This window comes from Symphodus melops, assembly GCF_947650265.1.
Source record: "Symphodus melops genome assembly, chromosome: 9".
Classification (NCBI taxonomy): domain Eukaryota; kingdom Metazoa; phylum Chordata; class Actinopteri; order Labriformes; family Labridae; genus Symphodus; species Symphodus melops.
Genome location: NC_136699.1, coordinates 17,346,977 through 17,488,617, shown reverse-complemented (window position 1 = coordinate 17,488,617; position 141,641 = coordinate 17,346,977). Strand labels below are relative to the sequence as shown.

General features: G+C 41.0%; 10 protein-coding genes across 21 annotated transcripts in view; 5 read left to right on the top strand and 5 right to left on the bottom strand.

The window, feature by feature from the left end:
• The window catches only part of synpo (synaptopodin), a 38,706-nt gene extending 13,789 nt beyond the window's left edge, over positions 1-24,917 (bottom strand). The window contains exon 1 of one of the 4 annotated variants that reach the window (XM_079351538.1): positions 24,867-24,917. The gene's annotated coding sequence lies outside the window, so the exon portion shown is untranslated. Of the gene's footprint in view, positions 1-2,285; positions 2,411-2,637; positions 2,751-2,771; positions 2,866-24,866 lie in introns of those variants that run through there. The other 3 variants (XM_079351537.1, XM_079351539.1, XM_079351540.1) reach the window with 3 other exon arrangements.
• A 3,706-nt stretch (positions 24,918-28,623) lies between these two features.
• Positions 28,624-37,795, bottom strand: dctn4 (dynactin 4). 2 transcript variants are annotated; one of them, XM_079351640.1, is made up of 14 exons: positions 37,598-37,795; positions 36,861-36,931; positions 36,583-36,761; positions 36,349-36,392; positions 35,737-35,844; positions 34,938-34,958; positions 34,361-34,434; positions 33,759-33,871; positions 33,549-33,658; positions 33,374-33,447; positions 32,892-32,946; positions 32,646-32,753; positions 30,152-30,249; positions 28,624-29,980 (listed from the first exon to the last, which is right to left on the bottom strand). In XM_079351640.1, the coding sequence occupies exons 1-14, from the start codon at positions 37,730-37,732 to the stop codon at positions 29,761-29,763; spliced, it is 1,410 nt and encodes a 469-aa protein (XP_079207766.1). In that variant the 5' UTR covers positions 37,733-37,795; the 3' UTR covers positions 28,624-29,760. The 2 variants fall into 2 exon arrangements, with proteins under 2 accessions (XP_079207766.1, XP_079207767.1); XM_079351641.1 differs by lacking the exon at positions 34,938-34,958 and having other exon boundaries at positions 37,598-37,793.
• Positions 37,796-39,704: 1,909 nt separating this feature from the next.
• Positions 39,705-43,022, top strand: gpx3 (glutathione peroxidase 3). Its single transcript, XM_079351639.1, has 5 exons — positions 39,705-39,879; positions 41,245-41,395; positions 41,494-41,611; positions 42,100-42,199; positions 42,475-43,022. Exons 1-5 carry the CDS (start codon positions 39,802-39,804, stop codon positions 42,712-42,714), a joined length of 687 nt encoding a protein of 228 aa, XP_079207765.1. The 5' UTR covers positions 39,705-39,801; the 3' UTR covers positions 42,715-43,022.
• A 165-nt stretch (positions 43,023-43,187) lies between these two features.
• tnip1 (TNFAIP3 interacting protein 1) lies at positions 43,188-54,429 on the bottom strand. Of its 3 annotated transcripts, none has more exons than XM_079351636.1 (18): positions 54,320-54,429; positions 53,172-53,357; positions 52,545-52,688; positions 52,347-52,432; positions 52,051-52,110; positions 51,329-51,538; positions 50,290-50,384; positions 49,722-49,884; positions 49,406-49,498; positions 49,213-49,278; positions 47,726-47,857; positions 47,467-47,595; positions 47,245-47,379; positions 47,023-47,148; positions 46,809-46,892; positions 46,098-46,313; positions 45,425-45,509; positions 43,188-44,879 (listed from the first exon to the last, which is right to left on the bottom strand). In XM_079351636.1, the coding sequence occupies exons 2-18, from the start codon at positions 53,320-53,322 to the stop codon at positions 44,785-44,787; spliced, it is 2,070 nt and encodes a 689-aa protein (XP_079207762.1). In that variant the 5' UTR covers positions 53,323-53,357; positions 54,320-54,429; the 3' UTR covers positions 43,188-44,784. The 3 variants fall into 3 exon arrangements, with proteins under 3 accessions (XP_079207762.1, XP_079207763.1, XP_079207764.1); XM_079351637.1 differs by having other exon boundaries at positions 46,098-46,223; XM_079351638.1 differs by lacking the exon at positions 46,098-46,313.
• Positions 54,430-58,462: 4,033 nt separating this feature from the next.
• On the bottom strand, positions 58,463-71,159 carry anxa6 (annexin A6). Of its 2 annotated transcripts, none has more exons than XM_079351697.1 (25): positions 70,847-71,159; positions 69,901-69,957; positions 67,786-67,870; positions 67,548-67,642; positions 67,346-67,459; positions 67,174-67,264; positions 67,010-67,089; positions 66,868-66,924; positions 66,532-66,625; positions 65,752-65,847; positions 65,568-65,626; positions 65,311-65,433; positions 65,151-65,209; positions 64,799-64,877; positions 64,097-64,178; positions 63,904-63,998; positions 63,660-63,773; positions 61,430-61,520; positions 61,254-61,333; positions 61,029-61,082; positions 60,835-60,928; positions 60,639-60,734; positions 60,491-60,549; positions 60,168-60,305; positions 58,463-58,905 (listed from the first exon to the last, which is right to left on the bottom strand). In XM_079351697.1, exons 2-25 carry the CDS (start codon positions 69,901-69,903, stop codon positions 58,846-58,848), a joined length of 1,998 nt encoding a protein of 665 aa, XP_079207823.1. In that variant the 5' UTR covers positions 69,904-69,957; positions 70,847-71,159; the 3' UTR covers positions 58,463-58,845. The 2 variants fall into 2 exon arrangements, with proteins under 2 accessions (XP_079207823.1, XP_079207824.1); XM_079351698.1 differs by having other exon boundaries at positions 60,183-60,305.
• A 1,523-nt stretch (positions 71,160-72,682) lies between these two features.
• LOC306828826 (cationic amino acid transporter 2) lies at positions 72,683-79,203 on the top strand. 3 transcript variants are annotated; one of them, XM_079351518.1, is made up of 13 exons: positions 72,683-72,746; positions 73,941-73,973; positions 74,224-74,639; positions 75,570-75,725; positions 75,808-75,973; positions 76,079-76,215; positions 76,817-77,039; positions 77,789-77,925; positions 78,018-78,120; positions 78,209-78,342; positions 78,444-78,610; positions 78,700-78,808; positions 78,901-79,203. In XM_079351518.1, the coding sequence occupies exons 1-13, from the start codon at positions 72,694-72,696 to the stop codon at positions 79,029-79,031; spliced, it is 1,965 nt and encodes a 654-aa protein (XP_079207644.1). In that variant the 5' UTR covers positions 72,683-72,693; the 3' UTR covers positions 79,032-79,203. The 3 variants fall into 3 exon arrangements, with proteins under 3 accessions (XP_079207644.1, XP_079207646.1, XP_079207645.1); XM_079351520.1 differs by having other exon boundaries at positions 72,684-73,689; XM_079351519.1 differs by lacking the exon at positions 73,941-73,973 and having other exon boundaries at positions 72,684-72,746; positions 74,266-74,639.
• A 1,199-nt stretch (positions 79,204-80,402) lies between these two features.
• On the top strand, positions 80,403-86,164 carry LOC306828827 (platelet-derived growth factor receptor-like protein). Its single transcript, XM_079351521.1, has 7 exons — positions 80,403-80,545; positions 80,793-80,929; positions 83,783-83,925; positions 84,042-84,193; positions 84,351-84,644; positions 85,264-85,403; positions 85,664-86,164. The coding sequence occupies exons 1-7, from the start codon at positions 80,479-80,481 to the stop codon at positions 85,886-85,888; spliced, it is 1,158 nt and encodes a 385-aa protein (XP_079207647.1). The 5' UTR covers positions 80,403-80,478; the 3' UTR covers positions 85,889-86,164.
• A 1,024-nt stretch (positions 86,165-87,188) lies between these two features.
• On the top strand, positions 87,189-110,173 carry n4bp3 (NEDD4 binding protein 3). Of its 2 annotated transcripts, none has more exons than XM_079352829.1 (10): positions 87,189-87,446; positions 104,738-105,018; positions 105,103-105,274; positions 105,696-105,908; positions 106,159-106,280; positions 106,409-106,604; positions 106,754-106,846; positions 106,947-107,198; positions 107,403-107,661; positions 108,393-110,173. In XM_079352829.1, the coding sequence occupies exons 2-10, from the start codon at positions 104,771-104,773 to the stop codon at positions 108,788-108,790; spliced, it is 1,953 nt and encodes a 650-aa protein (XP_079208955.1). In that variant the 5' UTR covers positions 87,189-87,446; positions 104,738-104,770; the 3' UTR covers positions 108,791-110,173. The 2 variants fall into 2 exon arrangements, with proteins under 2 accessions (XP_079208955.1, XP_079208956.1); XM_079352830.1 differs by lacking the exon at positions 87,189-87,446 and adding an exon at positions 94,789-95,113.
• A 1,032-nt stretch (positions 110,174-111,205) lies between these two features.
• On the bottom strand, positions 111,206-118,764 carry rmnd5b (required for meiotic nuclear division 5 homolog B). Of its 2 annotated transcripts, none has more exons than XM_079352832.1 (10): positions 118,635-118,764; positions 117,199-117,378; positions 116,922-117,064; positions 116,710-116,847; positions 116,452-116,552; positions 115,959-116,125; positions 115,524-115,689; positions 115,256-115,358; positions 115,015-115,169; positions 111,206-113,196 (listed from the first exon to the last, which is right to left on the bottom strand). In XM_079352832.1, exons 2-10 carry the CDS (start codon positions 117,335-117,337, stop codon positions 113,133-113,135), a joined length of 1,176 nt encoding a protein of 391 aa, XP_079208958.1. In that variant the 5' UTR covers positions 117,338-117,378; positions 118,635-118,764; the 3' UTR covers positions 111,206-113,132. The 2 variants fall into 2 exon arrangements, with proteins under 2 accessions (XP_079208958.1, XP_079208957.1); XM_079352831.1 differs by having other exon boundaries at positions 118,639-118,763.
• A 2,553-nt stretch (positions 118,765-121,317) lies between these two features.
• On the top strand, positions 121,318-130,874 carry LOC306829877 (uncharacterized protein). The gene is made up of 2 exons (XM_079353079.1): positions 121,318-121,675; positions 122,160-130,874. The coding sequence occupies exon 2, from the start codon at positions 122,239-122,241 to the stop codon at positions 130,354-130,356; it is 8,118 nt and encodes a 2,705-aa protein (XP_079209205.1). The 5' UTR covers positions 121,318-121,675; positions 122,160-122,238; the 3' UTR covers positions 130,357-130,874.
• Positions 130,875-141,641: the final 10,767 nt, after the last annotated feature.

Sequence of the window (141,641 nt, the reverse complement as noted above, 5' to 3'; positions counted from 1 at the left end):
GATTGTACTTATCTCTCCTTGAAGCTGAACTGAGATTGAATTTGTTTTTTGTTTTTTTTCGCATGGAGTCACCGCTCAGGAGTGGGACACACATAATGATTATTTTCGAAATGCATCTTTCAGGCACTGCAACCATGCTTACGTTCATCTCCCCCCCTGGGAGAATGTGTTTTGTGCAGACGCTCTCAGACATGACAGCTGAGTCATGACAATCTGAGGGTGGGTTCGCTCGTTCGTCGGCCCCTGAGCACAATCATCCCAAACAAAACACGGCCCCACCTCCCTGCAGAAAAGCAACAAAAATCCTCCACTATTTTAGCTTACAGGGGCAATTGTGTCAAGCGAGGGTGGCGATGAAGGCTCTTATTGTTTAGACTGACTGACAACAGCGCTTTGATTCCCCCAGATGCGTTCGGATAAATCTGGAGGCTGACATTGTCTTTTTAGATTAGCGCCTCATTGCTGCATTTTAATTCTGCGCTGTTGTTGTTCCAAGATCATGTTGACTTTAATCAGTGAGAACAGAACATATGCTGAGTCCTTACACTGACTGATTAAAATATGTTTTTATTACTTTCTTTGATTCAATCTGCTAATATTTATTAACTTCTAGGCAAAGAACAGATGTAAAATGTTTAAAAGTGACCCAAGAAGGGATGCAAACTGAACTCTAGCTCCAAAAACTTCCACATATGGACTCTTGAAATCCTCATCTGCCACAATCTGTTTCATTTTCATTCCATTGGTCTCAGCTTGTTAAAATCCAGCTTGGGTGTTGTATTTCTTCCAGACTCGCTTGTGATATCTCCCCCGCTCTAGCGTGTCCTCTCTATTTTTCCATTCCTAAGATCTGATGTCATCCTTCCTCCTACCTCTACCCTCCAATTACCTTGAAGTTCAAACGGTATTTTATGGTGCCCACCTGTCCTGCTTCGCCCCCCACCCCTGCGCAGTTCCCTGTGCCACCCATTGACCTCCATGATTACAGCCAAGGATATCATTTACAGTCTGGCTCGTAGGCCACTTTACTGTGTAATCACAGCGTTCCTGTACATCGTCAACGTATGATGGATTCAGACGCAGACAGCAAATCTATCCCACTGCTCTCTCTCTCTCTCTCTGCAGCAAAGTGATGATGCAGAAAAAAAAAACACGGTTCTGGCAGCCATGCAAACTGTAATCCTTCACTTGTTCCTCATGGCCATTTTCTTGTACATTTGTTAGACATCTGCATCAATAGGTGACTTGTAGAAAGCTTGTCAGCCACCTAATAACTCAAGCTCTGCATGCATTTTCACCTCAGGTATGTCATCTGTACATCGTCAGCAGCTCTGGACTTACATGTGTTGAGGTATGTGAGACGTTAATGTCAGGTGAGCTTGCATTCCATCTACTGTAAGACTTAAAAGTGTATCAGTTACCGCGGTTATAATAAAGCATGTGGTCTGACATTGAATTGATGGCCTTTATCGCTGAATACCTTCAGGGCCGAGCTGAAATGTGTCTGATGTCTCCTGCCTTTTGCCCAGATCTTTTACAGTGTCCCAGGCAAAAGTCATTCATCTGTAAATGCTAAAGGATTTAGCAGGGCTTTTTGCTCTCTCTCTCTCTCTTTGCTAAGACAAAGAGCCATTCAAGGGCCCTCGCAGCACTATGAAAAAATTGGGGTCGTGCTCAAAAATTGGCATTCTTGCTTCATAATTCCTCTGGAGGCTGTGATAGTCAACATGCCTCAGCTTGTGCCGGCCGATGAGTGACATCTAAAATGTTGCAAGGCACAGAGTCCAATGAAAGTCGCAGATGTCTTCATGCATCTCTTTTTCTTCCTCTTTTCACTTTCAACGATCGTGCATGTGCACTCATAAATCATGCAGAGGAAGAGGAGAAGCTTGTAATGAAGTGTCTGCTTCGTGTGCGCCTCATCCTACTCTCACAGGTGGAGAACATCAAGAGGCAAAGATAAGCACTTGAAGTAGATGTGTATGATCTGTTGCCAAGCGGGAGGAGCCTTCTAAAACAATCAGAGTCATAATCTGAACACTGTTAGAAGTCAAACGAAGAAAGAACAAGCACCTTTAAAATGATTTTTTTTTTGTGCAAAATTCTATCAATACTGCAAGAAATATTTCTAACAATGGTATCTTTCAAAGTTATTATCCATACAAACTAAGACATTTGACAAAACAATGCAAGGAGGTATGGTAAGTTAGTATTCCAGATGTATGGAACCATATGGCAGAACAAAACCTGCGATTGCCCCCCATAAAGCAGTTAATGTGCCTCACCTGTTGTGTTAACAGGAAGCAATTACTTAAACGTAAGTCAATACAGATCCAGCCAGGTCGTTTAATTGGATACACCCGCTTGTGTTTCACAGTGCAGTTCAAGTGTATAAGCTGGCTCCACAGCAGGCTCCACACAGTCAGGACAATAGGCTCAGATATCAGTGAGCACAAAGCTAATATAGCCAGCCAAGCCTCATCTACACCCTGCGAGCCTGCACCGAGGGAAAAACCAGCGGCCACAGATGTTTGTCATCTACTCAAACAAAGACCCTCAAAGTTTCCCTCCTCTTCTCTCACCCCGCATCCCCCTTGCTTTCGCTCTCTTTCTCTCCAAACAAAGATAGAGTCTTACCCTGTAGAGATAAATGTAATGGGTTGCAGATGACAAAGTCTGCAAAGCTCCCCGTTGCACAGTGAGTGTGAAAACTTTCGCATTCAGTGTGTCATTCCCCTTTGGTGTGTGTGTGTGTGTGTCATGCTGCTCACCTGTGCTCCGGTGGGTCTGCCTGTGTGAGACGGTGAGTGTGCTCTGCCCCTTTTCAGTTTTACTCACCTCCCCCTTTTACCTCTCCCCTTTCTCTCTCTGACTCTCTCTCTCTCTCTCCAAATTGAAGCAGACGAAAGGATCGGGGGGGGGGGGGGGGGGGGGGGGGGGTCAGCTGGAACACAGTGGGCTCTTTGTCTGGGATCTTTTCATATGGTTTCCTTCAAGCTTGCATACTGAACACATTATGCTATAATATATTTTTATATTCAACACGGTGATGTGGAGGGACCAGTGGGCCCCTCTATTTTTTCTCCCCCTGTCTCTTTTCCTTTTTTGACCCATTTTCCTGCCATGCACACCGGACAGAGAAGTCCAAATAAAGAAGTGAAAGTATGCAGAAAATATGTGGACCAAGGTCCGGCTAGATCCACAGAATTTGTTGATGCAGACTCTTGCCGTTTTGAATAATAAAACCTAAACTCAATATATTATACCCTCTCGAGACATAAGACAAGAAACCTCCAATAGAAAGAAAAAGTATTCTTAACATATGGATGGATTTAAAGTGAATATTTGTCGTACATTATACCGTTTTCTGGCTTCTCCTGAGGCACCAGAATATATGATAATCACCAATAACCCTTTGTATCTTTAAGCATAGATTTACTAAAAGGACCATGAAATGCCATAGAACATAAGTAGTATCGGGCTCACGTTACTGTTCTGATATGTAGCTCTGCAGAGAAACATTGGAATATTGATTGGTTCCTGCAGGTCCTCAGTGTGCTGAGGCCATGGTTAGGGAACTGGGTTTCATTGGATTTGCAGAGGAGACAGCATGGCTGAGTTATAGGGTTGAAAAAATGTATCTTGAAGTGCTGCCAAGCTTTAGGAGTAACATCTTAATCTCCCTTCAGCCATAGGATAAGCTAACTTTACTTAATGGTGCAGTTATTATGCTTGTGGTTCACCACTCTATCAACTTGCAGGTCACACAAAGTTTACCAAAAGGCAAGCCTTACGTTTTCAAATCAGTCGGGACCATGAGAAGCATCTTCTTGTCGTCTGGAGGTGATTTTTTTTGGTGATTTTGGTGAACTTATCTTTTCACCAGCTCTCCTCGCCTGATGGATGGTCGTGCAAAACTTCTCAGACAATCCATCACCTCGAGGCCACGCCAAGTAACATCTCAGCACTACCTCCTCTCCTCCTTCAACACCTCCCACTCCTACTCTCTCTGTTGTACTCTTTTGTCTCATATCACTCTGTGCAGATTGATTCCCCTTCTTCTTATCTATTTTCTTTCTTTACGCCCCCACTTCAGGCTGCTTATTCCTAAATTCCTTTTGAATCTCACTCTCTTCATGACCACTCCTCTGTTCTTTCTCCTTCGACCCAGCCTATCCCGGCATCTTTATATGTGTAAAGGACCCAGTGCAGCTGTGAGAGCAGCCATTAACTGCCATGTCTGTCTTTCTTTCTGCGACTCCAGCGGCCGGCCTGACTGCGCTCCTCTGGCATGACTGTCTGAAGGGCAGCTGTGTGTGTGGGAGCTGAGGGGGAAATGTTAGCGCACATTCCTTCAGAAGAGGGGCTTTCTGCTGAAAACAGAGCATGGTGGAATTTCCAAAGCGATCTGGTTTGGTTCCCTCTCAAATCGGATCTATCTACAGAGGTTATTAAAGAGCATCGGCTGAAGCTTGAATTGATTAGAATCATACACAGGCCGTCTCTGCTTTCTCGCTCACCATACCGACTGTCAGCTCATCTCTCTAAATGTAATAGGATACAGGCGGCTGTGGGGCTGTTCAAAGGCACAGCTTTAGTGTAAACACAGAGAAGCAAAGGGGGAATATCCACGACGCTCATGGATGTTTTGATGGGTAGATGTTTCTCAATGATTATGAGGTATGTGAGCTCACATCCCATAGTTTGCATGGGAGTCCTCCTTCATACTGACTGTGCGCATTGCCAGTCTTCAACGGTATGTATGTGGGACTAATTCAGTTAAAGCACACTTCAGTTTCAGCGCAGCCTCTGTTTATTTTCACTCACTAGACATCTGTATTTCTCATAAACTACCTCAGAGGGTGTTGTGGTTTGAAGCAGGGATGAATCAAGCCTACTAGAATCAGGGTGTGTCCACTTGTGGTTGGATGATGTATACTAAGGCCACATTTAAAAAGAAACAGCCGTAATCTTAAATTCTTTTACAGAATCAGTCCTTAGAGGGTTTTCATAAAAAGCACTGATTCCACATTTTTAATTCAAGCAGGCTTACATGCCAGTTTGGTGCCTGTTAATATGTGAGAACAGAAAGTTCCTTAATCCAACATACTGTATATACTAAATATACTCTTTGGCACGACTATTTCTGTATTCAAAATTATTTACAAGGAGTGGGTGAGACGTGAGCATCACAGGGCACTTTCTGTTGTTTTTTTTTGTGTGCTTTCATATGTTTGTTTGTGTTTATTTAGTGATTGTCTTCATATGGTGAGAACCCTGGTGAATTATTAAACAGCATAAGACTGAGCCTAAACCACAATCAGCTGGCCCATGCTTTTTCTCTGTCAGTCTGGGTGATGTTAAAACACTAAGAGCCAGCCGTATTATTTACACCCAGCATGAAAAAACACATATCAACATCGGCTCCCTCCTAATGTGTTCTTGGCAACAATGCTGCTTAGACATGGGGGAATTAGGAATAATTGTAAATGAATCTCAGGGGTTTGCCCTGCACACACTCTGTTTCCTTGACTGCCAGCTTGTCTGGTTTTCATTTGCGATGTTTTAATGTAATACATTTCTGGATTTATTAAGTCTAAAATCACACTGAGCAGTGTTCACATTGCTCTGGCAGCCAAAACAAACAAACAAACAAATGCAGGATGTTTATAAAAAAACTCTTGATCGGGGAGATTTAGTCTCAGTCCATGAGTGTAAAAAACAAACGTGCTTAATGAGTTCATGTTTTTATGTTTGGAAAATGTACAAAATAGGCCATTTATGTACTGCTTTATTTAGTCAACAAGCGTCTTCTCAGTAAAACAAAACCATATCCACAAGTCTGCATGACACATATTCAATTTGCGTGTGAGAAGCTCTGAACAATAACAACTTCAAGGTCGCTCACATGAGTCCAGTTTAATCTGAACAGGACATTACTTTATTCAATGGAATGCCATAAAACACCTTTACTTCTTATTATTCGCACTATCGCTGTGTTAAGTGTTAAAGAATAACTGGAAGTGGGTGGTAGTTAAAGTCATTTAAGAAAGCCTCCGTCTACACACATGCACTGCAGTTAAACTTTATCATCTCTATGTTGTTTCCTTCCAGCAGAGAAACGTAAGCAACAAAATTAATAAAACTAATTCTTCTATCCATCAAATCCATATCCTGTACACACAAACATGTGTATCGATTAAGATAACATTCCTGTCTGATTCTCTTCAACACATGTGCTCTAAATGCCTTTCTGCTTAGTAGGCAGGCCTCGCCACGGATGGGAAAGGAACAAGGAAGGAAATATGTTTCCAACAAGAAGCTTGCTCTTTGTTTGGATCAATACTCTGATGAATGTGATCAAAATATACCAGGAGACAAAAACAAAAAGTCAAACACTGATCTGGTCCGCTGCCACGCAAACTTCTGAGGACTTCATCTGTGTTACACTATACAAGGACCTGGCAAAATATTGATACGCTATCTTTCCCTGCAAATGACATTAGTGAGCGAGCCCAAAATATCTGCAGCAGTCATTGTGAATGTGTAATGAAGTGAGATGCCAGGAAATCAGAGGCCTAAGTGTGTATGAGAAAGTAAAGAAAGCAGTCGAAGAAAAAAGAAAGAAAAGGAAAAAAAAAAGATTGTGAAAATAGTTCATACATTCATAATAATCCACTCTCCAGCTGTTTGAATATCAACATTTCGCCAAGTGAGAAAGGTGCTTTTTTTTTGTTTTTGTGTTTACCTTATCTATAATGAAATGTAATTGAGGTACAGCATTATATAACTAAAAAAGAAAATGAAACTTTTTTATAACTGTATGCCAATATGAAATATGATATATTAATGTACCGGTATTTATTTATAATATATTATAATATAATAATAAAAACTTAACTGAAACCTTTCTCAAATTTTAACAGCAACTTAGTGTTGTGATTCATCATGTTTTGACCTGTAAGTAGTCACTAAGAACATGAGGGGGACTTTTATACATAAAATTAAAAATAGATTTATGGATAGTGAGTGAAACTCAACGCTGTCATTTATGGTGACATGTTGGATAGCTGTCATCATAGGCAGGAAACATGTTTCTGTTGTTTCAAACAAAAGACATTCCTAAAGGAACATCAATTTGCCGTCTTGATCTGACCTTTTTTTTACGTTTAAGATTTTAGCTGAGATTTCAGATCAGTGCTGAGTGAGTTGGCGTTCGTCATACCAATGCCACAATTAATTCTAGTCATTCCCGACATTGTGACTTGTAATAATATTCATCCCCATCAGAATTCTCTCAGGATGTACTTATGTAGTTACTGTACCTTGTACCTCCCTCTGCTTGCATGCTGTCTGGAAGCAATTAAATCCATTCCTTCATACCTCCTCCCTTTTTGGCCCTGTCTGGACTTTTTGCTCTTTTACTCCTAAATAAAGAGACTAGAGTGAATCACTTTTCCATACTGTGGGCTCATATTTATACTTAAGACAGCAGAGGCTTTATGTGTTACATTTTTTCTTTGTCTCCTTCTACATTTCTCAGAGAATATAAGCCACTGTTGAAGTTTTCAATATCTCACCTGGGAATGACTCACTGTAACAAGATTTGCTGAGTAAATGTACAAATAACGCAGCTGCAGAAACATTCATTGTTAAATTATGTTGTCAGATGGTTTAAAATGAGCTATAGTCTGTTGAATGATTTCCTTCATAATGCAAAATCCGTTCACAGGGCTGATTCTGAGGCAAATCGGATCAAAGAGCAAAAAAAGAAGCTCAGTGTAATTTCATTTGCCAAATATACTTTGTTTTGCCAAACCAGTGAGTCAGACAGGCAGACGTGTTTCTGCTGCTCACATTGAAGCAGAGTCTCCTTGGTATGCTCCGCTCATCACTGTCACTCCACTGGTTTAACTGTCTTTCATTGGCCTGCAATGGATCCCATTACTCTGAGCTCAGTGAAGATACTGGCCATGACGTGACTTTTCCGTTAAAAGAAGGTGCTAAAAGAGTCTGTGGAGTCTGACGGAGGGGTCCTGGTAAAGATACTTCACCAGAGGATGGAGTTGGTTATTTATCCTCTTTGGCCAGGCTGGAAAGACCCCAGGAGAGATGTAGCTTGCACCCTCTGAGCTGTCCACCAGTCACCTAACAGATTAGACTAACAGAGACGGAGGAAACCGCTCCTGCTTCCTGGACAAATCAAGATTTGAAAACACTTCAATCTCACTGTCATCAGTATCACTTCCTTTATGAACAATTATGAGTTTTTCACTATGACTAACAGAACAAGTGCGAGTTGAACCAGCCATGAGTGACACATATTTAATCTTCTTATGTGCAAAGCCCAAGATTTTCCATGATACCTCATCAGACAAGAAAATGCATCTCGTCATGTATGGTAAAGCTCTATCTTGGAGGCATCACTGAACTTCACCACAAGCAGCAAGAGCTTAGTAAACTTATGTTTCTTAGTGATTCTTAGTTCTGTCTCACCACAGTGACTTATTCAGTGATGTTTTGTGCCAGTAAAAAAAGATCTGAAAATCCTCAAATCAAACCCCAAAAAGTCATTGGAAAATATTTTTCTCAGTAAAAGTCAAAGGCAACTTGATCACAGTTTGATGTAAGGGAAAGTTTTGACACATTCATGGAAGTTCCCATACAGAATAAATCTCTAGGGACACCAACTTCCAGGGTTTAACAGGACTTCTACAAAATAAAGGTAAGCTGGAGATCATTGTAGAGTTAGGCAACCACACTGTCAAAATTATGACCACCACTTTGGGCTTTCAATTTAATTATATTTAAAACAAAATAAAAGTTTAGCCAAGTTGAGGTACAGGATGTGGATAGATATTGCACAGTTTAACTTCACAGGAAAAGTTCTATTTTTATGTGTTATATGTTTATTCAATATATGTTGATGCATCATGGGCATTGTTGGTAGGGTGGATGATCTAATCAAAATGTTTGTTCCCAGCACTAGGAGTGGTTTAAATTATGTAACAGTTTTTACCAGCACTGTGTGATTGTTGGGCTTGATGAAGTTCCTGAGAGAATTTGACAATTTGATGATCCAAGTTGTAAAATAATAAAAAATATATCTCCTTATTTCCTCTAAAGTTTTAGATCTATAAGTTTAAGAATCAGAAATACTCTATTAATTCCCACGCAGAGTTCTAAAGATGTCATGCTAATTTAAGTTACTTTAAAGAATGCAAAGGCATCATGATCATATCCTTATAATGATACAGAAGTTCTGTCAACTTGTTAAGTCTGTCCTCCTGGAACAACGTTTAAACATGTAAATATGTCATTGTGCAACTGATTTGTTTTTTGTTTTTGCCACCTCTGATTATTTGAAACTCATTGCCAATTTGTTTTACACTGTTCTAATTTCATTTTAAAAAATGTGGATTTCAAATAAAGTTGGAACATAAAGAGTAAATAAAAATGCATCATCATAAGCAAATTTCAATTTTATTTATCAAAACATACAAACCGAACACTATCCAATTTTAGTTATGAATGAAGAGACGTGTGTGTGTGTGTGTGTGTGTGTGTGTGTGTGTGATGGACTGGATTGGACTGGTTCCACTGGGCTTGACTTCCTTCCTTTAAAGCTGGACAGTCTTTTACATCCTTAGAGGGGAGATAAATTAAAATGATGGAGATTTTCCATGTTTGTATTTATTGGCTCTTGTTCTATGGTTTCATCCCTGAATCTGTACTGGGTTAATCTGATTTATTAGCTCACTAATCAGCTTTGTATTCCTGTGTTTTAAGAGGTGTTATTACACCGGGCTCCTGCTGAGAGGACTGAGCTTCTAGTGTGGTCAGTGTCCTCTCTGAACTGTCAGTACCAGTCACAGCTCGATGGCAGACTGATTGTTTCTTAAAGATACCATTTTCCATTAATCTCACTCTGTAAAATATTATTCCAGATGGGGTTTATCTAATTAAATCTTTACAGAAAACTTCTCTTGGTCATAAGTCAGATTCAGTGTTGTTGTTGTCTTCATAGTACATTTTAGATAGTGTGTTGTTCATCTCTGCAATACTACAACGCCAGAGCTAACCAAAGCAGGTAATCCTTAATGTGCAAGAATAGTACAACAGTATGCTCTGTATTGCAGCACTAAAAGTCAGACTCAAAGCATTGAGAATCTGCCATGGCAACCTTTAAGATTGAATCCTGCTCTTCGTACCGTTAAGACTTTTTTATATATGACAAAAATAAAAGTAAAAATCTGTGATAAATAACACAACTTTGGAGCTGAAGGAAAACAACACTGATCTGGATCTTCATTGGCCATTTGGTGTCTAAACCTAAAACAAGTGGTTACAATCTCAAAACAAAATAATTGTTGGTAGCACGTAGTGGTCTTTCAAAAAGCAGTAAACAGGATCTGAAAAGTGGGTAAAAGTCCAGTGTTTTACTCATCAGTATAACACAACCTGTGACAATAAGGACTATAGTAGCTCTTTGTAACACGTCAACTTACTTCAACCAGTTGGTTCCTCTGTCCAGAAAGGCCTTTGCCAGAAAGGATTTCCTTGCCAATCCCAGAACAGTAGGGCGGGACTTGGCAAATTCTTCGTGGGATAAAAATTTAACACTGCACCCTGACCTGTTAGTGCAGTGTGAACATGTCAGTCCACTCTGCATAAGACTCATAGCTGTTTCCCTAATGGCAGACTTTAGTTTTGGGCTTTGCTTGGATAAGTTGGTGACTAATCAAACAGACTGACATACAGTATATAATAGGGACGCTAAAGCAGAAAGCTGAGCCTAGACACAGCAGTGGCCTACATAAAATGCAGCTGTTTCTGAAGTTAAGCCATTTCAAACTTTGTAGAGATAAACCAGACAAGCATGAAAATGACAACTAAATGTACTAAAAGTGCAACAGTGTACAAAATAATCCCTGTGCAAACACTTCAGGCTAATTATTTGTTCTTCTAAAGACTTTTTTATGTCATCATAAACAACCACAATAACCACTGAGCTCACACTATAACAACGTTTCTAAGAAAAAACAACAAAACACAAGCCGTCAGACATTCAGAGGTAGAAAAGCAACTGTGTTTAAATCATGCAGAAATCAAAGTAATGGCACCTCTATAAAATGCTAAAAAAAAACCCTAATATGACTCAAACTTTGAATGTCTAGACGGTCAAAGATTTTCATAAGAACTCTGTTTCTAGTGTTGTTAACTGTGCTCAGTTAAACGTTTGGGTAAATGGGAAATGGACTTAAGTGTGTACTACTCAAAGCACATGTCACATCTACCCATTCACACATAATGGCCATGGTTGCTATGTAAAGTGTCTATCAGAAATTAACTAATACACAAAGGACACATCGAACACGTGGCTGCAGGAGCTGGGGATCAAATCCGACCTCACTGATTTCTCTGTCATAGCAAGTTTGACAAACTTGAGTTTGTTTAAAGACTTTACTTGCTCATGCCTGTTGCCCTGTTGGATCTATTTTAGTCTCTAGATCTCAGCAACTACCATTAATGACACATTGTTATCCTAGTTTGATGGGGACATATGGCAGCAGCTATGAAAGGAAAACAAAAGCTCTTATTAACATATTTTCTTTCAATTTCGGAAAGACACAGACCTTTTACCTTAAAAAAAAAAACATAACGTGGAAAAGTTTAAGGAGCACATATTCAGTGCATTTCGCCCTCACGACTTTTCCTTTTTTGAACTATTAATGAGACATACAGACAGCCACATAGATTTTAAGTCTCGTTTTTTTCTTCAAGGGATACATAAAGCTGAAGCTGCTTCTTGGTTCATCTCCATCAACTGAGACATGACACATAACTTATCAAACTGCTCACTGGGGAACTCAATACCAGACAGGATGAAAAACATTGTTTAATCCCCACAGTGGACTGATTCTGTCTATGAAAGCACATTGTGGAGGACTCAACTTTTTTTTTTTTTTTTTTAACTCAGTTCACCACCTTGTGAGACTCCTGCCAGGTGATCCAGATGACTGCAGCTTCACTGCTGCTCACTCTTTGTGTGGGTGTGTGAATACATGTACACACACCTCCACCAGAGCGGTTAAATCAGCCTCAGGTGTATTCAGTCTGCTGCGTTTACTGACAGCAGACGTGGCCTCAGCTGGATGTCTGGAGATTCTGACATCATCGCCTCATCCCATAAATACCACATCGTCCATCACGTCCGCACCTGACCTCTGACAGACACTTAACAAGGCAGGCCAATAGGGAATCAATACCCAAATTATTCACCCAGCATGCAGAGGAAGTATCCCTTTCAAATTAAAGTGAACTCGTTTGTTATTGTAAAGAGGAGGATACACCTTAGGCCATCCGAGTTGTTTATGTATAACTGCCTGTGACTGCTGCTTGGGTTTAATCCCATCTGCTTGGCGTATGTGTTTTGTGAGAAAAAAAGTCTTCCCTCCTCACAAAGACCAATTAAGAAAACATGTTTTTTCACCTGATACAATTTGTAATGGAAAACCTATTTACGCCTGGAGAAAACCTCTCATCCACTACTGTTACCACCAACCACCAGCCTTGATGATAACTTTGTAGCCCTGTCGTGCTTGGAAATGCAGCACGCTAAATGAAAACAGACTTCACAGGCTCTGTTTTGAGAATCCCACACAAGTCTGAATTTAAGCTTTTGCACAGCGACTGAGGGAGAAATAAAGTTCTTGCAAACTGCGGTATAACATTACCTCTCCTGTGTGGATGCAATAGCCTGCAGCTCTCTTGATTATTGCTTTTCAAGTCAGATGCAGGCATTCCAGACAGCAGCAATGACTGTGTTGTAAATAGACAAAACATGCTTCGACAGGCTTCCACTGGCTTCCTACAATACATGGTCAACTATTTTTGTGTCAGTTTCTCTCTTTTACTCGTCTTGCTAGTTTGACTTCTTTCTTGGTTTTGTAAACTCCACCCGCTCTATTAGTTCTCTTTGACCACAGATATTCTCCGTGGACCGAGCCATTATGGTTCAGACATGAAATGCGATGAAATGTCCTTTTATAATCAAATCCAGGCCTGAGCTGTTAGAAAGAGCTAAGGACTCAGAGCTTCTTTCCCATGAGCTCCTCGTGCATGAGCTAGGGTTATTTAGTGAAGTTAAAGTCACAGCCGTCACAGCTCTATGTTTTTTTCTTTCTGCGTGCCTCAAATTGATGCAAACATCGCTTTATGAACTGTAAAAGTCACCACAGAAGGGAGGGACCCCAAAGACTGGCAGATGTGTGACAAATTAGGTCTAGAGTACTTTCAAGTGGATGTTTGGCATATTGCAGACCTTGCACACGATTGCTGTTCTCTTTGCAATGTGTTTGTCTGCACATATGGTGGCATTTGATTGTGTGCACTCACTAGCATGCATGCAAACAATGTGTGCCTGTCTGTGTGCGAGTGTTTAGTCTACCAGCAGAGGAAAGGAGCTTGTGGTTTGACAAAGACAAATAGTCCAGTTTGTTCTCTGCTGTGAATGCGTATCAGGACATGACATCATCACTTTTATATTTTTATACTGTTGGCTAGCTTGTGGTTAAAGTCTTCTGGGCATGCACATATACAATCATATATAATTAGTAGCAAGTATGATTTGAAAACAGAGAGAGGGAGAAAAAGACAGAGCAAGGTCGGGTGCAGTGGGTGATTAGATAGGCGGTATGCCATTGTTACAGGATAGAGAGTGCTTCTCTGGTATTAACAGAGTCTAAACTACATGTGCATCATCAGCAGAAAAAAAAGGCCGGAGTAAAAATAAAAAATGGCAACTGTGGTGGAAAAGTATGATATTGAAAACTTAACTCACAGGAAGATGGCAAAAAACCTGCAAGAGTAGTAGTAAATACATGTGCAACTTTATATGGAGTCAAAAGTCAAGTCAAAATTATTTACATCTGTATAGTTTTATTTTAGGAATAACTTCTCTAAAATAATTCAGCACAGACTGAATTTATCCATGAAGTTAGTTAGATTTGTGCGAGTGTGAATGTGTTGAGTCACTTCAAGCTAAAATGTGCATTTTTGGCTAGCTGGAGGCAGGAGAAACGAAACGTAATAACAATAATACCATATGATAATCTTTAAAATCTATTTTGCAAAGTTTTCAACAAGTAGAGGAACATTTTTACATATATAACAGAAATGTTGGAACATACATTCATGTAGCGTCATTATTTTTTCACATTTAACTCTGTTTTTGGTCCCTCCTGAAATCTGCTTCTTATGTTATAAATGCTTCCCTCAGTCCTGCAGCTATCCGCAAAACAGTTGAAACTGAAAGATGTCAATTCAAAAATTTGGTTGAATCTTTGCACTATATTTCCTTTTTTTTTTCCTTTTTTTGTTGTAAAAAAATATTGACCATAGCTGCTTTTCTAAAACGTAATTGTTTTACATGGATACCATTACATTGTAATTACAATAAAGATCTGCAGCTTGTTTATAGCTTTACAAGCTATTTGGTCTTTACTCCTATAATGTACAGCACCTCATAAATAGCATTCAACACCATCTTATGACCGCATTTACAGCAGAGGCAAATCAACTCTTGGCCTACATTCAGTTTACTATTTGGCTCTGAAGTTGAGAGGAGTAATTTGTTTCTGTCGTTTGAGTCTTATCACTTTTCCTGTTGTCCCATTTCTCCTTTTTAAGGCTCACTAACATTTCCCGCCATACTCCTTTGATTAGAGGCACATCTGGCTCTCATTAAATCTTCCACATGCAGATCCAGCGGCTGCTCTGTAGCTGGATGGAAAATGTATTTTTTTTCCTCACTGACTTTTTTCTTTCTTGTTTTCAACCAACCAGAGGCTAAGCCAATAGAGGAAAGAGAGCAGTATGTACGATTTTAGCAACTGTTTTCTCATTAAAGCTGCAGTTTTAGAGACTCTCCAAAGGTTTTTATCACTCAAAGTTGAACTTAGTCAAATGAGTAACTAAACGTTTCTTTATGATTTAACTAACAACATATTCAGGTTTGGTTTTGTTATTTTTTGAATATATGCCATCTGCCTCTGGCCATAAAATAAAGTCTGACGCCAAATGTCATTCAAAGCCTGGGAAACATGTTGACATGGCTGACAGTTCCATTCGACTCAGATTTCACATTTTAATTTTCCAACAGTTTAAATGCAAAGGGAAAAGCAAAGAAATAATGTTTTTGACATTATGTTGGACATGCTTACTGTGGCACAACCATAAAGCAGCAATGGACAAAAGAAGAGCCGCAGCCAAGTAGACTGTTGCCTGGCGAGGACAATAGGAAGTGATATGACTAATCCACGGATTTGACAGAGGATATGACACAGTGTGGAACGCCTCAGAGGACTTGAATCTAACAACATCAGGCAATGCCGATCCACCCCAGAAGAAGAGGAAGTTATTTCACAAACTGGGCACAAATTCTGATTCATGTCAAACTGTCCCTCATACAGTCTGTAAAACAAGAGATGAGTTCTGATGGACTGGAAGAAGTGAAAATGACACATCATGTCATCTCAGCTAAGAGCGCTCTGCACCTCTCAGCTCTGTTTACAGAAACTGTTTGAGTGTCTCCTGGACGCTGTGTTAATGTCAAGTTGCCTCTATTTCTGTCTGTTCAGGGATTTGTGATCATTTAAAATTCCATGATGTTTCTTCTGGCGCCAATATTTAGTTTACAATTGTCCAGTCGGATATTTACACAGCTAATGGAAGGATCGTACTTAGTATTTGAATAGTTATTAATTTAAAGGGCAAAACTTGAAAATTGGTCTATTTGGAAACTATATACCGTAAATTCCGGACTATTGAGCGCACCTGGATATAAGCCGCACCGGCTAAAAATAAGTAAATAAATGTATTTGTACATATATAAGCCGCACTTGATTATAAGCCGCAGGTGTCCACGTTGTAACAGAGCTATTTACACAGAAAGATGTGACACAAAAACATTGTTTTAACATTTAATTAACTACGTAGGCTACCGGTAACATCCGCAAATACGAAGCCTACTAACTGGAAATCCTTTATCGAACAGTGTCAGTAACACGGCTGATGAAAAAGATTACCGTAATACAGTAATACATTTCACAAGAAAAAGTCCGTCCATTCACTGCCTCAGAATGACTTCATTTCCTCACTTCCTCAGTCTCTTTTTCGTTGTCGCTGTCAGTGTCAACATTACGTGCAGCAGCTCTATTTCCTTCTTTGACAGCCGGGTCGATCGTCGTTAACTTGAAAGCTGCATCATATGTATTTCTCCGTGTGTTTTCCATGATGAGGGTGCGTGCATGAAGCGCAAAATGACTGATATTAAGATCCGACGTGACGAGGTCAAATGTTTTTGCGGCAGAAGCTCATTGTCCCCCGACAAAGATCCATAAATAAGCCGCATCCTTGTAAAAGCCGCAGTGTTGAAAACATGACAAAAAAGTAGCGGCTTATAGTCCGGAATTTACGGTATGTTAAGTACTCAACATCGTCATGCCATATGCAATTTTTAACGCCTCAGCAGCATGCAGACATTTACATGGAAAAATAAAGCAAACAGCTTCACATAGGTGCAATGCACGAAGCATATAGCAAGCTGGGAATAGGTGACAACTTTTTTAAATCCAAAAGTAGATGTAACCACTGAGACGGCAACATTAATTTGAGAGCTGTTGTTGTAAAGTCAGAAGTAACCATACTTTAGAGGTTGGATATGCATTGCTTTCTCTCTTTTCTGGTGGAAAGGTTGTCTTGATTTTGAATTGTCAATAATAGGCCATGCCTCAGAGGATAATCTTTCCCTGTCATTTTTTTTTTACATTGTGGGACCATCATTTATGAAATGAACATAATGCTGTAGAAGAAGCTTGAAACTATTGAGATGGAGACTATAAAGTCAGCAGGACATTTTGTATCCATGTAGGAAACCCCCTCATAAGCTGACTCATTGCTCATGTAGTTATTTGGACTGTTTTTTGTTTTTTTGTTTGCAACCAGTGGAGTCGCCTCCTGCTGGCCAATTGATAGAATGAAGATTTTTGCATTCTCTCCACAACCATGAAACCAGTGTATAAGATACATTTATATTGTCTTTGTTTAACGTTTGTAGTTGTTTATAGTTACAAATGCAAAATGCGTTGAAACACTTTGTTTCAATATCTCATTTGTCGGATTGGAACATAATAGCGAAAAAAATCTGGTAAATGGATTTGAGCTTGTATGGCACTTTTCTAACATAACTTCATATTCAAACACTGATGTCAGAGGCTGCTATGTAAAATTTCCATCAATATTAAGAAATCCATTCATACACATTGACATAATAATAATGTAATGGAGAAGCAGTGTCTTGCCCAAAGACACATTGATATGTGACCGCAGAAACTGGGAATCAAACCCTCGGCCCTCCAGCTGAGAAAACAGACTCACCGAGAACAGCTGCAAAGATATAAGGGAAGATTTTCATCACCAACTGTTGAATTAATAATCCAAAATGAAATGATTGGTTATGGCTGTTAAAGGGGAATTGAACTTACAAATTTAGTTTATTCTATATGTGAACATTTACAACAGAAATGGTGCGATGTATAGTATAAATCAGACAAGTCTGTCTGTTTATCTTTGTGCAAACATTTTATTTAATGCAAAGATGGATTTTTGAAACATTGCAGTTTCTCTCTGAATTGATCAAAGCATTCAGCACCATATGGGATATATCACCATCCATGCCCTGATTCATATTGACCAGCCTTCTATATCACAGCAGATTCTTGGCACTGACAAACCAGTTATTTCAGGGTCATGCACCCTTGCCACAACAACCCGAGCATGTTGTAAGTTGAGCCCGTTGCCAGGCATTAATTGTCTGCTTTATTGCCAGAAAACATAAATCATTCGTCTGCATACTCTGTGTGTCAGTCCACTTCTACACAGTGAGAGGCAGCCATGCAGGCTTGTGCTCTCCTGACAATTATAATGCTGGGTTGGACAACAACTAACCATGAAATCAGCCATTCAAGATACTCAGACAACATATACCAGCAAGCAGAAGGTAAGGTGGAAAACTCAAATCAAGTAAAAAAAACTACAAAAAAAACAACAAAAATCATTTCATCCAGCATTCTCAAAATAAAAACCGCCTGTGTGATAGCATCTGGACACCTAATCAATAGATACATATTTCTAATGAACGACCTGGACATAATAATAATGCCAGACTGGTTGTTTGTTTTTATAAATCCCAGTTTCCTGCATGTCTGGCTGTTTTCTAGGATTAGCTAAATGTTCACGGCGTCCAACTCAAACAAAGATGACGTTGGTAGCTTGAGTTCTGTCCTGAACCACCACCCAATCTATCTGCTGATCTCAGCCTAGATCCTGTTCAGACAATACTTGACTTCCCCAAGCTGCACCAATGAAAACACATGCCATTAAACTGCAGCAGGGTGAAGGGCCTAGATGAGCAAGGAGAAAGAGAGGAGTACCAGGGCAAGCTGCTGAAAAGTCATCAAAATTAGAGAGGCATTTGTGTAGCCTGTTTTCTACCACCCTCAACAACCTTTGTTGTGCCTTTTGTAATGTTCTCATGCCCATGATTCTGCTGGCTACATTGCCTCTCCTCTCCAGTGCTCTCAAAGAAATCCCTTCAGAAAGAAGTCCCTGGTCAGACCAGCACTCTGACGAGCTGAAGGGACTGTGGCTGCTGGTCGGGGGCAGTGAACTCAGTCCTGGCAGAGAATCCTTGGCCTGACAAAGCCCAGCTCTGTCTCTGTGATCCAGCCCAGTGCGTTTTAAGCTTTTACAGATGTTTGGAGAAAGTGGGCATGGAGCAGACCCAGGCTGGATTGTCTGACTAACTGGGAGCACAGTGCTAAATCTTCCTTTCAACAGTAGCCTGATGAATCCTTCATGTCTGCTTCCTGTCCCAAACAAGGCCTTGTGGGTATTTCTAAAATGTTACAGCAGAATTTGGAAATTCGTGCCACAAAATTTCCTTGTTGTGTACATGGCAGGTGGTCAAACATCTTATCAGCCCTGATGTTGTCTTTCATGGATTCCAGATTTAAATTATTTTGACTTAACTTTCCCAAGGAAAGCAGAGAGAGCAGAATATATGGAAAAAGTCCATCTATTACTACAGACAAGTCAAAGTGGCAAAACACCAAATGTGATATGGATGAATGCTGACAGGCAAAGGTAGCTTTGCTGATGGGGAGTACATCTAGATTATGTCATCATGGCAGCTGAATACAAAGAAGATGTACTCCAAATGATACTGAGAGAGATGTCAGCAGTGAGTGTTGCCAGGTAAATTCTCCATCTTTCCTTTTCCAGATGAGAAATAAGTTACTGGGCTGTCATGGAGGAATTCAAATCCAAGAAATGCATTTTCCTTTGTAATGGCAAAAAAGGAAACTTAGAAGGAAACACACACGTCATGAGTGTATAAAAAGGCAATGAGGTAATGAGAAAGATTAATCTAGGATATTACGATACAGTTATCTAATTCAGTGGGAGTATGTACAAAATAACTATTTTTATAAAAGCTGCAAACATGAGCCAAGATACACACCTCCAATGGATCGCTACTTACAATTGGCACAGTACCACTTAGGTGATGGATTAATGTATGAATCATTTGATACAGACCGGATAAACAGTGGGTGTGTGGGCTAAATGTGATGACAGCCTGTGGGTGTGTGTCGAGAGATGCCTTATGTGAGGATGTGGTTTTTGGCCGAAATAAAATAGGTATGTGTTAGGTGTGATTGCAGCACTTTCCCTGCGTCCTTTCCTGGCCACCTATTTGTTAGAGAATATGAATCGTAAAGCACTGTGCTTCTCTATGTTAGCATCCCCCGCCCATCCCCCAGCAGCTATTCCTCCTTGCCCTCAACCTCCTTCAACTAAGACTGAGTTCACCAAACATTTCCTGAGAAACGGAGAAATGCTTGAATAATGTGTGGGCTGTATTTTCAGACTTTCGGCTGAAGCCAAGACTTCTTGCAGACCATAAATAGTCAGGGAATGGATGTTAAGGAAGTTACTCGAGAAGGAGTGGAAGTTTATCAGAAGTTCAGGAGCCAAGAAAGAATCCAGGCTATAGATACTTTTAAGGAAAAGTAAATTCATCCTAAGTGTTTCAAAAGGTTAGTTAAAAAAAAAAAAAAAAAAAGTTCATTCTTTTCGTTCACTGAAGATGCGAAAGAAGCCAATACCACCCTTATGTTTTTGGTTTAGAAGAAGCAAGTCAATGCCAGCCGGTTGCCTGTTAGCCTATCTTATAGACTGTAAAGAACTAGCCTAGCTTTGTCTTACTGGCTTTGTCGTCCAGCAACAAAATCCAATGAACGAATACAAACATTGTAATTACTATGTTCAATCTGTTCAAAAAAGAAAAAATAAACAAGAAAATTAACTGTTTAACAGTTTTTTTTTTATACCTGTGGTGTCTGGTTTGGAGGCGTGTGAACTTTGCCAAGATGCCGTTGCCGAGCAAAACTGTCTTTTGGTTGAGTGCAGTGATTGTGCTGTCTGTGCAGGTGTTGGTAGTTTCTTTCAAGCTAGGGTTGCAATTTCCCCAGTTTCAAATATTTATGTGTAGCTTAGCTATCCTAATGCTGGCTGTAGATTCATATGAACTTTATCCTTTAATAATTTGGTTTTGGCTTTTTAAAAATAAGAGCAACATGAATCCTCTCAACTCACTCTAACAAAGACAACAAAATGTGTTTTTACAGAAATGCCAAAATATTCCTTTTCAAGTTTGTTTTTTCTACATTTCTGTGTGCAATGAATGTGACAGTTGGGTGTTACAAATACTAGTCCCTACAAGACTAAAAAGCCACACCAGAGAGACACAACAATGTTATTATTGTCTGCAGACTCAAAGAAAGGACAGGACTGTTTCTTCTGGGATCAAATCCAAACCAGCATTCTGCTTCCTAAATCTGACTCAGTATCCATCATGTGTGCTTTCCAATGGGGTCTAATTACTGACTGCAGCCATGGTTAACTGAATGTTTGGTTTTTACCATATTTCCCCTCATAAACCTTCAGTAATGCAACACAACGCCACACAACCCATTAAAACAAGCAGAGAAATGTACGTGACAAATAGCTCTCTTTGCAGAAACTGCACACCTACAGGTGGCAGAGGGTGAAGGAAAATAAAATAATGTTTTCTCAATAACAAGGCATTGTAGTTGAAAATAATACTGAGCTTTTCTTTCTCACAGGTTTGGAAATAATAATCAAAAATGACATGAAGTAACATCTTTGGTATGCATTGTTTTGGCAGTGCATATTGATGTAACATTAAAGTTGTGAGTGTATCCCTGGAGACACAACCAAATATAAACAGCCTGACATACATGCCTGTCAATCGAGCCGAGGGCAGCCATCTGGACCTATTGGGTTACAGTGCTGAATAAGAAAATTAAAAAATATATAGCTAGCAGTTTAAAGTTCCTGTCAAGACTGACTCAAGAAAATACAGCCTCTCCTGTTCCAGCCCACAGGTGATGATGCCAACACCCCAGTCACTGAGGTGTCTGGGATTTGGTGGGCTTGATTTAAGGAAAATTTGACCTTCTGGCTGGAGCTCTGTGTCTCCAGAGAGCCGTTTGAAAGCCATGCCTGGGTTTCACTTTCGTGACCCAGTTATGTGTTATGTGCTGGCAAAGGTGCCCAAAAGGTTTCTCCTCTGGCAGCCAACCTGCTTTACTCAACTGGCTATCTTAGCAACTCCACTCTTATTCCACTCCCTCTCTAATTAGAGGCCTTGTGGACCAGAGGAACAGAACATGGAAAGATAGTTATAGAAGTAAAGAAAAGGAGAAGAAAGTAATGATTCAAATAAAACTGTGGCAAAACAGGAGAAAATGAAAATACATGAAAAAAAAAAACAGAGAGATGGATTATTTTTATTCTGCTCAGAAGGAGGAGGAATGCTTTTAGTTCTTTTTGAGTTCATGTTATGATAACCCTCAGCATGAAAACATTGCAGAAATCAGTGAAGTGAGAGAAGAAAAAAAATCCCTGAATAACAGATCATGTTGGAAGTTTGCCGGCATAAGTTCCTGCTAATGATGTTGTGCAAGCTACACCAGAAACATGAAGTCATGTCAGTCCTCAGGCTTACACCCACATGTTGTTTTATATATTTAAAGCGAAAAACTCCCCGACGTGAATCTGTGTAAAAGCAGTCCTAAAAGGTGGTCCTCTTTGGAAAGTTGTGTAACCCTGAATACAGTGATTTTCACGCAGACGATGAACAAGGACGCCACCGGATGAACAAGGTCAAGTAGTCAAAGGTCAAACTCATCCTGAGCAAATGGAAGATGTCAAGAAATTATTACTACTGCACTGCCTGCAGAGTAGACCATATATCTGTAACAGAGGGTGAGCCGGAGTGTTCTGTTTCCATTTCATCACCGAGCTCATGCTGATATTATCTCTCAGATCGGATGTGGGATGCTGCGTTATGAACATCTTTGTAATAACAGTTCAGCTGCAGTCACACATGCAATAGTTAAAATTCCAAGCATATGAGGTGTCCATGTTTCTAAATGTTGACCTTTATTAGGGGATGTTACTCAGGAATGGGATATCACAGACCAGATTACTCTCCTCTCCTAAACACATATTTTCTTCCCTCAGGACCCCTCTCTCCCTTCCCACCCTCAATCTGTATCATTCGTCCTCCATTTCTTTGACCTTCTTCAGTACTAGCACAAGAGCAACAAGTACCACTTTGGTACTTCTGACAGAGCGTATATATACTGTCAAACATGTTGTATTAAAACTGATTATAAGGTTGTGGCTGCAGTGAATCCAGAATTATCTAAATTGTGTGACTAACAGTAAAAATGTAGGATGTACTACTACCTACATGGATGGTTTTACTTCTCCATCTCTCCTATACTGTATATAAACACCACTTTTTCTCCCAGAATAATCAAAAATTGGACTAAAGTGATTTAAAATACAGTGAGTCTGTGTGTGTAGGTGTGTGTGTGTGTGTGTGTGTGTGCGCGCGTGTGTGTGTGTGTGTGTGTGTGTGTGTGTGTGTGCGTGTGCGTGTGTGTGATAAGTGTGTGTGTGTGTGGGGTCTTTTCTGAAGTCTTCCTGGCTCACGTCTTAGACGTTCTTCAACCAAAGACCGCAGATTGGCAACAAAATTATCTTTCCCGTGTAGGCAGGAAATCAAATCTGTGAGCCACATCAACAGGAAATTAAAGAGGACAACATGGCTTAAACAAACCCTGGTCTGTCCAGATCCTCTCAGGAGCAAACTCCAATAGTGAGGAGAGCTGGCAGTGCTTTAGGATGTTACTCCAGTAAAGCACTACTCCCTATTTGTAGATAAGCAGCAGCCAAAGCCATCTGACGGCAGACATCCTCATGTAAATAATACTTTTAGCAAATTTCTGCCTCAAAAACACAAGAGTGTAGCCGCCATCCTTTTGTCAGACTTAGGCTTATTTTTATATAATTCCTCTGATTTTATTTTTTGTAACGTTTTAGTTTGAAGGCCTCAAGATTTTTTACAAACCTCAAAAGGAAATAGTATTTTGTTACATGACAAATGTATTCAGTTTAAAGACAAATATTTCTAATGCAGATAAAAACTTTACACAGACATCCTTTTAGTCCAGATGGGAATATACTATGTGCTATATGTTACAAATGAGCACTCAACACTTTTGGGTTGAACATTCAGCATAAAGTAAAGATCAAGAAAGTTTGTATTTAAGAAAAAAACAAACAAACAGAAAAGTAGACTGAATCTGAATCCAATTAGCCTCCCTAATCAAACAAACATCAGGACATTAGGCTCTCGTTATATGTTCTTTGTTTTAGCAGGGATGGCAAACTATAATCTGTCTTAAATTCACTGGGCATGATTGCAATTTGTAACTCAGCCTTCTTTTCTCTGCTGTCAATGCCTGCAAGATCATTAGTTGGACTCTGTTTCCACAGCTGAGCGTAATGATCTGGAAACATTTTTACAGATGTTGATAATGACTATTCAATGGGCGCAGGTAGATTTAAGTTAAAAATATGCAGATGGATAAAATTTATAAATTGGATCTAAAGATTACCAATACTGAAACAAAATAAAATCACCTGGAGCTGCATCATCATTTATCATATGGTCTCCTTAGGAGTTGGCTGGCAAGATTAAATTATTCATTTCTCATCTCACGGCCTCCCAAAATAAGGTCCCACTGACTAAGGACCCCAGTCGTCATAGTAGAAATGTCCTTCGTCAAATAACATGTACACTTCTCAAAATAGATTACGATAGGATAAACATGTTTGATGACATCAGTCATTGTTGTCCTCAGAAGGTTTTGGAGAAACTTGATGGTAATCTTCACTGCCTCGCATTTAGTAGCCTCCTCTACTTCCAGTCTGAGAAGGCTTTGCTTGAAAAGGACCGATTACAGATGTTTTAACCAATTTTGGATTTATCAACCAAAGTTGGCCAACTGTGAAATTAGTTATATCATACTTGATGCCGAAAAAAACCAAAAGTATCACCAGGACTCTTAAGTACAAATACTCTCTAAGCCCTTGAATGAAGTACAACAGTTTAGCTACTCTAGTTAGAAGAGTACAAAGACTAAAAACAGTTAGGCAAAATAAGAGAATTAACAGTTAACAACACTTTATCAGTCAAAGATTAGCCATGGAGAGCTAGCATGTCCTGGGTTGTTTTGTTTGCAGTGAGCAGATTGCTCTAAATAACCAGAACACAAACTAAAAATCCCCCAAAAACACTTGTTCAGAGTTAACACTGACACAAAATCAAAATCAACAAAACATTTTGGCACCACAGCCACAAATACCTTCCATCAGTGGAATAAGCACCGCTCCAGCACAAACAATCAGTGAGGGCCCACACGCACAGCTCGCTCCCACCCCCTCCTGCTTTTTATGTTGTGGACCTTGATTGTCAATTTGTATCAGGTGAACTCAATCACAAGATGCAGAGGAGACTACAGTGGATTCATCTGCGGAGGATTTTTATAGTTCTTAGTCAATGAAATGTGCTCCTGATAGAGTCTCTAACAAATCCACATCTACAGTTTGACATTTCATATTAGTACCCTGTAAATCCGATGACGTTCTCATTGTCATATTGATTAAACATTGCCTTTCCTGGGTGAAATATGGCATGGCTCAGTCACTGTCACTCAGTAAGAGGAGCTGCAGTGTATGTGTGTGTATATGATAGATGTGGATATATTGTATTTTTTGCTGTGGTGGTGGTTCATGTTGGGCTGGGCTTCTGTGGTTTTGGCTGCACGCCCTGAGACGCCTCCGTCTTCACCATCTATCCACACATTATCAGCCAGACCTAATGGGGCTTAGCTGCTCCGGAAGCCTCTGGCTATAGCTGTATTTGACAACAACAGTGCTTTTACTGAAAGTGTTGCACTAATTGAAATCCTTTATTCATTGAACTTGCGTTATTGTTGGCGTGTGGCTATATTTCTTTGCGGCATGTAGTTCATTTTAGTAATTAATGGACCTTGTTGGGGAGAATACATTCAGACCACGAAGGAATATCTTGTGCTGGGCATCACTGAGTGAAGATCTCAATGCCAAAAGGAACTCAAGCTTTGATGTGTGCGCTGTTATCGGCAAATCAATGACTTTCGTTTGTGTTCCTGTGTGAATGTTCTGATAAAGGAGTTGTTTTTCCCCAAAGACACCCAAAGTCTTCAGGAAAGTTCCAACCTCGTTTCAACTAAAGCTCATGTCGACCTTCAAGGTGTCAAAACAACTCAGCACACATTGGTGTACTTGCCAGAGGAATTTTAAATGAGGAACACACTTAGTTGCTTTCTTCCAGGGCGTTACATGAGAAGATGGATTCAATCTTTCACCATCACAGGTGGCAAAGATAGACATGTTCTTTACTCCAGATACTCTCATATAAGAATATTCACAGTCAACATAGCAGCTACATTTACACAGTAAAAATGGGTTCCTGTCATTGTTTAGATCTCATTCGTCATGTTGCAAGATTATGGACGTTTTCTGCACTCCAACTTTTTCACCCTGGTTCTTATCCTGGATGTCAGCCTGTAGTCTGAAGAAATGCTGGATTTAAACGCTGACTTCACACTGGCCAAACATGTTATCTCATTTCGCAGGCAGGGATCAGGTAAAAATAAAACTGACTTATTATTTCTCTGAATTTTTGGAGCAATGTGTGAGTCATGTACAGAGTTCAGCAACAGAAGCTAGCTAAAACATCGACTGTTCCTTTTCGAGTATTGTTTCCTTCACTAAAGTGGATTCATCCCCATTGCCTAATTTCACCTCTACTCTGATCTTTCCATTAAATGGAAAAGCTCTTGAGCAAACAGAGGATTGTATTTGGTCCCCCTGAGACCCCAATCTCTTGCACCCACCTTAGCTCGAGGTGCTGACACACTCGTGCCCTCACACACGTAATGCACCCGGTGAGCAATTGAGCAAATAATGAATGAAAGCACCGAGCAGAGGGCTAAAGTCTGCGGCTCTGACTGCAGCTGAGAGGGGGTGTCGAGGGTCAGCTGTTTTCTCAGAGCGATCTTTTTCAACCTGGTCTCCAAAGTCAACATGTGTGCAGATGGAAAGTGAATGTGAGAGGAAATGGAGGAAGATGGAGAGAAGATGACTAAAAGAGTACCATGGAAAGAAAGGCCGTCCTGAAAATCTTAAGTTTCACAGGTTTGGCTTAGGAGGCCCACATGCCTGCAGTGATTCATGTGGGTAGACATCATCAATTACCTCTAATTAACCAGATGATGGTCTGGTGAGCAGAAAATGAAGGAGGCGATTAATCACCGGGATCACCCCAGGCCTACAGCTAATACGGCTAAACCTAAAAAAAGGTGGATGTGAAGCGCTCTTGGGTCTTTTATTCTTCTGCTCCTAATGCCCAGGAAGAGAAGTGTCCAAAATATTCTGGTCCAACAGCAGGAAAAGTAGAGTCTCATCTGGAAATTAAATGTACTATATCTCTCCTCCAACCAGGTCTAATGAAAAAAACACTCTTTTATTCTGTTTCTTACATACTGAGGAGGGTAATACATGGAGAAATAATAGCCGTGCAGGGTTGTAGCTGCCATCTTCTTATTAAATAGAGCAAATTTACTGCCTCTGTTGAGGTGTAGCTCCATTCCCTCTTTGCCCGCTTGTTTCATGCTTCCTCTGTGGGTGAGTTACTGGCGGTTTGTGCCATGACGTAATTGTGGAAAGGTCCTGAGTGCAGTCAGACTTGTAATTGAGTGAGGAATGTTTCATCTGGTCAAGGCTGGCCGAGCCTGTCTTTATAAATAAAGATGTGAGTTTTCAAAGGAGGAAAAAAAACAAAACAGAGGAAGCGAAATGTAGAGACACCAAAGTCCTCTCTTAACCCTCCTGAACTTCTTCGAGGCTGCTGCAACACCCTGATATTAATTTATAATCCCCCACAACATGGTCACAGGTCAAATTCATGTCCTGTTTGCAGTATGAGGTTCTACAAATAAGAGTATGCTGTTGCAGAGTATATCATAATCCAAGTCTTGATCCAGGAAAATATTATCCTCGCCAGAGGAATACAGAATTTCTCCTCCAGATGGGAGATTTTGGAACCATTCAAGGTTTGTTTATAACTCCGTTATAACATTTCTTCATTAGAAAAAAAAAAGAAAAAAAAGAAAAGATCTACAGCCACTAGCTTGCCATAGTGCCATCAAGGATAACTGTCTCTCTTTTTCAATCAATATTTTTTCAGCTTTTATGAAGTGTTGTTCATATTTCATACTAAGCCCAATAATAGCATAACAATATGATACTCTGGCAGGAAAGCAGTCTCCCAGGGAGTGCAGGTAGTCCACCACTGCTTGCACACAGAAAAACAGCTTTTGCTCTCATCAGCTGTGGTTTCAGTGGAAGTCTGGGCTGTTTCAGTGGCACGGACTCGCCCCATGTGTGTTTTATTACCTCATCTTTAGGGCTGATTTATGGTTCTCCCATAGGCCACTCTACTGAGCTGTTTATATCTGCTGAGGATAAAAAGAAAAGCATGGCTTTATTGCTCAGGATGAGTGGGCCTGTTTACACAGCAGAGCAACCTCACTGGACAGCTGCAGCAGGCCTGATCTCTCATATCTGATACGAGTTTACAGACGCCGTAAACTATCTCATGTGTGCAAAAACATCCCGAGATGTGTATGTGTTGAATGCAAAACAGTACACAAATCATCTTCTATGACTGTCCTTTCTTGTTGTTGACATGCCTCCACATGAAACTTACTCTTTAAATCCAGCTTTTCTTGGATTGTCATGAAGTGTTCCCGGTTGGATCAGAGTGAGATGCAACTCCTCAGTAAAACATAGTTATACAATGAAACGTTGTTTGAGGTGTAACTCGAGATCACACTAAAGGATGCAGGTCCCTGTTCGCTCTAATACTGTATGTCTTCCTGGCGCGCTCTCCCATTCAGCCATCTGAAACTTGCTTGACTGCAGCGCCACCCTGTGGTGAAATGATATATCAGCGAGGCACAGTCAAAACAGTCTAAAGATGTGATTCACTTCTTGACAAAAAATCTAAGAGATCTGTTGCAGGATCACATAATTTTATTAGCATGTACAGAGGATTAACTGTGTTTGTTGTTGTTTCAAGGCTCTGACTTACTAACACATGAGACCAAAACAGAACAGCAGCTTAGATATGAACCGACAGAGAGGTCAGTGAACTCTACCAAACAAAATACACTTTAAGTTACAAAATGATGATAGTGTCTCGGTAGCTTTAATTGAAGAACACTTTGTACTTTATGCTTTTTACAGAGCTTCTTATACATCCTGTCAATAGTGCCGATAAGGGTGACTGTCTGACTTCAAACAGAAGCAAAATTACTTTCTGGTATGAAAACTGCACGGGGTCAGTAACCGTGATGACTTTGTCTAACGTGTGCGATATACAGTATATTCTACAGTTGAAGCATGCGAGTTAATAGGATTTGAAAGGATGTTTACAAGGATACAACGGCTAAAAAGCGCAGGTGTGTGCTGCTGTTTGAATAGTTTGTATTGTTCTCGGTTATGATTTCTGATTCTGCTCATTGGTTTCCACTGCTCATCACGCTTTACTCTCCCACAAAGTCCCACACACACAAATCAACAGCTCATTCAATTAAGACCAAAAAAAACAACAACACTTCGACGTGTCAGTAAAGACACTGTGCTGTGTATGGAAATCTACCAACACGTAATCTATGGATTTTAGAGATATGCAACATTTTTCACTCAATAAGGAGGATGTTTCCTGTCAGGAACATCCCAGTAAAAGTGGTTCAGTGTTAAAGCGAAGTATGTACGTGGTGAAGGGAGTATTTGTGCATGTTTGGATATTGCAATAAGAAGTAACATTAAAAATAAATCATTCAGCAAAGTTGAAGTTGTTGCACTGTTCAGGCATTCACCAGTCAGCCTGTGATTTTAAGTTTGAAAGACTGAAATATACAATCAACGAATGCTTTCAGTAATCAATCTGTTGATACAACTTTACTTTACACAACAACAAATAAAAAAAATGAAAAAAACTTCTTTGATGATTTCTTACCTTTCTTACATAAATCAATAAGCAGAATCAGAAGTCATTTTTTTAAATTAAATTAATCACATATTTTGAAGAAAGTATTTCAAAGAACCCGACACAGGGACTGTTTGATGGTAAACGGAGTGTATCCATGTTCAGGGGGCGAGCGGTCCCAGGCTCAGCTCTACGTGGTGCGTGAGCCAGATGGCCTCAGCGGGGGTTTCCGCGCCCTCCTCGCTCGTCCTGATGGGAGCTGCGAGGTTGCGGAAGTCATGTCTGATCTTGAAAGAAACAGTGACATCCACGTCCTCTTCTTTCTGAGGGATCACTTTGATGAAGAAACCAATCTTGTTAGATTTCCTAAAGGCAACAACACTGTGGGAAAAAAAAAAGACCAGGTAAGGATTCAGCTCACACTTTTAAGTCTTTTGTGTGTCTTTTTGAGTGTGTGTGTGTCTTTTTGAGTGCGTGTGTGTGTGTGTGTGTGTGTGTGTGTGTGTGTGTGTGTGTGTCTGTGTCTGTGTCTGTGTGTGTGTGTTAGCCTACTCTGGGTCATCTTGGAAGTCCTGAGGTTCAGCCAGTTCATCATACTCGGCAGCAGCATCCTTTCCTGCCAAGACCAGCTCCTTGCTTGGGACCATGACCTAGAATCAAACATTTCCAGCATTTAAGTGACTTTTTCAAACCTCACAAATTCTCTGTTTATGTCAATTTACTTCACACAGTTTGTAAAGAAACACCAAACTCAAAGGTGTGTTTTGCTTACTGATGGTTCTCCTGGATGTTTTGACCTTGACTGTGCAGAGTGAGTCACTAGACTTTTTTACTGTCTATTTATCTGCTCATTTTTAATCACAGTCTAAGGCTTTTATGAGTAGCATCATTTTTAGTTACTGCGACTCATCTGGAAATACAATTAAGGCTGAACACGCTTCTCCATGTTCGCAATGCTGAGCAGACAGAAGTCAGTCATACTTAAAGCTACTGCGAGGAAGGTTGACGTCAAACTCGCTGACTCCTGTCGACCATGTTATCTCTCAGCTGAAGTAGCTAATGGATTATATTCTGGTGAAAAATGTCGTCTGGCTTGCTAAGTGCTGTGCTTGTGTCTTTGTAGAGAATATAACATTGAGTAAAGTCTTTTCCCTGATGTTTCCGAAGTGTCTTGAGATAGCATTTGTTATGAGTTGGTGCTACCCAAACTCATTGAATGATTTTAAGTAAAAAAAAAAAAAAAAAAAAAACACCCACTGTGAATCACTGATATCGAAACAAAGATTGATTTAAAAAAAAAAAAAAAAAAAGGGATGCAACCAATTTTGATGATATATCGGTACCACAAATCATCAACATCAAGACGTTTCGAGATGGAACAGCTCCTTCCTTATGATCAAAGGTAACAGATCTTAAACTTCAGTTTAAAAATATCTAATTTGAAAAGCTTATAGTTGCTGCTGCTTCTTGTTTGTGAAGCTAGCACAACGCAATGCAACATCAGCTTTACTACAGCTCTGTGTCGTCTTACACACAGGGTATGAAATCAGCTTCATGAATCACTCGCAGAGGTTGCGGGTACATGAAAAAATGTCGTGTCGCATTCACATCTGTTGCAGTATATTTCATTGAGAAGGCATTATGTTCTGTTGAATCTGTCACAGATTCAATTATTTTATCAGGTCAGGGAGACATTATAAGGAACATATTTGGCCTTTATTTTTTTTTAAATAGGTAGTAGTTCCCACAGTGGGGAAACAGTAGGACTGTGCATCTCCAATAGAAATACTTCAAATTCTCCTTGGTGTTGTTTGCTTTTTATTGAGTCATATACAAACAACACAGTCTTTTTGTTACGTCGCCAGCGAAACCTCCTCAAAGATCTTTAAGAGTTAAATAAAACACTGCACCCCTCAAGTCATCAGTAAGTTGACAGTTCTAAGATGAAATATAACACACATGTAAGAGTTACACTAAGCTGTACAAGGAAAAAGACGGTGGATAAAATCAACCAAGCGTGGCACTCATTGGTTCACAAAGCCCTGCAGGTGTTTGAATATCAGATCAGGCAGAATGACAGGACCACACACTCTCCGTTTGGTCTTCACATGAACTGAAATGGGTCATGAAGACGCTCTGTTTTGGCTGGAAGCTCTTTCTTCCCCAGCCCGGCCCATAACGTCATCATTAAAGAGGCCAAGACAAACAGCCTGCGGTCCCCCGAGAGCCTCGCCGCGGCTGCTGGCAACGGGCAAGCTCGGCAGACCATTTACCATGGGAGCGCTCTTATCTGTTCGTGTGACAGCTGACAGATGGAGGTAAAAAAAATAAAATAAATAAAAATGGGACGCAACTGCTGTGCATATGAGATGATGACAAGGCTGCCTATTCCTTAAGGAACAGGTTGTATAAAAAGGAGCTTCGACGCCGCGCGCTGTCTCGAGCGGCTGGCGAGTGTGCAGGGATACGAAAAAGAAAAGCTCAAATATTCAGGAAAAGGCAGGCGGTAAACAACAGCCACCATCTGTGACTGTACCCAAATCTAAAATTCTGTATGGAAGCCGGGACGCTCCATCCATTGATGCCGGGCATTCACGTGGGACAGTCCTGACAGCATGGTTAGATTTAACAGCAGACAACTGAGATGATCTTGCCTCTGTGTTACTCACAAAGACTAAGTGCAAATATCTCTCTTCTTTTTTTTTTCTGGCAGGGTGTAAATTCATGACAGGTTTGTCCTGAGAGAGAGAGACCCTTCATACCTGACAATATGAACGTACTACCTGTAATTAGTATTCTCACAAAATATGTTTAATTCATGTCAGACGCAGGGCAGACGCTGGTCTAAAGTCAACAAGAAGCAGAACACTGTCAATGACCTTTCACATCACAATGTCCACGTGTGGTTTTTTATCTACGACAGGAAATGTGTCTGATTCAGACATTCTTCTACTTTAACAATGAAGCCACCTGTTTCAGGTTTACTTCCACTGACAGCAGAGGTCATAATAAACAGTGCATGTATACTGTATAGAAGATACTGTACCTTAGCAGTGTTGTTGATGTCATCGGGATCTTCCTCCTCACAGGCCACCAGCGTGACATGGGTGATGTTCTCCACGGGGTTGGTCAGCGTCAGCAGCACCTGGCTCTCCTGAACAGACGGGAGGAGGAAAACGATCAGCCGTAGAGAAGAGCCGAGCAGCTCTGATCTCAATCATTGAGGTTCTGAACTGAAATAAATAAAAGGTGCTGGAGATATTTGGGAGTAAGCGAGCCTGTGCAGACTGACCTTCATGAACCGGAGATTTGGAATGGACATAATTCTCACTTCAGGGATGTAACTCCTGTGAAGTGAACACACAGATCCACTCAAACACGTTGACGGCATTTCACACAGCTTCAAACAACAATCAACACAAAGATGTGCGACTCCGTTTGTCCAAGTTAAAGAGCACAGCGTTCACAATCCACCAACCCGACGGCATCATCATCAGCGCGCCACTTCAAAGAGAGTGGACTGAGAAGGCCTCAAAACAAGAGACGCTGCTGGGTCTCCAGAAGAGCATCTTTAAAACAACAAGGAGACTAAGCTTCTTTTGCGTGGAGAATTTCCTGAACATGCTCTTATAATTGCACTTTGCTAAAATTAAACTGTGGGCTCTTAATCTCATTTAAGTACGTCAGCCTTCAGGCAGATCAGTATTATTAATCAATGAATTAAATAAAGATCAGGATCATGGTGAGAACACATGTTTGGGACAGAACACTCACACAGCCACCAGCTGAATCTTGAACTTGATTGAAGTGGGATTAAACTCCGGCTTGCTCAAGTTGTGTTCACATTTCTGTGGGCGAATCGAAGACGAAAGTCATCTAAAAGGGGATTCACACGAAAACAACAACAACTTGGGATGAGAGGGGAGCAAAGCCCGCAGGCTGTACTGACCCTGCAGCGCAGTGAGCGTTTCATCAGGAGGTGTTTGTGTCTCGGGTGGAGCTGAGACGCCCCCGCCGGCTGGAAGTCGGGCTGCAGCAGCCGCTGGCGCAGCGTGGTCACTGCAAAGACAACGACGACAACGCGTATACAAAACCTTGACCCTCAAATTAGACGGACAGAATGATCCGGATCGTTTTAAATAGCTCATGAAACTTTTACCCTCGGGTAAGCTGATGGGTCTGGTGTAACAATCCTCAGGCAGTGGTTCCACTTCATCGAAGGCGGGGGCCGGGTCAATGCTGATCTCCTTCTGGTCCTCACCCTCCTTCAGACTAGCCAATGACACAAACACTGTTTTTAACAGCCCTTATAATGATGCCATTCTACATGAAGTGACACTGCAGGGGATGCTCACTGAACTGAAAGCTTTCGTTATGTCACACTGCCACCAAGTGTTTCCGAATAGAAAACTGATGACTTGAGCTGAATGTGTACTTTCTTGGTCGTGAACGTTTACTGCGCCTTGCAAACACTTCAATTATCTGTGTGTCTGCAGCTGGAAGAGAATCCAGACTTTGCAGCGAACACATCTCGATGTTTCTTTTTTCCCCTCCAGGATTGAACAGCGGTGCTTTTTGACCTCCAGAGGTGTGATGTCAAAATAAAGATTTCATTCTCTACTGGGAAAATGTAACAAAGGTAAGAAATCTGTAACGTTTGGTCACCAACACTTTGTATACGCACGTTAAAATGTATAAAATGTTCGGCTGCATGGCGTCATATTTACACGTTATTCTTAATGAATGACAGAGATCACTCACGAGAGGCCAGCCAGGCTTGATACGGGCGCTCCAGACCTCTGCCTCTGCAGTCTGGTCCCGAGACCGTATTTTTCCTGAATATATTTTAAGGGGAAAAGCACAAGTTACAGAAGTCTGCAAGCTGAAAAATCAAAAGGAGGACTCTTTATTAATCTACAAGCATTCACTAAAGCACTACGTTTAACACAAGACAAAAACCCAAACGGGGAATCTTTGGGATAAAAGCTGAGAATGAGAATTTTTTAATGAATAAAAAAAGTGGAAAGAGACAGTAACAGGAGCCATCCTGCACGGATAGTGTGAGAGGATCACTTCTGAGAGTCTGAAGGTCAGAACTCAGTTGGTATGAAACATGTTCAGATCTGGTGACAGAGACTTTAAACAAAGTCTTCTTTCACCCCGCTCTCGCTCTAACCGGCAAAAAGGCTCCCGTCACGTGGATCTGCGTCTCTTTGACTCAAGGAGACGTTCATGTGATCTGTGAGGTCACCGAGTACGAGATCAAGGAAGGAACACAGGAAAGGACAGTGCTACTGTACGGATGAGACAACCCAAGTTGTGAGAAAGGACAACTCACCACCACATGAATAGTGTGTTGCTGAGGGGTAAAAACCAAAATATCAGAGTGCATAAGCAAAGGAAAAAAAGAGAGAACAAAGAACCAGGTGAAAAAAAACAAAGCAATTTAGCATACATTAGTGGCATCTGGTGACATGCAACAGAAAGGCATCAGTAACAGAAACAACAGTCACAGTAAAAGTTGTTTGAAATGGTTTCAATACACATTAGGAAAGAAGGCTTGCAGTATTAGGTGTTAATTCTTGTCAAACAGATCATGTAGGATGTTAAAACATGTGCCAAAGAGCTCAGGAGGCGTGACAACCACGTGTCCATATCAGGCACATTTCAGATTGATCCCTGCCTCTTTGAGCAGCGTACATCAAAAGAGAGTGAAAAGTCTTCCTATTTGTACAGCCGGTCTCCATGGCAACACTTAAACGCTGCCCTGTATGAACTCAGGGGATTAAGCCGAGCATTGGTTTTATACCATGTTTACAAATGTCCCAGCAGATCCACATGGATCCTGGATAAACGGTGAGCCTTGTAAGCACTGCGCCCTTATAAACATGGAGTCACTGCAGCTGCCTTCTCATGTGCTTAGAGATGACACTACCCTCGATGGCACAGTCTCTAAATGATCCATTGGTAAACATTATCAGGTTTGATCAAATTAATCTATTTAATGCAGACAACCTGAAGATTTTGTAAGAAAATTAAAGTGACATAACATATGTGATATAGAGAGAGAGAGAGTGAGAGAGACAGAGAGAGAGAGAGAGAGAGAGAGAGAGAGAGAGAGAGAGAGAGAGGTGTACCGAGAACGCCAGAGGCATGCACTGTCTCCTCCTGGCCAGCTTTTTCCTGTCTCTCTCCTGTTTCTCTCTGTGAGCCAGCTGCTGGTAATACTCGATCAGCTTGTTGATCTGAAACAAAGATGTCATCCAGAGAAGGGTCATCAAACCAGAGTGATAAAGAATTGGACGAGGTAACCTAAGATCCCACATAAATACTTTTTAACAGTAACAATTGTTTATTGTACACTGCACAGTGACTTAAGGCCAAGTAAGATAATTCCCTATTTCAGGGTATGTCACTTGACTGACTTAAATTCCCCTCAGGATCAATAAAGTATCTATCTAGACAGAGAAGTAAAATAAAGTTAAAGGTAATTAAATGTTCAAGTAAAGCATGCATACAATTCACATAATCTGCTGTACTCCTTTAGTTTCATGAGAAATGTGTTAGGTGCATTTATCAATCTATTTAAAGTGACTGTGTGTCCTTACACTGGAAGCAAACATTGTCTTTGTTTTGGCCTGTGGGCTGAGAGTGGGTGTCACTTATTCAGAGACACTTCTAGTCATGTGTGATAAGGAAACATGTGAGTAACTCGAGAACATATCAGTGACCACAGGGGGGAAACGTACCCGCTGAGTGTGAGGGTTCTCTGGCTCCTGCCATCCACCGCTCGCTGCAGGGAACAAAAGATACAAAAACATGAGACTTAGACCGACATAGGGAACAAATAATAAACCTACAGCTGGCCTTGGAGACACTACACATTGAAGTACTTTTAACGCTTTTTACTTTTATTTGAATTGAAAACTTTTTGAGATATGTTGACCAACAAATGCATTTTGGATATATATCAACACACCCACCAACAGATTTGTCAGCCATTCCTACATCCCTCGAGGTCCAGCGACAGAAGCCGCAGGCCAAATAATAGGCCTTCTTCATGGCCGTCTTGGTAGGATCATCAGGCAGGGGCGCTGGGATGTTTGTGGCTCGAGTAGACAGAGTGTGCATGCAGCACGGGCAGTCGAAACAATTCGCACATCTATAGTGAATCACAGAATTCATTCAAAGGACATTTAGGAAATAGATAGAGAATCAGACAGGCGCGTGCACCTCAGACAGGTAGTTTTCTCCACCTCACCTGTTCTTTTTAAGCTTAGCCTCTGCAGAAGGCATGTTCTCCAGACAGCTGGGGCAATAGTGTGAATCCACCTGATCAGCAGGCAGAGAGAGGAAGACAGGGAGGCATTTAAACTTCTCATCTACATCTAAGTTACATTTAACACTATGTGGCTGTATGACGGCCCGCGGATGGGAATTTTGGGAAAGATGTGGAAAATTAATGTTTATTTATGTATAAATAATAAACAATTCATAAGAAGGGCCCTGACTATAAACCCTTAAAAGAATTAGATGAAATCATCACAAGGGTGTGGTGTCCATAACTGTGAGCCACGTTAACAACCAGGGCTTTTACAGTAAAAACATTAGTTCAAGTGGACTAACGAAGCCATAAGTAGTTTTTAATTGTATGAGTTGGCTACCAGACTACCAGTTTTTACGAGCTTATTGAGCAAGTTCGCCTTAAACTCAATGGACAGCAGCGCTAACTTGTTCGCCCGTTTTAGCTCCGTTAGCCATAACGCTCAGTCCAGCCAACGGAAGTAAATCGCTTTCAGCCAATGAGATGGTTAGACTTCTGGTGGAACATTTGATTGACAAGCGGCTTCGCCATACAACGCACGGTGTTGTTTCACTGCTCCCGCCTACCTGTCAAAGCTGCTAGCAACCCGGCTAACAACAAAGTAGATACTGGCTAAACTGAGCTAACATCTAGCATTTGATTAAAAAAGACAATATTAAGAGAAACACACGTACCTCGTGAGAAACACATTCTAGAGATCGCAGCTCGCTACAGTAGCGACAGAAATAAAGTTGTGATAAAGGGGCTCTGATCCTTTTCTCCCCGCGGACCAGATAGACGACTCTGTCTGGCTGTAGAAGAGACGCCATCCTCTTCAGACCGCTTCAGTCCCTCTGAGCCGGATCCGGCCTCTGGATGTCTGAGGACATAACATGGGCTCAATGTCGGCCTCGTGTGGTGTGAAGTGGAACTGCAACCAACTCCCATGATCTGTTTGACACAGAGTCAAGCCAAATTTAGACAAAGTTTACATCATGGGTTCTCAAACTTTTTTAGACCATGGACCTCTTTCAGGAGAGACTTGAAACCTCCTTATTATTGTAAAGTTGATAAGTATAACTGTATTAATACAGTTCATGCATGTACTATGTAGTAATAGGCTACTTTTAAACTTTCCAGAATAATTTATTTTATAAAATACTTTTGATAAAAAAGTTAGCCCTGAGGCGTTTTTTTTAACTTTGAGGTTGTTGTTTCTTTTTTTTTTTTTTATTGTTGCGCACTATGAAGTGACAGATATGTCACAATCATATCTGAGTTTTGGACAAAATAGGTGATTATATTGGTGCAAGAGCTCACAGTTTGTAGATTTGTTTTTCTTTTCAATGATACAGCACACTTTAATATCTTTTGTAAATGATTCCGTGGACCCATGGTCCCTGGGGGTCCTGGGACCCCACTTTAAGAACTGGTTTACACACATCCCTTAAATCAGGACAAATAGGTGATCAATTTGGCTCTCATCTATCAAACACACAAAGAACTAGCCAATGTGATTGAGAAAGCACCCTTGAAAGTGAGGGAATAGAAAAAAGCATCAGTTGGCCTACCATATTATATAATTGATGTTTTTGTTTTAATTGCATCACATATTTTGCATGTTTTTGAGGATGCAGACTGGTATGGTATAGTGATAAAAATCTTTCCAAAGCATTAAGCAGACAACACGAAACAAGGACTGCAAATTCGAGAGCTGTTTACCACATGGCCTTGTCAAATAATCTATCCATGCAGAGACCATGATTTTGGTGAAAAGGCTTTAAGTCAAAGGAAATGTGTCTTCTTTTTTATTTTGTATAGGCTATATATATATAATATTAAATAAAATATATTAAATAGACCTATAGGCCAATAATGGGCAGCTTTCAATAACATTTTAATTTCAACATGTGCTTTGTCAATAGATAATAAAAAACAAACTAAACATAAAACACGATATGGTAGACAAACACTGATTGTTGCTTATGAAGCCTTGTGCATTTATACACCACTATTCCTTTTGCTTTTAGTATATATTGACCTACGGGTCTGAAATAAAGTATATAGTAAAGTAACCTTAGTTTTCACAATTTTTTGTACAATTTACTCATGATGCCTTATTGTTAAAGAGCCTCTATTTATACAGCTCTGAGCTGAACATTGTGTTAAACATATAGTCAATGGGGTGCTAACAGGTCTGGAAAGAAGGCTGTAAGCCACCAACAAGACATATGGCACAGAGCCAGCTCACCATGGTAACAGGAGAAATGATCCATGACTAAAAATAAAACAAACAGCATTTTATCCTGTTTTAGAGAACAGGACAGTTATGGGCCTGTGTTTAGGAAGATCAACATGCCTCTTCACTAGACTGACTGACTTTTTAAATATATATTTTCTCCAGAAGTCTCAAAAATGCTATTTATGAGTGTTCACGGTAAAGACATACCAGAGTTAAAGGCAGGACAGAGATAGGCTTTCTTTATTTTTTGGAAAATTGTGTTAACTTGGGGGAAAAAATAGGCCATCTTTTCAATTTATATTTAAATAATCTTAACTGTTTGTTTGTTTGTTTGTTTTAAAAAGATAGGCTACTGAAGATAAGCCATTTTGCTGATACCTTGGTAGACTAGTAACTGATTATGAAAGATGACGTAGGCTGTTCATTCATTCTTCAAAATAAATACTTATACACAAGCAATCAGGCACATCCGTTTGTGATAAGAAATGTTAAAAACTACATTTATTAATTAGGGATTGCATACATTTCTATTTGGCCGTGTGCGCTCTTACGTCAGCAGAGGGCGTCATCTCCTCCAGCTGTGCGCCCTCCCACGCGCAGCCAGAGGATTGATCATGTTCGTCCTGAGGGAGAAGCAGACAGGGAGCAAACAGCAGGATGAGGTGGTCCGTCTTACAACCGCTGCTGCTGCTCGGTCTGCTGAGACCAAGCACCGCCGCAGGCCCCCTAACACAGGTAGGCCACCTGTTGATATTAAAACAGAAATATATTCAAATTAGTACTCCAGGTAGACAGATAAGAAGTCACGTGACAGACTGAAGGGATACTGTAGGCTACTTTATGACGTCGCTTTATTTTCATACGCCTCAGTTTAATTAGTGTGTAGCAGCAGAATATTAGGTTTGTTAATTGTAATGTCAGTAATTTGAACCTGTGATCGGGTTTACAGTTTCTGTTGCCATTACTGACTTCAATGTTTAAAAACAGATGGTAGAACAGTCAAGAGATTAGAGCTGATGTTATGCGTGAAAAACACAACCAGGGTCAGTATCACCTCCTCTTTCTGTGCCACAGTTTTTGAGATATTTTCAGGATTTTCACTTGACAAACTATTTTAGTTTTTGCCATGACTGCTGTAGTTCTATGCAGATAAGTGTTGTGTACTCAAAGCCCGAGTACTCCTCGTTCTTATTTGTTCTTTATCAGGCATGCTATTTCCCATATAGGCGTTAGTAAATAAGACTATCCTACCATTAGATATTTGAGCAGGTTTATATAGGTTCTACATAGTTCATGATTACACACACTTGAGGGTATTAGGAAGGTGAGCATGTTTCATCTAAACCAAATAGGCCATGAAGCTTATTTTAATTTTTAAAGTCATCTCCTGTTGTTTGCATTATAAATATGACGTAAAATAGAAAATGTGTTTGGTTTATCCTCAGGTTCATTACAGCTTTTCTTAGAAATTCAAATTATTTGTTTTCAAAAAGGTTTGGTTCAGCAAACATGTGATCTTAATTTCGTCATATTTCCACATTAAAAAAAACATCACACAATCATGTACGGCTGCAAGACATAGTTTTTCTATCTGTTGAATCTCCATTGTTCTCTCTGTCAAATTCCCATAGCAAATCAATGGGTCGCATTCATGTCTTAGATCAAAACATAGTTTCAAAGTCAGATTCCATTCAACTGTACATCATAAGACAAAGAAGCGCTAAACATCTTGTGTTACCAATATTCAGAGTTCATGATCTAAACATGTGAATGTCTTTATTTCCAATCAAATGAGGAGAACTGAACTGATATCTCTTTTTAATTATTCGCATACTATTTCCAATACATGGGTGGCTAATTTTTAAGCTGCACTGAGTTTGTTGTTCATCAAAATGTTACAAAATAGTATCCCTAAACAAACATGTGTATGAATGTAGAGGTCCAATCCAGGTCAAGGCCTCCTATTGGCTACAAAACAGGGTGTTGAGTCAATTGTGTAGGTTTCATTTTTGGCAAAGTAAATAATTTCTTATCAGTAAAAATACACAAGTAAATAAATGAAGAAATAAAACCAGTTCTTTCTCCTGTTTAAACCCCCAGAAGTGTGACTCATCCACAGATGGCACCATTTACAAGTACCAGGCAAAGACTCTGAACGGGAGTCACACTGTGAACTTCAGTGACTACGCAGGCAGGAGTGTCCTCTTCATCAACGTGGCCACGTACTGAGGATACACCTTTCAGTATGTGGGTAAGAAACAGCACCGCAGGTGGCATTGCTCTGAGTTGCTGAAGAGAGAAACAACCTTCTCCACATGAAAACATTTCCTTTTTCATCTCTATTTTCAGAACTGAATGCACTACAGGAGGAGATGAAAACCCTCGGCCTGGCAATTATGGGCTTTCCCTGCAACCAATTTGGGGGACAGGAGCCAGGGCTAAATCATGAGATTCTACCGGGTTTAATGTGAGAAATGTTTCTATAGAAATGAATAAACTATCTCACTCACTCATTCAGACACCTTCCAAAACTAGCTTTTAGGAAATGTGAAGTCGCTTTACACTGGAAGAACATGTCTGCATTGTTTTTAGTCTGAACTAAACTGAAACATGAGAAGTCTCTTCTAACAAAGAACTATATACATTGTAAAGTAATGTAACATGGCCTGAAAGCAGGATGTAGACAGGGAATTGTAATAAGAGTAAATCCTCTTATCAATCAGCAAGACTTCATTTAACATGCTTTGGAAACAAAGATCAGTTTTCTGCTACTGGCCCCTCTAACATCAGAAGATTTAGTGTCCCAGGTTCTTTTTCACATCCTATCCACGATGAACTTGTTGCACAACACTGTGATGTTTTGCTCGGCTTAAATTGGATCCCGGGCAGCTGCCAGGAAACACAGTGCTCAAAGGGGAACGTCCACTGATAAGCTGACCTCTCTCTTGATTCCAGGCATGTTAGACCAGGCAATGGATTTGTTCCAAACTTCCGACTGTTTGAGAAAGGTGACGTGAACGGAAAAGACGAGCAAGAGGTTTTCACTTTCCTTAAGGTACGTTATAATTTACCTAGAAGGTGTGAAGGAGAAAACTTTCCCTGGACTGCTTTTCTTAATGTAGCCTGTTTTCTTGTTCACAATTACTCGTGCTTTTCTCCATCCACTCTTCAGTAAACTATCTCAATCACATTACTAAAACCTGTGAAGTCACACTCAAAAACCAAGTGTGCGGTATCAAACAAAGTGAACGTTTATCCTGTACACACACTGTCAGTGGACAGTACACCAGTTTTGTCACTGTTTCTAATCATGTGCTTCCTGTTGTGTAGAGCTCCTGCCCCCCTGTTGGAGACACCTTCGCCCCGAAAACTAGACTGCTCTGGGAGCCTGTGAAAATCAGCGACATCAAGTGGAATTTTGAAAAGTTTCTGGTGGGCCCAAATGGGAAGCCTGTGCTGAGGTGGCACCCAAGTGTCCCCGTTTCAGAGGTCCGAGCTGAGATCCGCAAATACCTGCTCACTCTGTACAGACAGGAAGTTTTGCATTTGAGATCTGATTCATATTCATAATCGTATTGTGCCTTAAATGAAGTAACATCACATGACATCTACTGCCCATAATCAGTAGAGTTAATGTACTGTAGAATGTAAGAGTAATGCTAACATTTTCTGATACATGAAGATGGCATGTTACATGAAGAGGAGGCTTGAAAGCAGGAACTCTGTGGAGCCTCCTTGGATCGTGTGGTTCAGGCCAGCTCTTTAGTGCATTCAGGCTGCCCTGCAATCTCACCACACCATGTCACCTTCTCATCCCAGCACCTGCTAGCTATTACACTTTACATTTTAAGTACTTTCAATAAATCATGAAGATCATACTGTCTTTGGATGTTTTGCTTACCAGAAACGACCGTTCCCCTTGTGCACCACTTGATAAAAATGTAAACGCTTTATAAAAATGTGTGCTCTATTCTTTTTTTTTTCTTCCTGCAATACAAATGGGAAAAGATATGCGCATGAATAAGCATGGTAACATACAGTACTAGGAGACATTTAGAATAGATTTATTAAGCCAGTCAAATACAAAAAGTCTCACATGTGCTTCTGCCTACAGCAAAAGAAAAGGGCTACAAACCAAGAAAATACAACTGCCGGTAATTACAGCGTACCTTTCAAAGTGCAATTCCGCTAATTTCTCATTTCTGCGTTCACTCATCAGGATTTTGTTCCCTACAACTTAAAAAAAACTTGTTTGGATAAAATGGAGCTGTTTTTTTGTTTTGTTTTTTTTTAACATCTTGGAGCCCTTCATTTGACTACCTGATACTATATTATTGGGTATGCATTTGAAACAGAGGCTTGATTTGAGATTGGATCGGCCTTTTTTGAAATGGTAGCATTATTGGAGGCGTGACGATTTTAAAGGCTCTTGACTCAGTGATGCAGCAGGTCACAGATCAGTCGGCACGGCATGGATTGCTGGTTGTTGAAGTGGACAGAGAGCAAAGCCAGACATGCTGTCTGAGTTTCCCCTCTGAGGAGCGACTGTTCTGCTGTAATGCTGGATCTAGGGCCTCTAAATTCGGATGAAAATCTTCCTCTCCCTGTTGCTTTAGCAGAACTGCAGTGCTGGGTGTAAAGGTCGCACTGATTAAAACTCATTAGGTTTTAAATGAAATCAGAGGAGGAAAAAGACTGTCATCGCTGCTGCTGCGGTAAATTGTTGTGATGCGTGTCGGGGTTGAACTGTGAGCGGAGTCGAGGATGCAGGAAGATGAGTATGAATATCAGACTGGGTGGTCAAATCATCAAATCAAGTGTGGTCAAGAAGAAGTGTTGTGTTTAATGAGATTAGGTCCATCATCATGGGGAAAAAAATAAAGGCGTGTATGTTGTGTGCATTGTGTATTGTGTCTGATACAAACATACAATGTCAATAGCTACAATATATTGGGATTACACTAACAACATAGAAAGAACAGCATTACTTAAGACAATGATTTACACGTAGTCAATAGTTATAAATAAATAATCAATAATCACAATCATGTTTTTGGTATGATACCATCAAAATTCATTTCCCAAAATGTTTGTATTTCAACAACCACTTTTTGAACAGTTACACGTAATGGGACAGTCCTATAACATCGATGGTACTGAAGCAATCTTCATAAATCAATCAACATTCACATTGCAAATCCTATGATTCAATGTACCGATATAATCATTCTTTGTAGGAATGACTACATGTCTTACTGGGGAATGGCTTCCTGTAACCCTACAAGTAACAAACTAAGTGTCAAGTTGTTACATCGTTGCAGAGAGACAATCACAAAGGTTTATTTTTCTGGAGAAAAAAAAACAAAAACAAAAAAAAACAATGTTGATTATCCCAACCTATTTAATAAATGACTTCAGTTCCTGATAAAAAAAAAAAAAGAAATAATATTTCATGTATATATATTCAGAATAGCGAAGTGTTTCACAAATAGCCTTATAAAACGCAAGTATAAACAACATTACAATAGGATATCTACAGTTCAGTAGGAAAATTATAGATCAAATCACACCTTGTCAACTCAAAAACAAACTGATTTTCATGCTACTACCCAGACATTTGGAGTTGGGTACAGTGATGCTTTAGTGCTTTCCAGGATCAATGTTCTGTCGCTCCCTTTTTCCAAACCCTGCTGCTGCTGCTGCTGTAGCTGCTGCTGTAGCTGCTGCGGACTGATCTACAGACACACACACACATACGAGACAACACTGTTACCTTCACACACACACGGAGTGAGAGCTGCTGCTTTGTTCATTCTATTTGAAATGACACTTAACTTGTGCAATCTTACAATCAGATCAAAGACTTCTATGCTCGCAATATTTTACATTTTCCTGAGAGGACAAAGGCCAACCAGGCCTGCTGGAGCTAATTTATCTGACCTCTAAGGCTCCATGGCTGTATGCAAACTCTTACAAGCTTTCATTTACATGGATATCATTTATTAAGGGAAAGTCCAACATACACCAATGTCTAATGTAAGAGACTTACTAGCAGGTTGAATAGTAATATGACCTAATATTGTATATACAGTGCCTTTCTAGATTAGAAAACTATTGTACCTTTTAGTATGTAACTGACAAACAGACCATGACTAATAACACGTCTGGCACGCTGCCGATTTAAAAATGAAGTAAAGATGCAAAGTCAGACTGGCTTCGTCTTTCTTCCAGTAAAGCAGTAAAATCTGATCGACTTTTTACCTGGCTTGCTGTACCATACCTGCGTTTTCTGGAGGTGGTCTGGAGCTCTCTCCGACTGCTCTGGCCCCTCTGGGCTGAGGGAATGATGACTGCCAAGGAAAACCCTGAGCAGAGAGACAGCACTACCTTATATCACTTCACTTCAGGGATAGTTTGGTATTGTTGTGGGGTTGTGCTCGGTACTTGACAATAGCAAGTGTCACAGGAGATGCCGGTCAGCTCTGCTCTAAATAGAGAAACTGGTCAGAGTGCCGGCACAGAGGCTCTATACACGTCGGTGTATGCTGTATATAGAATGTCAGGACTATACTTTACCGTCAGCAAGCCAATTTCTTTAAGTACGACTTTGGTGCACCACATTAGTGTGATTCCCCCGACAGCGGAACAAACGTCTCCATCTACAGCCATGTATAGCCTCACCGTGCTGGTTACATGTTTCTCTATTTAGGTGCTCTTACTATCAACAAGTACTTTCTAAACCCCACTCAAAAAAAATACTGAACTATTCCTTTATTATTGAGTTTTTATAAGCCATCAGCCCTCAAGTCTTTGCCGTATGCACACTGAGTATTTTTGCATGGCTAGGCTGAGCTACATGTTAGACCTAATTACAGGAAAGAGAAAAGAGCCTTTTGTCAGTGAAGTAGAGTCACTCCAGAGACAGACACAGAGGGGCCTTAGAGGACCCTTACCGGGGTAACAGGCTGGAAGTCTCGTACAGGGGGCGGTGCTGCGGTGGCTGCGGCTGTGGCGCCTGCTGCATTGGGCATCCGGGGAGGGAAGTGTACGGGCCAGCCCTCGAGGCCCTGCGGTCCCACCTGCACAAAGGGACCACAGTAGGGAGGGCTCAGCGGGCCGTTCACTGAGCTTGATGTGGGGTCTGAGGTACGTCTTTCCTGCTGCTGCCCCTACGAGGGATCACAAGTACACACGTGATCCCCAATCAGTGCACGGCTGCTGTTCTCAGCGAGCGCAGTGGCCCTGTCATGGCATGGGCCACTGCTGACCTTCAACCCTGCACACTGCAGCTGCCTCCCACTGAGGAGAGTAAATGTTCCACCTGTTGATCCCGAAAGCACTGACAAGCAAACTGGCTGGAGTGAGGCTCTTTGACCTGAACTACTGATTCATCCAATGTGAACTGATTAACTGTAAACATCTCAGTGACTGTGTTACGTCACAGGGGGGCGCTATTCTGCATCGTTTACACCTCTCATTCCTTCTGCGGTGTGAATTAAAAGGCTTAAAGACAAACTGTTACTGAAGGCCTCGTTTCCCATTGTAACAAATCGAGGCCAAAATGGCTGGACATCTAACCTCACCAGGCTGACGGCAACATTCATTTCGCGTTTTAAAAAATCGTCTGCAACGCTATCAGGCTCGGACCTGAGCTGCATCAGTACCTGTTTGTGATGCTGCATCTGCAGCCGCTCCAGTTTACACCTTTCCGTTCGTTCTCTCTGACACTCGTTCTGTGCCTGATGAAGCTGAAACACAAAACGCACGTACAGTTCTGTGCCGTTCAGTTTTTCAACACAACAAACACAAGTGTGTCTCCAATTCCATTTAAAAGACAATCACTCGAGTGTGCAAACAGGGGAAGATAAGAAAGCTTACCTGATTTGTCAAATTAGTAATCTGGCCCTGGAGTCTCTCAACTTGCCGTCTTAAGTCCTCCTTTTCCTCGTTCATTCGCTCCCTGTCACTCCTTTCTTTTCGGAAGTCTTCTTCAAAGATTTTCACCTGCAGAACAAAAAAACCCACCACAAGCAGTTTAGATTGCACGTACAAGTGGGTGTGTAAATATATACGAGTTCCATGTTGTGCTGGACGTCTGACCTGTTCCTTGAGTACAGCGATTTGAGTGAGCAGCTCCTGTTTCTTCAGGTTATTGGCTGCATCGGCGAAGTTAGCCTGGCCTGGTGGTTGTTGGGAGGATGACGGGGCGTGCAGATTTAAGGCTTCCTCTAAAGCCTGAAGTAAAACACAACAAGTATTACCCAAAGAGCAAGTGTTTGTTATTCAGCTCCTTCTCTCTTTCTGCATCTTGTCCAAACTCACTCTGTTGAGGCGCTGGATCTCCTTCTCCTGGTACTCTCTCTGTTTGCTGAGGGGAAGCAGCTGATCCTGCAGGTAGCGAACCTTCTGCTTCAGCTCAGCGGTCTCAGAGTTCAGGCACTCTTTCTCCCCCTGGAACGTCAACACCGGAAACACTATTCTTCACTAATCCTCGGAAAATCTGTCTTTCCAGGTCTTTTTTTTTTATTTTATTTTTTACACATGGCAGCTCAGTTTCTCCTCGATCTTGTGCATATCTCACCTGCACATTTTCAATCTTGGACTTGGCCAGCAGCAGCTTCTTGTCGTAGTCGCGCTGCCTCTGCTCTCTCTCTGCCTCCAGCTCAAGCACAGTTTTCTGGGACTCAGCCAGTCGTTGTCTGAGGTCTGTGATCTGCAAAAAAAAAAAAAGCATCGAGTTGAATTTGTCAAAAGTTTGAAACACAACATTAAAAAAACAAAAAAACTGTTACAGTGATTAAGACTCAGATACAGATAAACATCAGCTGTTTGCATGAGATGGGACAGACTTAGAGATATGTGCTCATTTGTGTCATCGAATTATAAACCAAGCCACAGCAACACAAACACAAGCACGTATGTTTTTATGTAAAGTATGAACAGGCCTAGTGACGCACATGGTATCTATCTAGGGTTCTGTGGTTTAAACCCAATGTTGCATAGTGTCCCTGTTCCAACAAAGTGTGAATGTAGGTTTGTTTGTGATTGTGGGTTTGCACAGGCATAGGTGTGTGCGAGTATGTGTGTGAGAGTGTGTCCATGTGTGTGTCTCTGCTGCCCTCTGACTGCACCACAACAGGAAGTCAGCGGGTGCCAGTGAGGTGAGGGGAATTCTTACTGAGGTGTGTGACAGGCTTCATGGTGAGTGTGTTTCAGATAGCGAGCTATTGCAAGATTGCACCTTTTCCACTGGACACACAAAAAAATACTCACACACATGCACACACACACGCACACACACACACACACACGCACACAGCTGCCTAACCACACACTGATGCAAACAAACACGAAGAATCCAGTGTTCCTCAATAATATTTCCAAATGACACAAAAGCTGCCATCTGTCATGTCACCTCTTGAAAGCGACGTCACCTTTGATCTTCTTTTAACTTGCACGTATGCCGAGGTTTACCCTTTTTTACAATCACGCGTTTCTCGTTATTATAAAATAAGGTAAACATACTCGTAGCGAGATTTGGGTGTTATATTGATTTATAACACTTAACGTCATTGATGTTTTTTTTGTCTCTACAGTTTGTTTGGATTTCAGTGAAGCACTTTGCGCAGCATGTTCGTGTCGAAGGTGCCGAGTTAAAATAAAAGTGGTTGAGTTGAGAAAATAAACGAGATCAAATTATTTCCCATTTGCAGAGCAACAAAAAAATGTCTTCATCTGAAAGACTTGTAGCAGGATAATCATTTCGTTTGACATCTTCTTACTGTATAGTGTTCAGTTACATCTATTTCAGCACAAGCCTTTTTTTTTTTTTTTTTTTTTTTAAATCATGAAAATATTTTAAGTAGGTGTATTTTATTTGTAAAGAGACCATGTACACAGTGAAACATAAATGTTGCTATTTGAAGCACGGTGCCAGAGTTAGCTCAGAGCTAGTTTACATCTGCAGTTGAAAAGAATTTGTCCTTATCCCACAGCCTGATACGAGTGGAGCGTGTGTCGACGTCTTCACTCAACCTTTCAATTACAGCTGTCAAGTCATTACTGTACCTTCTGTTCAAACTGTGACTTCATGGAGTTCCACTGAATGTCCCACTGCTTGTTCACCTCCAGTACCTGTGAGCACATTGCCAGAAAGTGAAACAAATGACACCAAATATATATAGGAAACTGAATACACAGAGACTTTCCCCACGTTAAAAAAAAAAGAAGCATGAGCAGTAAGAGCAGAAAAAAGACTCACATCCTTCCTCTGCTTCTCCAAAAGCTTGATCTTCTTTTCATACACCTCGACATCACATGGTTTGGTCGGGGTTTTCTCGGCAGATTTTCCGCTCTGGGGGCAAACAAAACATTCCTAATTCCACAACATGATTCTTTTACTCCAACTCCATATCATACATATTTAGCAGTGAGGAACTTTCCATAAGAAAACATGCATTTAGCATTGGAAGAAAATGTAGTTACAAACGATTTAGTCTGAAGTTGTGGCACATCAACATATTAATTAAAGTGTGGCTGAGCAGTATTTAAAAGCTCTGTAGTTTAATTTTCACTACCTTCTGAGGTGTGCTGGCCTCCATCTTCGGTCTTGCAGCAGCCGATTCCTCCTTCACAGGCTCCTCTTTGGCCTCGGCAGCTTCGCAGTCGGCTGGGGCTGCAGCTGATGGCGCTGCCACTGCTCCTCTTGTGACAAGCTCCTTAAGTTTCTGATTCTCCTGTCTGGACCGGTTAGAAGTGAAAGTGACAGTGTGGGTCAGCAAGGTCTCTTCCCAGTGTTTGTTGCTACAGCTTCATGATTTCCTTTGGGAAGAACCTAACAAACCCACTGAGGAGAGTGACGCCAACAGAAAGCAGCAGAATAATCCCCAATCAAAGCGAAAGCACGGTCAACAGCAACCAAGTTCAAAATAGGACTGGAGGACGATTTACATGTCACACAGTCTTCATGAGAACACAATTGTTCCTTCTGTCAAAACTAAAAACAACCAGAGGAATGAGATGTGAGAGTTTGTGTTGTTGAGATACTTGAAGGGGAATATTTTCCAAATCTTACAGTGTTCTCTTTTACTCTACGCACATTTACAGAAAGCAACGTCGAAATAAAGGAGAAGGAAAAAACATTACCTGAGCTGTTCCAAGTCTCGATTCCTAATATCATGATCCTCTTCCATTTTCTTTCGAAGCTCATTGTTCTCCTGCCTGAGCTGCTCGCACAGAGTCTGCAGAAACGTAAAAGCAAAGAGGATTCCTCTTTCAAACAACAGCTCCATTATTTAACATCTATTCCAGAAGCATTTCTCTTGAAGACAAACAACAAAAGGGTGAAAAAATTAGATTTTTAATATTTTATCTGCAGATTTGAGGAGGCACATTTTGCACAAAAAGACTCAGGGCTTTCAGTTTCACATCCTAAACACAAACTCTTCATAACTCAATTAAAAATAAAGAATGTTTACTACTTCCTACTCCTTTTCAGATACAAAACTTTTGCCTCTTTTTTTTGTTTTTAATATCTTGTTTTAATTTTTGGTTTAAAATTAAGTCATTCATTCATTTAACTAGTTCAGAAAATCCTGCTTTACTTTTCTAGATCAATGTTGAGTGTTTATGTTTCAAACAGAGGGGGTTGTAACCAAAGCGCTGGATTGGACTGATCATTCCTTTTAGACAAAAGGCACAAAAGGCCGGGGCGTCTCACGGGAATGTTGGTGAGCAATGAACGTTACATTTATGCGAGCGAAAAAAACTACAGAGCTCGAGCTGTGCAGCATTACGAGGACATCGACATGACTTCTCACATGAATCATTTCCTACACGTCGTCTCTCTGAGCTACAAATAAACCATGAAACCAAAAGGATCCTTGCTTCAAAAGTGCAGCTTTTTAATGATGACGCCATCTCAGAAGAACATCTTTTATATTAAATGTCATGAACGTATTTTTATATAAATACTTTACATTTATATAGTGCTTTTAGAGGCTCAAAGTGCTGAACAGAGAAAATAAAAGCAACAACAAAAAGAAAAACGTGTCCAGTAAATATTGCTTTGAATGCATCTTGATGCGGTTTTTTTTGTTGTCGTTTTGTTTTAATTTAATTAAATGAGCCTGGCTGCTGCTCTGGCAGTTCGTTGTGTCCATCATTGAGCGGTTGAGTTGCATACCTGTAGGAGGGAGGTCCTCTGTTCATTCTTTTGGACTTTAGAGGAGAGGTGGTGAAACTCCACAGCCATGCGACCGAGGTGAGCCAGCAGCTGGTTGGGGTTGGACTCCTCTGCGAATATGCTGAAGGAGCTCTCCAGTCTCTTTAGCTGGCTTGCGAGCTCGTTGTTCTCCTGAGGCAGGGGAGGGATCACTCCTGCCACGGAGCCCACCTGGAGATACCCACACAGGTGATCGTTCACTCACTCCTTCCTCTCAAGATGACTCAGTGGGCGAGCGAGCAACTACTTGTGCGTGTCAAACAGCACAAGACTGAAACATTCCCAGAGAGTCGTGCCGCTTCTATCTCTATAAAAAGCATCAGCTGATTTATCTTCAAACCTGAAATATGTCGGCATAATGTGCGATCAACACATCCTCTTGGATGTAGTGAGTGATTGAATCAGCTGTGTAATTCTAATCAGTAATAATCCTGGACTTTCCCCTGGCTGACTCAGGCTGGAGCTACCAGTATTAAGTTTGTTGGTGAGTCATCACACTCAGGACATGTTCCTAATATTCAGGACAGTGCTCAAAAGAGGAAAGCTAAAATCGAGCATAAAGGAATTAAACCAAATAATTGATCATGAAAGTTAGCAAAAGGGACATTGAGATTTTCCTGAACACTTTAGATTCTTGGACTATCACTGATCTTAAACCGTGTCAAGTACAGTTCAGTACTTACAGCCAAGGCATCTGAAGTCTTCCCCTCCATGTTTACCACCTCAAACTCTGTTAAGGCCTCCTGGAAAGACCAAAATAGGCAGAGGCACAAAACATAGCGTGTCCATATTATTCATTCTTTTTTTTGTTTGTTTTTTTTTGGGGGGGGGGGGAAGGAAAATATAAAGGACATCATTCAGACTCCGGCAGCCAGATGTTGTAGCTTAGACGGTAATGACGGCTGCATCTCATCTTAGTGAAACTTTAAAAATCATCACAAAGTTGTTTCTCCTCATAGACACAGGACTTATTACTTACATTAGGCTTCTCAGGCTGAAGGGTCTTCCCCAAGCAGCATGATTGCTCCTCCTTCTGCTCCAAAGTGGGGTGTAAACAGGGTTTACCTGAAACAGACCCCACCGATACCAAGGTTAATACAAGTGACAGCAAAAACTTAAGACAGGTTCGGCTCCTCATGGCGAGATTCAGAGTTGCCATCAAGTCCACGAGACTTACTTTGCGTCTCTGTCTGAACCGGCCCTCCGGTACACAGACTGGCTGCAAAGCTGGAGGATTTCAGCGCCTCGTTGTCCCTAACAAGTTCCTCCACTCGCTGCCGAAGCCTCGACGCCTCCGACTGAGACTCCTCCAGCAAATCGCCTGAAAGTTTCAAAGAGATCTAGTCAGTGTCCAACGGCACATCACTTGGAATTTTATCTGACCCGACTTAATAAATGCCAAAAATTTGCATGTGAAGTCATCGAATAAAACTAAATGAGTTCATCGAGACGTTACGTGACAGAAGCACTCTCTTGGTGAGTCAACAGAGGAGTCGTCAGATTACTGGTATTTATGCTACTCAGCCAACTAGGAATGAAGATCTTCAGGTTTTGCTGCATTAAACTTCAGCTGCGGCACAACAGTTTACCGCTTTCATTTTTGCATATCTACGGAAAATAAAGTTAGGTAATCACTTATTGAGGGCATCATATGATGTCTTCGTGGGTGTGTTCATTACTACTACAAATAAGTTTCTTCGTATGAACACAATCCTCAGGTGACTAACAACAGATGCCACAGAGGAGCTGGCATTAACTTTTCACACGCAGCATTGAGGTACCCAAGTTGTATTTCGACACCTACCTAAGCTCTTTAGTCCCTTCATCCGCTCCCTCAGTATGCTGTTCTCTTCCAGGAGCTGTCGGTAGCTGCTTCCCCCTCCAGCCTCCTCCCTGGTCTTCTTCACCTCTCCCCCACCTGGATCATAGATGCGGTACGGGCCTTTCCCTTCCATCGCCGTTGTTCACTTCCTAGACATGATCCTGTAAACTTTAGAAGGAAGAAAGAAGTTTTTAGTTTTGTTTTTTTTAAAAAAACATTTTTAAAATGAACCCGACACAAATCAAAAGGTTTGCTGACTTTTCACGAAAACAAAAAGGATGCCTTTAACCGGAGAGAGGCGGTAACTTTTTTTGCTTAAATTAGAACATGTGGAGACAAATCTACATACAGTCACATCTACACATGATTGACTAAAAAGAACATTTGAAAGCAGTCGGTTCAGTATGAAGGACACCAATGCTCAATGTGTACATCCAAGAGGAAGTGAAAAGTTGAACAGCATCATTGACCGTAGGTTGAGGAAAAGTAACAGAAACCCCCTGAACCACAACTTCTGCAGCAATATAACAACCACTAAAAACACTCTAACAGTGTTTCTGTGACTTTGGATGATAAATAAATGACATCCAGTCAGACAAGCTGCTGTGTTATTTATCCTGGAGTTCAGTTTCATTCAGGCAAAGAAATTAACTGACAGCTTTAAGAGGACAAAAATAAAAACGGCATTAGTTTCCGTAACATGCCAGAGAGAAACATATGGCAAAGATTGTGCTAACATTTGTGATGGCTAAATAAGACAAGCACAATATTCACACCCGAGGAAAAAAGAGACAAAACCAGAGGCAGAAAAACGAAAGATGTAAGGCCAATCCTGCTAACAAACATCTTTCTAATAGACGAGAGACAAATACAGCACAATCTAGCACATGAAAGCTACCTTGATTGGCTGAAGAAGGCTAATATTAGTTTTCGCTGTTGTCATGCAAATTGATAGCAACATCCTCGTTAGCAATCGGCTAGCTAACGCTAGGTTACAGAGCTGGACAGGAAGCCGCTGAATCCCTTTTTTTAAACCCCACTACGGATACTTAAATCGACGCAGTAAGTCAGCCGGTAAGCGGAGTTAAACGACAAATCAAAGAACAAAGAGGTGTCTTTTGTCTGGATACCTTTCAGCTCGCTGTGGCCTCTCGTCTCTCTGCCCAGACATCTATTGCGGAAGTGGTCTGCTGCTCTGTGCTGTAACCTGGGAAATTCCAGCTCACAACGTTTGATGTAAACAGCCAAGATTGGCAGGACGGAGGGCCAATCAGCGCACAGCTCTCTGTCAGCGGGGCACCAACAGGAGTCAGTGTATGTCAATGTAAACACTGGGGTATAATGCGTTAAATGTTCTTGTTTCACGGTAGAGATTTGACCAAAAGTCTCCAGTTACAGGATGAACTCTTTTGGATGGATAAAGAGGACACGGTTCAAAGTAAAAAAGTGCAAATTAATTTTAGTTAAAAAAAAACAAAAAAACAAACAAAAAACTCCATCAGATTTGTATTTAGGTCAAATTGAGAAAGACCAAGAAGTTCTTGCCGTTTCTCTTTAAAAAAAAAACAAAGAGCAGGAGCTATTCTTGCTTCTCTAAAAGAGTACATTTAGGGTTTTCTTAACGGAAAAATTCAGTATCATGGTTGTACTCATACATATATATTTTTTTCTACATATTCAGGACTTTATTACAGGCCTCATAATTGACCAGACTGAATAATGTAGAACAATAGTGACATCTTGTGGGAATGAACAAACCCAAAGGTAATCTAAAGTTGTTTTCTCTTTTGAGAGTGACACAAAGGCTCATCCTCTGTTCGCTGACCAACACAGTACTTCTGATAGAATTCAGCTTGTTATTATGTAATGTACGCCTACCATAGCAAGGAAACACACAGGCGTAATGAGAAGTCCAGAGCTCTCTATAATAACTTTGAACTGTTAATCTAACATCTACGTTTTATAGGAATAAAAAGGAAAAATATAAAACTGCATGTTTATAAAAAAAAAAAAAACAATGTCCACAATGTCCTTAGATTTTAGAGCATCAGCCTTGTGTGTCTGATCAGGAAGCCTAAACAGGAAACAGACATCTGACATCTGACTTATTGCATTATGATGTGATTTATGATCAATCTTAAGTAATCAGAATCACACCTTGTTCATATATAGCTTTCACAGTAACTTTGTGTGTGTGTGTGTGTGTGTGTGTGTGTGTGTGTGTGGGTGGGGGGTGGGGGGGTGGATGTGGGTGTGGATGTGTGTGTGTTTGGGAAGTGGGGGGTTGTGAAACGTATTTAATATAAATCAACATAACCTATTGGCATTTATTCACATACAATAGCAAAACAATAAACAAGACTATGTTTGCCCCGTGTTGTAATTAGTCTCACATTGGAAAACGTAAATGTGATACCCCGAGAGTCCTTAGCCTGTTGTAGGAAAAGCAAATATAGTTGTTTATCCTTAGTTCTGCCACCAAACACATTGTACTTGTTTTAAGGTGCACAATGTTTCCAACCAAGACTGCTGTGATGTACTAACAAGGAAGAGGCATCTTTTAGGCAAAATTGAATGCCTTGTTCTCACAACATTAACTATTAAAAAAGAATAATTAAAACAGATGTTTTTATTCCACAAAGACAAAAGAGAGAGCAGATGGCATGTGGGAGAGGGTAATTATCAGGAGACAGAGGCCTACAAGTACAGAGAATTCCCTCTGCTGTGACATTAGGAAAGTCCAGTCTCCATCCCCTATAGCAGCAGTACACCAGCAGCTGATAGTCATTAGTTCTGCAGTTTAATACAAAACATCCCTTTTCCATCAGACTACAGTCATCCTCTTAAGGCCTTAAACCAGAGACAGCCTGACAGCAGTCTCTATGCAAACCAAAGAGCCAGAGCCAGATACCAGATATGTTGACTGTGACAGGATATTCATACTTATATATTAAGATGAACACGCTTGAACTGCATTCAAGTTAGCAGCAGAGTGAACTGATAGGAAGTGGTTTCTTTAAATAATGATGATCATAATGAATAAATATTATTCTTCAGCTCTTGATGTTTTATTTTGTATGTAGTAGCATAATATGATCCGTTGGCGTGTAATGTTGTACAAAAATTAACCATACATAACTGAATAAACGATGTTCTGGTTTGAAATAAACACAGAATAAACATTATAATACAGCGATCTCACACTTTCTGTCTTGTCATTAAAGGCAGAAAATGTCAGAAATTACACAATTTTTTAAATGCACGTTACCTTTGCCAAACATGTCACGCTCGGACATGAGATACTGACAAAACAGATTCTAGAACAGGCTTCAGTGACACTGAAATAAATGATTGAACCTGCCTTGAATTATACACTAAAAAGCTACAGATAAATATAAAAGTTATGTTTCTACGCTTTTTATGTTAAAACAAAATAAGCAACAACTCACCCACACATTCAGCTTATGTCGGAGAGGCACTTTTTAAGGAAACTGGCGAATAAGGGGGAAGGCAATTTCACTGACTTGGGGAATTCCCACAACCCAGGAAAAAGGCCTGGTCTGATACTGTACACGCTCAGCCTGAACAGAACCCAGTGTGCTGCACTTAACAAGAAACACAGCATGTAAACAAATGTATATTTAAAGAAATGATAAATACATGTCTTTGAATTGCAACTTTCGTCACTCACATCATGCCACTTGATTGCATGTCAAAAAAGTTATTCAAGAGACGAGGCCATAGAAATATGACATTGCATGCTGAGAACAGCAATAAAGCAAAATGTACATCTGACCGTTAATGCAGAGTAACTTTTAAATACAACAATAAGGTACAGAATCAGCTTTATCGGCCAGGCTACTGTGCTCTCTATATACAAAAGATCAACATTAAATATTCAACTATAAACAAACAAATAAACAACAACTAATATCTATAAGCCTGCATAAGGTAATAGTGCAAAATATGCTGAAACAAACATTGAGTTATATAACTATCTAATAGTTATACAATGAGGTGGATTCTTTTAATGCACTTATTGTAAAGTGTTCACAGAACTGCATAATGATAGTGGATACGATGTAAAAAAAAAAGCCAAAGGCTGAACCAAAACTCAGAACTGTCTCTAAAGAGGTCACCTTTGACATGCTTGAGCAACAATTTCAATCCATTAAACATATTGCTGTACAAGATGTTCTGAACAAAACACCGCAGTTCAAACTTCCCCCTGTTGTCACAAAGGGAAATTCAAGAACAGTGTGTGTTTTGACATCAGCTGCTATTAAAACTTTTTCTTAATCTCTCATAATTATCATCAAATGGAGCAATTTCAGTCTGGGTGTGCCATTAAAACCTGTGTCTGTCTGAATGCTGCTGCAGCCTCTGTTTGTTGCCTTGGATTTTGGCGTACTGCAGGGGATTTCCTCGCCACATCTTTTTTTTCTTCTTTCCTCTTTTAACCCAAAGATGGCCTGACAACAGCTGCACATATTTAATGAACTGAGACACTTACAAGCACAGGGGCGGCTGTCTTGTACGTTGCTACTGCACTAACAAGTCTGACTGACATACATGAGGTATAAAGTGTGAAAACAGTTAGGCGTGAAAAAAAAAAAAGACAACACATTTTCTCTTCACTGTAAGTGTTCAAACTGGAGCTAAAACAAAAGCGGGACTTGAAATTTAGGCCCAGAGCCTTGACATTAACATTACTGACTGCTTTCTCATGTTTGAATTATCTCTTCATTTAATTGTGGAAATGTCATCAAACAATTTTGTTTATGCTGATATTTTATTTCATTTATACACTCATAGTCGGCATTAATGACCCATAAAATGATTGATTAGGTAAAATTGATTTAATAGGTAAAATGTTTGAAAATGTTTTTTTTACTAAGAGGCCTCAATTCAAGTGTAAAAACATAAAATATAATAAAGCATAACACGAGAGATGCAGCGATAAAAATAACAAAGAACCCCATTAAGGTACGGGCACTTCCTGAGTTTGTTATATATTATTTAGTTCCCATTCTGACATTGCCAGTATCAATAAAGGCATTGACCTGACCTGCCAAAAAAATAACAGATCTCCACCCAGAACACATACAGAAAAAATAATTAAATGTGACAAACATGGTAGCTGGAATAATTAAGAATAAACATGGACTTAATCTACATGTCAACATTAATTTAAATATTTTATATAAGATACAATCTTATATAAATGATATGTCACAACAATAAGAAGGAAAAAAAAAAAGACCAAAGATTGATTTTTTTAATCATTTTATTTAGGTGTCTTTGACAGCTTAAAATCACAGTCATCATGAGACAATCTACAGTCTGAAGGCACTAGCTGACTTGTCAACTTTACAATCTGCAGTTCACGTGAATCACCTTTCAATACTAACATCTTCTTCTCACGCATTTAACTCTGTAAAAAAAAAAAGAATTATCCTGACAGACTGAAAGATCAAACATAAGGGCAGAAAACTAGCTCGGTGGTTGGGAGATAGAAGATCACATGGTTTGGCTGAGACGTGGCATCAGTAAAAGGACACGGACTATTGATACTGACATTAAACCACCAGTTTCACTTTGTCATCAGGCTTGTGGCTTTTTAAATGAGGTCTACAAATAAAGCTGCAGAGAAAGTTTAGTCTTCGCCTCCACAGAGGGTCAGCAGGGTTTTACGGTAGTCTCCTGAGGTGTCACCCTGAACAATGATGAAAAACAGAGAAGGAGAAAATATGAGTGGAAAATAATGTTGTTTTTTTTTTTCTTTTCTTTTTTGTCAATTGGCAGTTGGTCATTAAAGAGAGGACACCGGAAATCAGAGTTTGCTTCTTTCTTATCTTGCTGAATCCGTAAAAAATGGTTAAAACTTTATCTTTGATTTATATTGAATGAATAGCATTCAGTGCAATCATCGAGGAAGCAAAGAGTGGAATTACCCTTCGGTGTAACATTATCAGCTGACACTTACACATAAAGATTTCTATCTTTATAATCAGCAGCACAATGTTATGTGACAATATCTGTTAAAGGAACAGTTACTTATTTTTTTAGATTTAAACTCAGTTGATTTTGCATGTTTTGTTCAAAACTACTGTTATAAAAGTATGAGTGTTAATGTTGGTAAATTAAAGCAAAAAAAATGCACAATGTAAACGAGTTAGTATTTAGGCTCGGTCTAAAGGTAACACAATTAAAGCGGGGCTCGGCACCGTAGAGATGCCACAAGGTGGATTTTATGATTTTATGACCTGGGAGTTTTATGGGTTTTCTCAGCTAACTGTCAGAAAAAAAGTAATCACCATATTTCTCAGACATCTTACTTATACTTATATTTCAATATATTTTTTAAAAATGCATCTGCCTAGTCCGTTTTTTATTCCCTCATTTTATTCTTTAATTTAGTGGATTCAATTCCATTAATTTATACAGAGTATGAAAACTCTTAAACCAAAAGCATCACCTAGTTCAACAGAATAAACAACTCTTAAAATAAAGTTTGTACACAACTTTCGACTTTCTTCACAATAACCCGTATAAGGCGACCCATGAATTTAAATAATTACATTGGTGGGGTTTTTTTGCGAAGCAAATCCAGGGCACCCTATATGCTTGTTTGTATCTGTGTCACAATAATTTGATCTGTAAGTTATTATAGAACTGTTTTTCGGGTGCCGGCTTCCTGTCTCTGCGGCTGTCAGCCAATCATGCAGCAGATACAGAGAGGAAGTTAAGCACGGGAGGGAAATTCCTCAACAGCTGTGCTGAAAAACCACAAGCCCGTAGTGCACCGCAGGAAGCTATAGATTACCATTCCCCACCTACCCACTGCAGCAGCAGAGGGATGTGCAACACGTAGTGCAGGACAAAAGCTATGAGACAAAAGCTCCACAGAGACACACAGAGAGTAAGTTGACGACACAGCAAACCAAACAGGAGTGTTAGTAGACGATTGCGACTTACGAGCATAGTTTCTACCTGGATGAATTCATGGAGTGACACATCATGTGTTTCCTTGAAGTCTTTGCGAATGTTGAAAAGGTCGATCTCGCTACGGGACACCATGATGCGGATCAGCGCTCTGTCGTCTGTACCGAGGCCCTGCACACGAGATCAACAGATACTTTGCTTATTCTGAACAGTGAAGAGAAAAAGGAACAAAACACCCACATGTACGACAGGCACCAACGATTAGGACCTGATCACCTGCTTTTGTGTGGTGTTTTGCAGGACTGTAGCTGCAAATACATCTCTATCAACATGTCAAGAGCACCTCAAACACGTACCTTCATGGCTTTGTACAAACGGTCTGCAAAATAAGAAGGCTTGTTCTTCACACTGCAAACTGTGAAGGAAAAAGAGAGCAAGAGTTAAGTAATGTTCAGGGCATGTTTACAGTTCTAGGACACACACAAGGTCAAATATAGTCATTACCAATTGCATAAAAGGCATTTTTGACGTCTCCTGACATCTCCTTCTTGATAATCTGTTCAATATCCTTGTTGCTGCATTTGACAAACTCCTGGAATACTGTTGAATGAATAGCAAATAGAGTATTTATAGGTGGGATCCATTTTCTGAAATATAAAAACACATTTTGAAGGATTGGATCAGTGTGAAAGGATTGTACCTCTCCTCAGATGGGGGAAGCTTCTGGTGCACAAAATACTCATGAACTTCATCTCCATGTCATCTGACTCTGCATTGCATGCATCAGCCAGTTCCTGATGAGGTTAGAGGGAGACCACAGTAGGAAACATTTTGAATGAGTCTTTCATGTCATTTTAAATGTAACACAGTCCAATATTACACCGTCTTAATCACCTGAGCGTCTGCATTAGCTCTTTCAATATCTGCAGGACCCTCTTCTCTTGCACCCTGCACAGTCAAGACAGTTACTTATTATTGGGAGCTTCTTGTGTGTCATAATATTCATCACATTATTTTCACCGGAATGTAACATAAGAGAGTGTGAAAGAAAACATTGCGTGTGATTGAGTAGGCGTGGAAACGATGCACAGTCTAAGTTCTCATGCTGATGAACTTTACCTGCACAAGAGAAACAAGAATGCGGCAGAAGTGGCCTGATGTGTCTGACTGAATGGCTTCCTCCAGAGACTTCTTATACCCTGTAAAGTGTGGGTACATAAATGAGTCCATGATCACGTTTTCAAGAACAAACAAACACATAAATGTTTGAGCCTCTTAGTTAACTATCGACTCACCGGCCTGATAGGCTGCGTTCATGGCTTGTATTTCCTCGTTGCTCCTGGTGACAAGGATCTCAATCAGAGCATGTTCGTCAGTCCCAGCACCCTGTGGAAGTGAAGAGCACACAGCGAGGAAAGGAAGACGTGTGAATCGTGCATCTTCATTTATACTATGCTGCAGTTTTTTTGCTGCTTAAATTTGTATTTTAACAGCCGATATGCCTGATATACTGTATATACACTCAACAAAAATATAAACGCAACACTTTTGTTTTTGCTCCCATTTGTCATGAGATGGACTCAAAGATCTAAAATTCATTCCAGATACACAATATTACCATTTCTCTCAAACATTGTTCACAAATCTGTCTAAATGTGTGATAGTGAGCACTTTTGCTTTGCTGAGATAATCCATCCCACCTCACAGGTGTGCCACATCAAGATGCTCATCAGACACCATGATTAGTGCATAGGTGTACCTTAGACTGTCCACAATAAAAGGCCACCCTGAAATGTGCAGTTTTTGCTTTATTGAGGGTCTGGGGACTCAGAACCAGTCAGTATCTGGTGTGACCACCATTTGCCTCATGCAGTGCAACACATCTTCTTCGCATAGAGTTTATCAGATTGTCAATTGTGGCCTGTGGAATGTTGGTCCACTCCTCTTCAATGGCTGTGCGAAGTTGCTGGATATTAGTGGGAACTGGTACGCGCTGTCGTATACGCCGGTCAAGCACATCCCAAACATGCTCAATGGGTGACATGTCCGGTGAGTATGCTGGCCATGCAAGAACTGGGACATTTTCAGCTTCCAAGAATTGTGTACAGATCCTTGCAACATGGGGCCGTGCATTATCTTGCTGAAACATGAGGTGATGTTCATGGATGTATGGCACAACAATGGGCCTCAGGATCTCATCACGGTATCTCTGTGCATTCAAAATGCCATCAATAAAATGCACCTGTGTTCTTCGTCCATAACAGATGCCTGCCCATACCATAACCCCACCACCACCATGGGCCACTCGATCCACAACATTGACATCAGCAAAGCGCTCACCCACACGACGCCACACACGCTGTCTGCCATCTGCCCTGAACAATGTAAACCGAGATTCATCCGTGAAGAGAACACCTCTCCAACGTGCCAGACGCCATCGAATGTGAGCATTTGCCCACTCAAGTCTGTTACGGCGACGATCTGGAGTCAGGTTAAGACCCCGATGAGGACGACGAGCATGCAGTTGAGCTTCCCTGAGACGGTTTCTGACAGTTTGTGCAGAAATTCTTTGGTTATGCAAACCAATTGTTTCAGCAGCTGTCTGAGTAGCTGGTCTCAGACGATCTTGGAGGTGAACCTGCTGGATGTGGAGGTCCTGGGCTGGTGTGGTTACACGTGGTCTGCGGTTGTGAGGCCGGTTGGATGTACTGCCATATTCTCTGAAACGCCTTTGGAGACGGCTTATGGTGGAGAAATGAACATTCAATGCCCGAGCAACAGATCTGGTTGACATTCCTGCTGTCAGCATGCCAATTGCACGCTCCCTCAATGCTTGCGCCATCTGTGGCATTTTGCTGTGAGACAAAACTGCACATTTCAGAGTGGCCTTTTATTGTGGGCAGTATAAGGTACACCTGTGCACTAATCATGGTGTCTGATGAGCATCTTGATGTGGCACACCTGTGAGGTGGGATGGATTATCTCAGCAAAGCAAAAGTGCTCACTATCACACATTTAGACAGATTTGTGAACAATGTTTGAGAGAAATGGTAATATTGTGTATCTGGAATGAATTTTAGATCTTTGAGTCCATCTCATGACAAATGGGAGCAAAAACAAAAGTGTTGCGTTTATATTTTTGTTGAGTATACATATTCACCTAAATAGACAGACACACAGTTAAGTACAGGCATACCGAGCGTGATTATAGTCGAGCACTCTTTCAGAGTTAAGTATTACACTGGTTTCAAAATAAGGACACTTAATCAATGTCTGGTGTGTTCTTAATACCCCCAAAAAGCAAGTTATTTGGATTTTAAATATATTCTGAGAAATTAAAAGCCTCTAACAATCCCTCTTTAGCCCAGCACTCAGAATTAAACACAGGAAAAAATTAAATATGTTAAAAAAGCAAAGGGTTCATTGCAGCCATGAGTTTCTCCTTTTATTAAATATACACTGTCCGTCATCAACAGTGAACAAGACAAAAGTTGATCATAAAGAGGTCATTTGTATGAATCATACCTCCATTGCTTTCTTCATCATTTTGGCATCGAACTCAGCGGGGGTCAACATGAGCCCAATGATCAGCCTCTCCAAGTTCTTCGACAGTTCAGACTTTAAGTCTTTCATCAGATCCTGAGGACAAACACACACACATGCTCACTCCTGGAAAACAGTCTGACGCAAATGGCCAGTAAGATATTTATCATAACCCTGGGTAGATGCCCCTGTGATAAAAAAGAAACAAACGTTTGTTTCCTCTCACCCTTCCCAGGAGGGATTTAAAGGTCTGTCTAATCTCTTGTCTCTGAGCATTGCTTCTTTGTGCGACAATGTCAATGATTGCATCTTCATCTGTTCCTGTAGGCAGTAAAAGAAAGGGGGTAACATTTAAAAACTACATTTTCTAAAACTTCAGCAGTTGAAAATGAGCTTTCGATCTTTTAACAGTCACATACCAAATCCCTTCATAGCTTTCCTCAGCGCTTGTGCATCAGCAGCAGGGTCAAAACTAGAAGCAGGACGCACTGTTGGTCTCAGCTAAGGTAGTGAGATGATACAAGAAGAAACGTGAGACTCAATCCTGTAAACACATGTAACCCAGAGCAGCAGAGTTGTGCTTGTTTGATTCATTTCATTGTTAACTATTAGCACTGCACATGAAGAGCTCTAAAATATACCCAACAAGAGGTACTGTTTCATTAATATCAAAATTCAAGCAGACTAAGATATTTGATATTAATCTCTTGACATTTAAGGGGGAGTGTTGGCTCTCGAGGTTAGACGCCATGACACCCATAACAATGAAAAGGTGGGTAGGCTGAAAAACAATTCAGTTTTATAGAGTTAGAGAGACGAGCTTTTGTTGACCAAATGCTGAGATCTTTCTGACCTTCATTCCTGCGACAAAGCGAGACAAACAGTGTTTTGGTGAGGGAAGTATAACAAACACGATTTGTTTTTGAGAGAAAAGGCATTCGGACCCTATCCACAGCCAAACAAAGCCTTCACTGTGGTGACATAGCACTGACATCAGCAACAAGTTCTCGGCACTGCAAGAAGCTGGTCATTGCAGGGTCAGCAGGTAATTAGGATGCATGCCACTGCCAGGCTAAACATGCAACGACACATCTAATGTGGGAGCAGGATGGGGCCCAAACCTGGACTTTGGTCATGGAACTTATTTCCCACATCTTGTAGGCTATCTGAGCAGCTTCAGGGAAGAACTCTCCAGCTAAGCTGTAATGATCAGTTTGACAGAAGACAGCACACTCAGCAAAGCCCAAAGCAGAACAGACTGGGAACATCTTTAAGAACATGAATTAATTCAATTAAATACATAAATTATTTATGTTCTACTTAAAGACATCAACTACTTAAATTCTTCACTGCTTTCCCTCCCATTAGGCCAAAATAATGTATAGTCCCTTTAGAAACCAACACTCCTAAAAATCTGCACTCTATCGCCCTCATCTGGTTGCTGCTTTCTCATGCAGTCAAATATTAACTTACTCATCGTCTCCTCCACACAGGTTGAGCAGAGTCCTCTTGTAATCCCCTGATGTGTCATCCTGACAGGTTTGAACAGACAGAATGAGTCTATCATTGCAATCAACATTTTTTCAGACAGTAAAAAAAAAAAAAAAAAAAAAGCCTTTATTGTTCAACTCACCTTAATCATGTTATAAAGGGACTTCTCATATCTTAAACGAAAGCACTCCCGGATGTCCAGCATGTCTATTTCAGAGCGGGAAATCATGATCCTGATCAGGGTGTTGTCAGCTGTACCCAGACCCTGAAATGAAGGTGAGGACCAGCAAACTGAAGACGCTTTTGATGATTTATAATAATCCATTTAAAATATCACACATTATACTTCAGACGTATGTGTCTATTAGTTACAGCCACTCATACACAGAGGATGTTTACCTTCATTGATTTGTAAAGGCGCCTGGCATAGAACATGGGAACACTCCTTATACACTGGACTGTAAGAAAATAAAGAGTTTTATAGCAAATTGAATTTTTGATTGTGTATTAATGAAGACAATTTGTGTGTGTGTGTGTGTGTGTGTGTGTGTGTGTGTGTGTGTGTGTGTGTGTCTTTTTTTACCAACAGCCAGCATCAGCCTCTCAAAGTCTCCAGACAGCTCGCTCTTTATGCTGTCTTCTATGGAGCACTCTGCGATCTTCTCATATGCATCAAAAACTAAACAAACAGAAGACAGCGTGGAGTGAGTGTTTTCATGTGGTGCTCTTTGATTAAACATATCGTGTACCTTCATGTTGTACTCATGACAGGTACATAGAAATGTTCAGCTGTGCAAGAAATGTTCACTTCTCGGCGTTAAACTTACTTCAGATACTGCAGGTTGCTAGAGTATAAACTTATATCACTTCACATCCAACTTCAAGTCTAACCCATCATCAGCAACATTTTTGGGATTCCCCACAAACTGAGTTATATTTAGTGTTTCGTGCTTATCTCAGCATGTTACCAAGCTTCACAAGATGTTCGACCATGTCAGTATCAGCTGCTAAACAACAGCTGGTTTGAAAGATCTGTTTTCGCTCTTTATCCACAAATTTCACAAGAACTATAAAAAAAAGCTTTGTCAGTTATGTGTTCCTTCTCTCAAAGAAACGGATGTTAAATAAGACAACCTGCGTTTTTTTGTTCTGCCTTGACCTCATCGCTGCCCATTTATAAAATGCAGTTTTGAAAAGCAAAGCCTCAATGTGTTTTCTAGTCTTACAGGGGTGTTGCTGTGAACAATTTCACAGCAATCCGACAAGCTGTTCATGTGCCATTGACGCTTCACAGACTTGAGGTCACAGTGGGAAGGTGCGCAGGCCTCACTGTCTTGTTAATTTCCCTGATTGCTGTTCTCACCCATGCGGAGGTGGGTCACGCTGCGGTTTCCCAGGATCATGATGAATTTGGCCTCATCGGTTCCCCACTGCTCTTCTCCTGCTGCATACAAGTCCTACACAGAGGGAAGAAAGGAAGGCTGACAAGTTGAAAAATAATAATAATAAATAACAGCATGGTACTATTTAATAATATAGTGAAACAAGGAAGTACAAGTTTCATCTATATATTGCTCAAAAATATACAGAAAAGGTAAGCGATATCTAGAAGGGATGTCTTTTTAATGAAGGCCATAAAGAGTCAGTATCTTTAATCATGCTGCGCTTTTCCACTCGGCATGAAGGTATAAACACTCACTTGTGCATCTTGCTCTACCAAGTCTGCGTCCACGACTCCTGACTCATCTCTGGTCCCCTGAAACCCGATTCACACACTCACATAAGTCCGTTTGGAAAGGACTTCAGACACTTGACTTCTCTGAACTCGTCAGTGCACTGACCTGCAGTAAAACAATCAGCATCTTCTTAAAGTGACCTGAAGTGTCGGCGATCACGTCCTCCTCAATGTCTCCTCCGTAGGCTGAGGAACATAGAGATCTAAATGTTGAAGTATATAAAACAATATTACATTCTTGAGAATACCATATTCTTCAGCGTGCCATACCCTCTTTGTATGCCTCAACCATTCCTCGTGTCTGATTGTTGTTCCTGGATGCCAACACTTCAATAAGGCATCTCTCATTGGTTCCAGCTCCCTTCAGACAGAGCATGAAGTGAAATGTGGAGGATTATTTACATTAGATGTGGTCAAAGGTTGAATTAAATGTAGGGCTTACTTTGATTGCGTCATGGATTTCTTTGGCATCAAGTTGGGCTGGTGTCCTCATCAGGCTGACTATGAGACGCTCAAATTTGCCTGTCAGCTCATATTTCAGATCCTCAATCAGGTCCTGATGAGACAGCAGAAACAATGTGGAGTTTTAGCCACTATTTTACTTTGAGGAAGATATAAGGGGATGAGAATTTGTAGTCTTGCACCTTTCCAAAGCTGCATTTGTACGCTTCAATAACTTCCTGCCTCTGTGCATTGCTTCTTGAGGTGACCAGTTCCAATATGGCTTCTTTATCACTGCCTGAAGAACACAGAGTAACATTTTCCTCAGTCACATAAACTTATAACTGATAGCATCACTGTCAAGTATTTTAGTGCTCATTCATTCTATGCAGGTGACTCAAGATTTCGCCTCCTGTGGATCGGTAGGACCGGCACACTCACCGATGCCTTTCATGGCATTGTAAAGAGTCTCAGCGTCAGCAGCTGGATCAAAGTCCGGAGCGTCTGTTATTGTGCCTCTGAACACCTGTTAGATACAATATTAAAGAAACAACTTATCACATGGGGACAACTCAAGAACAACAAACACTCAAACATTTTATTGCAAACAGATTTTAAGTAAAGAAAAACTGATTATACACTGCAGTTGAAAATCACATGATACAGTATACTAAGTCCATTTATGTCCATTGACCGTCCTCAAGGATTGCAATACAGGAAACATCTTAACCACTTTTAGTGGGCTTGGCATAACATATAAAAGAAGCACAATGAGTTTAATGCTAGTTATCCCATTGTCACATCAAGAATCCACTTAACAAGAATGACGTGCAGGGAACATGGACAACCTCTAAAGCAGTATGTTAGCATCGTCAATTTAATCACGTTAGCATGATGTCTTTGGTTAATGAGCTGAGTAGCCACAGTACAGTGAAGTCTAAAAGTACCATCAACAACAAGTGAGGCAAAAACAAGTCACGCAAAGAAAACATTAATTTACAGTCCTTATTTAAAGCAACAGGTTTGTTGTTCTCGGGAGTGTTTGCTAAACCATCGGGGGGGGGGGGATTGCTATTTTCCAGGGTTGGCTTGATTTCCTTACCCTTTAACTAGATTACAATTACAAAAGATTTGGTGTAAACAATCATGGTTTCCAAACACCAAAGCCAACATGCAATCGTGATTCTTTTGCTTAGTCCTGCAAAACATCAAACTGATTCAGGCAGTGTGATCATGTTAGCATGTACTTCTAAACATCCCTGTCACAGGGTTATAGTGTGCCTTTAATCTTGGTCTTTGGCAGAGTGATGATCAGCATCTGCCGCTTGAGCCATTTGCTGCAGCCCTGCAGCTGCTGCTTACGTCGACACAACCAGCTTGAAAAGTCGAAATAAGATGGGATTTGAACCCTCCCAAGGGTCAGGAGTCTTCAACTCATGTGACACTTTGCTTTTCTGACAGTGGACTGACTTGACCCACAAGCAGTATGGGAGGTAGACTGTAGCAAAAGTGGCACTGACAGGAACACAGGAAGGGAAGGTGGTGCCAAGTCTGTGATTAGAGCAGCTGACCGTCTGCCCCTTTCTCCCTGCCAACAGATCAAACTAAATCTTGCAGTGTGTGAGTGCCTTCGTGTAGGGGTGGGGCAGTAGGTGTGTATCAGCAGAGAGGGTTCAGGTTGCAATTCGTTGAACCCTTTGTAGGGGGTCTTTCATACTGCGATACATACAAAATGCATGTGGTATTTTATTCACTTTAACATCTCTTTCTCAGGACATTTTTGTATGCAAGTTCATGCTCGACCCTAAGAAATGAATCAGCTCATTACGGCCCTGTCACACAAGAAAGCTTTTCCTCCACATTGAAGCTCAAACTGCAGCTGCTCCAGTGAAGATTACTGCATCGAGGCAGTCAGCCAGATCTGCTCTCCACCCTGCTGAGGGGCCACTGCACATGCTCAGATCGTCTGCTTTGCTACAGCGACCATCACTCCTCACGACAGCTGGAAAGCTTCACCCGCATATCAACAGAACCACAAATAAAAGCCCCTAACAACAGGCCTATAACCAAAGTAATGGACTTTCCTTGGATTGGGAAAATGTGCAAATGTGCTATTTATTGGTAGAAGCTTAATTTATTTCTATGTAAAGCAGGCCCTGCATTTTTCCTCTGTTGTTGTGACCATCGTTTTGCAGGGTTGAATTAGGAAGAGGTGTGTGTTTCACTTCAGGCAAAACCAGGACAGCAGGGCACTGACTTACAAACAGGACAATACATTACGATGCCTGCCTTGGAAAATTCAACAAAGCTATTGTTTTTTGACAGACGCTGTGAAGTGTGTTTCTCAGATGTGCAGGGGCAACATGTTGCACTGACACCCTACACTACTGCCTGTATAATGGGGAAGACACATGGTGGCAGGTGGCAGAAAAATGACCTCTCTCTCTAGCCACACCTCATTCAAAGGTACACAAAACCCTCCATGTCGCTCAGCAGTACGATACAATGAACATCTCACAGCACTTACATAATGCAAGATGAGAAAGGTCCACTTACCATTTCTATATTTGGTCTTCTGTGTCCTCACTGTGCAGGAATCAATAGTTGTGCGGCCTAAAGAGAGAGGAAAGTGCTGATGAGGGGTTGGTTAGCTGCAAAGCAAAAACTCCATGCCTCAGTGAAGGTGTCCTTGTGTCAAAAAGAGACAGTATTCAAAACGATGACCCCACGTTTTTCTGATTAAATCTAATGAGGCATGCACTTTACAGCCCGACAGTCCAACACCTACAGGGATTAGAACAGCACAAGAAAAGAAAACAGGGAGACAATTTAGACTTTAAATTCAACAAAAATGTCATGCTGCTGCATGGAAGTAATTTACATCAGGGCAGGGAAACACTCATAGCTGCCTTCTCTAACCTCTAATGCACCCATGCAACATTGAAGCAGCTGTTAAACCAGTTCCCTGACTTAGCCTACTATATCGCTGTAGTGCAACACAATAGGCCATACAATAAAGTCTAAAGATGAGGTATGCAGCTGAGAGGAGAAATACAGAATTTTAGCTTTTCCACCTACATAAGGTAATACTGCAGAAAGCTTTAAACGTCGTAGCCTACAGTTTAAGACAGGACTGAAGCTCTCCTAAAATAGCATAGACAGTTTAACTTTAAGTCAGATACAAGGTGTCTGGGGGGACTGGACCACACCCTGCAGCCACCACACCGTTTTAACTTTGTGGCTTACAAACTAGCCTGCTGTTTCTCAGACTTTTACATTTGCTCTTTTACCAGAACATAAATTTTTAAACAGTAAATTTAAGTGTCTAATCCTCTTGATTGAATCAGAACGGTCTTCCTTTTCTTCTTCTCTCGCTACAACGCTTACTAATGTAATTAATTGTTGCAGTAGGCCTACAGTATTGTACAGTTGTAAGGAAACATCGGCACATTTCCACTGAGGGAGTTTATCTTCGGACAAAAAAATGCCTCAAAGTGTTTACCTTTATCGTGCAGGAAGTCTGCAGTGTCTTATAGTGAGAATAGTCCGGCTGTCTACTGTCCTGTCTCCTTTCACTCGGTCTGTGTGTGGATCCTCCGTCAGACTCAGATGGTCCCGTTACGTGTCCTCTGTGACGTAATGACTGCGGTGCGCTCTCGTCTCGCGGAGAGTCTCTGGAGCGCGCGCGTGGAAGAGACCCTGACTATATAGCTAGTAGAGCAATGTCTTTTCGTAAAGTGAAAACTGTCAGGCTAGAGGTAGGCTATGTGACCCTGGTACATTTAGTCCTATCAAGACGGACAGACGGTGCGATTTTGTTTGCGTCTTTTTACATGTAAACTTTGCAACATGAGCTATCCTGACTAGACTGTCGTAGTTTTGTGGGATTTTCTCACGTGTGTCACGTGATTTAAAGTTAAAATGTGAGGCTGTTATTTGCTGGCACGGATGTGAGAGTTGCCTTGTTCTATTTCAGTCCTGTCAGGCGTCTTTTCCAGTAAGAGGGGGAGAGTCAGCAGTGCACTTCAGAAAAGCAGGGGAGGGGAGGACATGTCAGCAGTGTGGGCTACAGATTAGGTGAAAATATGAAACAAATTAAACAGAGTCAATAACTCACAGCTTCCAAACTGGAAGTGATGAAGGAAAGAATGGCTTTATGTAGGCATACCGATGATAATAAGACACTTATCTTGAACTGGAAGAATTTTCTGTCTAAACTCTTTAGTTTCTGTAAAATGCATTCTTGCACTTTTTTATGATACTCCTGCAATTCTTTTTTGGGGTTTCAGAAAGATGACAAGAGAGGAAAGATAACTTCTAGGAAGCAAAGAGTTTACAGACAGTCCAAAAATAGAGGAATGACTCAGTAGGCTAAAGTTCACTCTGACCAGAAGAAATCTCATGCGTCACTTGCTTAAAGGTTCATTTGTGGTTACTATCAGTGTTCCCCTGACGTGACATGAGGCTAGGATGCACTGTAAAACACAAAAGGACAGTTTTTGTTCATGCCTCTATTCAAACAGACTATTTGACAAACCCACGATATGACCTTTTTTAAATGTCTTCATATGATGAAGCTATATTGTTGTCCCACACTTCAGAGTGAGATTGAGATATGTACAGTCATAGATTAAGGTGAGAGGTAACATAAGAAGACTGATACCTGTGTCCTGACCTCTTCTGTTTTTTGTTTTTTTTAAACGCATCACACGCTGATAAGAAGAACTTGGCCTTGTAGTAATATCTGAACTCTGTAACATCCATAGGGACCTAAACATTGGCTAATATGGTCACTATAATTAATAGACTTTAATGATTAATAATATTTTTATTCAGTATTGGAGCATATTGTTATTATGTTTTATTCTTTAAATTGTAATAGCAGTTTTAGATTGCATCCATCAGATCTCAGTCTTGTTGGTGTCACGTGTTGGGTCCTAACTCACATTTATAGTGAAACTGAGTGATTGTTAGTTTATTTATAGCAGATTAATTATTTATTCTTTTTCTCAACCTTGCCCTGGAATTTTTCAATCCAAGAAACTGGATACATTCCCGAAAATGTTTCCAAAAATGTTTTGAATTTAAATTATGGAATGAAAAATTATGAAAATACAAAAACAAAGTAAGCAAGCACAAAAGCATTTTTGAGATTCTGAAAGGGATTTGCAGTTCACAGTTCTCACCCTTTGCCTTCGTTACAATAATGAACCCATTATGATCCAAACTGTGCTGGAAAGGCTACTTTGTGAGTAATTCTGTTGAGTGGGAGGGTCACACAAGCCAGACTTGTATATATCGCAGAAGAAATCATGTTTCCTTCATAAGAGTCAACAGTACAGATATTTCATGTTGTTTTCAGCACACAGGCACCTGTCCCTCCACGTGGAACTGAAGGCAAGGTAAAGACATTTGTTTATCTACTAAGTTAAGATGATGATGATGTCAAACTTAAATCACAGACCTCTAACTATTTTTAATGCAATAATAACAAATATTTCCTTCTAACACTGCATTTGAGATGTAAATTTAAATGCATGACTAACAGCCATAAAAAAAACACATGAACAAGAACAAGAGTTCAACATGTGTTTATTAGTTCGTGTTTAGATAAACATGTTGATCTCTTGATAGGAAGCCTGGGCTTCTGATAAGGTACAGCACTCTGAGTGTGCCTTGTTCCGGCTACAGTGGGTGCCAGGAAGGATTAAGCGAGCTTAAATCCCCTGATTGCAGATGTGAATGAGAGAGCTTTACCTCTGAAAAAGTAAAGTTTGCATGCATGAGCCATGAAAGCTGCTTTGTCCTCCTGTGTTTCATTAACTCACAGGGCCACAGGTCTTACAGATTCGACTCTCCAGAGCGGTCTGCTAAGGGGAGCAGGAAAAAAAAAGTTTTGGTTTGATGTTTTTTTTTAGTTTTTTTTTTAACTTGATCTTTTCTTTCAAGGACACAAACGCTAAATCTTGGATTATATTGAAGGCATAATCAGGAAAAGTCTTTAAGTGAGAAATTTAACAATTTCTCACATATGATTTACCATGTGACAAGTTTCTTCGCCTATTCACGTGGAGAACAAAAAAAGGGGAAAAAATGTGAAACGGATCCTTTTTGATGAAGGTTTTCTTTTGAGGTTTTTTTAAAAAAAAATGTTGTACTTGATGTATCAGATAGGAATTGTGTGGTTGTATTTCCAAACCATTTACAAAATATCAGCAGTGAAAAAACCTTTGCAGCGAAAGCTCTTTATTTCTCTAATTGTCATATTTGTTTGTAGCACTGATTGAGTACTCTAAACAAAGCAGCGAGGAGGGGTTATCTCTAACATGATACTGCTCTGACAAGGTAAGGAAACAATTTATTTTTCTTCCATAATGAGAAGCTATGACATAATTTTGTCCTGCACTCCTTTAACTTGTTCACGGAAGAGACTGTGCATGTACCTGAAGGTTGAGTAAAGTGCAGTGTTGTGCTGTGGGCGGCACCGAAAAACTCCAGATGTCAGCACTCTCATATCAGGTGGATGATAAAGAGGCACATGTATGAAAGCATAATAAGATATGCGTGAATGAAGAATCCTATTTATCTCTTCTTAGCAAACCTGTGAGACAGGAGATTACACTGCAGAGGTGAGTGATTTCAGTATAATGTCATCTTTGATTTATTTGCTCTACACTTTGTCTAATGAGTACTTCATAAAAAACTTTTTATGTTTATTTGAAAACTTAAAAAAAAATACTTTCTATTGTGCCAGTGTAGTTTATTAATATGAACAAATTGTTGAACTTATTCCGTTCTTCTGGAGCCGATCTGATAATCATTCACTGATCCACCCTCTCTTCCTCACTCCTCGCCCCTCACTCCTTATTGTTTTACTAGGATCAACCTGCACTCCCACCTGTCTCTACATAATCTCTCCAGAAGCATGGCGTGCGGTGTGGTGAAGTCCTTTCTTGGGAGCATATCTCGGAGGAAGCCCCTGGAGCCAGAGGGGGAGCAGTCAACGTTTAACCGATGCCTGACCACACTGGACCTGGTGGCCCTCGGTGTGGGGAGCACTTTGGGAGCTGGGGTCTACGTCTTGTCTGGAGAGGTGGCCAGAGACACTGCTGGACCCAGCATCATCATATCATTCTTCATAGCTGCTCTGGCATCCATATTTGCCGGGTTGTGTTATGCAGAGTTTGGCTCCCGGGTTCCTAAAACCGGCTCAGCATACCTGTACAGTTATGTGACTGTTGGGGAGCTGCTGGCGTTCATCACCGGGTGGAATCTGTTACTCTCCTATGTCATAGGTAAGAGTGAAAGGGAACCCTTTTTTAATGTATTTTTAATGACAATCAATAATTCTGTCTACTTTTAAATTGTGAGGAATGTTTGAGCTGGTTATGAAACAGATATACGTACAAACAGAAATGTAAGCCTCTGTGGATCATAAGCATGTAATGATCAACCTTAGCCTGGCCAACTATGACTGAGAACTGAGTTTTTATGCATGAAACACTGCTTGGGTTAGGTATCAAACAGACTTATGTTCACATTTTCCGCAGCAAAGATTCAGTAAGGGCTATGTTTGAGTGTGTAAAGAAACAAGGATGAAAGTTTGTGTCATAAAACATGGCTTTTACAAGTACGGATTAAGAACAGCAAAGACATATGAGGCACTTTGTCCACAGAGTCAAAAATTTAACTCAAACCAAAATATCCTCTCATATTTAATTCAAGCTTTAAACTTCTATTATATAAACTTTGTAAAAAAAAAAGAAAGAAAAAAAAGACACAATTGAACTAAATCCATTCAATTCAATCTATTTCCTGTCTGATAAGTAACCGTGTTGATTTTGCTTATCTGACATAATGTACTTTCTGCCTATTTAAAAGGCTTTCTCACAGGGAACGCTAAAACCCGTAAATGATCAACCATCAACATGGGAGCCTTTAGTGACCTTTACCTGCTGGAGAAACAGATACTAAATGATTTATTTAACAGTAAAGAGACTAGGTTGGATGGAATGTTTTTCCACTAAAATAGTATGTTTAATGTTTTTTCTTTTACCTTGATAGTCCATAAATTCTCATAAAAAAGGGCTGCATCATAACAGAATCATAAATTGTGATAGTCACAAGGACGGAAATAACATCTCTGTATTTTCTGTTTATGGCTACAGTAAAGTGGTGACTCAGGCTGATAAGGTTATTGCATCTTTCTCTCTCTGTTTCTTCAGGGACATCGAGTGTTGCATTGGCATGGAGTGGGACCTTCGATGATCTCATAGGGGGCGTCATATCCAAATTCTTTGAAGAGAATGCACCCATGGGCCTCACTGGCCTGGCTCCTTACCCGGATGTGTTTGCTGCTGTTCTGGTGCTTCTTCTGTCGGGTAAAACCTTTGTCAATGGTCTTAAATGGTGGCAGTATTTTATCAAATCAAACACTTTCTAATCAAACTGTTTTCTGTGAAGGTGTTCTGGCTTTTGGAGTTAAAGAGTCAACAACAATCAACAAGATCTTCACAGTAATTAACGTCCTAGTGCTGGTGTTTGTGACCATCTCTGGATTCATCAAGGGTGATGTCGTCAACTGGCAAATTAGTGAGGAGCAACTGATAAACGCCACCGCAGAACTCAAGTAATGTCAGAGAGTAAAACAATCCTGTTTGTGTGGAGCAGCCTGTCTCACACAAACTAAGTACAATTAGTAAATATTGATGCTAATGCCCTCTCCTCTCTGCAGCAACCTGAGCTACACTGCCAATGTAACGAGTGTGTATGGACAAGGGGGATTTTTCCCTTATGGATTTGGTGGAACATTGGCCGGAGCTGCAACCTGTTTCTACGCCTTTGTTGGATTTGACTGCATCGCTACAACAGGTCAGAAAACCACTTGAAAACGTTGGAAGGTTTGCACAAGTAGCACACCAGAAATTGTACAAATTTGCGGAGGAATTCATTTTTGAAGCTTGGTTGAAAGGAATCTGTATTTTCATCATTGAACAATAAAATTAAGTTTTTGTCAAGTGCTAGGTATCTACGGAATCCCATTGGCAGACATTTATCAATACATTTAATACATCTTCCTGGGACAATTTGAAACACTACATGTCAGAGTTACATAATTTACTCCTTTAATGTCGGATCATGATGATGATGATGATGATGATTATGATGATGGTTATGATGATGATGGTGGTGGTGGTGACGATGGTGGTTGTGATAAAGAATGTCATGAGTTGTGAAATCCTCACTACTTTATGTGACTACAACTACAATTTTTACAATTTTTTTTGTTTAAGTTCACTCTTATCCAGATGACACAAAAGGTATTTTAAGGTGCTATCAGAATCAGAACACTTATTTAATGAAGTGTTTTTCACTTTATTACTTAATCAAACTGCTGTGTAAAAACGTTTGGATAGGGGTCGTTGCAACACTTTTATTTACCCCCAAACGAACTTGCCCTTTTTTTTCAAAGGTGAGGAGGTGAAGAACCCTCAGAAGTCTGTCCCAATTGGTATTGTGGCCTCTCTTCTCATCTGTTTCGTGGCTTACTTTGCTGTGTCTGCTGCTCTCACACTGATGATGCCATACTACATGCTCAGTGAAAAAAGCCCCTTGCCAGTGGCCTTTGAGTATGTGGGTTGGGGTCCTGCCAGATATGTTGTGGCTGTTGGATCTCTGTGTGCTCTGTCCACCAGGTATGAAACAACACATGCATGATGACCAGCTAAATTTGTTATCAACTACTTTTTGTGTGCCGCCATAAGTTAGAAATTTGTAAATGAGAGATGTGTCTCCTCAAATAGGGACGAGTCCATGGTCTACTCAGAATGATTAGAAGTATGTTTATGCATTAGCATGCTATGACAAAACATAGTACAAAGATGCTTTTCCTTTTGAGCATGTACAGTACATCATATTTTTTTTGTTAATAGCTTAAGATAAGCTGATAGCGTCCTTTCTTTGACTAGTTTACATTAGTTTTTGCAAATGCTATACCCAAGCTTAAAATATTTTCAAAAACCTTGCAAAACAAACAAACCCATAAAAGCAGCGCGGAATACTTGCTGGAAAATTCTTCTTCTTCTTGTGTACATACTTTGTAAGATTTGCCAGATTGACAGAATATGAAGTAGTTTATTCACAATTAAGAGTAGTTAGGAGACTTCATTTATCAAAAGGAATATTCCTTACTTTGGTGTAATATGTATGAAAGACTGTTAAAATCACAAATTGAAAAGAACTACATTCACATAATGTAATTTAACAGGTCAGGAATCCAACAGGCCATCAATCAGCACAACAAAAACACGTGTTTGCGTTTTCTCAGATTCCACCGCAGCCCCGTTCAGATACAGATTTAACCACCAGTGCAGCTGCTTTGAATTTTTTTTGACATACTAAATTATCTTATACATGTGATACATATGTTCATTTTTCTCCTCAGTCTGCTGGGTTCAATGTTCCCGATGCCCCGAGTGTTGTTCGCCATGGCAAGAGACGGCCTGCTTTTCCAACCCCTGACCAAAGTCACTGCCAAAGGCAGTCCTGCTATAGCTACCATTTCATCAGGAGTCGTTGCAGGTACAAAAACTCTGGCTGATCACCTGCTGTACATACTGGAAAGTTTATAGAAATAAATTAATTAATTTTTTCTTTCTGTTTGTCATCTTCAGCCATCATGGCTCTGCTGTTTGACCTGGAAGCTTTGGTGGAAATGATGTCCATTGGGACTTTGTTTGCTTACACACTTGTAGCCATATGTATCTTAATACTCAGGTACATTTATTTGATATAGCTGACACAAAACTTTAACGACTTGAGCAAAAATGTTATGTATGTAACAATTGTTTTTGTTGTATTCAAGGTACCAAGAGAGTCAAACGGACTCAGAGTGTGACCTGAAGGCCATAGAATCAAAGAAGTTCAACATCCTGAAGCCTCCATCCTCCCCGAATTCATCCACCTCAAAAACAGTCACACTACTGACTGTTTTCTCTGGTACTTCAATCACACACATTACTGAGGCACTTGTAAGATTTCAGTCTCATGTGTTTGTACTTCGTCTTGACCACCAACAATGGACTTTTCCTTTTCTGCAGTTGCATGTGTGGTTGCACTATGTGTCACCCTGACTCAAGCATTAGACGCTCTGTCTCGTTTGGAAGGATGGAGTGTGGCCATTGTTTGCATCCTCGCGCTCATCTTGTTGGTTAACACTGTCATTATCTGGAGGCAGCCACAAAATCCAACAAAGGCTACTTTTATGGTTCGTATATTTAAGTAGCGTATTTAAAAGATAAGACCCACATTTGTCTCTAAAAGCTAATAGACATCCATGTTTTGTTCTTTTCACAGGTGCCCTTTCTCCCTGCGTTGCCTATACTTAGCACACTTATCAATGTATTCCTGATGGTCCAATTAGGAGCAGACACATGGTTACGATATGCTATTTGGATGTTAGTGGGTAAGTCCATGGTTCTGATTGAAATATTGTCTTCAGAGTCCTTGTATGGAGTTTGTTGCTGAACAGTATGATCTCCTTGTTTTTCTCTGCAGGGTTAGTCATCTATTTCGGCTACGGTCTACATCACAGCATCCAGAGGAAGCGTGCCAGGGCCAGCCACATGAACATTGAAACTGTCAGCGAAAAAACAGACACAAAAGTCATTAATGAGGAAAGATTCTGAGCTTTGAAAAAGATTGAGATGTTTCAGTGAGTAACTAATTTAAGTTTGAAATGTGCCAGTGCTGAACTGCTTCTACAGGTGTTCAGTGACATGGAAAACATGGACACAAGGACCACTTTCTTTATTCCACATTGACACTTTCTGACACGTTAAATCACTTCATATCGTTTCTACATATGTAGAAAACTGTTTCATGATATAAGATTTGAATATCAATTGTAACATGGGGAATTATTGTAATTTTGTACAATTCTAATAAAGTGTGGTGGTATTATGATAACAATAGGTGTTTTTTTCCACATGTCAAACAATAGACCTAAGTATTTACAGTGTAAATAGAGAAATGTCATTTAACATGAACTTTGTTGTTGGTTCAATGTGCTGTATATACAGAGTCTGTACATCTTTTCTAATTATGTATTGTAAATATTTTCCTTAATTAAAAATGCTACTACTATCTGGAGCCAGTGTTTTGAGACTCGTCTTTTTAAAAATGTTCAAGTTTCACTGGTAATCTTGGATAAAGAGTGGGCTCATTACTCTGAGTTCGCTGAGAACAAAAGGACCTTTCACAGCAGCTTACCTTTATCATGTTCAAAACCGTGTCTTTCAAAGCACTCGGACAAAATGAGTTACATTGTTTCCTCTGGGAAAAAGGCTTCATAAGTGAATCAAACCTGCATACTTTCCCTTCTTATTCCACACCATTTCATCAAGAATAATCTGTTAGTATATGTCAAGAAGTCAAGTTTAGCTTAATGAAAAAAATAAAGTCTTAAAATTGCAAATCACATTAAAATTATTTGAACTTGGTTTATACATTATGTTTTCATAGATTTGTATGACAAGTGTTTTGGTTCATGTCAGTTTTTCACAGGGCAAAGAAGCTGTTTGATTTATCACCTGAAAGTTAATATCTATCTGTATTGATAAAAATAAAGATAGATTAAAACAATTAAAGCATGATTTTTTTTAATTTAATGTTCATATAAAGCTGCTGAGGATTGTGGTTGGCTTGACCTGAGGGCAGTCAGTCAGTTAATGAGCGACAGAAGGTTTAATGGGCACCAAATGCCTGTAATAACAACAGGCACGATGCTCCTTTCAGGACCAGACTCACGATGCGAGCACACTCCCAGTCCAGCAGCTAAGCAAACAGGCTGTGTGATTCCACATGGAGAGGCCTTCAAGTCTGGTCCCTCATTGGTCTGGACAGGTTTGAAAGCCTCCATTGAGCCAGTCTGGAGGAATTTGAGGTACTAATGCCACTCACAGAGGAGGAATTTGTGATAAACAGCTGACTGCTCACTTTGCAAGCTCTGCCCACTCTTCTCTTTCGTCCTTTGCCTCTTACTGGTTTCTGCAGTTTGGTCTGGTTTCTCTGTGCATGAACATACAATCTCAAACTGCTGTAATACTCCAGTGATTTATCCTTCCATTTGTGAACATGTTTGGGTTCCAGTGGAGGCTGTTGTTGAGCACGCTCCTTATTTGTGCCCTAATCTTCGAGTTAGGTAAGTGATTTTATTCACTTACTGAGCAGTTTTGTGAACATGTGTTCCTGGAATTACTAACAGGCCTTGTTGGCATACTGAATGAAACAGCTTACACTCGAAGTTGGCATTTGATGGAAATGATCACAAAGTAATATTGCTGTAATCCATTCTTAAGACCACAGCTTCTTTTACTTGTCAAAGCACAAAATATTCCACAGTATAACTTTGTAGTAATCTATCTGTCGTGTGCTCTGTACACTTTAAGCTGCCCAACAACAGCAGACCGCTAAAGGGAGGAGGCCAAAGCAAAACAAAACCACAAAAAAAGGACCAAGAGCAGCAACAGCCAAACCTAAGATCAAAGCTTCACCTGCAGCCCCAGCACAGACTGTACTCACACAGGTACTGAACAAGTGCACATTACTATTTAATATGTTACAGGATATTTTGCAGGATTATTCATCCCTGCACTTAAGACAGCACAAACTATTTTGGAAATGTAATCCTCTCTATCTTCAAACACAAAAGAATCACTCATTCTCTTCAATCAAAACTATAGTTTTATTGGTGACACAATTTCGCCACTCAAAAGACGAGCGCGCAAACCAAACACGTCTCCTTGGTTTATCAACCACTCTTAATCTATTACCAAGGAACCCATAAAAAAAGTTATTAAAGTAGTGATAAGACAGGCCCGTGAGCTACTTTAATATCTATGGCTGTTACTTCTCAAGACTTGTATTCCACAGTAAACCCTTCTATCTTCTGTCTCTTTTATAAACAGAGAGACAATACAAGAGAAACAACAATAGTGAGCTTTAACTGTCAGCCAAGAACTACATTTCAAGAGAAATAAGGGAGCTTGGTGAGTGATACCGCTAGCCTTTACCCTTTGTTTTTTTTTCTAAGATTATATTGAAAATATTAGACTGGAAATGTCTCCCTTTATTAAGACAATTGCCATGTGTTAATGGAATGAAGAGTTCACCAACATCTAAACTTTTTCTTTCAATTTGCCTTTGTTTTCTCATTAGAAAAATTTCTTCCATAAAAATCTCTGCCAGCTGTTTTCACGCTGTTTCAACAAAGTTACTGCAAGAGCTGTTGATATAAATTTTAATGAGCATTCTTTGTATTATTAGCTCTCCTCCACTGGTTCAGGCAGGTTGTGGTTCAACCTCTAATAAATAAACTGGGCCTTATATGGCTAACTTGACAACCCTTAACCAATACTAGATATACCACTGTTGGTGGTAACTCCTAAATATTGATTACTTTGGTTTGGAGCTCACCCCTGCCTTTGACTCGTTGGACTTTATGCAATCAGTGATGTGCACAGGATTTAGATTATATTTAAAACAGACTTACGGCTGTAGGTAGTTCAGAAATTACAGTTAATGAATTATACATCACAGAGGTAGATTCGTCCATCACCCAAGCCGAAGTCACCGAGGTAGTTGGCAAGCTCCTTGGTGGCAAGGCTCCGGGGGTGGATGAGATTCGCCCTGAGTATCTTAAGTCTGTGGATGTGCAGGGGCTGTCATGGTTGACACGTCTTTGTAACATCGCGTGGAGGTCGGGGACAGTACCTCTGGACTGGCAGACCGGGGTGGTAGTCCCTCTTTTCAAGAAGGGGGACCGGAGGGTGTGTTCTAACTACCGGGGAATCACACTCCTCAGCCTCCCTGGGAAAGGATAGATAGATAGATAGACAGACAGACAGACAGACAGACAGACAGACAGACAGACAGACAGACAGACAGACAGACAGACAGACAGACAGACAGACAGACAGACAGACAGACAGACAGACAGACAGACAGACAGACAGACAGACAGACAGACAGACAGACAGACAGACAGATAGATAGATAGATAGATAGATAGATAGATTCCAGGGTACTGGAGAGGAGGATCCGGCTGTTAGTCGAACCTCGGATTCAAGAGGAACAATGCGGTTTTCGTCCTGGCCGTGGAACACTGGACCAGCTCTACACTCTCCAGCGGGTGCTCGAGGGTTCATGGGAGTTTGCCCAACCAGTCCACATGTGCTTTGTGGATTTGGAGAAGGCATTCGACCGTGTCCCTCGCGGCGCCCTCTGGGGGGTGCTCCGTGAGTATGGGGTTTGGGGCCCTTTGCTAAGGGCGGGCCGGTCCTTGTACGACTGGAGCAGGAGTATGGTTCACATTGCCGGTATTAAGTCGGACCTGTTCCCGGTGCGCGTTGGCCTCTGGCAGGGCTGCCCTTTGTCACCGGTTCTGTTCATTACTTTTATGGACAGAGTCCTTCCCACTGGAAGAGCTGGAGGAGGTGTCTGGGGTGAGGGAAGTCTGGGTGTCTCTGCTTAGACTGCTGCCCCCGCGACCCGACCCCGGATAAGCGGCAGAAAATGGATGGATGGATGAATTATACATCAACTTTGTACTGTGGGTCACTGTGGCACATCAGCTGGGTGCTGTAGTTGTATTAGTAAATATTTGACTTTTCTTTGTCAGCAAAGGCAACCATGTCATCTATTAGCCTGCCAACACAGCCCCTCAGCGGATTCGAGTTCAGGCATACACACATTATATTTCACTAAAGTCTCCTCCCATGATTATCTTATCAGCTGTTGAAAGCCCTGAAAATCTCAGCAAAATATCTTTGATACTGATACACTTCCTCTAGCTCACCTCATTATTTAACTGATTGCTCCTCTCAACAGAAGGCTGAGTTACTCCAACAGTGACAGGCAATAAAATAAATTCTGAGATAGTTAAGTAACTATTACTGTGTGGCAACAAATTAGTTGAATTCAATTACCCATGCTATAACATTGGGGCTTTGACAGCATTATGAATTCCAGCTACAATTATACAACGTAACACATAAGCTTATGTAATAGACGTGGGTTTTTTTTTTTTTTTTAACTCATCCCTTCCCTCCAAAATAAGATCCAACAATAATACTTGAACTTAAAATATTAAAAGTCTGCTGCTTCCATCATTTGTTACAAGCTTTTTACTTGATTTACCTCGTTTGTTATCACACACACAACTGAATGCATGTAACTTGGTAGTTCAGTGGGTCGGCAGTAGCTCAGTCTGAAGGGACTTAGGTTGCTGAGGGTGGACGGTTCAAGTCCTGGTGATGACCAAATCTAGAAATTATTCCGGTAGCAGCTAGAGAGGTTCCAGTTCACTTCCTAAGCACTGCCGAGCCGGCCTTGAGCAAGGCACTGATTTTTCCCTGTATCATGTATCTAATATTTTCAGGTCCTGAACAGAGGGAAGTTTAAGAAGGTCGGAGAGACATTAAGTGTGCAGTCAGGAGACACTCTGGAGCTGAGGTGCAGAGGCAAACCTGTGCAGTGGAGCGTCCCCTCGTATCTGGAGGAGGATGATGATGGAAGGCTAAGGTAAACGCCACAGTCTAATTATCTTAGTAATGCATGATGTTTACTCAAGTTTAGATTTACACAACCTGTTGGAAAGCTGATACATTCTTTGAAACTTTCCTGCTTTTGCTCTGCAGAATTGTCCAACATGAGAGATACGGTGTCCTGACTTTAGTCAACACTACTGGTGCAGACACAGGGGAGTACACATGTTTTCCGATGTACTGTGAAGACACAGACTGCAGGAAGGAGTACGACAAAGCCATCAAAGTCTTTGTCTTCTTTCCCGGTACAGTGAATACTCTTTAATGCATCATTAAAGATGCATTAAAGAGGCACACTTCTCAGAACTGCAGGTCTAATGTCATCATAAGCTTGATAGAAAGCCTATTTACATTCAGCTATCTTATCTTCAATCTGCCATATCTTCTCCCTGTGCCTATCAGACCCAAATGAGCTGTTTGTTCCTTCATCTGATTACTACGAGGTGATTCAGCTGAGATCTAACTGGCCAACAGTCCTCCCCTGCCAGGTGACATCACCTGAGGCTAAAGTAACTCTGCACAGGGAGTTTCCACCAGTGGAGGTGGCAGTTGATGGAACAGAGATCTCCTTTAATGTGAGGAAGGGCATGACAATTCATCGACCTCGGCCTTATCACGCTGGAGCCTTGTTCTGTGTTGCCAGTCTGGGCAACTTGAGGCAGAGCTCCACCAAGTACATGCTTATTTATGTCAACTGTGAGTTCCTCCAATAAGTTATCCTATTTTGTATTAATCAGTGTCAAAGCCTCTCTTGGCATGCATTAGACATGAACCAGCACCATATAATTACAGAAGATCAAGCCATATAGAGACTGCATTCTGCCTATCTTACATGAAGGAGTGAAAAGTGACTATTCTGGATGACAACTGAGTAAAACAGCTAGTTCCCCAATGAGTTTATGTATATTCCATTTTAATACTGTTTCGGTTTCTTGAGCACTGACACATAAACTAACAGTTCAACCTCATTCAGTAATTCAATTTGAAGGTGCTAATTCAGTTGCAGAAAGGATTGGTAGTTAGACTGCAACCACGTCTTCAACTTTTACCAGAAAAATCATAAGCTATTCATTTCCCTGTAATATATCTTGGTTGCAAATTTGTTACAAACAATTTTAAAGGCTTCACAAAATGTATATTTATTAAAAACTGCTCTAGATAGGAAACCTCGTATGAACACTGTTGGCTGGCCTACCACTTAGATACTCAAATACTGAAGTGCAGCTCTCCATACCTCCTTCATGTTCATACTTTAAATTGCACAAGAAAAAAGAGTCACTTTGAGAATATAATTCACCTGTAATCTCTATTTCAGATCCCATGGCTCCTCCTGCTCCAGTGATCCAGGCCTCATCAGGGTCAGTGACTGTGGGGGACAATTTGCAGGTCAGCTGCTCTGTGATTGGAGAGCAGGACGTGGGCGTTGAGTTTACCTGGGAATACCCAGGACAGCAGGTCAGACTCTTAGGAAGAGTGAATGAACAGTTTAACTGGTGTACATCCTCTGAAATTAGTTAACTTTGTCTTTTAAGCTGTTTTAAATGACTCAACATTAAAACTGCCGACGTAATCAATTATTGTTAATCTTTAACTTTAGGGGCACAGATGGATTAGCAGTTCGTTCCCTATATACAAAGACTAGTCTTCATAGTGTGTGACCCAGGTGCAAGTCCATTTTTGTTTTTAACTGAACCAAACTCCTGTGATGGTTGCAGATCGGGAGGCCTTTGTACACACTGGAGAGCATCAGTCCTGTGGCTGGAGGATCAGCCCGACAGCAGTCTAAATCTGTCCTCCAGGTGGATGAGGCGAGGGATGTGGACGAGGGAATGTACACCTGTACCGCCCAGAACTTGCAAGGAGCTAAATCAGTGTCCACCACAGTTAAAGTGGTCCCAAAGGTCAAACCTAAGAAACCACAAACCAACAAAACTAAATAATACTGAGAGGAAATAGGGGGTCAGTTAGGGGACGGTGGGGTCAGATGCAATAGTTTGCATTGTTGCAGTATTAAACAGCCTATCGTTCACATTCTGTTACTGAGTTGAGGAAACATACAGATGATAATAGATATTCTGTTGTGTAGATGAATGTATATTAAATAACGTGCATCAGGCTTGTGTATTATATGTTTGTTTACAGGATAATTCTTGCTTTTTCTAATTATTTCTTTTTGTGTCAGACCCTGCCAAAGATGATGATGTAGACAATAAAACAAGAAGCTATGAAATCATTGCTTATTTTGCTCAATACATATTGTTATGTTAGTTCCTAAGACATGAGTGTTTTATTTGTCCGATCTGGGGTTCAGTGGCAACAGTTTGCTAATTGTCCACCGTTGACCTGAACCCTTTGGGAACTATATGAACCAAAGAACTAGAAAGATCATTCAATGAATTATAATATGAAGATCATAGTTTAAAAACACAAATATTACAATTTTGTTACAAGGGTTAGGGCTAGGGTTACAAGTGAAGTATTCAGTAAAGCAGGTACATTTCATTGGAATTTATTTATCTCATGAATTGTGCATTATGGTGTGCAACCCTGTATTATTACAGTCTGCAAAGATGAGGCTAATCTAGCCATTAATAACATAATCTTTTCTTTGTATCAATTAAATGCTGTATTGACAATCTAAATACTTCGAAGCCCTCAAACTGAAGTTGTCAGAGACATGTTTTCTTGTTAATTACCGGCCTTTGAGCCTTGTTGGAGAAGAAGCATAAATAACATGGAAAATTGAAATAGTTCCTCTTTGGTTAAATACATGTAAGAGTCACTTGCAGTTACTTTCTTTAATTTCACAAAGTATAGGCTACCAAGAATAGCCTCGATTAATCCAGAGACCAATCAGCAGCCTTACCTAACATACTACCATTTAGCTTCGCCCCCTACTGGTTATTGTGTGTCTCTGTTAGATACGAGCAAAAAACATTTTTATCACCATTTTAAGATTTTACGCACTATGTCAACAGAATAAGAATTAATTATATAGGAAATGTATTAAAACATTTTTATGATAACCTGGTTGTTCGTATTGTCAAATGCACAAATTATGAAATCACCCCCCAAAAAAAGATGACAGGTGAGCGGGATCTCAGATGGGTTAAATCTGAACTATTCGGCTTCAGCAATTTTCTTCGCAGTGTAATAGCTTGCCTGGTCGCTAGATGGCGGTGTTTCTCTTCACCTCTTGCAGTGTGTCGGTGTAGTCACCGGGCCACAGGCACATGTGCCTCTCTGCCTCTCGTGCCTCTCCTCACTCTGCTTTGCGCTGTTCAAACCTCCGAGAGGGAAAGGAGGCCATCCCCAGTGCGCCGCTGTCTCTGCACGCCGCCAGCAGCTCTGATCCCTGTCTGCTGCTCCGCTTTAAGTCCTGGAAAAATATCCTGCGGAGCCACGTAAACTCACTTTATTTCGTTACATAAGAAGCGAGAGACGAAGCTGCAGCAAAGAACTAAGCTGGTCCGAGAGATGTCCTGCATGCAGAATATGGTGAGCTCCAATTTTTCTAATCTTTTCGTGAACTGTTCTCGTTTACAGTCCACATGTAGCCGGAATCTGTGTCAAAACTACTGCATGGGTTTGTGATCTATGGAGATGGCATGTTCGAAACTTTCTGCACAGTATCACCTACCTCAACACGTCCACTTATTGAGATGCTTGACTGTTTTACAAACAGAAGCCTGAAAACAAATGCCCGACTGTTGCTTTCAGACGGATCAATGTGTTTGTCCCTAAATCAGGGTTAATCCTTAGAATTAGTTTTCACTGTTCTGGGATTCTGAAGTGTGTGTGTGTTTGTGTGTGTGTGTGTGTGTGTGTGTGTGTGTGTGAGAGAGAGAGAGAGAGAGAGAGAGAGAAAGAGAGAGAGGGAGAAAAAAAGGAAACTGATGGATGAACTATCTTTTTATTTATACCCTGCCACTCTGCAGCTATGGTGGTCTCCTTAACGTCCACTGCAGTGTGTTGAGAAGTGTTTGGCTGTAAATGTTTTGGTTGATGCTCACACTCTTTGGTGTTCAAGACTTAAGGGACAAAAGGTACTTCTATGTGTGTGGGTCGGTGGAGGGGGGGGAGACACCAGCCCAATCTTGGGGACTTCCAGACTGTTGTCCTGGAGACCAGAGGCCACAGGTGACCTCTGACCTGAGGACTCATGGAGCGTTGCAGGAAGAATCCTTCGTATTGTGGTTATGTGTGTGCGCTGACGTAAGGGAAGGAGCCTGAGAGACACAAAGGAGGTGTGACCTGTTTTTGGAGACTGCATGGTAACCACTCCTGAAGCTGAGGGATGGATTATTGGAGGATTCAAAGAGGGGATACACTGTTGTGATATACTGCTGTCATGTCAATGTGTTTGACCGATCACTGCACAGCAATCACAGAGACAGCTTAAGTGTTGTTTATGGTTAAAGTCAAAAATGCATTCCTCCACTCCATCCAGCCCACTTCACTGTGACATGGGTGACTGAGAGGAGAGGATGAAGGATAGTGTGCTCACCTTTATCATTAAAGACAAAAACCTATCAAAACCAATCAAATAGTGCAGACTGACCAGTTTCAAGAAACTGGCTGGATCCATCTTTATATGACAGCATGTTGGTATCAATGTGACATACACTGAATGTCTGCATTCAAATACACCAAATGTGATCATCTTTAAAACGATAAGTTTAATGATCTACCATAACTTTGATCTTATTAGCACAACTAAGGGCTGCACAATGAATCACAGTTTCATTGTTGTACATATTGCTGTGCATATTGCTTGTCACAATAATAATAAAAAAAACAGTGCATTCTTACTCAGCATGTGTACAGTTTGTCTATGAGGGAGGTATTACAGCTAAACTTTCATACCATGTTCATGAAGTCAGACAAAGGTCAATCTAGTCATAAAACACTCACAGATTATTCGGTGCCAATTAGTAGTGGGGGGAAAAAAACACATTTGATCAATTTTGTAAAGGGCTCTGGTATGTTTTACTGTGGTAATGTATGATATTTGTCACATTGTAAAGAGTGATGTATTTTAATACAGCATGGTGAGGAATTTTGTAAATGTATCCGAGCCCATCTGTTAGCTAAAAGCAGTGTGGGAGATTTTTCTGACAACAACCTATTAGCCGGGTCCGTCTCAATGCTCTTCAGTCAGACAGCTGATGTGATGTCTTCGTTCAGCTGTTTGAGCTCCCAGGGGGATGACACTCCTCTGTGTGTGTGTGTGTGTGTGTGTGTGTGTGTGTGTGTGTGTGTGTGTGTGTGTGTGTGTGTGTGTGTGTGTGTGTGTGCTGCTTCTCCTTAAATCACTGGCAGCTGATGAAACACTAATTCTGCTTAGATGTCTGCTGACCATTTGCTTACTGTTGCTTACATAAAGAGCAGAGGAAACAAACTCATTTCCATCAGGCACAGATATGTTTACTTGCCTTGGCACTATCTTATTTCCACTTTCTTTTTCATGGCCTGATTTAAAACATATATAAAAGTTTAGTTCAGTAAATACCTTTGTTCAATAAAGACCTTGACCTCTCAGAAGCATAAAAAAAAGCCAACATAGTTTCTTGACCTTCAAAAAAGATAATATGCTGTTCTGCTTTCTTCTTGTTGCGTGTAGGTGCAAAACAGGTCAGTCATGCATGGTGCAGTCCAGATGGTGTTGTAGGGAGAGCACAGTTGTGTAGGCGCTGTACTGGTCCCCTCAGGCAGACCAGCTAATAACAACACTAATCAGCCCTTCTTGCGCTCACTGCTTTGGGTCTGTTTCCCCTCTATAACTCAGTGTCTTTAGCTTCTTAGATGATCTTCCCCTGTCTTCACAATTTCCTTTTTGTTCACTCCCAGTCTTGGGCTTATCCTGTTACCCTTTCTCTCTCTGTCCTGTCTGGACCCATCACATAGACTCGTTATAGACAAGGCCATGCCTGATCGCTCCAATACGAAAGTGTCATGGTCTTACACTTAGAGCTTTCACTCCGCGGTCATCCTTCTGCCTGTGGCTGGCCTGATACGCTCTCTGAGCCGTCTGTCACTGCGATTAAAGCCTGGCCTGGTTAATACAATCACTGTGGGATTTAGCTGGACATGCAGGGTTGCCTGTCTGAATTCTGCCACTGTCTGATTTAAGGCTGTTTAGTTTAATGCTAAGTTAACATAGATACATCACATTGATTTATATAACTAAAAGGAAAGTGCTACACACACAAATATTTCTTATAAAGTTTTAAACAAGATGATAAATCATTTAACCGAACTCTCCATTACACAGAATTACACGTTTATGTCCAGTCTTCTGTCTTGTGAGTTTGACAGCAGCTGAGGTTTATTTACCTTTGGTAAAACATTGATTTACTACACACAAATTTAGCTGGGTCAAAATGCAGAGCTCACATGCTTAAGCAGAGTTATTTTTCAAATGTCAACACAGTGAACTCACCTCTGTAAATCATTACCTTAAAGTGGCAGGTGTTTCCTTATGGATGAAGAGTTATCTTTGAGTGTACGTTTCCATTAAGGACATGCCTCTTGACAAATTAAAAACATTAAATTGTACAAGGTAATTATGAATATTTTTATTTTTAAAATTGTTAATCTTAACTTTGTGTTATTTAGAAAGGATAGTCATTGTGACATACCCACAAAGAAGCACCAGCTGTAAGACAGCTTCATGAAGACTTTTAGCATTTTTTATTGCATGTTTTTGATTTTGGGTCCACAACTTTACAGCTTTGATTCAAGCAGGCAATGTTCTTCTCAGAAACAGGTACCTGCCCCACAACCAACAGTTAGCAACAAGCTAATGTTTTCTCACACAGAGTGGGTGGAGACCAATCCGGAGCTAAAAGGAGAATGAATAATGGACCTATTTTAATTGAGTGCACTTAAATAGACCTTTAGATGTACGCCAGTGTAGCTCTGTGTTTTCTGCATTTGTAATTTAGCTACTGTTGGATTATATGTTAGCTATAACAACTTGATTTTAAGTGCCCTCCAAAAAAAAAATTATAGTCTTCCCTTGTATGGGAAAAAGTAGATGAAGCTCAAATGTTGTACATTATCTGCAAGACAAATGAACTACTTTTGTATATTCTCACAAAATAACTAAAGGAAAGCTTGAAGCATCACAGACCGATGATATCTAAGGTGTGAATATGCATGGGTGGATTTGGCCTAATGAGGAATGGCTTGGTAGCCCACATGGTTAATTTCTGTCAATCAAAATCTCATGTTCTGCCAGGTTGACCATATACTTAATATTTAATCACAGGCTACTGTTTGTGTTTTCTGGGTTATTTCCGAGTGTATGATTGTCTGACTCCACACCTCACTGCTGAACAATAGTTTTAACCTCGTGGGACGGTAGGGACCCCCTGACCTTCAGAGGGGAAAGGTCTGTGAGTGTAGGAGGGTGGACAGACCCCTGCTGTTACTATTGTCTTTGAATGTCACAAACTGAGAGGGCCGATAGAAAAAGCAGCTTTTTCCTTCGAACTGGAACAACATCTCATCTTGAGACTATTGTCCTGTTAACAAATGTGGTGTAATTCCCTCGTGAGATTATCCTTTGTGTGTTTACTTCAGCTCAGCCACATCGTTTCCTCGTGTATTGATTGGCCTTATCTCCGCGTGAGGAACGCCTGCACTCACCTTCCTTCTATAGATAGGCTATCAGCAGCAATGGTAACCTTGTAAGTTCATATGTCTGTGTGTTGTGAAGAATCATGTGTGTGAAGAGTACTTGGCCCTTGTCTCTGTTATTTAGTCTGAAGAATTGTAGCGTTGTGGTACAAAAGGCCACGAGTCGAAGCCCTCCTCTATGAGTGGGCATTGTTGTTTATTTATGTGTGAACAAGTAGCAGTCATCGAGGCAGCAGCTCTGTTCTCTTAAACAGCATTTCATATGGCGGTCACATCGTGTTCTTTTACATCTAATCAATACTTTGAAAGTAAAGGTTGCATCTAGTTAACATGACACATGCATATACCAAACAGGTCACTCATGTAGAAAAGCAACAGTCCTTTTAAAGGTCCCATATTATGCCCTTTTTGGGGTTCATATATCTCATTTATGTCCACTAAAATATGTTCATAATCACTAATGTTCAAAGAAAGTGTCTGTTTTCATGTACTGCCACTCCCTCTCGTCTGCCTTTGTTTCTAACACTCAGAATCCCCCATGAAGAGAAAACAAAAAAAGGGTCCCCACGTGTGCCAAGTCTGATCTGATTGGTCGGCCGATCTGCTCTCTCGTAATTGTAACTCAACACATTTTCAACGAGGGGGACTAGGGACCGAGCGTTTCATGTGACTATTGCTAACAGGAGGAGGAAGGAGAATCCGTGTTTCTGCAGACATAACATTTTTACACATAGATGTGTCTGAACATGCACAAAGACACCTGGAAAACACACTAAAGATCCACAAAAAGCAGAATATGGGTCCTTTTAACATAAACTCAAAACTCATAAAAACATTCTTTAAGTTTTCAGCAGTGCACTGCATGCGACTGACTATTTCCTGTCAGTGCCCTAGTAACTTTTCCATGGAAAGTTGAGTGAGCTACAAAGCCCATGAAGACCCAAAAAGTAAACAAATATATCTAGAGATTTGTATAAGAGGGGACTTCTTTTTCTTTATAAAGAAAAATATATATTGTTTATCACCATCCAGCTAAAAAATATGTAGAGATTAGATTTTTGGTCCATATCGCTTTGTCCATATGTTGCTATTCTAATTGTGTTGAGCTACAGGTAGCATTGACATTAAGCAAAAAAATAATAATCTCATTAAAGCATAGAAAAGCAGACTCTGCTTCACTCCTTCGTCCCATCCAACAGGGATAGTCTATGGCGGTGAAGTTCATGTGTGAACAAGCAATTCTAGAAGATTTCAGGAGTCGGTCTACCTGAGATTTTCGATACATTTTTAGCAGTGCATATGTGAAAACAAGTTTACTCATCTTTTACTTGTCTGGTTAGTTTATTTTTAAAGACATAATTTGACAACTTGGACTTAGACAATGTTTGCTGTGAGTTAGGAATTGTATACCGCATTCAAATACATTTTTAATGTAAGAATATACAATCAACAGTTGGTTAGCTTAACTTAACACATATAAAAGACTTTAACATAGAAAAGGTTTTTTTTTTAACCAAAAAGATGAAACAAATTAGGATTAATTTTAAGGATAGTGAGCTTTAGATTTGCTGGTAAGGGGATTTTCTTAGCCTACAGTTATTTTTTTCATAAAGCAAAATTAACTCTTTTACCATCTTTCTTTTCTTTGTGCTAGGCTAAGCTAAGCTAAACTTTGTCTGGCATTGGCTTTAAGTTTATAGCACAAACATGAATGTAGCATCAATCTTCTGTCTCTCCAAACCTAAAAACATTTAACAATGAAAATCCTTTCTGTTTCTTTGAAGAAAGACATTCTTGCTCTCTGCCTCTGAATCTGTTAGAACATATTATCAACTTTAATTCCTGTGTTTGGAGAAGAACTGGCAAAATGTCGTGACATTGAGCTCAGGTAAGTGTCTACCCCAAGATAAAGTTGTTTCATAAGAGCCAGACATCCAGTGTGTCTCCCGTAGCTGCTTCCTGTGATTTTATTGTCCTGGAGAGCTTAGGCAGAGGAAATGAGTCTAGGTTGTCGTCCTGTCTAGTTGACTGGTCGGAGAGCTAAAGTCTTTCCGTTGTTTCTGCTTTGTATTTCCATCTTCAAATTCTTACTCTCTCGTTACCCTGTCCTCGTGACTCCTGCTGACATTTTTCCATACATCAATACACTTGCGCCCACTTTACCACCCCTGTGGAGCTTTCATGTTTGAGCTGCTGTGTCTGTCAGCTGGGAGACTTACAACTGGGAATCTGAGGAATCTGAGCCTGGAGATGCCTGTGGGGCCCAGAGGTAATGACAGGGATGCAGCCGCACCTGCTCATGTGTTAGCTTGGGTTGTCAGACTTTGTTGGGGTTATCCTCTCTTTTAATTTTTTTTGCTAACTGTTGAATTGAACTGAATTGCACGGGCAGGCCAAAAAGGAGTCACAAAAAAAACGCATACTTGCTCAGGAATGCCTTTACGAGCTTGCCAATCTCTACATTGTGCGTCTCTGGTTGGCAAGGTGCTTTATTAGCTTGGATTCCTGTGTGCCCACCTATTGGTGCCAGCTTTAAGGGGTCCAGATTTCCTTTGCTCCCCTCAGCTCTTCAGCACTAATGGGGGTGAAAGAATAAAGGAGTTTCTATCTCCTGGTCAAGGAGCAGAGAACAATGCCCTCTCTTTTCTCCTCCCTTGGATGCAAGACTCTCAAGTTTGAGTTATGTAATATGACACTGTGCAGAACCCGTCCAGTAACCCAGCTCCAGGAAGGGAGACTTACACTCAGACTATTGTCCAGACGGGTCCACGCTTGGGCAACCCCCACATGCTTTCATTTTCCACTTGTTCCTCATGTGTGCTCGTAGCCCTTATCCTTTCTTCTCTGTGTCCCGCGATGTCTATCTTTTAAGCAAGCTCTGATTCGTCATTATTGTTGTATTATCCGCGAACAAACAACACAGATTGCATTGTCAGTGTTTGTCCGGTGACGTTGGCTCTCATATGTCAACACAGGGTCTGGATTGAATGCCTCAAAGCTAGTTTACATGCGGGGCTTTTGTTTCTGGAACTGGGAGAACAGGTCTGACAACACAGGCTCCTGAGAAACTCAAAGTGCACAAAGAGATGAGCAGGTGAGGCGGGGAAAAGGAAAAGGAGGTTTAGTGTGAGCAGGAAAGTACCAAGATGCACCAAAGGGAGTTTAGACAGACTTGTAGCTGGTGCAGATGTGACATTAGTCATTTCTACCAGTTTCCAGGTAAATCTCCAGTGTTGCTGCTGCCTGTATTGGTGCCATCCTCACGCGCAGCTTAGGATCAGCTTAGTCGTCTATTTAGATCCACGCAAAGTCCTCTTGTCGTTGCCTACAGGTCAGCGGTTAGGACCACGCAGCTCCCTCTCGTCCACACCTCCCATCTGCCATCTCAGACTGAGAAACAGGAAGTCATGTGGCATGATAATCAGTAGCGCGCGTATGAGACAGATAAGAGAGAGAAACGGAGAGGGCATGGGATCAGTATAGAAGTATAGAAGGGAAGTTTCAGGTGGACAAACAGACAGGTAAAACATGTTTTTTATTGATTTATTGTCTGTTTTTCTGTTTGGCTGAGAGTATTATTTACTTCTTTTTTTTTTTTTTTTTTTTTTTACATTTACTTTTAAAGTCAGTCAAATAAGTACCTTGGACATCAGTGAGCTCCCTGCTGGGACAGTTTGGCTTATACAAATCCCAACATGCTCAATATGCTCTGAACTGGCAGTGATTTAAGGCTGCATTGTCAAAAACAAGCGTAAGCTGCAGAGAGAAGAGGAGGGCAGCCTGAGTGTTAAAGAATAAACCCACAGGGTTCGATTGTGTGTAGTGCTGCTGCATTGGAATTAGCTAACTTTTTAACTAATTCTTCTTTCCTGAGTAAGTGACGTCACACTGGGCAGCATCCTCCGACTCTACATTCACTCCCAGCGCAGAACAAATATGCTAATTCTCTGCTTGTTATTGAATGTGCATGAATGGAGCCACATTGTGCCTAAAGACCTATATATAGGATTATTTGCTCCGCCGAGCTGTACTTCTCGATTTCCTCAATAAACCCTCTTTCCATTACATGCCTTCTTTTTGTTTTGGCCAATGATTGCTGGTCTGATGGTCTATTTGTGTCCCTGGAATTTCCCCTGAGGACTACTTACAGGCGAGATTGTACTCATGCTGGGTAACAAGATTTCTTTGGAATGACTTTGTTCTCACAGATTTTTTTTTTTAATGAATTGTATTACTTGAGGTGAAATGTCAGAGCCGTCCTGCCCTGTGGTCAGTGTTAACAGTAAAGTTAGCTGGCTGAACAAGCTGATATGAAGTATATTGAGTCCCACTGTTCTGCTTCTCAGCACTAACAAACACTAAACACTCGCTTTATTTACACAGAAACTCCACCGGAGGAAAAAGTGCTGATGCTCAGTCAGGTTGTCAGCGTGCGTCAGCGTGCGTCAGCGTGAGTGTTTACTACCTGACACGTAGCCCGCTCTGCTCTTCTTCTGCTGCTGGAGTGTAGACGAGATCAAAGCAAATGTTTGGGATGTGATCTGTAAAGCTTTTTTTTTTTTTTTCCCCTTTAGCACATCACTTCAGCAATAAATATGAAAGCATTCAAATTTGTTGCAGCCATGCTTTTGGATCGACCCCTATCTGCTTGTTTCTTTGAATCTCAAACAATGTCCAGCTGCAGTGCACACTTTTCCCTGCGTGTGTTTTTGGACCAACGATGAGGGTGTTAGGATAGATGCTTTCACGTTCACTTAGCAGTTAAGTGGAAATAGTTCAGGTGTGGGTCGATGTGGGAACAGCTCGATTTTGTATGGCTGTAATCACAAATGGTGACTCCTACATGAACTGCTTCAGGAAACAAAGAAGCCACAGAGAGGAAAGAAAGAGAGTCTCTGCTCAGCCCCCCCCCCCCACCACCCTATCATCACTATAATCAGTTTAATTAGACACTAGCTCTTCTGCTTTTGTCTTTATCAGCTCAATTTAACTTCTAATGATTCCCAAGCTCTGATTATAAGTTATTAGCCATTAATGTCTAACATTAACAAAAACACTCTCTTCTCTTCTCATGGGATGTTTGGAGATTCTAACAATAGACACTGTTGTTTCATTTCTTAAAAACAACCCACACCAAAGATTCAGCGTTTGTAGCAGAGGAGCAGGGACCCCGCACATCACTCATATCAGTGCTGTATATATTATGTGAAAGCACATTAATAATTACCCAGTGAGCAATGTAAGGAATGTGCGTTTTCCCCCTCACATCTCTCCCTGTTCATGCTTCACTCTGAACTTCTGCTCTGAATTACGACACGTCTGCTGATAGCAGCAGTTTGCAAACACTGCATACTGTACTTTGCTATAGCTCACACAGAGAACCTGAACTGGATTAAACATTAGGGGGGAAATAAATACCGTTCCACTTTGTTGTTTGTTTTCTCACGAATTCCAATGAAGTGAGCTGAAAAAATATTTCTTTTTGTTTGTTTTTTGCAGTTGATGACTTCCTTTATGACTTCATGGGAAGACTCAGAACATATGTTTATTCAGTTTGATATCCCAGACACGGCTGACCAGTCTTCAACATAGTTCATGGTAAAAGACATAAATGAAGGAAACATGTTGGAATGAATCATAGCACTGTTGTTTCTGTAAGATTGAGTCCCATCTGAAACATCTCTCTTACCTCTAACTTTTCAGCTAGTGATATAGATAATATTCCAAGCAGGAAAATACAGTTTTGATGATCAGTATTCGTCTTTATAATACTGGTCTTGTGATCAAAATACATTTAGTTAACTGTGTGTGCATGTGTGCATGTGTGTGTAATGAGTGAAGGACAGGTATCCTGCTGGTCGCTCAATCTATCCCTCTATCACACATTGAATAAAGAAACACACACACACACACACACACACACACACACACAAACACCCATCCATAGAGGTTGAATCTTTAACCTCACAGTGGGATCAACACAGACGTTCATCTAAAACAGCGTGAGGGATTATGCAATGAATCCCTTTTCACACAACAAAATAAATCTTCTCTGCCCTGCTCCAAGAGAATGGGATTAGGATTGTTTTCCCATTAATAACGCGTATATTAATACTTTGTTGTGATGACCTCCTGAGCACCCTCCCTCAGCATGCCATCTTCCCCAACTGTCTTACATAACATGAGCCAGATCCAGATCAATACGCTTCCATGAAACACCAGTGCAGCCAGTCACCCCAGATAACCCTGTAGTGAGGGCCAGTAACTGAATTCTAAGCAGAAACACAATACTGCTAAGTCAGCAGAGGCTGTACAGGCCAACTGCAGACCACCATCAAAAAAGCTAATAGATGCAAAGTGAGGAAGCCCACCTCAGAGGGAGTGTGGCCAGCGGCTGCTGTAGTCGAGTCAGAGCCAGCCAGTCAGGATCAGAGCAGTGAGACAAGTATTCTTCAACATTTAACCTGGTGTAACTCCTGTAGATATTTTAGTGGTTTGGATTTTTCTCCTCTACTTTCTGGATCAGTAATTGTTAAAACTTTGACGAACTTAATAGTGAAACATATCTTCTAATAATAATCACACAAAAAAAAAAACTTCTCAGCTTCGAACGCAGATCGCCAGGCCATATCCATCTCAAAAGGGAAAATTATTGAAATTAAGAAAATAAGATGATGACAGGCATGACAGAAATGAAGGACGATCTTTGAATAGATCTTTTTTGTGTGTTCACACACTTCATATTGTTGTAATATTGAACAATGCAATCACACAACACCTAATCCTCTCGTAATTTGCAGGTGTACTTACAAACAGCATTTTTCCTGGGAGTTTAATAGTGTAGGTACCGAGAAGCAGAAAAAAACAACTGCATACAGCATTTGTTCCTGTCTGTCTCACACTTGTGATAGAACAGATGCACTTTTATTTCAATCAAACAAGCTCTGCACAGGCTGCGTGACAGCTCTTTTTAACATGTACCGACCTGCCTGTGTTGTGTTGAAACTGTGTCAAATCTCAGATAATAAATAGTGTCGCTGTTTAGCAACTGCAGTGTTTTCAGTATTCCCAGAAATGTGTCATTTCACTCACTCAATAAATCGTCTGCCTCTCCTCTGAACTGAATAGCGCCCTGTATCCACCACCATGACCAAATATGACATTTGACCTCCGTAAAGGCTAAAGTGTTGGTCATCAATGGAGACAGTGTGAGTGTTAACACTGAGCCTTCAGCTAGAGCTCCAGCAAATCCAACAGTGAGTGAATTATGTCTCAAAGTTACTAAGAGGTCGCTCCTCCTCTCAGGCGTCCTGAAATCAAAGTCGAGCTTCTATGCACAATTCTGTCTGCTCTCGTTCAGAAAACAGGAGACAAGTATCACCTTAAGGTATTGAAGCCTGAGGCATCTGACCAAATGTCCATGTCATGAGTGTGTCTCGTTAGATTTTGTAGATTTATGAAGCTACATGACACGCAGACTGCCTTCAGAGTGCACAGAAGAAGGAGCCTTTCGTGACCTTGCTGTTGAACACTTTGAATCCTCTGATAGGCCTCGGGCTCTGAGGAGAGGAAAGAGGTCTGTCTGCCTGATTGTCTCCCATCTATAATGAATAACCTGCCAACAATTAGAGACTGCCGCTGAGCAATTCTCTGCTGTCTAGCCCCACAGCCAGAGTCAGACTCACTCATTACACGCTAGAGTGTAAAAGTCAATCAGAGAGTGAAGCTCTCCTTTGCTTGGTATGGTCGATGGTTCTTCCCATTTGGCCTCTGGCGTGGCTCACCCTGCAACTGCTGACACATGTCGACAGTGGAAACAGCATGGTATCAGATAAAAGCGCTGCTTTGGTTTTACATGAAATGGATTGTGTGCACTCTGTGCCAGAAATAGATCTTACAGGACATCCATCACTGTTTAGGGATGATCAATGAGAATTTTGCTTTTTCACGCCGAAAGGTTTGCACTGGTCAGTCAAGAATGTGATTTTAAAACTGGGGTGTTAGTTTTACATTGAGTGAAGTCAGTTACAATATTCACACAGTAGCCATGATTCTCACATTAAGCGCAGGGTTGGAGGCTCGAAGACTACCATGAGTTGTAGCGCTATGTCAGTAGCTCTTTGTAGGTTATCTGAAATTCTGTGTCAGTGAACATTTTTTGTCTGATCCACACAAAAAAAAAAAAAAAGATCTGAAAAGTTAATCTGGGCTGGAGGAACATTGGCCAACATTAATGTTGGCACCAGCCATGGCAGTGCCTAGCATCGGCTATGTAGCTTTTAACGCTAAAATTGATTTTAGATTGTGTTGCACAATACAATAGTATGGCCATGAAATTCGTAGCTTACTGTAATGCCAGGATAGAAGTAGCTACATGCTAACATTAGCTGTTGTCTGAGTCAAAACAGGCTCAGTTGCCCCAAAGGATTACATTGGACACGTTCTCTTTTTGTGCCTGGACGTTACTTCTTAGTTAACAAATAATATTTTATTGGAATAATTGTAACTGATTAAAATCACGTACACGCACTGTAGGCTAGAAATGATACTTTTAGCTTCCTATTGAGAGCTGGACCTTTGCTCATGGAGTGGAGTTGTAAAACCAATCGCTTTTTTTCTATTTCTAAAGGTTTATTCAGACGAAGGATTACTCAGCATTATCATGATACAGCCTGTGAATTCAGATTAGATTCATGTTTTTAAATTGTCCCTTTTCAGCCACATTAGCTTTAGGAATAACTGTGCAGGTTTGTAAGTCTGAAATAATACTGCAGATCTCTGTAGAATAGATGAAAGAAGGCCAGTGGCTGAATTAGTAATCGCACTATAGTCCTTTACACAACTAACAGCTGTGAAAACCAGCACAAGCAGCTTTGATAGAGCTTATATAATGTAACAGAGCGATGCGTGGGAGTTTTAGATGTAACCTGCAAAGTTACCCCACAATCGTAAACAAACTTTGATCATGAAGCCGTGGAGAGAGAGAGAGTGCTGAGGGAAGAGGGCAGAGGATCCAGAGCTGTGAGCCGTGTACAGGCTTTTTTGGGGGCTGTGTTGTGTGACCCGCGCGCGCACACACAAGTGTGAGTGAGCGTCTGTGGAAGCATCAGGAAAAAAAAACGGACGAGCCCGAGCTTGTGTTTTGCAAAGCATCTTTGGAATTTGGCTCCCTCGTCCTTCTCTCCTCCGTCTCAGTCCCAGCGCTGACCTGTGCGTCTCTGAGGGTTTGAACTGTCCCCCCTGCACTCTCAAAGCGTTTCATTGAAAGCGTTGTTTTCCCTACAGGACACCTGATTACAATATTTAAGGAGCGCCCTTGAAATCCTACACTTGAAGGTGAAATGCTTTGTTTTCTTTGTGTTTGCATTGAAGTGGCAGTTTTATGGTTTTCAGCTTGAGTTGGGACATCATCCTGAGAAAACTGAAGCCAAGACCTGCAAAGCTTCAAAGCAAGCCTTTAGAGACTCACAGAACTCTCAGCAGCATGTTCACATCTTACAGGATGCGCTGCTCTAGATCACAAGCAAATTACAGTCTTGTGCTTAAGTGTTGTACATGAGTATCTATGATACAGATGGAGTGGATGCATCAGGGAAAGAAGATACTAGAAACACAAATACTGTAATTGAAACAGATCTAATGGAAGGAACAAAAAAAGACCATATTAAACGTCATGTTTTTGAAGACATCATCAGTACACTTCCACCAGACTGGAGAAAAACTATGTTACTTTATTAACTGAAACCCTTTTTCCCAGCAGTTTTTCATTCATGCACTTTATTTACTTTAGAGGTTCAATTCACAGCAAATTAAGCACTTGCTAGAGAGGCTGTCAGAAGCATGCCCTGCAGCTGCAGGTAGAGGTAGACAGTAGGAGAAGGTAAGAGAGGCTCATCTGTTACCTACCCAGCATTTTGATCCACTGATCTTTAACTTTTTATGTGTGATGAAAGGTAGCAGCTTCTGATAGAGCTCGTCACGTCTTTGAGAGGAGGATAAATCAAGAACAGAGCACTTTTCAATTAGACACTTAACTGTTCAAGGCTGGCAGGAAACGCTGCTTTGATGCATGTGTGTGTGTGTGTGTGTGTAAGAGAGAGAGATTTAAGGAGGTGTGTTGCATTTCAAGGCCCCTTGGTTAGTCAGACGGGGCTGTAAATCTTGCTGTGTCTCCTGGTTTACTCTGGCCCATAAACCAGAAGGCAATTATGGAAAACAACTGGATGCAAGATTTCTTCAGTCCTGTAAGATTTGTGGCTGCAGCCCTGACAGGATTTTTACTTCCCTATCCACCAGAAAGGAATTGCTTTGACTCACCAGCCCTCTCCTCCACCTTAGCTTCCCGTCAAGCATCGATTGGCCTCTTGTGTCTTTTGCAGATAGAAACAAGACACATACAGAGTAAAATACCTTACCTAAAAATACTGTGTCAGACCGTGGCCAGTGGCCATTATGTTTGACACTCATGGTTTATTCATACGCGGTCCGACACATACACACTCAGCATGACCTGCATGAACCCGTATCCATCATGTCTTACTCATACCCGGGATACAGTAAGACAGGGTCAGAGGAAGTTTAAGTCCCCAGAGTGTAACATTTTATTTGATTACATTAATGATCGTTGTTCTGGCTGTTTGATAAAGGCTTATTAAGAGCCGGATTCTTGAGTGGAAAGTTTTACATCGGTGGGGGGAAATAGGACTTCATGAATACAAACATGAGCAACTTGGGCTGCTTTGATCTCAGCCTGGCGGAGAGCCCTGAGTGGAGTGGGCTGGAGCTGCCTTTGCACAGCTCTTTCAACCATTTGCATAATTGTTATAACTGTCGAGGCCGGCAGCGCAAAACACTTCATAAATGTGGAAAGTATTATAAGCAGAGGGGGATGCCAGAGTGTCACCGGGGGTGTGTGTGTGTGCTCATACATAGTGTATAAATATCAGTGTGACAGTGAGAGAGAAAGGTAGCGTGCATGTCATGAATGTGCACTGACTGTGAGCTGATGGTGAGGCTGCAGGATGGCCCTGTCATTTGATTGGATGAGTCCAGGTTTGATCTCCCAGGAAGTCATGTACCTGCCAAAAGACTCTCTCCCACTCTGGAGTTTATTGCACTTTTGTATCCCTTAAAACATCTCTAAAACGTACAAATCTTGGTTTTCTACCCTCCAGACAGCTGTGTGGTCGATTCAATTTAACTTAGGGTACACTTAATGACCAACTTTTTTCAATAATAACTTTTTATTTTTTCCAAATGACCTCAAACATGCTTAAAGTTCACAGTGTTTAGAGCTCATCTTCTTGGTGTATTTTGAGACATCTCAATATCGTTGACTTCTTTCATTTTAGCCCATTTGTAATCGTTCAGGTTGGATTGTGACATGAAACATTTGCAGTTGAGGATTTTTTTGTCTAAGAAGTCGAATGTCCCTAATTGCATAAATAAAAATGTCACAAGTCCCAACCCTAAATTAATAGTGTCCTGCAAAAAATATTATAGTGGAGACATATTTTGAAAAATGCTTGGCTCTTAGCATTAATATGAAGCCTTTACTCTCTACCTGTTCCATAGATGCCACATAAAGCTGTTTGAGCACAAAATGACACGTCGCCTCCCTCTGGTCTTGTTTATAGTCCGATATGTTGCGGCGTGTTTGTGTGTTTTATGGTCTCAAGAAGGTTTTATGGCGGCTGGGCGTGTTCATGCATGGGTAGAGAGAGGGTCAAAGAGGTGAAATCAATAGTGATCCTTAATGAGGTTGTCTGAAAAGAAGGGAGGGAGGGGATACGGGGATGATTACAGATTTTACACTTCTTCCCCAGGGATAAATATAGTCTCTGTGATTCTGATCAGAGGTTCAGAGTGGAGGTTGGCTGTGAAGACTGGAAAAGGCTCAAACAAAAACACGGACGAAATAAAACTCATAAGTATGTGTTGGAATAACTTAGAAACTGGTTCTGTTTCATTAGTCAGCAAAGACAAAGTTTAAACATGTTGGCTTTTTCTGACAATTTGCAAACTTAATCTCACACAGACAGCCACCAAATCAATTAAAAATGTATTCAGGCCACGCTCGACTTATAAAGGCACGCTGTGTATATGGTGTATTTGGATACACACGTTTCCAATGGAGACAGTAAGTCTGCACACAGAACAGCTGTCACAGAGCTTGATTAAATTGTTCATAATGTGTATGGTTACTGAAGTATTTGTGTCTGATTTCGTCCTCTGGTATAGGAAATGGGACCTGCTGTGGTAACCTAGTTTGGATAAGAGTTATGTAACAGGATTGGGATGGGACATATGCTGTCCATCCTCAGAGAAAAAAACAAACCCTCACTGAGTACATGTTTCAGTGACCCTGTAGTCTTTTTATCTGCCCTTTAGAAATGATGACACGATGCTGCAACATCTGCTTCATAAAAACAGGCATTTCAGAATTGGTTTTGGATTTGGATGGTTTTGGGTGAAACAGGGTTTTGGTTGATGGGCATCGTGTGTGTGTGCGTTTGCATAGCTGTAATGTTGTGGGAAGCAGAGTTGTTCTAGCTGTGCTCTGAGACAGCTGTCTGTACAGAGAAACACAGCTGATGAAACGTCAGCTCCGCATCCACCCAGAGTGGTAAACTGGCACAAAGTAGAGTTTATTTCAGGAAAGTAGGAAAGACGGTAATCTTCACTTTTTATCCCCTCTAGCATGATCGCACGTTTGTCTTACACTTTGGTCCAGACTACTACCTGAACTCCTCTAGTACTACGTCACAGGACATTTTGCATAAACATTGCCTGACTTTTCATCATGTGCCAACATGGCTACTTAAAAACCACAGAATGGATTGTTTCAGATGTGTTTTATCCATCCATCCATCTACAATATATACTGTATCTGTAGGTGTGGTGATGGAAAAAAACAAGACATTTGAAGAATGTCTGGAAGCTGAGAAATAGTGACAGCTATTTTACTACAGCTTTTAGACATTAATTCATCTTAATCAAAATGATTGGGAATAACACTTCTATTTGTATTTGATGTGTTAAAAAGACAGTTTGCTTGCAGATGATTATAATCTAATGTTGCCCGAATGAAACATGGTCGTCAACTAATTATTTAATCACACTGTTCTTTTTCTGCTTTTCCACAGAGCACCTCACGCCCCCACCGAGCCCTGTAACCAATGGCAACCTCAGTTCAGACTCTTCCTCTGACCCGTGGCCCCAGTAAAAACTTCCGTATCCCCTTCCCAGCCTCGTCCCTCTCCTCCCGTTGCGGCATGGGAAGTGTAGGTAGCCTGGTGGAGCGGCCAGATGTTTCTCCAACTAAAGGCAGTCGTGCAGTGCCCCAGGTGAGACCCAAACAGACCAACGGCCTCCTGAAGAAAGGTTTCACCCAGAGAGAGCTACTCAACTACCTCAACATCACTAGGTGAGCGCCGCTGCTCAGAGGCATGCCGCAGAGTCTAATCTATAACGAGACAGGGCTTGACCTCACTTACTGTCCTTGCAACAGGAAAGAACCGAAAGCAAGCCAAAGCAGCGACGGTAAGAAGGACATCATCTCTGGTCTCAGCTCCACCAGTGGTCGGGAGGACGAGAACTTATACGCCAAAGTGTACAACAAAGACGGCACTGAAGTGGATTTGACAAAAAATTCACTGCCAAGTTCTGGCAAGTATGAAAAGGTGAATGATGTCTTACTTTCTTGTAATGTCTTAAATCTTTTATTACACCTATTCAGTTGATTGACTTTCCATTATACTGCTGAGGCAGTTAAATTGTTCAGGGTCACATTTATACATCTCTGGCAGTGTGATGCAGCAACCACACAGTGTAACATCTTAGCCGCATAAATCAACCTTATTCTTATCCAGCACTCCAGCACATATTGAGATTCTGCAATTTGCTGTGTTCTTAATTTATTGCAGCAATAAAATCTCACCTTTTTCTCTTGAATTGTTCAACAGAGTCAAACAGTATTGATTTCATAGAAACAGTAAGATTTATGTTTCAAAGCTCAGCCTCCTTGGCTGAAAACAAGGCCTTTTTTCTCAGCTTCTTTGTTGTAGTGTTCCCTCCTCCTTAAACGTTATTTTTTCTTTGCAGGCTCGGTTTAGGTCGTCTGCCTTCAAGCCTGTCACCCCGAAAAATTTCAGCTCCATGCAAAACCTCTATCCGTCTTCCAAGTCAGAGGATGTGGAGCACGGCCTCTCCAACGGCCTGCAGAGAGGCTACGCCCATGTCACTAAAGCCGTCTCCACCTCCTCGTCCTCGTCATCACCTTCCCGTCATGCTGGACTGACATCCAGTTCTAACAAGGTATCCTAACAAAAGTCATAGTGTAGAAGAAAACCTTGAAAAGATTTTTTTGAATTGACATCAACGAAACTAGTTTGAAAACTGAGCCACAGGCCGGGGAACAAACACAACAGCAGTTTGAGTTACATCCGGTACAGAAGCAAATCAGTTCCCTGCTCATGAATTTTTATTTTACTTTGTGAGAATTCATTATTTTTCTCAGTCTATTGCTCTAACAATGAATAATAACTGTATAATTTTGACCATGTAGGCTGTGTCCTCTGTGCGTGGGATAAGCCAGGAGGATGATAACCTGTCAGACTCAGGTCATAACTCCATGAGCAGCCTGCCGCCGTACAGGCCTCCATTCCGCCCACACCTGGCCCACATCAGGTCTGCCGCTGCAGCTCTACTTCACATTCAGTGATGTTTTAATTGGCTTTTTTCCCCCCGATATAATAACTGTGTGGGAAGTGATGAGTCAAGACATTCAGTTGTTTCCTTTTTTTTTTTTTTATAAGTGCATCTATGGGCCACATCAACACCATCGGCTCCCTGGATCGAACCTGTCTAAGCCCGAAAGGTGTTGGGTCAGGGAGCATGGCCATTGGAGAAATGGCCTGTCGGAGCATGGCCACTCTGAGTCGTCTGGCTCCATATGGAGGGGAGGCTCCACCTCCTTACGAATGGACACTCTCTATGTCTGTTGAGGAAGTGGTGAGTGCAGGGCAGACAAACACATGGATGGATGGACGAGTGGATGATGGATAGCTGAATGGATGAGAGACATGATGAATTGATAGATGTGGATGGATGGCAGAGGGTAGGATAGGAAGATTGCTAAGTAATTTACGCTGGCCCTTCAGGTGCGTGATCTTGAAGAGCGCCTGGTGGAGAAAGAACATGAACTGAAGCAGATGAAAAGAAACCTGGATGAGAGTGAAGGAGCCATCGCTCAGGTGAGTCACATATGGGTCTGTTAATTATCGACGTAGACATCCACCTGTCTCCCTTTTGAAGTCTGACCCCCCCCCCCCCCCATCTGCTCGTCACATGCAGGTATTTGAGGGCAAACAGCGGCTGTGGGAGAAGGAGGTAGAGGAGCTAAAACGCCTATACGCTGCCAAGCTGCGCCAGGTTTCCCAGCATGCACAGCGTTCACAACGCAACCTGCAGTTGCAGTTGTTCAAGGCCCAGCAGGACACGAACAGACTGCAAGAGGAGCTTGAGAGCCTGAAGAGGGATATGAGCCAAGAGGTTGGTGCCATGGTAAAGCCAACCAGTCCCACTCTGGAGGAGACGCAGTGGGAGGTGAGGCCCTGGAAAGTCAGGGGAAATTATTAGGGGACTTTATGGCTGGGGAAGCGCCTAAAAGGTAGTAATTACAGGGGACAGTGGAGATAACTGAAGTCTTTCCTTGTTTGTCCTTTCAAAAATGATCCAATCAAGGCCTGTAAAAATGTTTTTCCACTCCTTAGTCCTTTATTTCCCCCCGCCATGTATTCTATCTTGCAGGTTTGCCAGAAGTCAGGGGAGATCTCCCTGTTGAAGCAGCAGCTGAGGGACTCCCAGGCGGAGGTGACCCAGAAACTGAGTGAGCTTTTTCAGCTGAAGACACAGCTGAGGGAGACTCGCACCGAGCTGCGCAACCGGGAGGGCCAGATAGATGCACTGAAGCTGGTGCTGCAGGGGACACAGCGGCGCAGACTCCCCTCTCAGACTGCACATGACAACGAAAAAGGATCTGATGAGAGTCATTCAGCAGGGGCGACAGGTAGTTTAACGTCGCTTACCCGTGTGTTCATATCCCCACTGTTAATGTTTGAATCACATGCTTGGATGTTTGAAAGAATACGCAAATTATATTAGTCATGCATAGGTCAAAGATATGGTTTGAAAACAGCAAAAAAAGGAGCACACTCAACAGTAAACACAGTTTTAGGTGCGCGACCGCAACAAGACTAAAAAGAGACAGAAAATCAGCACACTGAATGTCCTTTAAAGTTCTTTGAACTGGGTAACAACGCGAAACAACGGACGTGTGTCAGCACCAAGCCTTCACCAGCAAACATAAGGTTTGAAAATATGTTGATACAGCACAAGAAAAAGTAGGTCTACATTAAGACAAGATTGAAGAAAAAAACAATCTTTGTGGCCTTTTTATCATTGCCAAACACAAATCTTTTTAAGACCTAATAAATCCGGGCATAAACCCAGTTCATAAACATGGAAAATGAAAATAAAAAAGTATTATGCATCCACAGATACATGTCTGGCATCACAGTAAGTAAGGCATCTAATCTAGGCTTCTTATCAACGCAGCAGGAGCTGGTTTGCACTATTTTGAGTTTTGGCATTTATATACTTGGATCTAAATCAGGTTATTTCACCAACCAGGTCAGAAGCAGAGTTGCTGCCCTTTTAAAAAGCAGCGCATGTCTTTCATTATATTTTCCCTACGGCTCTCCTGAACTTTAAGTTAAAGCCATGTGAACTTTGTTGCAGGAGGATGCGGGGGCCCTACCGAGGAGCGTCTGCGCGCCGAGCTCCTGCTGGAGCGACGCCAAAGCGAGGCCCAGGCCATGGCTTTTGAGGAAGAGAGGAAGACATGGCAGATAGAAAAGGATAAGGTCATCCGCTACCAGAAGGAGCTGCAGGCCAGCTACTTAGACATGTACTACCGCAACGAAGAGCTGGAGAAAGATCTGCAACAGTTGAGTGTTGGCAGAGAGCGGGGAGCAGCAGCAGGAGGAGGAGGAGGAGGAGGAGGAGGAGGGAGCAGAAATGGGACACTGGAAAAAGAAGTGGCGGACCTGAGGATTGAGAGGGAGGATGAAAAACAAGAGGAGAGACCTGCCTCTGGTTTGCCCTGGATAGAGAGAATTGAATCATCGGAAATTTGAATGTGACTGATTTGCAATGCAAACTGTTTCTCCCTCTAGGATGAGTTCTACAGAAGCTAATTTGTGCCAGAAAAAAAGGCTAACTACAACACAAATATGACCCATGGGAAAAAAAGATTGAAATAAGTACAAAAAGTATAAAAGAAAACACCAAGACAAAAAGGTAGAAACAACTTTTGACTAGTAAAAATCACTTAAAAAGATAGAAGTTGTTCATTTTATGTAAATAAGTAAAATTTAGATTTACTTTACTTACAAAAAACGCCTTATGAAAAGAAGTATGATTTGCTAAATCAAACTTTCGATATGCAGAGAAACATGAAACTACTTTCAGTCAAAGCTAGAACTCATCCAATCGAGACAGAGATATTTAAACTGTTGAATTAAATGTTTGATTTTAAGCTATTTTTTTTATTTGAGGACTATTGTTATTTTTTAATCATATAAAAGATTTGTTTCAAACCCTTGTTAAAATGGGTTCAACGGGTTTCTCTCCATTTGCATTTCACTACCCATTCCACCCTGTGGACTGTGTGAAGCCCTTATCCTGCAAAGAGAGGATCAATAACCTTCTGCAGTGCTCTAAAACACTGAGGGAAGCTGCACCGAAATACCATTTATGCTTCATTTATCCTTTGCCGAAGAGAAGTGGCCACTGGACTGACTTCTATCTGTGATAAACCTGTAAATGTTTGATTGATATGCTTACAGTTTGAGTTCATTTTGAGTTACTTCTTGGTTTGGACGGCTGTGCCATCGTGACGGTAACCAAAGGCTTTAGAGGGATGTGTTACATCCTAGCCTCTGTTCAGTGTGTGCAGGAGGTTTTGTTGATTAAGGATCTCACCTGAAGGAAGGCTGCATCTCTGGGTTAAGTATTATGGATTAGAGCTTTCTGGTGTCAATGTACAAATACTATTTGTTTGTCATTAAGGCTGCACCCTACTGAAGAAACTTTTTTTTTTTTTGGTTGTCTGCCTGTGTCAGGTTAGATCTCTATAATTTGTACAAAGTGTCTTTTTGATTTTGGCCTTTTCCATGAACTCTAAGCACACTGTTGTCTTAAGTGGGAATATTTCTGCATCTTTCCATTGCAATGGATCAATCACTATGTTAGGATGACGAACATGACTGCTCTTCCTATTGGTGCGATTTTTTTTTTTTGCACGCGTCCAGCCAATAACATCCAGTGCATGACCTAAACGAAGATGTTCTCCGCTATCGTTTATTGTTAATATATGAACATTCAAAAGCCAGCTCCTAATCGACCTTTTGACATACTGTGACTCTTGTCTATTTACTGAAAGTTAAACTGTACAGTATATGAATATATGTTTGGTTTGTATTTGAAATAAACATGTATGATGTGGTGTAAAAAAAAAATTAGTAGTTGGTGCTTTCCTGTTTCATTCATTAGTGTATGTCAAGGCTGCACAATGCTTAGAAGTTGGCATTTCTGTCTACAGTAGAAAAAGAAGGTATAAAAGAGGCGTAACTGAGGGCTTTGAGCCTGAGGCTCAGACATTCGGCTGCACTGAGTTGGCTTAAAATCTCCACAAAGCGTGCCAATAAAACCTAAGGACAGAAGCTTTATGGCAGAATGAACGGAGCAGTGGAGGCTTTTGGGACTAATGTGGCTTTTAGAGGTTTAGCCTTCAATCCTTATCTCAGCCTCTCCCTAGGGCCCCTCCCTGCTTTACACCGCCCCAAGTCCTCACTACCATCTCCTACAAGGCAGAGAGACGGCAGGTCAGCAGAGAAGGAAACATAAGAAAAAACAATGTAAAAATTAAAACAAAGTGTGAAGGACACCTTGGCTGGAACGAAGCTTTCACACTTTTTCTTATCCACGCATAGTGCTTACGAGTATGCACAAGTGAGAGAAAATATACTACATTAGATAATGTGCAATGGAAGAGAAGCACAGGCAGGTCTATAACAGATGTATTTTTTTTATGTCAGTTCATAAACTTAACAGTTGAGAGCTGGAGCTGACTCACATGGCCCCTACTTTGGCATTTAAAACATTATATAAACTCGGGCTTAATATAACTGCACCGCTCGAGTGTCTTGCAGAAGTGGGATGAGAAAACCTCAAACGTTATCGTTCTCCATGTAGGAGGGATGCAGTGCAAAATACCAGCAATGCCGTTTATCTGATAAATTAACACGCTTACTCAATTTAGTGCTTATTCATTCAGGAACTACAAAATGTGGCAAATGACCATTTTGAAATCATTCAAATTCAAACCTTTGGCCTGAGATGAATAGAAATGAAGTCTATTAGATCAGTGTGTGAAAAACACAACAATAGCTCCACCAAGTGGTGATGAAAGGAGAGCTGGGCAGCTCCACAACCACAAAGGAACAGGTCACTTAGTTATGGTCAGAGCAGGTCAGTACACACCTCCAATATCCCCTTGGAGTATAAATTTTTATTTTTCATTTCAGATGCAAGTATATGAAACATGTTAGAGGATAAATATTTACAATAAAAGTTGCGCACACAAAAACAGAAAGAAAAAAATAATCATAATTCAACAAAATGAATACCAGGAGGGTGAAGCGCAAGCAGTCTATCTGAAAGAACACTCGGAGGGGCGATGAATGATTGTCAAAGAAAGAAGGAAAAACTGAGGAGATTCAAAACATGTGCTTTAACCCCTTCCAAATGAAACCAAGATAAAAGGCGTTTGCTGAACTCTTAACATAAACCGAGTGTGAAGCTGCGTCGTCTGTGTGAGCGACGCTGGTGCACCGCTGAACAAATGAGCCTCACTCGAGTGTGAGTTGACATCACGATTGTGAAGAGGACAACGGGAACTCGCACTACACGTATTCTACATACAAATGCCTTAGACGTTGTGACGCGCTTTCCCCAAGTGTATGTACACGCATCACCAGCTGAATAATATATACAAAGTCCTGTAACACCCAAACTATAAGCCTTTATAGCAGAATCTGTGTAATCTTTGTTTAAAGTCAAGATTTGTTCCATAAATAAATCTACACCTTTAATACTAACTGCAAAGTGTGGTATGAACTGTAACAATGAGCCCTGAGGAAATGTATGGATTTATATGGTTTCTTTTCTGACTCACTCTGAAATAAAAGCAAAAACCCTACGCAGCAGAGGCATTTTCTAAGTACTGTATATTAGTAAACAACAGCCACAATGCTAATAGGACGTCCCCACCCACGACGAGTAAAGCTGAATCACAAGCCTACAGCCACTGCAAGTCAGACCATACGGCTACCATCACACCACTTCACATCTCCAAATCACACGGTGTGCAAGCTTAAGGTACACAACTCGGGTCCGAGTGACGTGATGGCACAACAGAGCTGATAACGGTCCACACGTTAGTTGTGAAAGCTACGCAGCAGGGTTGAGAAATGTATTTTGCGGTTTAGTTTAATGTACTATTTTACATGTGGCAGTTGCAATGAAAAGTAGAAACAAAGCACATTTCACAGTAGTATATATTTTTTTTGTTTCCTTTTAGTCATTGTTAAATACATACATGGAACAAGACAAATGGCATCTACAATGAGGAAAATCTTGCTGGTGCAGTCAGTCCAAAAAGAAAAAAACCAAAAAGCTGTTCCACCTTTGATGAGTGAAATTTTTCAACTGATCAACATCATCCAACAGTGACTTTCAAGCTACGTGAGGCCTTTATAACATTAGGAAGTAACCAGGGTCACAATAGAGTTCAACTCAAGATAGCCCTCCACATGTCCCTTTACCTGTAAATAATACAGCTTCAACACCATTTGTTCTCTGTAGTTTTCTTTGTGTTAAATAGAAGTTTATTACCTTCTGAAATCAGAAACTGCTGATCTATGACATTCATACCCACACTCACCCATCCTGAACCATTCAGCTGCTTCTGTCACAAAAAGAAAAAGAAAAAAAAAAGGAAGCAGTCATCCAACTCAAACAGTCGCTAAAGCAAAGAAAACAAACATCATGTAGAACACACCTTAAAAAGATAAGCCTATAACTTTCCAGGCATTTGCAAATGACTTTCAATGAATGATCCATTTTCTGAGGTGCTTCTTTGTGAGGCGCTTCTCATTACTGACTCACTTTACTACAAGGTTGCAGTCGGACCTTCCCCGCTGGACTCTCTCTGTATACTACGCAAAGTTGGATGGTCCGAGGTGGGTTTAAAGGGTGGCCAAGGCTGTCCGGAGGAGCGCTGGGATAAAACCTTAATTCTTACAGAAATAGGCCAAGAGGCCAGGGACAGAAGAAAAAGGGCCAGAGCAAATGGTCCTGGAAAAGCAAAGAGCTCCAGGGAACTTCATCCTTACTCGAGGAGGAGAGTGTGCGATATCAAAAGTAGATCTGCTTGGCGTGTGACGGATTCTGCTCCATGGGGCAGTACGGACATTTCAACCTGAGGACGAGACAGAGGAGGGGGAACAGGGTACAAGCTGCACTGAAACAGGAGAAAAACTAACGAGTTCAAAGTTGATCCATTTATAAAATCACATTAAAAAAACCATTCAAGACAGGTAACAAGCAATCCTTCATCGCCTTGTTTGATGAACGTATTAGCATTCAGCTACGAGGAACCACTCACAGAGGGTTATCCAGTTTATTTGCAATCTTGTGGGGCATGTTCGTAAAGTTGGTGCTTACATTGATCAGTCGTAACTTTATGACCACCTGTCTAACACTGTGTAGGTGCCTCTCTCATCAAGTCAAGGCTGTTTCGCCCTGACCTGACCAGACATGGACTCCACTAGACCCTCTGAAGGTGTGCTGTGGTATCTGGCACCAAGACATCAGGTCTCAGATACTCTTAAGAGCTGTAAGTTGTGACGTGGGGCCTCTCTGTATCACATTGTTTGTCCTGCACTTCCCACAGAGGCTCTTTGGGTTTAAGATCACGGGAACACCTTGACCTTATTGTTGTGTTCCTACAGGCCACCTTCTTCCAATACTCTGTGGTCCAATTCTGCAGCACACAAGACCATTGTAGGTGCTTTTAGCTGTGCGCCCTGACTGGTATGCAGCCCTGTTGACAACAAACTGTGATGCGCTTGTGTGTTCTGACACCTTTCTTTCAGAACCAGTATTTACTTTTACAGCACTTTGAGCTGCAGTAGCTCTTCTGTTGGATCTGACCACACAGGACAGTCTTTGCCCCTAACCCACATCAATGAGCCTTGAGCGCCCCTAACCCTGTCATTTCTTTTAAGCCCCCTTTCCACCCAGCAGTCCAGTTTGGTTTAGTTTGGTACAGTGAACTCTGAACTTGCATTTCTACGGCCAACCGTAGCCTTATTTGATAAGCCGAGTGTTAGCCAGATGGAGATAGCCACGAAATAGTGTGACATCATAGCAGCTCAACAGTGTAGCCCGCTATATATTTAAATTTAACGAAGAAGAAATGGATACAGTAACAGTAACATTATCATGTTATAGTTGATCTGTGTATGTCCAGAACTACAGTCTACATGTCCATAGTAACAATGTGTGCTTCGATAGTTTAATGTGCGAAGTGATTCTCAATCACCATCGTAATTTTCTTAATTATTCATTTTTTCCGATTCATTTCTAAAAATATAATCCAACCACAAAAAATATATTTTTGTCTAATCCTGACATCGATTTGACCCTTTCTTTCTAGTTTGTAGTATTTTCCCTATTTTAGTTCTATTTAGTTCTCTTTATGCCTTCATTTATGTTTATTTATTTATATTTTATAAGGGGTGTTTGTTTCGTTGTTTAGGGAGACTCGTTCCCCTTCATGCACATTACTCTATTCCCTTTTACATCCTATGCTGGATGCTTGTGTTCTGATATGGCCACATGAACGTGTATAATGTATAATGTCTGTTTTTAACATAAAAGTCAAGAAAAGACAGTAGAAAGAAAAAAGATTTCCAACTTTTTTGTTACACAGCTCCGTCTCTGTGTGCTACATCTGTATGTCATGTTACTGTATCTGCCTTCTTTTTTTACTTTTACTTTACCTACCAATGTACTGCAACACTGCTGGCTTGTACATTTTATTGCATAAAAATTGAGAAATAAAAATAAAGTGTCAAACTTCCGTGTTTGCATTTTTGACATGCTTTTTTTCGTAGGTCTCGTTTAAAATGCTAATTTGGCTGCTGACTTTCTGTATTAGTGTAGTGAGTCACATCTATTTTTTATGTAAACAGATTTAGATTTTTTTTACTATGAATATTTGAGGGTGACTTACTTCCCAGCATTAGTCAGCTTGTTGAGGGCATCTCTGGAGATGACGTGTCCACAGATTAGCTTCATGGGAGGATTACTCTCTGAGGTCTGCTGTCGAAGGATCGGACAGGCGAACACAGAGTGGTACCAGCACTTCTTTCCCAGGTCAATTTCGATCTGAATAACCAGACAGGAGTCAATTAAATGGCAGAAGAGACAAATAAGAAGTGTTGAAACCACTTAGGACTTTCAGATGGCCTTACAGGCAGCTCGTCTTTGTGCGTCCAGACTCCACTGCACTGTCTCTGCTCGATCACCTGCTTGATGTTCATCAGCACTGGCAGGGCCATACAGCCGGATGCAAAACTGCAGAGAAACAGACACAGCAGCATTGATCACCTTTGACTCAAGAAAACAGGCTTGAATCTTGTGCATTATTGTCTGTACTTTATTATCAACTTTGGTAGAAATGTATGGAGTTTCAAAGGAAATCAAAGAGTATGTCTGCTGTGATGTTCATGGTTTTCTAACCTAACACTGAGCGGAGACTCTACTGAAAGGCCAAGTAAAGCACAGGCATCCCTGGTGAAGATGTTACAGATCTCTGCCCACTGATTCGTCTCCAGCAGACTGCGGTACGGAGAGTTCTCGATGCCATGACGCAGGTACACAAGACTGCCCATCAAGATCTGAATATCTAGAGACAAAAAAGTGCAGGTGTTGAAATATCCCCACCCCATTTTTTTTTTATGGTGACAGGCTAAATAACCATGTATTTGCTTAATGAGACTTCCATTCCTACTTGATTGCTTTCATACAAACCCAAGTGTCACACGGGCTGTAAGAAAGGGACTAAAGAAGATATCAGGTTTAAGAAAAACAATTTAAACAGAATTCTGGTTTAGCATCCCTGTGTGCTTGAGTTTCAAACACCACATTGATGCCATTTTACAGTATCATGTGTACCTCTCTGGTGCTGGGAGGCGAATGGCTGGAAGTGCCTGGCGTACTGCAGGGCCTCCATTTGGTTGCTGATTCCACCACCGAGCAGGCTGATGAAGTACAAGCGGTGCAACTTGAATTCTAAACTGCTGTTCAGGTCCAAAAGTCGCTGCCGATTCGTCACCGCCCACCTAAGACATTAATAAGTACAGTTAACTATGTTGAAATAAATAAGATCAAGAGCTTTTGGGTGTTACATGTTGGGAAATGTTTAATTCTCAATTCAAATGCCTCAGGTATTTTGGTTTCATAGAAGAGGTAACTTGTACTGTGATGCCTGAGAGTCCCCAAAGTGTGAGGAGTTAGAACCCTGACACAGCAACTTTATGATTGTTAAAGCTTATTTTCACTTAAACTATATATATGTGTGTAAAAAGTCAAGACATATTTTTTCTCTTTAATTAGATAGTGACGGTCTATTTAAAAGGTAATGACAAAAAGAAAAAAGGAAACATACTCTAATGCTGGCCTGAGGTCCTGCATCCTCAGTGCTTCAAGGATTCTGTTGAGCTCCAGGAAAGGCTGCTTCATGCTCATATCTATAACGACACCGGACTCCTAAAAAACAGACAGGGGCATTTTAAATGATCAGAATTGCATCATTAATTAGACAGAAGAATTGATCATGTTTGAACCAATTGTTTTGCATTTATACATTTCATCTTAATGCCATTTTTGTTTGTTTAAACCAGAAACATCTGTTCAAGATGTCTACCTGACAAAGATCCTCTGCTACACTGAGCATCCCTTGTCTGTACAGGTGCTCCACAATAGTCTCACTCAGGTACTTCTGTCTCTCTGGTGTGTCCCACACTGTCTCTGCGACCACAGCACTGATTTCTGCATCAAAATTCTGCAGAGAAAAGTATTAGTGTTAGCACATGGCATGAATGATACAATACAAGTAAAGTGATCGACTGTCCTTACCCGGTCAATGGCTTTTCCCACTTTTGACACGCTGCCATGGATGTCCTTGTGTCGGGAGGCTAACATCTGCACTGTTTCTTTGATATTCTTACAACACTGTGCCATAGTCTGTGACAGCACTGATAAGTCTGCATCTTGTACCCCTGAAGGAGAGAAAACGGTTCAACTAAATCAGTTACAAAGCACAACTTCTGTTTCTGAAGAAAATGTGAACCAAAATAAAATGAGAATACATTATTCTATAACCAAATATGATATGAGTGTCAGGTAGCCTTACCGAAAGCCACTAGCTGTCCTCGTATCTCACACACACTGCGCAGGAGCTCATCTAGCCTCTCCTCAGACTGGTGGCCGTACATCACAAAGCGATGGAGCACTTTCTCCAGCTCCCGCTCCACACATGCACACTGTTCCATGGTTCAGACTGGAACACTCACGCACACAACAACAACAACACCTAAAAGAGAAAACACAACAAGAAGGAATAAGATCTAATACAGAAACTAATATAAATGTCAAAGTTATACTTGTTTTATGAGGCAAACAGCTTTACCAAACCAAAGGGTTTAAAACAGGTTTTACATTTTCTATATGGAAGAAACTATGAATGTTCATTGTAGTTATTTGTCGCTTCTTTGCCATTGTTGTTTGGTTTGTCTGACTGACAACTTGAAACTGAAACATAAATTCCCCTCATTTTTGTATCATAACTACTGTTTTTTTGTCTATAAAAAATAGTCACAAAGTACAAGGAAACAAGCTGCTGCAATGAGAAACATTTCTGGGTACTTTACGTGACAAATATAATTTAAAAGAACCTCAAAAAACGTCTTCTCTTGTGAAAAATAAACTATTACTTACTGTCCATAAGCCCATCTAATATCAGGGTCAGACTTAACCACCTAATGTATTTTAAGTTCAGTCTGTAGTTTGCAGTAATATTAACCATCATGGTCTCCAGGATTTGGTTAATCTTCTTTTATATTGACACTCACATAATGGTCATACAGATGACAGTCCCAAGGTCTTAGGTGCAATGCTAAACTTACCTTTAGCCACTGATATAAAGGGTGTTATCAAGAGAGAAAACAAAGCAACACAACACCGCCCAGATTAAAAGTTTGGCCTGCTGTCACTCCACAACATCACTCTGCGGCCTGCTGTTTACCATCTCACCACTAGCGTCTTAAAAAGTCAAAGTAATCATCAGCTAAATAAAGACTCACCAAAGGCTTTATTTGGCTACTGGTGTCATCACAGAAACCCTTACTATCCTGTTTGAAACACAACTCGTTAATGTCTTTGCTGAAACTCACCGACATCAGAAAACGTCCACCGAGCTAACAGAGCTAACCTGTTTACACGCAGACTTTATTTTAAAACTAACAATGAAAGCTTTCATTGTCTACTCGGGACAGATGGGCACATTTTAGTTAGAGTTTGCAGTGTAATTGGATTATCTAATTTAGAAAAGTAATACCAGCTATCCAACAGCTAACATAAACAAACGGTGTGACAGCGGCTGGCTAGCCACAAAGGGTAACCCATGCTAGTCTAGCTAATAGGTTTTGGCCAGTTGTTGACTGACAAGGCCCAAATAATCTCAAAAAAGAATGACAACCCGGTTGCCGTCACCATTTTGTTGTTGGTTTAACACGTAAAGTAGCTTTCACCTTTCCGCGTAAATGTATGAAATGTTTAAACAAATACCACTCACCTATTCTGCTAATTAGTTAGCAAACATTAGCGTTAGCCGCTTGCCTGTTATGGCAACACTTCAGCAGCCGTGTTAATGCGGAACTTCCTGTGTCGCATTGTTCACTCAACATTTCAAAATAAAAGCCTTCTGTCATGCGCTATCCAACACAGACAGCTCTCGAGTATCATGCGACATTTATTTATTAAATCAGACGTGTATGTCATATTTCATACTGTGGAGTTTGTAAGCGAGTGTAAAAAAAACCCATAATGTCTTCTTGACCAAAGGGAAGCTCATGTAAACTATGTTACGTCTCTATTTGCAGAAACTTTCATATATAGCAATGTTTCAGCAGGTCAAGTCTTAAAGGGATACTTCACCCATTTACATGAAGCTGTGTATCATTAGAAACATGGTAGTAGTGTTGAATGGTCATGAATCCAACCCTCATTTTGCTCTGAGACGAGAAAAATATGTTTTTCTTTGCTTGAAAGTTTTCTTCATGTGATGCAAAAAAGCGTCATATTGCATCACATGAAGAAAACTTTCAAGCAAAGAAAAACATATTTTTCTCGTCTCAGGGCAAAATGAGGGTTGGATTCACGACCATTCAACACTACTACCATGTTTCTAATGATACAAAGCTTCATGCAAATGGGTGAAGTATCCCTTTAATCATCTGCAGTGCATCTTGTAAGTAGGTCAGTCCAGAGTTAGTAGTGGATATTATTCCCAGATGAAATTAAATAAAGTACCCCGCTAGAAACACAGTTTACCTTAGTGTCTTCATTGTGTTTCTATCATAACTAACAAAACATGCAGCAAGTTAATTTGAGACATGCAGCTTGTAGACGTGGCGCATGACCACAACCTGAACACAACGTAAGGGAGCAACTAGGTCAGTTAAAATAAAAGTATATGGGATTACATAGTTTTACTGTATGCCACAATAACCAGCATTTCAACATCGTGAGACTGTTCCCTTGAGTAGGACCATGTGACATGGTAAATCAAGTTTATTTTTTATCACATAGAAGGATAGTATTTGTAAAACAACATGTACCTTTGCTTTACATACATCAGCCTGTCTATCAGTCTTCTTGTCTTCAAAGGTTTAATACTTTTGCAAAATGTGACATACTGATGATGCACCGCTTCTGCTGAAATGAGTGTTGCATTGCTGATAGTGAGGTGTGGGTGAGGTCTTTGGATTGGAGCAGGCTGACTAATCTATCAGTGGTGTGGACCAAAGCTCCCCATTGCTGAGGTGCTCATCATTCTTTCCCTCTTAGTTCTCCTCCTCAATTTATCTGATCTCTCTACAGCTCAAACTATCTCCTATACCAGCCTGCTGTACATATATAAGTACACATGTTTTATGCTGCACAACCTTTTCCAACCTTATTCTTCTTTAATATCATGTTTTCATGTTATCATCTTCTTTTGCTCCATTTTTCAAGTAATTTAATTGTGGGTTTTTAACCACACAATAAACTTGTGTATACTTTTAATATACCCATATACCCATCAATAATTTTAATAGATATTTTAATAATCATATATCGTTATTTACTGTTCAGAGGAATAATTCATGTTTGTTAATGCCATCAGAGCCTCAGTGAAATATGAAATCATTTGGCGCATGTCCTGAAAAGGTATCTTGAGTCTATTAACACACGTCTAAACAATAAGGAGTTCATGGTTTATTAAATTACAGCTTTTATAACTCTGTGAAATGAGTGATAATACAAAACTCCATCAAGGTCAAGAACTCTGTATATCTAGCCATTTACATAGCACTTATTTAAATAAATAAGTGCAGTGAATACAGGTAATTGTTATGAAACCTATTTTAGAGATTGTTGACAGTTTGGATGATATTTAAACTTTTTCATATGATATTACAGTACAATAAATCCTTAGTCACAGCCTTATGCAACTTTCGGTCGGGAATGCAATCAAAGATTTTTCTCTGGCTTGCCCTGAATGATTTAATCACTGAGCATGAATGGTAATCCCATTAGGTATTAGGTCAGGGAGAGAGGGTTTATCGAAATTCAATATAATCAGACATGACCAGACAGCCTCAACATGGCTAAAGGGCACTGCAACAAAAAAATGATGTGACAATAATAATTAGTACAGTAAAATAACTTGATCACCATTGGAGTATTGTTCTTATTTTTGCCATTTTATAGATGAGCTTTTTTTCACCTGTTGTTTGGGAAGCTAAAATAATCAAGCATTAAAGAAAGTAAAAAAGAAATTACTTTAAACATTTGAGAACTATTAATAGCTGTCAAAGTCAGGTGGTCTGTGGCAACCTTTGACCTGTGGTTCTTCAGCTACACAGTAGCATTAACACCCTATTACCTTATACAGTATATGTGTCCAAATAAAATGAATAGAGTAAAATGTGAAAATTTAAACAAAAATATCAGTGCACAGTGTTTGGACTGTTCTAGAGCTGGGTATTTTCCATTTTTTTACTCACTCGGCCCAGACAAAAAGCTTAAGCTATGGCTATCTGGCCTTGATAGTATGGGTCTAAATATAGGGATGCCCTGTGACTGAGCTGGCTGTAAGTGTCAGATTCCTGGCGCACTCATCTATCCTGGCTGGGCCAGCACCTGCTGCTAACTATAAACCCATACACCCACCCCCAGCTCTGCTCACCAGCCCAGCACACACGGGATAGCCAATATCCGGACAAACTCTTGTCTGGAGAAGAAAAAAGACTAGACTCTGTAAGCATTTTCCCTAAGCCAAGCTCAGATGGGAGGGGCAGAAATAGAGATGGGAGCATTGGAGGATGAAATGGGCCTGACGAAGATGCCTCTCTTTGCTTTTTCTATTCAAGTGAGGTACACAGCACTGTCTTTTGCATTCTGAAGTTGTCCAGCCGGAGCTGCTGCACTGTTAGAGTGAGTTGTACCAAGTTGCTCAGTCCTGGATTCAGCTGTGGAATTAAGAGACAGTTCCTTGAATGAGGAGCAGATATTGCAACATAGAGAGAAACTCAATGCCCGAAGGAAAGCCCCACCGTCGGCCAAAGGTACAGTACCAATCATTCTGTCTTTCTTTATGAGCTGACGAAGCAGTCTGTCTTTCTTGAGTTCAGTTCTACCCAAAGTTGTGCTATTCGTAAAGTTTATATGGTTGTCAAAGGTAATATAGATAAATTGTCACTTTGGATATTTGTAAGATATTAAAAACTAGTATGGCATTCAAAAGACGTTGCTCATCTCATATCCTGATGAGAGCACGTGTACAGTGCATTTCGAGTAATACTTATTACAGCAAGTGTATTTGATATATTCTCTTTTTACAATTTCAAGTTATTTCCTGTCTCTTAAGGCATAGTAGCATAGTTATATCAATGGTCTGAAGACCTTTTGGAGGTTTACAGTTACTCTTTGAACTGTAGATATTCCCAAATATTTGATGGTTTAAAGCTATTTGTTGTTGGCAAGCTATCAGTTACTGATTATATAAATGACTAAGCTACACACACTCCAGATGAACCTATGTTTTTCCAGTCCAGGAACAGAGCCTAGAGCAGACTATAAAAGCAGACTGGATCGGCCACAGTGATAACTTGGAGCTGGTGGACAAGCGATGGACAGCTGGACTCTCCAGGGGGACAGCTACTCCTTCCTGCGAACTGCGCCCCGTACTTTCTCCTTGTGCCACCGTGACGGTACCCCTAACCACGTTGAAATCTTTGACATCATTAACGTCCCAAATCAAAGCAGTGCCATTTCAGAGACCACCTGCCTGTGTGACATTTTTGGAGACGACTGTGAGCCACCCTCTCTTTCCAGCAGCCCTGCTGGAGTGCCTCTTGTCCTTCCTCAGAGGGAGTTGGAGGGGACAGCTGCTGCAACATCCCAGGTGGATGATCTGAACGACTCATCAGGTTCTTATCACACTGCACACGGCTCCAGTGAAGGAGAGGAAGGCTTTGAAGATTCAAGAGAAAGGCTTCACAGCCCCACATTGCAGAGCGATTCTTCACAAAAAACACAGACAGAGGGCACAGGTCTGAACTCGGGTCTCCCAGAAGTTTCTGTGGACAGTAAACCAAATTTAAAACCAAAAAGCAAATCCCCCATACCCCAGCTTAGTGCAGTTACCCCATCATCTGACACCCTCACCACTGGTGAGAGAACCCCATCCCCTGGACATAACAGCTCCTTCACCCTTAGTCCTGTTGGAAGAGCATCATCCTCATCTTCACCCTCAGTTGAAAAAAGATGTTCAACATCACAATATAATCCCAGGCAGGCTTATTCAGAAGATGAATTAAGTAGAATTTCCCCTTCCCTCAAAGATAACCACAATAATCCCTTATATCAGTGTTTAACTTCAAGTTCCTCCCCTCTGCCTAGAAATTGTGTCAATTTGTTCTCTGAATCATCAAATCCCCAATCTTTTGCTGAGGTCAAAGTAGCACAAGTCTCACCTGAACCACAAATCAGCTACTTTAGTCAAAACAGAAGTCCCTTATCTGAGCCATTTGAGTGCACATTAAAAGATTATTCTCCAGATTTTTCAGAATCAGGCTTTAAATCTTGTGGCACTGTTTCATCTCCTTTACCTTCTTTCAGTGGTACAGAATTATCACCCCTTTCAAGAGATTTATCAGCTCAGTCTTCTGAGAGAGAAGGGTCCTACTCCCCTGATACTGAAGCATCATCTCCTTTTCCAGAGCTAAGAAGGAGGATCTCCTTGCCTGATCTATTCAGCCGAGGCTCTACCCCTGATAGAGAAGCTTCTTCTCAAACTCCAGAGCTGATTCCAAATTCTCCCACTGCAGGAAGATATAGGACTACTACCCCTGAGAGCCAAGATACGAGGTTATTAACTGAACCCATCAGTACTGTGCCTACATCTGCCCCACGGTATACACCTCCCTCACCTATCATTTCTACAGCAACATTTCCTGAGCTTGTGCAGAGTAGTGTCTCATCTGGAGTAATAAACACAGCTTCCTCACCTTGCTTGATTGGTACTATTTCTCCAGCTAAGACTGGATCAAGAAGTCCCTCTCCTGGCCCTTCTCATAGAATAAGACACCTTTCAACACCTTCTGAAATCGAGACAAAGGTGTCTTCACCTGTAATAAGTTACAGTTTATCACCATCACCTGAAGTTACTCATAACTGCTCTCCCATTGAGCTCAGATGTACTGGTCCATCACCTGAAATCAAGATTACAGCATTTTCACCTGAGTTCAGTAGAAGAGATTGGTCCTCTGAGGTTAAGTCCACATCAGCCTCTCCCCTCCCAGAGTCTTACTTTGATTCGGCCTCATTGAGAAACCTCACTTCATCCCCTCATATCACTGGAATTTCTTACTCTGTCATTCAGCCTGAGGACAGGGACAGTCCCCCATTTGCAGAACTCCAGCGTCTCTCCACACCTAAGCCTGATAGGACTCTTGTGTCCTCAGAAGCAAGAACCCCTACCCCGACCACAGACAGTTTACTGAACAGTATAGCAGAACCCACGGCTACACCAGAAGACTCACCACATATATCAGACTTCTCAAGCTCTGCCCTGCAGCCTGAAGTAACACATCAACCCAAGTACCAAACGTATTCACCAAAGCCAAAGCATTCAACACCCTCTCCTGAGGCGAGAATTCAAACCCCCTCACCTGACAAGTATCAAAGTCTTTCCCCCCGGGTAACACCAGTTGCCCCTTCTTCTGAGCTGGAGTATCATCAGCTTTCTCCAGATAACCTCTCTACAGTGAATAACCATCAAAGCCATTATAAACAGCCCACCTCTCTTCTAAATAATATACCTGATATTGGGGAGAATTCTTCCTCAGTTGATATTAAAGAAATTGTATACACAACACATTTGGAAAAAGAGAGTGTGTCACCGTCCTTCGCATTTGATTGTGGACAAAAATCAGTAGCAGTTGAAAACAAAAGCCATTCCCCAGTTGTTGCCATTCATTCACCTGAATCGGTTTCACCTTTCTTTGCTGAGGGAAAAATAGACAGTTCACTAAAACACCAAAGCTCAGAGAGAGAGGAAACACCTCCTCTCTCTGAGGTAAAACAATCTATTTCTCAGGAAGAAGAAACTTATAATCTTTCTATTGGAATAAGGTCTGATTCACCTAATCTAATCATACCTCAAGGCGGTACTCCAAACCTTTCTGTTGTGCACAGTGCTGCTTCTAAGTCCCCTCTGCAAGGACTGGAAGCACCACAGCCTAAATTCACTACTCATACCTTGAATTCTGAAAGTGTTAGCTCATTTAAATCAGCTTGTAAACCTGAGCACACAAGAAAACAGATCTCAACCTGTGTAAAACGTGAAAACAAGTTGAGGTTTACAGAGGACATGGCCCACCATGAATACAGAAGACGAACTCCCTCTCCCCCACTCACCAGGTTTACACCTGTCCACATCTTACCCCCTGAAAAGCCATACAGACAGTGGAAGAACAGAAACTGTAGCCCCTCTCAGGCTGTTGCATCTTCAAATAGTGGTAATTTAAAGAACGTGGTAACAAACAAGGAAAGCTCTAATGTTGCTGCTATTGACAATAATAGTCAGGCTCTCTGGGTCGGGCTAGGAATGGAATTGGAGATGGAGAAGCAAATGCAGCTGGAGGAAGACAGAGAGGTAGTTAGGGAAAGGCTCAACGATAGGGAGGTGGATCGAGAGCGAAAAAGGGAGGAGCAGGTTCATGAAAAGGGGAAGGGTTGGCAGGGGGATGCCAGTTACAGAGAGGAACAGGCTGAGCTGTCATTCATTGCCAGGAATAGAAAAGGGCCTGTGACTCGCAGAACAGCTCCCACAAGCAGAGAGATTCGCCAGGGATTGCCAACAGTGCAATCCTATTCAGAGAGCTTGCTTGCCACGAGACGCCAACAGCAATACAGTCAGCTTGCTTCCCAACAAGATCCAAGGAGTGTTGGACCTAGTAGACGGATTCGACCTTCCACTCTGCAGAGCAAGAAGACGACCCCGGGACGTGTGGCTTGTGTCGCTTCAAACAGGCCCGGCCGAAGTTCCAGCTCCAGCATGGGAAGTGAGCTTGATGAGGCAGATAATGAAGTTAAGTGGTTAACAGATCTGGCTTTCAGCAGCCTGTCAAGCCCTGAGGTAGATTACCTTGACATGTACAACTCTAGCCACCGTTCATCTACCAACATTTCTCAACCTTCTACACAGGACAGCCCAGCTGGGGTCAATGCTGCTGGGCTTGCTTATGCTGACTTCGGGGGTTCTGCTCAAAAAGTTGACAATGATGAGCTCTCCTTCCAGGAACCATGTACATACTTCTCCGATGGCCTCGATCCATTGAGGCGCAATGAGTTGGGCAGTTTTGAGTGTGTAGATGTTGCTGTGGAAAGAGAAGACTCTAGAAAGGTGAGAAGAGGTGTGCCAAAGAGACAGATCCAACTGAAAAGAAAGAATAATGCTGAAGGGCAGCAAGATGAGAGCAGTGAAAATAGTAGTCCTGGGGTACCTGTTATGGCTGAAAGCCCATCTCTAGAGAGTAATTCTAGTGAGACATGCATGAGAAAGAATATTACACCAGCACCAATGCAAGACTGCTACCCTTCTGAATGCAATCCTGAGCCCAATCAACAAAATGAAAGAAAACCAAAACTCCAGAAATCTGTGTCTCTGGATGAGTCATGTTCTAAAACCAAGATGGCCACATGTCTTATCAAAAGTGTGTTGTCCAAGAAGATGCAAAGTTTTGATAAACAAGAGGATGAGCTGGCCGGTGAAGAAGTAAGCCCCTCTTTTGACGAAAACCGCCAACCAACAGAGATTGTAGAGTCATCACTCAAAGAGTCCCCAAAACCTTCTCTGAGTTCAAGTCTACAGTCAGATTTCAGTATTTCATCTGAGTTTCTTTCTGTGAAAGGAGAACCAAAGACAAAGGATGAAGCTAAAACAACAACAAGCATTGGAGAGATTTCAAGTATTAGGCCATGTTCATCCAGCAGCAGCAGAAGTTTGATTTTCTCACAGTCTGAGAGTGAAGATGCTGATTCTGAATGCAGGAGCGCAACCTCAAGATCTGAAAACAAGTCAGAAATGAAAGTTCCATTTAATAGTAAACATTCAAGAACTGCTGTATTGAATGACAGTAAAACATGGGGCGAAAATGAGAGTGGTGAGTTAGCCAATGCCACTGCCAGGAACCCAGTAGCTTCTTCTGTAACTAGAGACACCAGTATGCAGGCCAGGATGACGAATAGAGGCCCGGAATGTGATAACACAGAGGATCATAAACAACTGCAACAGGGTGACAAGGGAGCATATACATCAAATACACAGGCGATAACACTCAAAGCTATGGAGAAAAAGAAAGCCTCTCTAAATGTCTGCCTGACCCCTGAGGCAGACGACAGGCCCGGTTCTTCACCAGATCAGTTGTTCCAAAAAAAGGAGGAAAGGAAAAAGGACAGTGTTGATGACAAAGTAGAGGAAGAGGAAGAAAATGATAGTAATCAAGTTAAGGTCCCCATCCACAAAGTAAGAGATGTGAGACGGCTTGTAAAAAACACATATAATCTGTCCTTCAAGGCAACTGGTCCTATAATGTCTTCAACTGCGAATGAAGAAAACATGGACAGAGTGAAAGAGGAAATGATGGAAAAGGTTGAATCAGAGGTGAAGAGGAGGGAAGACAGGGAAGAAGAGTTCCGGTTGGAGAGGAAAATGGAACAGAAAGAGGAAGTAAAAGACCCAACCTTATCATTTCCTCCTCAGCGAAGAAGAAATCCTCTGTCTCGTCCGCAGCCAATGCAAATAGAATATAGGGCTGTATGCTCTAAAGATGAGAAAAATAAAATATCTTGCAACAAGAAAGACTCCCAAGACAGCCTTGATGACAAATCTCTGGCTTCTCCAAAACTTCCCATTGACCTAAGCATAGAGTCATCAAATGCAAACACACAGAATTACACAAGCAGAGATACAGCAATTGTAACTCCATGTCAAGATAATCAAAATATGGTGTCAGTAAGACAAGAGACTGTGACAATAATGGATAAATTGTCAGCCAATGAGGACAAACCTGTTAGAACAGACAGAAAACCTCCCATGCTGGGAAGTCTCCCCAGACAGCCCAGTAAGGAAAGAGAAGTGTCCACTGCTGTAGTGTTGATAAGGGATGGCTCCAGCAAGACCAAGGCATCTGCATCTTCACCCCAGAAAGAGATTTCTACAAAAAGCCAAGCTCCAGCTGCATCACCCTCACCTGGGAATGCTACTCCTAGCAATACCCCTGGTACTGGTGGTCATTCAGTTTCCATGCTATTAAAGGAGAAAGGCTACCAAGCTGACATTGGAGCGGTGGTGGGTGACAAGGAGAGTACACCTGTAAGTAAAGGAGTTCCCCGTAAGCATGTAAACTGTCTTGAGATCCCCCTTCAAGCTACAGATCCAGGTCAAATCCATTATCACAGAGAAAGGACTTTTTCAGCCTCATCTAACATGTCTTGCCCCTCAGCAGTGTCTGAAAATGCAGACACCCTGACAAAGACCAAAGAAGATGAGGGTGTAAGCATCAAACCTACTGTGAAAGATGCAGCAAAACAAAAAAGTGCTTCTCTGCTTTTGAGTATGCATGAACAAACACAGCCTCTTACCAAACAGAAGGAACTTGGTGATTTTGAAGCAGTGAAAAGACTTGATCCAACTTTTCCCCCAAGGTCCCCCGCCATAAGGAGAGTCAGACCTCATACAATTGAGGTGAATTCATTGTCTAAAGATACACATAAGCAAGATCTGTCCACAAATCCTACAGGACAAAACAGATCTCAACCAATAGAAGTTAAATCAATAGCAAAGAGTTCCCAAAAGCCAGTTGTGCCTCCCAAACCAAGTTGCAAATTTAAACCCGTAGATTTTGGAGCAATGCCAAATGATCCACAGAGATCATCTGCAACAACATCCAATGTAAAGCAACAAGGCGAAGAACGGTCTCAAACAATAGTAGTGTCCTCACCCACAATCTATAGAAAAATCTCAAATGAGTCCACATTGACATCACACAGTACAAGAAAGCTGGCTGTGTCTGCAGTGTCTTGCATCAAACCTCCACCTTGCAAAACAATGGCCACCACCATCACCAATATATCAAATCAGTCATCAGCATCATCTGAGACAGATGCATCTACTGACAGAAGTCAGCTGCCAAGCGCCCCCCTTCAAAGCTCTAGTAATACAGAAAAAGCCACAACCTTGGTAGCTCAAACATCATCGACTGACCCTGGTTTAACTTCAGAGCCTGAGGGAGTTTCTGATCCACATGCAAACCAAGTCCCTGCACCTGTGTCAGCTGGAGGCAACCAGCCAAGCCAGCCAGCTGTTATGGATCAAGATATCCAACCACAACATCCCAGAACGGCACATACTCATGAACAAGCTATGCCTGTAGCTTCAAGCAATACAAAACAACAGACTCCTATTTCCACACCACAAGTGCCAGGATACACACACCAGACTTTCAGACGCTCACTCTCAAGTGAGCGCTCTCAGAGGACAGAAGACATGCATTTTTATGCCTCAGATGATCCTCCTAGCTACGATGACAGAGAAAGCTTCAGTCCTTTAATGCTCCCAGATCTGACCACCAGGAGGTCAAATCGATACCAACCCTTCACCCGCCCTCCTCCCTGTTCGTGCACTACTGGCTGCCCTTCCCACCCTGGTCTCACTCCCCCTCACCATCACCGCAGCCCTCATAACCTCACCCCTCCTGCCCCTACACACTCTCCTGGCCAGGCACTACCCTACCCAGTTGCTCAGCCCCCTCTTCGTTCACACCAGTGCAGACCAGACCCTCAGACAATGACCTATCAGCCTGGCTCTCCAAAATCATGTCCACTTGTTCCAAGTCAACCACCAGTCATGTATCAGCCTCTTCACCATCCTCCTCCCTGTCCTCCCCACCCTTCACTTATGCATGCCTGCCCTGTGGAACGTACATTGCAACCATCTCAGCACATTGACCCTCGAAGAGCCCCTGTCCACAGATCCCCCCAGCAACAGCCCCCAGGCATGGCTGCGGCTCCTTACAGTGATCCTGTCCATGGCCACTCTCCTGACCTTCCACCTATGGATCCCCAGTATCTTTGTGGCCCTCAAAGCCTGGGGCCTTCATATGGCTCTGAATATGGGGGTGACAGCTCCAGTTTATACTCAGAGAACAGCTATGGACAAGCACCTCGCAGAGTGCTCCTGGATCCTGAAACAGGGAAGTACTTTTATATTGAGGTGCCTGTTCAGCCGCTAAGGAAAATGTTGTTTGATCCAGAAACTGGCCAATATGTGGAAGTACTCATCCCACAGCAAGCAATGTCACATTCAGGCCTGTATCCTCCCTCAGCAGCTCCCTACCCATCTCTCCCCAACCCCAACATGTATGCCCCTGCTCCACAGTACATGCCATATGCAGCTCCTCCTCCCCCAGCTCACCCCCAGACTGAACTTCAGCCACCTCGGTATCCTGAGCCCTCTGCTGCAGCAACAATGCACCCGGGTGGGTCTGGGGTCAGCTATAGGAATCCCTCTGCTCAGGGGTCCAAGCCAGAGCCCCAGAACCATCCACCACTGGACCAGAGTTACCTAGAGAGTATGTATTATGTCCCTACAGGGATGAATGCAAGCCCCAATACAACTCCACCTGACTATTACCACAAACATCTTTCTAACCTACCCCCAATGGGGGGGAAAAGATCCTGAAATAGAGGATTGAGGTCGCCTTCCTGGAGCCTGTTGGGTTTTAAATACACAGTGTATAAAGGGGGCTGTCTAATGTTAGCCTGAAATGTTATTTGAGTTTTCACATAGCAACTGAAGACAGCAATAGTTTGGTTGTTGATCATTTGCTGCTTCCTGTTTGGCCCAATAGGCTGCTTTAACAAAGCAATAAAAATGATTCTTAGGATAATGCGTTTTTTTGAAAAAATGAAAGAATTTTGCCTTTTTTGTGTGTGCTCTTAAGATCATTTCCTTAATTTAATTGATTCATGACAATGCTGTCCTTTTTTACAGGGTAAGAACATCATACACAGATGCAATGCACAGGCACCACCAATCAACATGTTTACTGATTTACTGATGTGTGTACTTTTGCAACAAATATCTCCCAAAAACTTGAAAATGCAATTTAAAAAAAGAACCTCATATTTAATTTATTATTGTGTTTCTGTTATATTGAATGGTGCACATGATGTTTTAAAAAATAAAAAAAATAAAAAATATTCCACATGTATTGACATTTTTTCATGCCCTCATCACGTTTTATTTAGATTTAGTCATATTACGTGAGTAATGTGTTAAAAACTGGAACTCTACTGTCATGGTACTTTTTGGTTAAACAGTCTCTCAAGAACTTGGATCAAATAATAGTGTAATTTGTAACTTATTTAGTAGTTTTGTTTATATATATATATATATATATATATATATATATATATATATATATATATATATATATATAAAAATAGCATTTACTCTGAGATTGCTCACCATGCTCTTCATTCACTGTTGGTCAGCTCATGCTTTGACACAAGCATTGCAATTTTTTAATGACAATAACTGAGGACACAGTTGACATTGTGAAACAATATACATAAACTGTGAAGCTTGGGAAAGCAACTTAATAACAACTGACAGATATAAGTAAAACAAAATAAAAAATCTAACTAAAGAAATACCAAAGCTTATCCCCACACCTGAAAATGATCTGCCATCCTTTTATTGCAGGAAATGGCAATAAGTGAGTGCCACTTGCACATTGCAACGGCACCCAACTATCTTTGTGTGATTTGTAATTTAATTAGCTTGCTAAGGTTAGCTTTTTCTGGAACACTGCTAATGAGCAATCAGCCTGCCAGCAGGTTGGCAGACAGTTAGACAGAATGATAAGCTATCTAAGCTTTTAATTGAATCTAAATAAATTGATTTGTTATAGGCATGCACACACATATAACGTGTTGTCTTATTATTATTTTTTATTAATGCAATGCGATTAAATTATTGTTTGAGTGAATTTAATCATTTAAATCAACTTCTCAACCTTTTAGTAATCATTTTACTCATTGATATTTAGACTTAGAAAACATTATTTTTCAGTATCAAGACGTTTCCACTATTGACTGCTATAAATTGGTATGCAATACATTGTTGTATTGTGACCACTGGAGGGTGCCACAGACCACTGAAGCAGCACAGGACGTCCCATCATGAAGGTATGTCTAAATAGTTCCTCTCGTGAGAAGACCAAGTCACGGTAAAAAAACAGTTAATGACTACCTAATCAAAACCTCACCCTTTAAACTGAAACCAGGACCTAATTTGTTAGTCCAGAAGGACCAAATCTCTCTTTTTCTTTGATGTGGATGGCAGTAAAACTAATGAGAGGTCTGACCAGTAGCTGTGAGGGGCCTCAGCATCTTTGTGAGTAGCTATGTATGTGCAGGTGCCTGATTAAACCGAACATCTGGAAGAGGCCACATAAGAGTGTGTACATTCACATCTGGAGGGGAACACTGACAGCACATGGCATGTGCTGTGTGATCCCAGTGTGGTTGATTTTGTGCAATGGAGAACTGCTCCAACAGCGCTCGATACCAAAAAGGAGGATGTGATGTATGGATTAAAAGGCTGGTTTAATCCCATCAAGAGCCAACAATTTACTGATAAGGAAACTAAACCTTTGTCAGTATACCAAGTCACACAATTAAGGGAACGTTGGCTGCCAGATGAAATCAAAGCAACCAACCACATAACAGTTACATTAGTAATATTGAACAGGAAAACCAATACATTGAAATTCAAACTGACTCCAATTTTAGCCTACAGTTCCAAACAATTGACAAATTCCTCTTCTTGTCTTCTGACACAGATACAGGACGGCAATATCATTGAAGTTTATTGTCATGATCCAGTTTGACAATTTACATAATTATTACAGACAGACCCTTTGAACACACACCTTGGGCCTGTTCAAAAGAGGAGAGATGAGAAGTCCACACAGATGTGATATATAAAGACCTGTCCGTTTTTTTAAACATATAAAGCAAACCTTCCACTTCAAAAACGTCCCAGGAAAGTTTAGCTCTACTGTTCAGTATACTTACTTACTTTCTCACTCAAATTCCAAACAATGTGAGACCATACTGCCAAAGAGCCGATGTCTAAAATCTGTCTATTTTGATGCCAATCCCTTTGTTTCGATTTGATTGTACTCTCAACTGTTTTAGAGGTCTAACGAGCAAACCTAAAGTATGATAGTGTAGCTTCTTCGTAATTTAAAGTTGATGCACATTTTCCAGACACATCCTCGATATCTTGTGTGACTTGAATTCCAGTCCAATATGCACACAAAACAGACAGCATGACATCAGTAGGAGAGCTCCTGGCTCTTGCTCTTGCCATTGCTTCTGTTGTTATTATAATTCCATTAAATTGCCACTTTTCAACCTCTCTAATTCCCCCCCAATGCAAGGACACACCCGCACTGTGTAAGAGTCCCTTTATCCATGACGCCTCCTGAAACGAGTGGGTGAGTTTGACTCCAGCGCCCCATTTGATGTGGATCCACTAGTGGGGGGAGAAGCAGATTGGTCAATGGAAAAGTCCTCTCTTCATTGTCTTTTGGTATCGAGTGAAGAAAAAGCGGGTGGCCTGGTCCTGGCAGCCAGATAACAGACAGAGTTTTAAGTGATGATAAGTGTGTTGTTTGGAATAATATGTGCAATGTGCTTCCTGACACTTTCCAGTGAGTACCATCTGTTTGTGTGGGCACAGATTAGATGATAGAAGTTTGTGAAGTTGAACTGCAAACTTTATGATTGTGTCAATGATTCAGTGAGAAATAAAAGACTGTTTTGCAAGTCACTGTGTCTGTCTATGAATGTGTGACATATCAATCAAAGGGAGGAAACTGACCATGAGGTGGATGTTGAGTATTTGTCAGACATTGACATTAGTAATTTCTGTCTGGATGGAAACTTTTATGCTCCCATTGTGTTCTGTGAGAGGTCATTTAAAGAGGCCACACGTTAACAACTACCTTATTTAAAATGCTGCTCTTCACTCTTGGGTTTGTATTCTTGAAATTAGGCAGTGCCTTAGCATACAATAGATGTTGTCCACTGTATTTATTTCAAAGGAACACAATAGGAAAAGAAAAGAAATTCACACAATTAACAAAGCAAATTATCATTATCATTTTACAACCCTCAGATTTGTAACCTGCCCAACCCTTGAAAACATATTACTATATATCCTATTTGCATCTAAATGATTTGAGACCTGCATTTGGAAGACGCAAAGGGTTATCAAATTTTCAGTCTGAAAAAACTGACGTGTTGAAAAAAAAACCTGATCTGGTCAGCGAGTCTTCAGCTTTCCTTTCTTGTTTGATGTCTACCAACACACCTTTTTCCTTCAGTTGTACACCGAACATTTATTGCCTGACTACCACCCAGTACAGACGTTGACTTTATGACCATAAAACTCCATAAAAAGGGAGAAGACACATTTAAATAGAAGCCATTTAAGATAGTAAGCAAAGATTCACTCTTGTTTATCTCAAGCAATACCTCACCTGCACGCCCAGGTTGATGCCCATAAATGGGTTTCCTCATTTATGGGCAGGAAGTGAGCAGGATCACAGGCTACATGGGCGTGTTGATTGTGACAGCCAAAGAGTGAAGCAATGGGAGTGGAGATAAGAGTAAGGAGGTCTATGTGAGATGCCGCTGTACACCTGAAACCTTTGCCTTCTGGCATTCACCTTGTTGCCTAGCAACCCCAAGCCACAATAATGACTCTGTGTTGCAAGTACTGTTATTGCGTGTGTTGACTCTGTGTGTCATATAGACCTCCCTCTCTCCACCAGGTGGTGTGCCTACCTGTCTGTATGAGTAGATGTCGCGTCATGTCCTGAGATTGCTTCAGCCAAAACACAAATGATATTCATCAGACATTAATAATCGAGTTTAACATGACTCACTTGTACTACACTTGTTTCTAATTGTTGATATTGGCATAGGGCTTAATCACAGTGAGAAGCTTTGGGCTATAACTGATATATAAACTGCATTAGAAAGAAATACATGACTGGAAGAAGTTTGGAAAGAAGATGTTTTAATTTATAGTGGTAATCATCAGTCTAGACTAGTCTAGTCCCTTTAGTGTCCCAGGCCCCTCATGTCTAGGGAGGAAATTATTACTTGGAATGTGAGTCTAAAAGACCAGGGTACACATACACCATGCAGAAAGACACACTCGCATTATCCAGAACTAAGGATGAGGTAGCCAGAGAATGATGTCATAGCCTGATCACTTTACCCGTCGTCTTCTTCCTCGCAGGACCTGAGTAGCAGATCAATGAGGAATGGAAGGAATGAGAGGAGAGTGAGAGCGGGTGAGAGACAAATGAGTGAGGGAATCTCCTGGGAATCAACCTTTGGTCTCGTTCTGTGCTTAGGTCCATTATGAGGTGTGTATGGGTCACTATAGATTCTTCAAGCATGACATAAAATTAATGAGTCACAGCAGGGTGAGTTCAGCCTGCAGAAGTTAATAAAAAACCCTATTAGACATAAGAAGGGAAAGCAGACACTAATGCCTTAGTGTCTTTGTTTTAGAGGGTGCAGTAATATTTATGTTTCCCTTTGCTCATTTAAGAGTCTGTATAGCTGTTTTAGCTTGAAGTTGAGTGTGTGGAATCTCAAACATGGTCTGGAAAATCCATGGTATGCTTAAGAGGACTTGAGATCCTGCAGTACAGTACAGGAAACTATGCAGCGTCACAAAAGGGTCAGTACAAGGACAGTACCAAAACAGGTGACAGAGATGCTTCAAAACAGGGATAGAAAGTGACACATCTGAAAGGTTAATGTAATACTTGTATGTTTTGTTCATCATGTTTAATATTCATTCATTAAGTGGATCAGAGTTTACAGGTAGCCACACAAACCTTATAAATCCCACAATGCAGAAAGGTTCTAATTTTATATAAATGAATAAAAAAAAAAATCCAAATGTTATCTGAGGAAGCATTTAGAATTTTTTTTATTTTTTTTCTGAAGAATTGATTGTTTGTGAAACATAGTTTTTTAACAAATGAACCTGAGTCATAGAGGACACTCATTTGTAGATACAGTAGAGTTATCCAGCCGTCCTTCGAGATCGTAAGGAGAGTTGTGTAATTTTTTTAATCTTTATTTTCCAAAGGTATAAAGTAATAAACTTGTCTTAGACCTGTCCAAACTAATGGGGGAAACTGAAGAGCTGTGGAAGACATTCTCAGTTCACATCCTCTAAAATTCACATAATGTGGTCATTTCATCGAACATATACTCTTTTAAATGGATGCAAATAAGTACACATATCAAGGTTAGGTTTTTAAAATTCATTTTTAACGTAAGTAAGAGATTCCTATTAATCTTACGGACACATAGATTTGTTGTTGTAAGTATCATTGATGTAAATTCCATTTGGGTTCATGGTAAAAATCTTATACAATACTATTATCTGAAAAGGCAGGAATGTCTGTACCTACATTGCAGGTGTGATCCCTTTAGAAGAAAAACAAGCGTGATTCTCGTGGTCTTAGTAACCATGGCATTAACAAGACAAGCAAGAACATTAACAGACATTATTATGAGGAGGAGCATCAACTTAATTGTCTGGATCATTTGTCATGCAGGTGGTTGCCGTGGTAGGTATCAGATGTAGTTGTTATGTGTGATTTTTAAGTTGTTTTTCCACCCCTGAACCAGGGTGATACCTTTTTTCCAGGCCAGTATTCAACACATGAATTTTGTTACTTGAACCACACACACAGTTTGTTGTTGTTTTTGATTCTTAAGAAGTCATCCATAACCTCAAATTTTGAGATAAACAGATGATTTCCACAGTTACCATACAAGTTAGAATGGAAAACCTCTTATGCCAAGGTTGAAAGTCTGCTCCTTCAAGTATGTTATTGTGTTAATGGGCGGAGGTATGCTGTGATAACAGATTAATGAGCTCTCCATCATAACTTCCCTTTATTACTAAGTGGGACTGCCAAGTCGTAGCAAGTATTAGATATAAAGAGACAGGTCATCCTCGTCCAACTTAGGAAAATTAACATCATTAGAAGTCAATGAGTTTGTGGAAAATGTTTGGGATCTTGACAGACTACTTGACGCATAGTTGCTGGGTTGCAAAAAACAGTCAACACAAAATTGAAGATGCATTAAAAAATGTTTACAGATTCCAACTGACTGCATATATAGTGAATATATTTCCTATAATAATAAGTAAAAATGTATAATGTGGGGGGAGCAAATGTCTTATTTCAAATATTTAAATGTACCTTGTGAAGTTGTTGACCACTAGATGTGCTAAAGAGCAATGTTTTTGTGAGCATGCTGCAGTGTGTTTGTTCCAGGCATGCATACAAGGAAGTATATGCATGCATGGGAGCTTGCAGGCTGCAGGATTAACATTCCTGATGCCTTCATTGTCATTATACTGATTGACAAGTTGGCAGCTGAAACTCTCAAGAAGACAAAAGGTGTAGTGATGTGTCCACAAGGAATGATATAAAAGAACACATTGACTTCAACCATGTAGCATTAGTACTGTGAAAATGCTTTGTAATGATTTATTATTTCATCATTGTAAGTCTTGTAGACTTCAGGGATGTTTTTTTTTATTTTGGGATGAAAACACCTTTTATAAAGATAGTTTTGTTTCTTTGTTTATTGTACATGAAAAGTTACAATATGCCCATTAAGATGCAGCATTAGCATTTATATTAATACTTAGCAATGTGTTAATAGGTAATTGCTGCAGGGTAAGCATACAACCAATACTGAAGGCACCCTCGATATGACTTTGTCTTTACTTTGTAATGCACTTGTCTTTGTAGATGAAAATGTGGGGTAAAATTCAAACAGCAGCATAGGAGAAAGAAACTCACGACATGTTTGGGTGACTGCGAGTCAGAGAAGGCTTCCTTTTGTTGTGGAGTGAATAGAAACTCTCACACAGTCAGATTCCATCCTACCAGCACAGCCAAAAAGGCAGCAGCATGATAAGCTTATGCTGAACTTTTCTCAAAGAGTCTCTTGTCCTGCTCTACCAGATCAAAATGATTTCTCCTCTTTGAATACCTCTGTGGTCTATTTTCAGACAGCTCTCAGATTTGATGGTGGCACAATGTCCTGTACTGTTGAATGTTTAGATCGATGCATGTTTGTTCTAAATAAAGTGCCTGTGTTGACAAGTCACCTGAGAGAACTTCCATTGTTCTCCTGTCGGCACCACATGAGGCAGGTGTGGTGGTTCAGTTAAATACCTGAGTAAACTCTCCACTGCACTACCAACATCATAGCCTCTCTGCTTGCGTCACATACTGTGGTCACAACTGGCTGCGAGCTTCATTTCTCCTTCCACAACATCCATTCCACAGTATCAGTGCATTTAGACACAGAATTAGAGTTTGGACGGAAACCATGGCAATGACTTGTTACAACAGCAGTGACTCGCCACCACAGTCACCACAGTGCTGGGCAAAGCTTCTGTAGGTGGCTGTAGAACCACAGTGTTTTTCTCCACTGGTCTTTTCAAAAACGTTTTACTGTCCAGTTTTCCATCTTTTTGATTTTGTAAGTTTAGGCCATGTCTCACTACAAAATCGTTTCTAACGCTTTCTATGTTAGATATATTCTGCAGCCTGTCTAAATAACAGTTGTGAATTGAATCTGGAAGTATTTATTTTGGATGTATATTTAGCTCATGAACACGGGCCCGGATCATGCCAACCATGCTAACTAGCTAGGGCAGGCCTATATTTACAGAGGCCTGGTCATCCATCATCGCAGTGCAAAAGCACCTACAGACAGAGAGCAAGGAAGGGAAAGTGTGGCCCATCAGTCACCACTGTCCAATCCCAGGGCTTGCCTATTTAAATCACCTCGCAGTTTGACCACAACAGTGCCACAGGTCACACTCTGCAACAGGACCTACAGGGTAACAATAAACATCTGATTATTTACATCTGATTACTTACAGCATTCGATAATAATCAAAAAGTCATACCTGTGCTCATCCTCCCAATGCATGATATCGTATTTTTAAGCATGCACATGCGCATGCATTCCCAGAAATTCAGAATTGACAGTGTCTGAAGTGTGATGGGGAAAAAAGCTGATGATAAAACTTGGGCTTTCTGCCCTGGCACACTGCACCTGAATGACATCACTGAAACACAGACAAAATAACAAATCAACTGTCAAATACAGAAGGGATAGACAGTCTGATGCTCCAAATAGATGGCTAGACAGATAGGCAGCCTGCAATGACAGATAGTGTTAAAGTACACAGACAGACAGGCACAAGGTCAGAGAATGACGGACAGACATCCTGACATGCTGTGTCACAGCGCAAACCATAGGGGCACTGAGACTTTTTAATCTGCATTATGTGTTTGTCACAATGTGTGGTGCTGTGTGGTATGATTGATCCATACAGTGGTATATGTCTTTAAATTATTATTCAAATAGCACATTTTAAAGGTGTTTTTATTACTCGGACTGCGAAAGTAAAATAGTGCATTGTAGTATTTTATATTGTGAGAGACATGGGGCATACACAATCATACAGAAAACATCTTCAAACAATAAAATATGTCTATATACAGTATATGTTTGACCACATATCTGAATTAATCTGTGCATACATGTTCATGTCTGGGAGCTGCTCAGTTCAACCACAGTCTTCTGCTGCTGACCACAGACAGTCCCAATGGGGCAGTTGAGGGCTTAAGTACCTTGTTTACCACAATAACTATTGTCAGTTTAGATGACCAGATGTCAGTGGTCTCATCAGTCCCAGACATTGCAGTCACAAGTTAGCTTCTAATCCAGCACCAAGTTTGCGTTCAAATTGTTGCATGGCTGTGGTACTACGTGTGGACGAACATGTTTGCTGGCAAAGGCTGCAGTTTGTATTTGTTGCATCAACGCGTTTGCAGCGTGGGGCCCTAATGGCTCGGCATTTTCCGTGTGCAGCCAAGTCGTGAGCACATTAGAAGGTGAGAAGAAACCTGCCATGTAGGGACATTTGTCTGTGAGTTTAGAAACACTGAAACCCAAGCAGCCTCTGAAATCCTCCCAACTGACTGCCTCGGGGGTATTAATAACACACCCATACGCTCTCTCCTGTTCAACTTCTGATAAACAATGACCTCAAGCTAATTTTTATTCCGATGAGTGCTAATAAAAGGTGTCATTGCATGCCAAATACTTGGGGTCATGTTAGTCTGAAAAGCATATTGATGCCGCATGCAAGCTGTGCTTCAAGATAAAAACACTCTTTGCACACAGTGCATGGGGTTCACGTTCATGTTGGGGTCAAGTCTGGGCTGTGATGAGGGTATGTCTGTGTGTTCAGTGTAATGACATCATGTAAATGAACACCCCTGCTACCCCGTCGTTCCTGACCATGTGAACGAGCCTCCTTGATGGTGAGGTCACGACGCTCTGTGGATGCTTGGCTTGTCATTGGGGTGCTGCTAAAAACAGAGTATGGGGGCAGGGAAGTTTTGGCTATGCAAGCATGCTATACTATACTTTTTTTTTTTCCTTTCACAGGTATATTTTTATTAAGTACACCAACCTTTAATGCTTTCTGTGAGTGCTTAGCTCTTTAGCTCTTTCCTTGCTAAACAGCAGAGCAGGTTGCATATTTTTAGATGCACTGTGGCAAAAAAATTTTGAATGTAACATATAAAGGCCATGGATAGTCTTGGCAATAAACTTGAGCCACAGCTGCTCCACCCGAAGAGCACCGTTTTATGACCTCAGGGCTATGAACAGAGACAGCAGCTCAGATACATAGGTGCTATAAATCGTGCATGTGTTGATAGTTGTAATCTATGAGGTGTTTCTCGCCGTCTCAGGAAGCAAAAGCATGAAGGGGCCAAAATAAGAAAGACATGAATAAAAAGTGTATGAAGTTTATTGTTTAGTGTTTTTATTTAAGCTGTTATTTTCCACATTGTATTTTTTTTTAAAAACAACTCCAGCTGTGCTTTGGAAAAGTACCAGATTGTGGTCCCTTGAAGACGGGAAAGCCTTTGCTGCATTCCTGAGTTGTGAAAGGGCCAATCACTCAGTGTGATGTCATGACAGGTTCAGAGGTTTTGCTCATGTACAAGTCCAGGCAGAACACCTATGTTAAACACATCACCGCACACATTAACCCAGACAGGAAGGTTTTACTTATCCACAATAAAGCTGTAGTTTGATAACATTGTTACCCAAGATACATGACAGAAACAGATATGATCGATAAAGTTATATTTGAAAAGCACGGTAACCATTAATAACACTTTCTTAATGACTTTATACGTTTTTTATGGTTGAGGCTAAAAGGCTCTATTTTCTTCATATTTCTTGACAGACAATAACATCATCTAGCATGAATATTTTCTAGAAACTTTTGTTTCTTATTGCTTTGTGTGCAGAGCATCTTAAAAACTGTAAGAAATAAAAATTGTATAGTGTTTTGATGATATTATTATATGTATCCCCAGTTATGTTTGTAAGAAAATGTATTTCACATTCTGACAAGATCAGTGAAAACTTGAAATGTATGTTAATTGTTGTCTTTTCTCATGTTAAAGTAAGGAAAAAAGATTGGGAACCACTGCTCTAGATTGTCACCCTGGAGAGTCTTGCTGGCAAATTTCCATTGCTATGCTAAATAAAATATGTTTATTGCATGTTATGGTGGCAGCGATATAGGAAATGGAAATATGTGCCCATGGTGGTCTTGTTGTAAAGCTGTTCATCTTGACTGAGGGTACTGGTGGTCAATAACATCAAAAATGTTAAACTCAAATATAAACGTTGAAATTATCTGATTGTGGTAGCCGTACTTGCTTCATCCCTGGCTCCTGTGTGTCAGCTATTAATCAGATTGTCTGCTTGGGTTGTTGTTGTTTTTTTCCAGCA

Bases quoted from the DNA above. Each gene is read 5' to 3' on its own strand.
- dctn4 (XM_079351640.1), bottom strand. From the start codon at position 37,732: ATGGCGTCTCTTCTACAGCCAGACAGAGTCGTCTATCTGGTCCGCGGG. The intron at 33,872-34,360 runs GTGAGTGATCTC...GTCATTGGCTAG, and splicing joins TCAAGCCTGGCTGGCCTCTC to TCTGAAGGAGGGTGAGGACC. The intron at 33,448-33,548 runs GTCAGTACAGCC...ATTCGCCCACAG, and splicing joins AACGCTCACTGCGCTGCAGG to AAATGTGAACACAACTTGAG.
- tnip1 (XM_079351636.1), bottom strand. From the start codon at position 53,322: ATGGAAGGGAAAGGCCCGTACCGCATCTATGATCCAGGTGGGGGAGAG. The intron at 52,433-52,544 runs GTAAGTCTCGTG...GGTCTGTTTCAG, and splicing joins GGTTCAGACAGAGACGCAAA to GTAAACCCTGTTTACACCCC. The intron at 46,893-47,022 runs GTAAGCTTTCTT...TTTGTGTTTCAG, and splicing joins TTACTAATTTGACAAATCAG to CTTCATCAGGCACAGAACGA.
- anxa6 (XM_079351697.1), bottom strand. The intron at 65,434-65,567 runs GTAAACATCCTC...CCTTCATTTCAG, and splicing joins GCCTTTACAAATCAATGAAG to GGTCTGGGTACAGCTGACAA. The intron at 63,774-63,903 runs GTGAGAGGAAAC...GTTTGTCCTCAG, and splicing joins TTAAATCCCTCCTGGGAAGG to GATCTGATGAAAGACTTAAA.
- LOC306828826 (XM_079351518.1), top strand. From the start codon at position 72,694: ATGTTGTTTTCAGCACACAGGCACCTGTCCCTCCACGTGGAACTGAAG. The intron at 72,747-73,940 runs GTAAAGACATTT...ATCTCTTCTTAG, and splicing joins CACGTGGAACTGAAGGCAAG to CAAACCTGTGAGACAGGAGA. The intron at 78,343-78,443 runs GTACTTCAATCA...CCTTTTCTGCAG, and splicing joins ACTACTGACTGTTTTCTCTG to TTGCATGTGTGGTTGCACTA.
- LOC306828827 (XM_079351521.1), top strand. From the start codon at position 80,479: ATGTTTGGGTTCCAGTGGAGGCTGTTGTTGAGCACGCTCCTTATTTGT. The intron at 84,645-85,263 runs GTGAGTTCCTCC...TCTCTATTTCAG, and splicing joins CATGCTTATTTATGTCAACT to ATCCCATGGCTCCTCCTGCT. The intron at 85,404-85,663 runs GTCAGACTCTTA...TGATGGTTGCAG, and splicing joins GGGAATACCCAGGACAGCAG to ATCGGGAGGCCTTTGTACAC.
- n4bp3 (XM_079352829.1), top strand. From the start codon at position 104,771: ATGGCAACCTCAGTTCAGACTCTTCCTCTGACCCGTGGCCCCAGTAAA. The intron at 105,019-105,102 runs GTGAGCGCCGCT...TCCTTGCAACAG, and splicing joins AACTACCTCAACATCACTAG to GAAAGAACCGAAAGCAAGCC. The intron at 105,909-106,158 runs GTATCCTAACAA...TTGACCATGTAG, and splicing joins TGACATCCAGTTCTAACAAG to GCTGTGTCCTCTGTGCGTGG.
- rmnd5b (XM_079352832.1), bottom strand. From the start codon at position 117,337: ATGGAACAGTGTGCATGTGTGGAGCGGGAGCTGGAGAAAGTGCTCCAT. The intron at 117,065-117,198 runs GTAAGGCTACCT...TCTCTCCTTCAG, and splicing joins AGGACAGCTAGTGGCTTTCG to GGGTACAAGATGCAGACTTA. The intron at 116,848-116,921 runs GTAAGGACAGTC...TTTTCTCTGCAG, and splicing joins TGGGAAAAGCCATTGACCGG to AATTTTGATGCAGAAATCAG.
- LOC306829877 (XM_079353079.1), top strand. From the start codon at position 122,239: ATGGACAGCTGGACTCTCCAGGGGGACAGCTACTCCTTCCTGCGAACT.